The sequence below is a fragment of the Pithys albifrons genome, chromosome 9 (genome assembly GCF_047495875.1).
Source record: "Pithys albifrons albifrons isolate INPA30051 chromosome 9, PitAlb_v1, whole genome shotgun sequence".
NCBI lineage: Eukaryota > Metazoa > Chordata > Aves > Passeriformes > Thamnophilidae > Pithys > Pithys albifrons.
In genome coordinates, this window is record NC_092466.1 from 21,696,870 (window position 1) to 21,820,221 (window position 123,352).

At 40.1% G+C, this 123,352-nt stretch overlaps 3 protein-coding genes and 1 long non-coding RNA gene across 9 annotated transcripts; 2 read left to right on the top strand and 2 right to left on the bottom strand.

Moving 5' to 3' along the window:
- Positions 1–5,447: 5,447 nt before the first annotated feature.
- On the bottom strand, positions 5,448–41,497 carry LOC139675906 (uncharacterized). Its single transcript, XR_011698560.1, has 4 exons — positions 41,416–41,497; positions 40,459–40,632; positions 6,676–6,723; positions 5,448–5,697 (listed from the first exon to the last, which is right to left on the bottom strand). It is a non-coding gene; the product is annotated as an uncharacterized lncRNA (long non-coding RNA).
- Positions 41,498–57,053: 15,556 nt separating this feature from the next.
- On the top strand, positions 57,054–61,772 carry EIF3F (eukaryotic translation initiation factor 3 subunit F). Its single transcript, XM_071564056.1, has 8 exons — positions 57,054–57,353; positions 57,438–57,508; positions 57,601–57,680; positions 58,761–58,898; positions 59,952–60,043; positions 60,249–60,385; positions 60,524–60,637; positions 61,391–61,772. The coding sequence occupies exons 1-8, from the start codon at positions 57,071–57,073 to the stop codon at positions 61,466–61,468; spliced, it is 993 nt and encodes a 330-aa protein (XP_071420157.1). The 5' UTR covers positions 57,054–57,070; the 3' UTR covers positions 61,469–61,772.
- Positions 61,773–65,602: 3,830 nt separating this feature from the next.
- On the top strand, positions 65,603–78,793 carry ANXA7 (annexin A7). Its single transcript, XM_071564054.1, has 13 exons — positions 65,603–65,689; positions 67,561–67,618; positions 70,016–70,211; positions 70,516–70,614; positions 71,824–71,867; positions 72,255–72,357; positions 72,636–72,730; positions 73,436–73,549; positions 74,310–74,480; positions 75,974–76,144; positions 76,252–76,327; positions 77,833–77,945; positions 78,444–78,793. Exons 2-13 carry the CDS (start codon positions 67,562–67,564, stop codon positions 78,564–78,566), a joined length of 1,362 nt encoding a protein of 453 aa, XP_071420155.1. The 5' UTR covers positions 65,603–65,689; position 67,561; the 3' UTR covers positions 78,567–78,793.
- Positions 75,268–121,631, bottom strand: PPP3CB (protein phosphatase 3 catalytic subunit beta). Of its 6 annotated transcripts, XR_011698557.1 has the most exons (15): positions 121,416–121,630; positions 110,727–110,927; positions 108,700–108,824; positions 105,289–105,400; positions 104,223–104,368; positions 98,945–99,084; positions 98,769–98,846; positions 98,577–98,671; positions 96,983–97,108; positions 95,187–95,264; positions 90,470–90,554; positions 89,519–89,616; positions 80,145–80,203; positions 79,511–79,582; positions 75,268–75,626 (listed from the first exon to the last, which is right to left on the bottom strand). XR_011698557.1 is itself a non-coding variant. In XM_071564050.1 (14 exons), the coding sequence occupies exons 1-14, from the start codon at positions 121,483–121,485 to the stop codon at positions 82,230–82,232; spliced, it is 1,560 nt and encodes a 519-aa protein (XP_071420151.1). In that variant the 5' UTR covers positions 121,486–121,631; the 3' UTR covers positions 80,725–82,229. The 6 variants fall into 6 exon arrangements, 5 of the variants coding, with proteins under 5 accessions (XP_071420151.1, XP_071420150.1, XP_071420153.1 ...); XM_071564050.1 differs by lacking the exons at positions 75,268–75,626; positions 79,511–79,582; positions 80,145–80,203 and adding exons at positions 80,725–82,408; positions 84,098–84,127 and having other exon boundaries at positions 90,470–90,551; positions 121,416–121,631; XM_071564049.1 differs by lacking the exons at positions 75,268–75,626; positions 79,511–79,582; positions 80,145–80,203 and adding exons at positions 80,725–82,408; positions 84,098–84,127.
- Positions 121,632–123,352: the final 1,721 nt, after the last annotated feature.

A 123,352-nucleotide genomic window follows, 5' to 3' on the forward strand; every position in this document is an offset into this window, starting at 1 on the left:
GTTTGCTTTCTAAGATAAGGCCACTCACTTCAAAGTTTTTATTGTTTATGAAGAGGACAAATATCAATAAACTGTTACAAGATTTCTTGTAGAAATTGCTTTACCTCTCCACATCTCATTTCCTTCAGCTGAAGTGATAGCAGAGTTGCCTGCCTATGCTGACATCTGTAGATAAGAAACAGATTTAGTGCTACATTGTAATTCTGCAGCTAAAGAGACTTTACACCGGATATGGAACAAACTTGCCTAAAAATCAATCCATATCATCTCCTCTTACTGTGAATGGGTAAGAAACCCAAACACCCAGGTTTGTATCATATGCATTAGACAGGTGTCTAGATGTAAAGGAAGAGAGAGAATAAAACACTGACTGCCAAATGGGCATTCACACACCAAAATTCTGATATGAAGTGTCTGTTCTGAGAAGAACATCACAAACCAGTTTTTCTACCTCATTATTCTCATGTAATACTATTTGTTTTCCTAAACACATTCCAAGGAACAACATTCATGAAGCAGGAATCCAAAATTACTTAATCATGCTTCATTATACCTTAGTGAGACCATGAAAAGGCATAGATGAAGTTATCATTCCTTCCAGTATTTAAATAGCATTTCTCTCTGGGATGGCATGTAGCATCTGTTTTAGCAACACTCAGCAACCTCACATAAAAAGGAGAATGAGGCATGACTATATCTAGTTGGCAGAGTTATCACAGAGTGGCCGACCACCACTGTCCAAGCAGTTTGGCATGGATCGATTTTCATGCAAAAAGAACTCTGAAGTGCTGAAGAACCCAAGCATGTACAGCATCAGTGTGACACCTTCCTTGAAGGATACTTCTGGTAGCATGTTTGACTTTACTGCCATGCTTGGGTAAGCACTCTGTCGGCTGAATATGAAGCTATGGCATCATCACTTTCCAAACCCTCTCCTCTAACTGATCCAAATACTAAGTCAATCCAAATCCTGCTTACATTGTGGCATGCAAAAGGGTCACAGTATAGTCTGCACAGGAGAAGAGGCTGAAATCATAGTGATGTCAAAGATCAGGTTCATAAATTCCTATTCAGATCCACAGGCTCAGTGCCAATCACCCAAGGAAAAGGAAAAAGAGAAGGAAAACATCTGGGTATCCAGCATTGTTGAAAACCCAGGCTTTTGTTAGACTCCTACTTCAGAAATGTTAAGTAGCAAGTAAAAGCTCTAGCATATTCTTTTATACAATAAGAGCAAAGACTAAAACAACCTACCCATGACTGAGAAATTCAATGGCCTGCAGTAAAAACAAGTATCAAAGAACACTGAACTTTATCCATGCTGCCAGTGCATTTCCTGGTGCTGAATAAATCCAAATCAAAAATCTCACAAAAAAAGAAAACAAAAAGCTTCTCTGCTGAAAACTTCTTATCCACTCTTAAAGATGGAACGGTTTCCATAATCCTATAGGTAGCCTCTGCTCTCATATAAATTACACCAAGCAATGAAAGTGCTGAGCCTGTCTTAACACTCGCACCACAAACAGCACACACTGTACAACCTAATTCCGTAATGCTCATTCACATATATAGTGCCACAGAAGTTAATGGGATTATGGAAGGGATTGAAGACTTCAGGATCAGACAAACAGAACCTCTCTGGCTCATTGCAAAGGACTCAGCAAACAGAGAAAACACTATGATTGTTCATCCATCTTAGAAGATATATACTACAGGTTTTGCTCAAAACAAACAAAACTAGCAAAAGCACTGTTTTGGTCTTCCCATCTGCCCTGTGCTGTCATGGGACCAAAGAGGCATTCAGTGAAAGCAAGGTACAGAAACCTGAAAAATAACACTAGAGAAATACAGAGGGACAGAGAATTAACTAGTGCAGCTCTCTGCTGCAGGATACCATTGAGACAAAGCATTCAGTAGCAGTTTCATCAATTAATTAGCACATTCTATACAGTAGCACCTCAGTATAAATAAGTTCTGTGACCAGTATCTGCTGCCATGTCTTAATAGTGACCCGAGTGTGCACACATGTGCATGCACCCACGTACACAGAGCACATTCTTCAAAATATGACACATAATTTTCACAAAGGTTTAACATTTCTTTTTTTAACCCCCAGATTCAACCATTGCAAAAAACAGTAAACTTGTATTTCAGCATTTGCAGAGTACTTCAAAATCTGAGTTCTCCTTTTTCCCCTACTCCAAATATTTTCCCTCCTCTACAAACAGAAAACACAAGAACAGACCTGTTTATCACATGACTTTCCCTTGGAGAAATCCTTACATTTGTACTCTTTGAATCATTTACTTATATAAGAAAAAGGAAGCTGCAAATAATATTCACTTGGAGCACATAATTCTTACCTTCCTGACTTTTAGATTAGCCTCCTGGGCATGTGAAATTTATTAGCCACTGTTTCTTTCTTCTTCTAGACATCTTAGGTGTGAGCTTGTATGTGTGTGTTTATGTTTACAAAAAAAACAGATGTATTCCAAAAAAAGGCACACTTGATGTGTCTTGACTTTATAAGTATCACTACATATATACTTTTAAGGTATTATAAATCCATATTGGCTTTACAGACCAGGATTATTTTGAAATATAACTACTCCCATTTAAAGATAATAAGCCTACCTACTGAACAAGAAAAGGGGAGTGTAAAAGAAATGGATTCAATAGGGACACCAGTGTGATACATGCATGTTTTTTGTATCTGTGCAGCAGACCCAACGTGGTCCAGCCTCTAAAAGTCAAGAGATACATCTGCAAGTAACCTTGAGCAGGCTAAACTTACCTTTGCCTTGCCAGACTTTCTAGGTAAAGAAGAGTCTGGGACAGGTACAGTTTCTTTCTATGACAAGGTGGCAACAAATACAAGAGAGAACAATCTTCAAGTAGCAAAATCTATAAAAATGAAATACTAATATACCAAATATTTCCCCAAAACAGCAGCAGTAACAGCAATACCAAGCAGAATAAAGAAGCAGCAACTACAAGTAAGGAAACACTGATCTGAGGGAAGAAGAGTGAAGAACACCTTCTACTCAGAACAAATCCCACTATCAACCATCTAGGTTTCACTCTGATGCCCTTGATTTGGGGGGTCCCTTACTGAACCCATACATGGAGGTCCAACAACCACGGCACTGACACAAGCACAGGGCACTTACTGGTTAAAAATCAAACAAGGGTAACAGCAGGAGCCCAGGCAGTTTTGCTGAAATGAGATCTGCACAGCAGGGCAAGCATGGCTTTTCTTCATTACCCTAATAGCCTAATAAATAAATAAGGAATAGTTGTGTCCATAGTAATCATGCTGGTGATTTTTTTCCATTCCAATCCAAGATACCTCATGAGAGAGGTAGCCATACCCCAGCTGGAGAATCTGATCTGTAAATAAAAAAATGAGACCTAAATGAAGCCCTTTCTATGATAGGATTTAACTAAAACTAATGCATATTCTCAGACATTTAAAGCACCTACCATTCATCAGGCACTGATGCTACCTGAAGCTGCTGCCAATTATTTTTCACTTCTGAATTTCTTATGAGCTGATGGCAAAAGGTATTTACATCTCTGCAGAGAAGCACACTACATACAAATATTCAGAAACAATAAGAGTTAGACTAACCAGTAGTCTCCTTTACACTTAAAGACACAACAGTATCATACCCTGCCATTCCCAGCTTCTGTATTATTGAAACTACAGCAAGTGTTGGCTTCCTAAAGTACAATATTCTCAGCATGTCACAAGCAGGGCAGCATCCATGCGCTGCTGACTTGGTAATTGCATTATCTGCAACCACTGATGAATGAACAACTGTAATGCATACATCCTGGGTTGAGCTCTCTCGGGACAAGTAGACACAGACTCCCTTCACCAGATTCACTCAGTTTGCTGAGTCCGAAGGTACACGGAAAATGCCAGTGTGAATTCCCTCTCATTTTAAAAGCAATGTTGCAATCTGCTCCCCCTTCCCACTGACAGAAATATAGCACTTCTATTTACAAGCAGCAGAAGCTCATTCCCGAACCTACTTCTCTGCATCTGCAATCTATTCTACCTCCAAATGACAAGGCTTGAATAAAGGCTTGCAAAAATTGTGGTTTTAACACCGAGAGCACCTCCGGATATATTAGAGAAGAAGAGAGAGGCGCTAATATCCCACAGCATGATGGTCCTTTAAAGAACGACTAGTCCTTACGGGTATAAATAATCTCAGGAATAGAATGGACCCAAGGCGATTTCCACTGCAGAGGGGAGAAATGACCAGCTGCGAAAGCCGCGGCTGCTCCGCAAAGTTAAACGCGCAGACGAGCTTACCTTGGAGCAGCACCGGCACCTCCGTGCCCGGCCGGCCGGGACGCCGCAGCCGCGCTCCTCCGGTCGGGTCCGGTCCGGTCCGGTGCGGTGCCGAGCCCAGCTGCGCCGAGCCGAGCCCAGCCGAGCCCAGCCGAGCCCAGCAGCGCCGAGCCGAGCCGAGCCGAGCCGAGCCGACCCCAGCCGAGCCCAGCCGCGGTTCCCGGCAGCAGGAGGCGGCCGCGATGGGCGCCGCCCCCGGCCGGCCGCAGCGGCGCGGGAACACCCGCTCGGCGCCGGCACGGAGCGAGCCCCTGCCAGCACGGAGGGAAACGGGCCTGCGCTTCCAGCCGGGAAACCCAACGCAAGCCGACCCCGCTTGTGCGGGAGCACCCCGGGAACAGGCGGCGCGGCCGCCCCTGCCCGACCTGTTGCGTGTGGCGGGCCCTGCTGGCTCCCAGGGGAGTGAGATTTGCCAGCAGTACGGTGGGTGGGTATACGGCCGGGCAAGGGACTTCCATCCAATGCAGCCATCAGAGTATCGATTGTATGTAATGGAAGTCACTGAAGAATGGGGAGGAAGAGATGAAGGAAGAGGGAAGAGGACTGGTAAATCACTGAATGCTTCATCAGGGAAAAAAAATCAAATAGAGGAGAGGGGAAATCTGTCTCGTTCACCCTGCGTTGCACTGGTTTAATATTACCATTTTGTTTTCATTAATGCTTAGGGCAGAACTCCCAGATGAGCTTAGGTACTCCACAAAAGTGAGGGAGAGCCAGACTGGTTTCAAGAGGTTATGCACAAAACACGTGAAGGTACCAAGCCACAGATGGCCTGACTGTGCTGCCTTTGTGTAGAGAGGAAACACCATAGACATAGAGGGAATTTCATCCTTCTTAGGCTGTCATGACATCCTGTGGGTCCTTTTATCTTCAGAGGTTATCATTCTGTTTTCTGTCTTTTTCACCTTTGAAGTTCTTCTTGTCTTTAATATACTGATAGCCATGAGTCTAATTTGTCTTTATTTGAATACTATGCATATATCAAAAATATCACCAAATAATTCAAACCAAGTGCCAAAATAAATTAATTTCATCTCAGTCTGTAAATTAGTTTGAGAAAGGATCAAACATATTTTGTCTGCAATTGCCAGAAGACACAAAGGAAGTTTAACCCCAAACTTGTTTCCTCCACACTAACCTCTCAACAGCAGCTGGAAAAACCTCCTTCATTTCAGAGAGATGAATACACACAAAAGGCAGGCTTACTGCCTTCCAGATGGGGACCGGAAGTTTGTGGCGATGATCCTGAGCAGCCCTCCGCTTCTTGAAATCCCCAGGAGGGAGGAACGTGACCGTCATCTCAGAGCAGAATGGACAGCCGGGAATTCTCATATCTGAAATCAAAAGGCTTGAGCAGAATAGAGATGTCTGTTTCTCTCTCCAGTGGAGAGAAAGGTGATAAATTTTGTGGCATCTTGCCAAAGCCATTGAACCCACTTAGACACAAAACCTCATATTACCCAGTCTGAATAGCATCAAGGAGAAAGAAAATCCCTGAAGTTTTGCTTGGAATTCCCACACCTCAAAAAAAAAAGACTCCCTGCATGATAAGAATAGCCATCTGTGAGAACAACTGAAAGCAAGGCCTGGGGTTGACCTAATAGCTGAAATGCTCATTTTTGATTTAGAGACTTACTAAAATGAAAAATGTGTGCAAGTGTCTGTGTATATCCCCATGCAAAAAAAGGCAGAACCCAGGATTCATGTAGGTAGACCGGCAGTTAATCATTGTAACCTTGATCCCTCATAACTGTTGAGGGTCTATAAGAGTTGTTTGCCTGTCTCTGCTCCTGAAACAGTGCTTCTAAGAACCAGTTCAAGTACCTTTAAGTAGATTGAGGACTTGCTGGTTCATCTCTGAACGCAGAATGTCAATCTGCCAGTCTAGAATAGCTATTCTGTTCCAGGCTCTTGCGTAGGGAGGGCAGATGGGTGCTTAGCAGGACAGGTTCCTCCATCAGGCAGATCCACCAGCAGCACAAAACAAACCTGGTCTTGCCCTTCTACTGCATTAGCACCTCTGCAAGAACTTCTGGACCATATTTTTCACCTGCACTGTTAAAGTACCACTCCTGCTATCCTTGGAAATATTATACAGTTGCTTGTGGACACTGAGGAGCACTAAAAATGAGTAGTTGACAAGATCACAGGGAATGCACAAAAGTAGGTCTTTTCTGTTTGCAAAAGAGGAGTCAGGTCTGTTATGATATAACCTTAGCATTGGCATGGCCACCACACCAGTCCCACCCACAGCAGCAGGCAACTGCAAGTCAAACCATGGAGAAATGAGGATTGTATGAAAGCACACTTACATACAGGACCCAATTTTCAAACGGTGTTGAGCTTTTCTGGAAATCCACCTAAATAAGAGCAGATATCTTTATGAAAAAAGTGCTCACAACCCAAACCTGCACCTTTTAGCTGATACGGATAAAAATCCATCAAATCTTACTCAGACTATCTGTGAGAAACTTGCACTTTCTCTGTAACAGGAGAGGGCTTTGTATCTCACTGCTGGTCACCAGGTGACTTTACAGATGCCCATTGGGTGCTATGCATTTTTTAAATAGCAAACATTTGTCCCCTGATTGCCCCATCTTCCTGCTCGTCTCAGAAGCAGGAACTCTGCCTTCCTGCTTGTGCCCCAGCTGTATTAAAGAAGGCGTGTAGTGGACTGTTATGTTACCAGTAGCCAAGCTAATAACAGCATTCAGTCTAAGATGTCACAAGAACATGAGAGCTTGAAGTATGTAGTAGGGCCAATCGTTTCATTAGGAAGTGAACTCAGTCCTTCCTGCAAAGAGCTGTTACCAGAGGGAGCAAATCTTTCATCTCAAAGTTACTGCTTTTGAATCCAGTGCAGAGACATCTCAGGCTGAATGAATAAATATTCCCCACTGCTACTGCATCCTCAAGAAACTGCCCCAGAGAGCAAGGACTGAACTCTATTCTTTTCTTGAACAGTGTGTCTCAAGGACAACTACATGGAGGAAACTAACACTGCCAATACTTCAGGTAGAGGCCTGTAAAAATAACTAGTAGCCTTCACAGTAACATCAACCCCTCTCTTTAAAGGGTTTGTCCTGTGTGCAAATACAAAGACTGAACCACACTTACAACCCTGAGACATTACCCAGGTGTGCTGGAATGTTAATGCTAATCTAAATACCCTCACTGAAACAAGACAGATGTAATGGCTAAATAATTGGTATGAGAAAACAGACATAAACGGATTATGGTGGAACACAGACAAAAAGCACTCAAACGTATCTCGGAATCCTTCTTACTAGGAAGATTTTGGCTACATTATATATTTCTTCCCCGTTCCATCCCACTAAAACTTTGAACTGAGAATTTAGAAGAGAAGTGCCCCTTCACTAGACAGGTAGCATTTGAGTACAGGAGCATTGAGTCCCAGGAGCTGTGGTACCTCTCTTAAAATTTTTCTGTGCTTGCACAAACCATGTAACTTTTTAGATTTTTAATGACAAATGTTCATATATAATAAATACATAGGCACAAATACTCCTAAGTTACTGAAGTTTGTGAGACTTCTGTGATTGTCTTTTCTGATGATGAGAAATTCCCAAACTATGCCTCTAGATTATGTCAAAGGAGGTACACATTAGATCACTGCAGGAACATGCCCTCTGCTCTCCTATTTAGTGCTGGAATGGGGATCCCCTGCCTGAGGTAGCACAGGAACAGGATGGGACAGCTTGTTAGCAGCCTGCTGGCAGGGATGTGAGAAGAAGAAAAATTCCCGTTTGACTCAAATCCAGATAAACGTTCCACAGCAGTAAAGTAACAGTTTTCTTTATTCGTAAAATAAAGATGTCTTTAAAATGAAATCTGTGACATCACTGATCTGAAATACTGCCATTTCCACAGCCATAGCCTGAATAAAAGTGCACTTCAAGGGTGAATTACTCTACTCATAAGACAGCAGCTTAGACAAGAAAATCAAGCATATCTCAGGTCAGTCTCTCAGTGTCACCGACTCAGTGCAGGTACACTGACTCCAGGCCCTTCTTCTGGGCTCCCACCATCCTTCATCACACTATTTAAACCAGACACAAAGTCATGCTGGTTCTGTGAAGGCATCCAGACAGAGCAACTGCAACATTTTCCAAAGGCAAAATCATAGAGTGTAGTGAAAGGGAAATTGTATTGACTTTTTGCATGGCTAACAAGGGATTTGCAAGCACACAGGCTATGTTTGTTCAACCAGAGTTGAAAAGAAAACCAGAATCATATGAAACATCCCTTTAATCCATGAACCCAGCCAACAGGATGGCCCTGGCTATTGTTTCAGGACATACAGCTTGGGGTCTTTAATCCTTGAAATTATTGGCATGGTGCACTTATTCTGTGACAGCTCTTTCAGATCTTTTCCCATCTCTATTGTTTTGTTTTCTGCTTGAGTAAATAGTAGGGCAAAAGTGAGACACATTTTTTTCTGCTGTCATCTGTCAGGATGAATAGCCTGGATTTTCACCTCCCTGATTTTCCTGTCAACATTGTGTCTTGACTAATGCACATGGGCTACCATCAAGGAAGGAGTTCTGTCCCATTTAGTCTTGTATGAAAAGTGCAGAGTGGAAATGATGGCATGGAGTACAAAGCATGTCAAGGATGAAGGCAAAAAATACAGAAAAACACCTAAAAGCCAGAATCCACCTTATTCAAATCACAGACTACCATTCATATCCATGGTGAGCAAATGCAAAGTGAATGAACTGCCTGTGATTTACAAATGGAGAACCTGAGGCAAAGAATGGCAATCTGACCATGGTGACCCCACAAATCAGTGGTATATTAGAGAAGATATCTCAGGCTTTCTTAGTCCTAATTTCATCATCTATCCACTAGGCAGCTCTGCCTTGTTTTTGCATCAGAATCATTACAAATTATTAAAGCAGGGTTATGGTGATTTATACCAACTTGGCACAGACAAACAAAGGAAGCAGAGAAACTACAGTGTGGGAAGGTTCAGCCATGAGGTGATCTTTACCAGCAGGGATTTTGTGTCACAGTTTTCAGCCTTGGCTGTGGTAAATGCTGCAGACTCCCAGCTGGTATGAGAAGGGTCAAGACAGCATAGTCTTCTGGAAATCCTTTAAAAATAAGATTTAAACTGAGTGATCAGTTCTTCATTTGTCCTCAAATGACTCTGATTTACTTTTAAACTAGGCAGTCCCACTACCTTTATTTTTATAATTTAAATGGAATCACTGTAAGAAACTATGATTATTGGTGGTGTTGATAGTAAAAAGGGAAAAGAGCAGCATTACGTTTGTGCTTGCTCTAGAGCCTTACTGGAGAGACAGGACAAAGATAACCTTGGCATCTGTTGTTATGTTCCAGATCCCAGGAGGACTGGGGGCTCTGAATGCTGGTTTAACACTTCTGTTGCTGGGAACTGTGTAAAGGGAACAAGCAGACTTTGCAAACCAAGATAGAAATAAAGCAGATGCATCTCTTCTGAGCACAGATCAAGTTTGAATTTTCCTTCTCTGCCTTCCACCATCATGGCCTATTCTTTCTCTGTCTGGTAGGCAGGGTAGCAGGGAGGAGGATGTATAGATGTCATCATTCAGAGCCTGGGCTCTGTTTCCAGCTTTGCCACTACTGCAGGCAGCCCTGTACAAAACACTTTCCCCCTCTATCACACTGCCTGTGTTTCCAGCCCCTTCAAGTCAAGCAGTGGCTGCCACATGTGCCACTGTGCACAGATATGTTCTCTGTCCCTAGTGGAGAAAGTCAAAAAAGTCTTTATTTGTCTAGGCCTATTGCAGACCACATGTGCAAGAAACAAAACCAGAAACAAAGCAAAGATACCGGTATTAACGTCCTAGGACAGAGCACAAATCCTGCTCTGCTGTCCCTTTGACAGGATCTTTCATTCTAATAAAGGGGCAAAGAGGAAAACTGAGGTCAGTACTGCTTCAAAAGTTGTCACAACTAGTCAGCCAAAACCCTTGAATTCCTCACACTTGTGTTTTGCCACATAGTCTACACCTGTCTCAGTATGAGGCTTAAAACTGATGAATGAGAAGTAAGCCATACATACAGAATCCCTAAGGTTCTGAAATATTTAGATAATATCAAGTAATTGTGCTAGCATTTGAAAGATGTACCCTGAGCCACTGGGCTTTCACTGTCACTTGTCTACTGAATAAACTGCTTCACTCTGGGAGTGTCAGTGCTCTTATGTCGAAAACACAAAATAACAAGGAGTAACATCTTTATGTTATATACCTTAAAAGCATAAAGAAATACTGCTGTTTAATTTGGGATAACCCCTAATGACCAAGCTAGAAGCCAAGTTTCCTCTGTAGCTTTCAAAGCAGTTTCAGATAGAAAGCAAAGCTGATTGAGAAATGAAATTAAATTTCTGTCACACAGTATAACAGCAAGCTATGAATCGGGGAAAGAAGTTCTGCTATTATGATTTCCAGTCTGAGGTTCTATGCACCAAATGCTCCTATCACGGGGAGCAAGGTGTAATAATTTCTCTTAACACAAATTAAGAAATCTGTCCATTCATACTCATTAATTACCCTGAAAACTCCCCTCATTATCTCCAAGCCATTAAAATAATCACAGTTTTGTTTTGCAATTGCAGCATTTCTATTAGTTGTTAAACTAGTGCTTTCCTCCAGGATTGCACAGTATTTTAGGAAACCTATCTATACAAAAGCCTTTGTCGGAGAATGTTTATCAAAAGAAACCATATCTACGACAAATAAATCAGTAAACATTTAAAACAGGTAATATGGTGCAGCTGAAGGAGAGAGATAAGAGCTTCCACCTAAGGATTATGGATATGAAACCCCATAGTGACATAGATTGTGACTACTGCGGTATTTGGAACACTGTCTTTATGCTTAGACTGTTTTGAGACCATTTCTAACAAATAAGCACCTTCCTTATTTAGCTGGTACCTTGCTTGAGTGACCCTAATGGGGTGGACAAGGAAAAGAGACGGAGTATCATTTAGCACACACAGTCCAGAAGTGACAAGTGGAAAATAACATCGGTGACTACTGGGCAAAACCTGGGGTACTGTGCCAAGTCAGTGTGATTGCCATTATTACCCAGAAGCTTGGGGACAGATTTTGCTCTTCTGCATGTTAACTGAGCATTAAAACTATCAGTCATAAAGCTTGACTTACTAAATAAATTTGGTTATGGCACCAGGACCATTCCTGCTTTAACGGCTGCAGACACCATTTTAAGAACATTGCCATGTGCCATTTTACCACATTGCATACAAGAAGTGTACTCGGATTTTTTCTTCCAATAAGAACTTCACCGTGATTGACTTAAGGACACATTCACTAGCAATTCTGATAGTCAGACACAATCACAGTCCAATGTATGTACAAATATAAGCCCACCAGGTACATTCTTGTATGAAAACCCAGGTTGGTATTTATGTACATATGCATATTCTTGTTCCCATGCCAGACAGTGCATTATGTGAAAATCGCTATACTTTGTGAGGAATCATCTTCTGGTCATGCTCGAAGCTGCACAGATTAAAGACATTGCTCTGCCTTCCACTGAGCATTTAATTTGCCTAAATGTTAGCTGTTATGATAAACAAATTGTAATGAATGAGGTATTGGAAAACTTAATCAATTTCTTTGTTATTTCATTACAACTTGAGTCTGTAAAAGATGTTTGATGCCTATGAAAAATTAACTGCATACAGTGAAGAAAGACTAACTTCCTAATTCTTCAAAGTAATAGAGACACACATCCCTTCATGAATTGGGTACACATCAAGAGAGTCATCCTGTGCCTCTGTATCCCATGCAAATACATGTATCCCTCTGCATCCCATGTAAATACAGTGCCACAGAGACTACCATAGCAGAATCAGAGAGAGGTGATTTTCTTTTTGGTTTGCAGAAAGTGTCAGAAGTTAACTTAATTTGAATGAACTTTTCATAAAACAGAAATTACCTGACTGGAGGGTAATGGTTTAGAGAAAGATGTTTTAAAAGAACTTTTGTCAATGACAGAAATCGTGCTACATGGGGGTTTATGAGATTAACCTTCAAAAGTTCATAGAAGAAATTGCAAAGCAAAAGCATCACCTTGGCAAAAGAAATGTTGATCTGATGGCTACTGTGGGGAGCAACCTTCAGCCTCCAGGTACAACTCCTGCCACTGAAGCCAGCATTTTTGATGGAGCAGTGTTTAGAACATGTTGAAACCTGATGCCAGCAACCCACTTAATGATTATGCTCTGAAATGTTTTGCTATACCTTTGAGCCACAGAAGCAGGCCTGTAGGCTAAGCTGTTTCTCTTAACAGAAGTCTGATGAGAAGCCTCAGATGAGAAGCAGGAATGAAGATGGAGTCAAAGGTTTTCCAAACCTCTAGCACCAAGATAGCAACAGTTCTGGGCCAATGCATTACAGGAGTTACATGCTGAACAAGGCCCTGATGGGTTTATGCACGTGATACTGGCAGCTGAGTTTCCTTCACCCTCCAAACACGAATGGATTGAGAGAACACTGAGAAAGGCCCCTCCAAAAGTATTTGACAACACTGAATTGCATTCCCGAGGGCCCCAATGGGACATGCAAAGCATGTCCTGAAATTAGGAAAGACTTTGTTATTTCCTTATTCATTTTATGTTGCCCACTCCTGTAAATTTATTTTCCTATCATTTCTAAATGTTTATAAAGTTGTATATATTCCTAAAACATAACAATATGTAATAAGTACACATACACCAACCTGAATTACTACTATTAGGAAAGAGAAAGAAGAGTCAGCTTACCATCACAGAGCAAAAAGTGCATTGGTAACATGCTACACAACATGTTAGTTCCAGTGTTTTTACACAAACTTAATCCACTGCAATTAATTGCTTTAGCTTTTTGGAACACTTAAACAGGAATTGAAAAAAACACATCATATTGAAAAAAAAGGAAACCAAATGTGTTCATGGGATAAATAGCCAGTACTGGAACAACACCAGAACTCAGATCTGAGGCAAATGACCGCTGGCACCATGGAAAGGTCTAGCAGAAATTTCAGATTTTTATGTCTTTACTAGATGACATTCTAAAACTATCACAAACTTCAGGCTTCATCATAAAACCAAGAACTCTTCATAAGTTCTGAGGGGTTTTTCTTTATTGTGCTTAGGCAGAGTAATCATAGTAGGGGCCTATAAAGACCCAGTGTCACTTTGAATCTTGCTAAACTTTTAGTCTCAATGACATTCATCAGCAGTAAGCTCTACTCCCTAATTATTATTAATTAATACTGTGTGAAAAAATAATTCTTTTATAGCTGCTTCAGCATGCTTTGTGTTTTATTGTTCTTGCTCCATCTTTGCTGCAGCAGTCAGACACATTACAAACCTTGAGGAACCATGTAATTAAGCAACTTGGATACTGGAACCAACTGGACAGCTCAAAGAGTCTACACATTATTTATACACATCCTGGATTGTGCAAATAGACATATATCACCTATACAAAGCATATTTTATTTGAAGAACAATAGACAAAATCTCTGTCTTGTGAACTCCAGTTAAACTCATGACCTTAACCTCAAGCTGGATACATATTACAATTCCTAGGGATATATTATCTACAGAGATCTGACCTGATCTGCCTTTAAAATAATCACCATGTAATCAGTTTCTGTGCAAAACCAGAAGTCAATGTTTCCCCCTCTCCCTCTCTGGCTGTAAAAAGCAGTTCCATATTAAATTAATGGGCGCCTTTGACTTCTCAGACTTTGGAGGTTGTGTCTGTGTGTGGTCTGTTCACCCTGTGAAGTATGACCAGCAACTCTGTGTGTCTTCCACATTTGCTCAACAGCTACAAGTGGCCCAGAGAATCATCTGCAAAATGAGGCACACACGGCAATGATTAATGGGGGCTGAGAAGTAAATAAACTGCCCGACTTGTGGGGGGAGCTTTCAAAGGGAATGGAAGAGAACAAAGCATCCTTAAGTTTGATAATGCATTCACAACCAACTGTAAGAGTAAATTAAGAGATAGTGCCTACTTCTAGAAGCAAGAGAAAACAAATTAGACAATTACATTATGGCTGGGATTTATAAAGCAATAAAAATGAAGAATATAAAATTGGGAAAGGTCATAATAAAAACATCAGCTTCCTGGCAGTTCTCAAAGAGGTAGCAGGGCTACTAGGCTATTAGAGAAAGCTTCAAACAGCAGTTGAGTAAAATTAAGGGGAGAGCAAGAAAAATAGTATCTCTTATGTTAACTATAGAGTTCTGTGATGTTACTTTGCAGATTGCATCTTTCACCTACAAATACATACAAATTGTATGTGAAATATGTGTACAAGAGCACAGAGCTGTGCACAGAAATATCTGCCGTGACAGGAATGTCAGAGCTGACAAGATAAGTAGGATTCAAGCTTACTTTTGTGTTAATACTTGAGTACTGACCCTTTCACCAGTTAGGCTAGAGGGCTCTGAAGTTGCTCAAGATGCCAGCAGCCTCATGAGGAAAATATGGGACAAAAGAATACATTAGCCTAGGCCAAAAGGCTGGGGATCAGCAGTCATCAAGTTGTCTTGACTGTGGTCTTTTTATTCCTGCCATGCCCCTTTTCCACTTATTGGCAAGTGTTATGTTTATCTGTGCATATGAATGGTGAAAAAGATGAGATTTTACATCTGCTGAGTTTGCTTGCCGTGCTGCCAGCAGTGCAGTGCAGTGCAGACCTACAGCACTGCCACCCCACATAGCCCCATCAAGTCTAGAGAAAAAAAACACGGGAACTGTAAAGCAGCAATCAGTCCTAAGGCCTCTACTCTAGGGACCACTAAGTGCTGCTGACCAGGCACCAGGCTGTCTCAAAACAGAAAGAAATATTATTGAAATACCCCTCTTTTATATGGAGATTGGACTATGATCTATGTCAGATCAGACCAGGTACAAAACACTAGGTCATTTCCTGTTGATTCCACAATTTTCCCTGGGATGGGGGCACAAGGTACCATTCAGTCACTCATCTCATCCAATGCACTGATGGGTCTCAGAAGAGATGGATTTATAAACCTGCCTGAAGCAGGCTGCCTTCTTAAGGAACAAAACTACAACTAACCTGAAATGAGCAAGCTTTCACACAACCTGGGTTTCCACCTTTTGCTGCCCGAAAATCTCTGTACAGCAATTTGTATGAGTAATATATATTACAGGTAAACTTCTCAGTACATCAGAGCCTGCTCCACTTCACTGTCTCTGCTAGTGGCTGTGATTAGAAGGATGAGGCTTACCAGTCCCAGGATCTGAAGCATTTAGCTCCAGAGTCTGAGTGTATTTCATCTACCATTTGCAGCTTTCCTAATGATTAGCGAGAAAGAGACTTTGATTCATCTGACCATGTGCATCAGTGAATTCATATAGGGAAGAATATAAAAGTCAAAGAAAATTACCAAAGTAATAGCTGTTTTTATTTTTTCCATTGACATTTTCAATTAGCTGTATGTTTTTAGCTCTTTGGCTCCTTTCCTTCACCTGGATTGCATTTATTGGTTAAAACTGAGTATGATGCCACAGAAATAATGTCTTCATGCACAGGACAATATATCCTACATATTTGCACATAATCTCTCAGGTCACTGCTAGGCTGATAAAACAGTCAGACACTGCTCTCTGGTTCTGTGACAGGAGCAGAGCTGCTTTAATGAATTATGATGTTGCATTAATTCATTCCAGGTCCAGCTGTAAGCCAGCACAGCTACAGTTCCATTTTGATGTTCTGAGCTTTGCACATGCAATAAATCACTGTGGCAGCACAGGGATTTGTGTGAACAATTCCTCATACATTTATACAAATTCATACCCCTTTCAAAGGCTGTCTTGTTTTGCAGCTCACTTCAGACACCACCTGCAAAAGCTTGCTGAGTTTCAGGATCTGACATGTTCATTGGGTCAATTTATGCAATTCAGGACGACCAAAGAAGCACAGGACCTTTTTTAACATGAAGACTCATTGTTACTTCCTTGTTGACCCTTCACAGCCCCAAACGTGTTCAGTGCACTCATGTACTGAAATCAGAGTTACAGTAATCTATTCATTTTGACAGCTCCCCCATATTTTATGGCATTCACCATGTCCCAGTTACTCTGGTATGGCTGTTTCAAGCAAGCAGAAGAACAAAATACATATTTAGCAAAGCTGGTAGAAGAAAGAAATACGTCCTGGCCCAGAGTTAGGCTGAACAAAAGGGATAGGACAGGATTTTCAGAGAAGCTCAGGGCAATTAAAATTGTCTAAGTGACTTCATCTTTTTTAAAAAATACTAGCTGTAATTATTCAAAGAACACATCAGTTAATATATTTGGAAGTCATTACTCCTATTATAAAAATAGGAGCCTAAATCAGGCTCCCAAACCCATACTGAGGCATTACAGTAAGCGTCCTGGTTTGCAGAAGTGCTGAATACCAGCCACTCCCACTGACTCAATGAATGTGCTCGGCACCTTGCTACCAAATCAGGCTCAAATTAGAGAACTGACATGAAGCTATTAATCAGCCAAGTCTCAAACCAAGACCAGATCATCCGGGGAAGCAAGGGATAGAGAAAAATTAAGACTACAGGGAAGAGTGAAGAGATTGCTCTGCTAAGGCAGCTTTAGATTGTCACAGGAGATTTTTCTTCTGAATTTTAACATTATTAATGTATGTAACATACAACAGTTCCACAAACAGAAGCTCTTTGCTTGAGTTTGCTTCAACAACAGTAACACCAGTTTCATATAATGCACAATACATCCCCAGAGATTTGCACTAAATCAAGTTGACATGAAAATCAAGACAGAAACCATGCAGAAGAGCTTTGAAAAATAAATCAAAAAGGCTATGCTGATTCTGCAGCACAGCTCTGTGCATAGATAAGCCAGCTTTCTCCAAAGTCATTTCAGATTGCTGCTAGGGCATATGAAAATGTGGAGGCAGAATAAGTGCAATGTAGAGATTACATGTCATCTGTGACTACAAAAAAGAAATAATCTTCACTTCCACTTCGGGAATTCTGTTGTTACTATTTCAGCACTACTATTGCTTCAGGTCAGACAGGATTGGGCCCCTGTTGTCAAATATGGCATATTCTTCTAAAATGTTTGAACTACTACTAAAGTGTTTTTATGCTTACAATACACATGTTTTCAAAAAAAAAAAGTCTCATCTTATTTATATAACAAATTTTCTTTACACAGATTTATGTTCTTTCCACGTACGTATTTTCCTATCCTGCCTTAGTATGGTTTTATAAAAGGGTAAAGATTTGGTCTCTCCAGAGACACATGGCAGCCATAAAGCTTTCCCATTGTGTCCCTTGAGAGCTTCCTGGGGCAGAGGAGTCCCCCATGAGAGAGATCTGCCAGAAGATTCTGTCACACTGTGCCCCATGCTCACCCACCAGTGCTGAGGGTTTAGCCATATCAAAGAGGATATATCCCCAAAATGTCAAAGCTCTGGTGCACCCTGAGAACTGTGAAAGACACAAAAATTCAGAAATGCTTCAGGATTACACAGAGTTAGATGGCAGCTTGTCTAGCTCTGAAGTTTATGAGTTATTCACCAAAGTCCTTCCAGTCTTTGGCTGGATCAGTGACTCTGGCCTACATATTCTGGTAGATTTATCCTCTTCTCTAATTAATTCAATACAATCTTGTTTTGACAAATATACACTTCAAACATATTATTTCCTGACATATTTTTCACAAAACTCTAGATTTATTTTGCACCTTTTAGTCATTATTTTAGGCAGTTCCCACCCCAGAGTCTCTGCATTCCATGTTCCCAAGACAACAAATCGAGTGACTAAGGGAAAATGCATGAAAGAAGGTGGCATGAATAACAATGAAGATGGGTGTGCTCACATAAATCAGCAGTCACCATGGTCACAGATGGCCTCCAGCTTCAAGACTGCCAGGTGACAGTGATTTGTAGGCAGTGCAGCAAAGACAGACCTTGAAGGGATTCAGGGGGTAGTTGAAGTTTGGCAGAAGAGTTTACAAGAGAAGGTGCCTAAATGAAAAAATTCAGAAAAATAAGGAGATAAATGTTGTTGGAGTAAAGCAGAGACTGGAAATCAGGTATTGCATTAAATAGCGAATGGAGTCTTAGAAGTGAAAAAGAAAATGCTCTTTCAGGTTTGTTTTAAGTACCAAAGCAGGTATGTTTTTTAAATGAAACACAATTTTTGGTTTGGTTTTGAGTGTCCAGCTTATAGTAACTTAACAAGTTTATTGGGTTTTTTCCATTTCAAAAAAGAGTGAACACCCACTTTCTGAAAATATTAAGAATGACCTTAACAAGCTTGTTGGATTTTTTTCCACTTGAAGAAATAGTGAACACCCACATTCTAAAAATATTAAGAGCTTTCCCTGGAAGGTTGGTGAAAGGCTGAGTATATTAGTGTATTGTTAAGAAACAAAGTGCATGGGAAATTAATCTGATACAACAGATACAACTTAGTATCCCTGCTTAACCTGATACTTTCCTTCCACCTATAGCCTGTTTCAATAGTTCTTACCAAATCACAAGGACTAGTCATGTTACTAGTAAAATCTTTCAGAGCAAGTTTTAAAGGCAAAAGTAATATCTCTTTTTAAATTACCTGATACACTTAAGAAATAACAGACAAGCTTCTGGTAATGTCAGTTTCCTAAGCCTTTGACAGAAACAATCCATCATTCGCAGAGGATTTACCTTCTGTGACCCTCTGACACAAATATCTGAATATGACATTTAACTTACTAGTGACATAACTGAAGAGCATAACACAGCCTTGAGGAAGAGGTGGACATGTTCAGACAAGGAACAAACTGAGCAGCCTAAATTTGATGATCCCAATAAGCATCATTCTTGAACAAATTTGCAAGCCTGGATTCCAACCTATTTAGGTCCTGACACAGACCATGGATTTCAGTGGTATCTGGGAGTGCTCACAAAGAGAGAGCACTTGCAAGGACCACTCAATTATTTTTGGAGATCTTGAAAACCATTATTCAATTTCTCTGTATATCAGCAGAGAAAGGGGGGGGGGGGGGGGAACAAACCCAAAAGTATTGATTTCCTTAGATTTCTAGGAAAGCAATGAGAAATTTCACACCTTCTTTAGTGTCATGCATTGAGGGCAAGTATCCAAGTATAAAAGGATACAGTTTTAGGAGCCACTCACTGGCTCATTGACATATTTTAGTATTATGCTAATCTACAAAACAAGCTCTTCCTTTGTAACACAAAGGTTCTGCTTTTGGACAAGTATCTGACTTGGGAAAGTAGCTGCTTAGAGCCTGAGTGTTACTATTCAAAGGGAAACCTCAAACAAGCTCACTGTGCTTGAAATGCCTACACTCTACAACTGTTACCTAAAAAAAAAACCCAACAACAAACTCAATCAAAGAAGAGAAAGAGTGCCTTAACCATTAGAAACTTGGTTACAAGGACTCTTCCACTAGCAGGTATTACTTCATGACCCAGCCTAACTTCAGCACTTTTAAAGTGGAAGATGAGTTACAGGTCATTGCATTGGTCTGTTTCCAGGGGAAGGAAGCTGGAGCACCTCTCGAGGGTGCCAAACTACAGGCTGGTCTGCCAGGAAGGCAGGAGAATACAGGATGTCCCTATTCCACTTGGTGTATCCAAACTGATGCTGAGCACTTCATAAATGCTGTGCAAGGTTCATAGACAAGCTGGAATAAGGCCAAAATGTCTAATGCAATCCATGTATCCATGGAGTAAATCTAAATGTTAGCCACTATTTCCCCTCCCTCAGCTATTTTGAGTTTGTGTCAGACAGGGGTTTGGACAGGGCTAGTAATTTTTCCAGTTGTAGACTTTAAAATCCAGGAACCATTTGAGAGCAAGTTTCTCTTACTGATATCAAAAAGCAACTAAAGTCACAGATCATGAGGTCTACAAACTGCTGACCCAGATCTTGCCAAAAGCTTACAAATTTCAAATGCCATTTTCCTGATATATCCCTAACAGAGACGAGGAACCTAAAGCCATCTAAACCACATGAAGAGTCTTGACAAACCAGTTCTGTTACCTTATAAAAAGGTCAGGACATAATTGCAGAGTGTGTGTTTATCCAAAGCTGCTAAGCCATGGAAAGGTGGGGCTGTCACTAGCAGAACTACATTTACTGGAAGGTGCTATGCAGCATAATGACAGTATCATTTAATATATTATGTTATATTATTAATCTATGGATAGAGCTTCATCACCCACAATATTCTGCTCACAGATTCTTCTGTTTCAAGGCAGCTGCTAAAACATACTTCAGGAAATAATTTCTGTTAGTATTCTTACTGAAGGCAGCATCAAGAGCCTGGCTGGTGGTGTCAGAGTGCAGGGTCTCCCCGTTACAGCCTTCAGGTCACTTTACACAAAGTTGTAGCATAAGGAGAATATTAAAGTTTCCCCTGAAATGCTATTTGATCACAAAGCAGAGTGGATGTCTCTGAGAACCATCTTTTGATTTATGGCAAATGCTGAGAAAAATCTAGAAAGCTCCAGTGCTAACCTATTTCATCTACTCATGTGTAAAATTAATGTTAAAGTTTTATATCAAAGTCTTCCAGTAGCCTATTAGCACACCCCTCTAATTCCTAGATGCACACCTTGTTTTCACTCAGATAATTGTTACATAAACACTGTAAGTGTTAAAATATAATAGGAGTAGGAAAGAGAAATATCTAAAATAAAGTTCATTCCAGGGAAAGGGGCTGTTACGCACATGTTTTTATGTTCCAAACACCACCTGAAGACTGGACTGTACATGTGAAAGAATAATTGTTTTTAGCAATTATATCTTGCACGTGGCTTCTTACAACAAGCACAAACTTCCTTTAAAAGTAATTGGAAGGAAGAGCAGATGAAGCACCAATCTATTTGCTTTGCGCTGATTCACGCTTAGCACAGCATCTAACACAGAAACATTCTCCAGCTGGTGGTTACAAAAGGGAAAAATGCACTCTGCAAACTTGCATTTGTTACAAGTTTCTGTGAATTTCCCAACCTGAATGAGAGCAACAGGACTTGAACGAACTCTCATAGTCCGTGTCAGAGCCAGTGGTGGAAGGAAACTTGTCTCCCAAGTCAGTGCAGCACGGGTGGGATGTTGATGCTGCAGCATCAATGCTGGAGGAGAGGCTGCACAGTGAAGGGTAGAGTGCATTTAAGGGGATGGTACTGGTCTCACAAATTCAGGGTTTTCCTCTTAGTGAATGAAAGCTGCGCTATTTATAGATCCTTTAAAAATCTGTCCACACATCTGTCCACTTCAGCAGTAATAAAGTCATAGCATAGACAGCAAGAACTTTTCTACTACAGTTTATAAAATTTTGTCAATCTTAGCTTAAAAATCATCTGAGGATTTCAAAGCAGTAAATGACTGCAGCTTGAGACTGCTGCTAGCATTGATGAAGAGATGTCAGCCAAAGCTCTTTTATGGGAATTCCAGAGACCTAATCTCTTCCTATTGTAGCATGTCCCAGGAGGCTGCTGAGAATGGCTTTCCCCAGCAAAGATGACCCTGGGTCTGCTCGACAATGATAAAGAGTTCAAACCACAGGCAATCAGTTCTTTGTTGCCTTTAGTAAAACTGATATGAAAATAATGTCAGATACCCCAGTGATAACAGCTCCTGGAGTCCTAGCTGGGCTATTTCAAAAGAGAAACATGGCTTTCTCTTTTGCTAGCACAGACACAGCTCAAAAGGAAGGCTGCAGAAACAATACCTGCCGCTTTTCAAGTGCTGGGAGCTTGCCTGTACTGTTTGTGTGTGCTTCTATAGCAGTGTTAGCCAAGCGCTGCCTTGTTCTGCTTCAGCTGTCTGCCTTGGGTAATGGAGCAGTCAGTGGCTTTGTAGCAATCCCATCTGCTCCCTCCCAGTCATGAAGGATCTTGAGGATAAGCTAGCAGGAAAGGTGGTTCACTGCAGTCCTCCCCCCATCACGTAATGTATTGTATGTCCCTGTTGTCACTGACTTGCATTCTAGTTTTGGGCAATCCTTTGCCCCATGCTCATTTCTCTCCCGTAGTTAACGGGAAAATGGATGGGATGAAAATTACCGTTCTAAAGACCTTCAAGTTGGTCCTGGGCTGGCACAGCATCTCTCAAACGAAGGCACCAGAAACCTTGAGCAAGACCAGCACAGGTTGAAGTAACTGCTGTTGTCATCAGGACTGCATCCTCTGTGCACTTTCTGTAGCCACAAGTGCTGTCACAGCAAAGTCTGTTCGGAAACCTCTGATCTAGCATGGATTGATCTGCATTACAAACTGTTACATAACAAATGCTTACAGGAATTAAATACCAGAATATGTGTGAGCATCATACTGCAGTTTACTACCACAACAATTATGTGGCTTGAACTGAGGTTTTACTACTGCTTTCCAAGGAAACTATCAGGAAACATTAGAGACTTTTCTGTGCTTAAGTAAATGCTGTTCAAGAAACAAGAAAACAGCAGGAAAAGGAACTACTGCAGTATTGGCTGGGACATATTTTATTAAAAGGAATGGAAATTAGGCAATAATTTCTATCTATGCAGTGTGAATTCAAACCCTCGTTAAAATGTTAGTTGTTCAAAACACACTAAAATCACAACACTTAGCTCAACACATTTCAGTTACTCCAACCTGCCTTTTACAATCTGAACTTGTTAAAGCATTTTCCAATATCCATAAATATCCTATTTTTATTACAGTTGTTGCTAACCTTGTATCAAACCAATTGCTAAACATTTCTAAGCCCAAAGATCTGCACCCAAAGAGCAAGGATGGAAGGGTACTGCTAGAGGCTTCTCACTTCTACCAAGTCAATTTGACCTCTTGAAGAAACAGCAACTGCTTCTGTGTTTAGTTTCTGCCACTAATTCTTTGTGAAACAGACCCAGCCAATATTGTTTGTTTTTCATAAAGAAGAGATCACTGAGATTGATGGAAGGAGAGACAAAGGTGAAACACCTAAGCAGTGGACATGGGTAACTACTTGCATCACTGCTAGGAATAAGACAGTCACACAGGATGTAGAGAAAGCATAGGCAATAAATTAAGTTATTGAAAGAGACTATTTACACTTAGATGAACAGCTTCAGGAGGAGGCTACAGTTTTATTCGGTACTTAAGAGGATAAATCCTTACTGGGGGACAGTAGAGCATTACTGTGATAGATGGTACTACTTACAAGGCCCAGAAACCTCACAGTTATGGATTAACTAGAGAGAACTGCAAGCCACATACAGAGTGCCTAACAGGACACACAAGAATATGTACTAAAACCTGTTAGAAGGGAACATCAGAAAAAGCATCTTAACACCACTTCACAGAAATCATCTGTTGTCTTTGAAAGAATGAATTCTGTAGCTGTTAAAGCTGCCTCATGTGTTGCACTGCACTAAGCAGGCTTAAAACCTAGTGAATCCACTCAGCAGGGGATTTCTCCTGTGAGAGGGAATCCTTTTGTAGCATAAGACAATTGCAGCTGCTCCTTCCTCAGCTCCTGGAAATGCAGCTGAGAAAGTTTGCAAGGCCTGGAAAGCATCAATTCCCCTGTTCCCAGCTTCTGGAATAATAGGTCAGCAACCATTCATATGACTTTTAGAGCAAGGTATAAGCTGATAATTTTTGCTTGGGCAAGTATAGCACAGTGTTCCACAAAAACTGGGAAATTATTGTGTTTTCTGCATCCCTAACCTTGTCTCCCAACTCTGTTTCTATCTACATTCAGCAATTTCTCAATTACATTTGAGAAAACAAGTCTCATAGGATGCAAGTCTTTCAGGGAGTTGGCGTTTCCAATTATATCAGAACCTTGCTAACCTGCTCACTGTTGCAGGGGATGGCACAGAGCTCTGTGCTCAACTACCAATTCAGATGCATATGCCAAGACCCTCTACAGAAGGGAAGCAGAACATGATTTAAATTCATAATTTTTTTCTAAAATTGGAAGATCCATTTCAAACCCTGTCGATAAGCATTTGTAGATATGCCTGTACAAAGATGAGCCCTGTTACCTTAGGTTGGATGACATTCTAAACAAAAAGGCTTCCTATTAATTAGTCAAAATGATAGGCAGGGGATTTTGGTATTTTTTTAAAGATGCATTTACAGCAATAGGAAACACACTACAATATGCTGTACAACTTGTCTCATACCTCTCCCTCCAATATGAACATTCAACACTTGGCTTTGCTCAATTTCAGTTTTCTTAGTTTTCTTGACTTGGATACAACTGCCTTGGAAGTACTGGAGTAGTCAGATACCAATTCAAGAAAAGCACTTGAGAAGAAGGGTCTCAAGTTTCATTAAAGTCAACAGATCTAAGCACATGGGCTGTTGCAGCTTTGCTTATCAGCATTCATTCAAGGAACTATACAAGTGATGCATTTCAGCACACCACAGTTTCTGTGACAGTATTCTAGTCATGCTCCTGGAGCACACAACTGGAAGTCTAGCAAAATTATCCTTCTCAGACAGCTAAATTAGATCATTCAGAACTTCAAGACTCTGCAAATTAGGATTGCTGCTTTTCATCCCTCTAGTTTAGACAGGTCTCTTAAGTAGTACCTTTCCCTCTACTTTGTTCTGTTACATTACCTGCAATGCAGAAAAGGCCCTGTGCAGGATTCTTTCAGGAGCACAAGCAAAATACTAGAGAGGACAAGATACACAAGACAAAAAAATCCAAGAATTTGACTTCTTAAAAAGTGTTTTCAGCTAATGCTTGTATTGGCCATTCTTTGACTTAATCAGCCTTGGCTATGGCAGTCATGCTCCACCAGATTTAAGACAACACATAGGGAAAAGAGAACAAATTCACTTGTAAAGGAACTCCACTAGTGTATGAGATTATTCTAGGTGTGAATTAGCCTAAGTAGTTTATCCCCAAACAATTTCCATTTTCAAACTCCTGTGCCAACTATTACTTTGCCAGAAATGGAAAACTGACTGCCAAATCTTATCTTGTAGTTCAGCACAGTGGTGCATCTTGAAAACCCATCTCGGGAGAAGGGCTGGACTTGGAGGTGATAAACAGGATAGGAGCGTTCAATGTTATGTGGCCGCTCCTCAGTTCCTTCCAAAAATAAACTACTACACCCTTTAAAACAAAACCTTGACCATACAAGACATTAAAGCCCTTAGCTCAAGCACACTTTGTACACAGCAGGAGGAGATGTTATCTGTAGTAGCCCAGCCAACAGAAACAACTGCTAAAGCAAAATCCTTTTGTGACTAGTCCATTGTTTCCGAACATCCCCGCAAGAAGCAAAGGGTCTCCCTCACTGGAATGGAACAAACCTGTGTAACAGCAAGAGGCTTTGCAAATATCATTAGCTACTCTTCAAAACAGCAAGACAGTGAAAGAACACAATGCAAGGGCTTACGTATGCTTTACCGCTTCCCTCTCCCCACGAACAACCATTGTCCCGAACAATAAAAGGGCAGGAGGTTGCTGTACAGTGAATGAAACATGACATTGTAAGGTAGGACCCCTTAAAGCCAGGCTCAGAGTTAAGTGTAAACTGCTGTAAAAAGCACAGCAAGAACCTGCAGTCAGACTGAAGGTCTGGCTACACTACTGTGCCAGGGAGCAAGGACACGCAAGGACATTTATCACGCCTTGCACAGATAACCTGAGTTTGGAATAGCACTGCCCCTTTATGCCTCTGAGCAGAGACAGACTCTGGCCCATGAAGGTACATTAATACACTGTCAAAAGCCACCCATGCCAGCTGGAGATTACTGTTTCCCCCCCTGCAGTTCTAAAGACACAGGTGTCAGATTTGGTGACTGGTCTTTGGCATGTCATCCACAGAACAACCCTCATTAAAATCATGAAAAATTCACACAGGATAAACAAGAATTATGTTCTTATAGCTGATACAGCCACAGCAAGACACATAAAACAGGAGAAGTAGTGAGCATGTAAGAAGATACAAGATAGAGCAGTCCCACCCGATGATGTCCTGCCAATATTTTAAAATAACAGCTCCCAGAAGCATCTCCCTGTCATGTGATGGATCCCACACAGCAGGAGTGGCTGTGCTGCAGAGAGAAGTGCTGGGTGGGTCAAGGAATCGTTTTGCTCTTCTCTTGTTTTCCCCTTTTAAACAATGTTTTCATAAACACAACCAAGGAAGGAGGTGGTTCCACTTGGCAGGCAGGCTCCTTCTGAGAAAATTTGCTGGAAGTGTTTATTCTCTGCTCCTGAAGCTGTACTGAGCATACGCAATAGCTGTGCACAGATATCGGGAGGTACAACCCAAAGCAGTACCAAAGCCTTTATGCAGGGAATTGGACTGATCCTTCCCTTGATATTCCTCTCTCAGCCTTCCAAAAATACCTGCTCTTCCAGTATATGACAATGGATTTTAAAAGTAATGTAGTTTTACTCCCAAAATTGCTTGCATGAACCTCAAACAGGGTTGAATGAGTAATAACCAAAAAATGCAATTTGGCATAAGAAATCACTTTTCAACAAGGGCTGGTTCCTGAAATTCCAGTGACTGTCTTCCCAATACACAGTTGTCCCAGACCTTACATACTGACTCAGATATACTGAGAAGGAAAAGTATGCTTTGGAGTCTTTCCCTATAACCCCCTTCTTTTAGGCATTCGTTTGTTTTCTCACCACTTTTTGGGTCCTCAGAAACAGAAGAAATGTAAAAAGTACTGCAGTGCAACGAGGCTCACTCCTGTTCTCACTGGGAGATGCAGTGTAGGAGGAACCTGCTCTTAAATCACACATTTCAGTCCTCTTCCCCCACACACGTATAGATGATGCTTAATTATAACTGACACATATTTCTGCTGCAGGGTTTGCTTTATGTATTTCAGTCAACCAATGCTAAAAAAGACCAATCTTATTTTAGTCCCATGCCAGGCTCCCAAAAATCAGAGCCAGCCAGCTCATTTTATGCTCGGTAAGAGGGAGACAAATGTATCTACCTTTCATACTTCTGTCTTTTCTTGATCAGTAAGCAGGTGTTAAATTATCCTCTGGGGAAGAGTCCTACGAGGGCTGAGAGACTGAGGCATTACAAAGCTGCTTACATCAAGGCCACTCATGATTTATGCACTATATGATTAGCCAGCATCAGCCTCTAGGGTTAAGCTTGCAGATACTAGTTTGCAATAGACAGAAATAGTAAGTGACCTAATCAAGTATTTTGCTACTGAATACATAGCCTAATTAAGATATTACAATATTCAGGAAGTAACATAAGGTCCATGCCCCATAAAAGATTTCTTGTAATATCAGAAAATCACTTTAGTGTAGGTTTAGAGTGATTAACAAGAGGAAACTAGCATTAGAAAAATAAATAAATAAGAACCAGAAACATACAGGAATGTTGGCAAAGAAATATAGAGGCCTATAAGCAAATAAAAGCAGCAATGTGATCTGGTCTGAAAATAGTTTCCCAAGTAAATTTATCATCTTTGGTACATTAATAAATCCATATATACAGCACGTGGAGAATAGCACATAGTGCTACCGATGCTGAAAGCAAGGGTAAGGGAAACAGTCCATATTACTATCAGGTATTTTAAAAAATCATATTCTTCACTCTAGGGTGAAACAAAGGTCATCTTGTTTCAGAGAAGCCACGACAAAAATGGATTTGTGCTCTGTGCAGGACAAAATTCATGGTGGTTAAAGCATAACAGCAAAGCAAAGTCCTTACTTCCAGTAGCTTAAACGCAATCGCCTGTTTTAAAGGGCTGAACTTGTCAAGAAGGACCAAGTGAGGGGGAGAGTGAGAATCCATTGCCTGAGAAGGCTAGAGGTCAGCTCAACATGCTTATCGGAGGGTCCAGCTTGCTCCCACTGGAGCAGAAAAAGGAAACCTATCACTGTAACATATTGCATCCTCTCCATACCGCATGGCTAAATGCAACTACAGTGCAGCCTGAGGCTGGCACTGAGCTTGCCTTGCCTAGACAGCTTTCCCTCACCCATGCAAGGGCTCACATCAGGCCCTGTCATTCCTCACTTTAGGACTCTGATCCCTCTGATCTTTTTGGTTACAAACCACTACTGACAGCTGGCAACTAAGACTCCTAGGAAGTCACACATGTAAGTTCTGCATGTTAGCCACACAAACCACTAAGCAGTCTCCAAAAGGTGTGCTAAGTTCCTGTCCTTCAAGCTGCAGAACATCTGTACCTGCAGGAGGTCGCAGGCCAGGTAGCTAGGGACAAACACCACAGCTGAATGGGAACACTAACCTGCAGTTTCCCATGGCTAACATCAGCCTGGGCAAACAAAATTACCAGAGCTAAGTCACAGCATTGCTTTGGTATACCATGATCTAATATTTAATCTTTCAAGGATTTAGTGCCACTGTTTTCCAGGGCATCAGCGTGCCATGACTGCAACACAAGAGTACCACACACTTCTGTAAGAATGAGGAAGACAGTAACTAATTACTGGAAAACTTCAGTGAAAGCCAGCCTTGATCTAAGGATGTCAAAGTACATGAAGTCCACTGCATTCTAGGCACGTTTTGCAATTGTTTGTTAGCATTAGCAGTTTACCTATCATTTCTAGCTTAAATCTGCTGACTTCCATTTACCACAACTATCTCTCTGTGCTTTAGTCTGAGCTACCTAGATTGCTTTTCCTTTGTGAGATATTTCACTATGCTAACTTCAGCTAAAACCATGATCCCCAAGCATATTTCATTATTCATATTGCATCCTGTTTGTCCCTAATATAGAAAACTTCAGAACCTTACTGAGAAAGTCACATTCAGTTCATTATATTTTTTATAGCAGCTACCAGGAACCCCAACAGATAGCTGAAAAACAACTGTGGAGTTTTTGTTATCATGGGTAAATTCAGCTGCATGAACAAGATAGAAACCAAGTTCTGGCTTATTTCAGAGATGACTCCATAATTCTCCCTGCAGGATGTGGAACGGCTGCAAACAGGACAAATTCAGTGATAAGAGCATTAGATTAGAAAACATTACTGACTCCATAACCACATCACAGCATAGTTGAGGTTTTGGGGGAGTTGGTTTTTGTTGGGCTTTTTTTAATACATTGACCTTGGCGAGTCATCACTTGCCTTTCAAACTTTCTACTTAAGCTTTTGAATCATCAGTTGCGTCTTCAACAGACCAGTAAGAGGCTTTCAGTTGGTTTGCATTTTTCTTTAAATTGAAGTCATCACCATGGCCAACTTCAAAGATTTACCCAAAGTGTAGTTTAATACAATTACACATGAATTGCTAGGTCTTAATAACTCAGCAAAGGTAAAATGTTTAAGTTAATCTATTGCATTGTGTGATTTCTACATTACAGCAATGAAGCATTCACATCAATAGAACTGACTGAACATCTGTTGTAAATAAATGGTAACATTAAAAACTATGATCATTTTATTATTACAGATAATGAACAGTGATTATACCAGATAAATCATAGTGACTGTCAGTGCTGAGCCAGTCTGAGTGGCATATTGCAGATAATGAGGCCAAGCTCAATATTATCAGCACCTCAGCATAGACTCATTACAAGGAAGGATTAAACATGTTAATGTTGTCACATATTTTTAAAACATGCATTTTAACTGTTCCCTGAGTCTAGTAGGTCTTAAGCAAATAATCCTTATTATTATTATTACTTTGTGTTATTTTGTGCACTGATGTTACTTGGCAACATTCATCTCATCTTACACAGCTGGCCATACCTGTCCAAGATCACACAAAGAAGGATGACACTGCAAAACTTTAAGCAGAGCTGCATCAAGACACTTTGAAGATGCTGGAGCAATGCAGCAACATGACTGTAAAAGTGTCACATGGCTGCCGGTTTGTGCACTAGGTAGGACTGTAGGAAGCCTATGGACTTTTTGGTCTCCCACATCAATTCTTCTTGTAAAAACTTACACCTACTTGTACAAGAAAGACTTATTTTTCACAGAGTATCTCTTGTGAAATAATTTGCAATTGAGTACAACATGACTCTCTTTTTAGGCTGCAAATGGCATTCAGGGAATCTCAATGAAACAGGTAAGAAAGATTTTTCCTAGAACTTTTGCATCACTATTGGGCACAGATATTTTATGACCTGGTAAAGACAGATATCTGTGCTCCTTAACATTCAGCTTTCCAGAAAGTAAGGTCAATTCTTAAAGGTGAGAAGCAACTTCCTAAGTGGCAGGATTATTATTGTTATTATATTGTTATAATTTAACGTTACTGTTACAAGGTCCTTTATGTGAAAAGCACCAACAAGACCAAGAGTTTATAATAAATTGTAATAAGTGTAGAGAATGCATTGACAGCAGATCCACACCCCTTTATGTCTGCAACATGTCTCCACCTGATGTTGCACAGCTGTGTTTAGCAATAGCATTTGAAACATTTTCTTACTGAAGTCTCACAATTAGACTATATGTTCATCATTCCATAAATGATTCTGTTGAATTCAGAGGAACCATTCCTGAAAGAAAGTCAACTGTGTTGGGAACATTAATAGAGTAAAAATCTATTTGCAAAAGTTGTTTTGACACAGATTTTTAAGTGTGTTCTTCCACTAAGTCACGCCTCTAACAAGTTTTGCAAAACATTTACATAATTGCTCATTGAAACCGAAATCTTCAACAAATATTTACCTTTTTTTTGATAGAAAAATACTTGACCAGACTGAAATCAGAACTATGCTCCTTAGTCATTGTTTGAATTTGTAAAAGCATGAGTAAATTGACAGTTTTGTGCCAGTCATCACAAGGCTGTTTTACACCAATTACCCACCATTCACATTTATTCCCCTATTTTATATGGTATTGATTTGTGGCTCACTCATGACTCGAATCACAGTCACTACATGCACAAGTCATGCACAAGTACCGGTGCAAGCACTTCTTGCAAAGATTTTAGTCTTCCCTTTCTAGGAATGTTTCTGTAAGCAAAAGTTTGCATGGATAAATCCTAATAGGAAATTATAAGATTCAGGGGCTGTCAGGGTGGGTGTTTGTTGAGGGGGATTTGCAGGTGTTTGCCAGCCTTTTTTCTTGTAGAAGAAAAGGTTGCGGCATTTTCCTGTTTCTGCCAAGCATGTGCTTATATCCTACACCAATAAGTATTATCAGATGCCCAAGAGCAAGTTTGAATCAGCTGGGCTGTGTCAACCCTTACGCTGGTAATCAATGCAGCTCTTTTTTCTCAGTTGAGGATCTGGCCCTTTATGTGCTGTCAAAAGGGGAAGGCTGTAAAAAGTGACTTCCACAGAATCAGGTTTTGTGTGCACTTCTGCTGTTTTTATCTATAGTTTTCCATTAGTCTATTTCATAATTTTATGAAATGTCACTCCAGTTATATTTGTTTTTACAATTACATAATTCCCCACACCCTCCCCCAGCCCTGATTCCACTACTGCTAAGGATTCAACTATAAATAGACCTTATAAACTCTAGAAACAGTTCTCTAGCTTTCAGGTACTAAGGAAGTACATTCCCTTTGATTACATGGTAACTAGAAGGGCTATCAACTGAATAATAAAAAAAAAAGAAAAGAAAAGAAAGAGAGAAAATCGCAGACAAATAAACATTTTTGAATCTTCTCCTGTTGATACACCAGCACTATGTCACAACAACAGTAACTAGTCCAGACTTGCTGACTCCAGTGCCATAAGTGTTCACTGTTATTGCTATGCAGATTGTCAGGTCCATTAAAATAGTAAAATGCAATATGCTAAAATGATCTTTACCTCAAGTTTCATACACTAAAAAGTCAATGTCCCACTCCTGAAAACTCTCTATCTTCTGCAAGGCTCCACAAAGACTCAACAGCATCAACTATTTATATAGCAAGGCCCACTTTCTTTTCTTTTGGATTCATGTTCTAGATGTAACTATGGCCTCAAATGATATTGATATCTCTGTTCACTGTGTCTGTTAAATACAGCTTTAATGATTTTTAAAATTAGCCTTATTTTACACAGTTTTTTGTAAAGACTATGCTGTAAGTGCATTAATTTTAGGAGTCTTTACAATTTCAGCCTCTTTAAATGAATTAATAGTTTTCCCAATTTTCTGAACCAGCCAACATTATTAATCCATGAATTTCAGAGAAATAGGATACAAGACACACTGGATCAAGATTAGAATTTGACAAGATACTCAGAAGGGCTGCAGAACTAAATTTTAGATTGAAGAAACTGGCAACTACTTTATGCTAAATTCATCACTAGCATAAACAGATGCAACTTCCAAATTTATGCCAAGTTGCAGCCACTTATTCTGAGAACATGACCTTTTTCATTCCAGTTATTCCTACCTCCCCCCTGCCCCCAGTCCCTTCTTTATTTTGGCACATAGCCCAAAACTGTATGCACCAGTTATGTTTTTATAATACTGCCGTCTCAGTTTCCACTAAGGGGTAAGAAGAGCCAAAATGCACAAAATTGAGGGGCCCTTATAAATAGTTAAAATCTAAACAACACTTCTAAAAGAGGAACAGACTGAAAATGGCAGCAAGATGTTGGATCTTACAAGTTGTAAAAATGCTGAAAATGGAGGAATCAAGCACGGTTTGGTTGAGGAATCAGGATGCACAAGACAGTACTGTTTCAAAGATGATTCTGCATTGATTAATAACAATGAGCATATGTATTATATTCTGCTCGAGCACAAAGCACTGAGAACTTTTAAATAACATATTAAATAGCGGGCTAGAGATTAAAGAGGGATTCAGTTAGCTATTACTATAAGAAGACCTCAATAATCCATGGATGCTTCATCCAGATGTCAGGTATCGAAAGGCCTGAAGTGTAAGCAAACAAATAGGTCAACAATGTAGGTTTTTCTATCAATCTAACAGGGGCTTTAAAACTACCTGGAGTAGGCAGGCGTGGCTGTGTAGCCATCATTTAAAGATTTTGCTGTCTCTTGTCATGACAAGTCTCGGCTTTCTCCAGAACAAATGCCTTGAACAAAGTTACAGTTGAGGATGTTTGTCGCTTGACTTTTAGCGCTCTTAATGACTGGAACAAAACCCTTGTCTTTTGTTCCTTCACTTCCAGTTAAACAGGGATTTGACATTTTCTCTTGCCATAAATCGCTTCAAAGTTATTTTAGTTTTACATCCCAGCAGCTCAATGAAATCTCTATTTCAAGATTTTAGCACAAGAAATGCTGGACTAACAGCTCTGAAGACAAAAAAACAGGCAACAGAGAGCACACAACAGAGAGTAGCAGAGATGCCTTTCATCCACCCAACCGTGATCCACCTGGTGGATGTAAGCATGGATTTGATATGAATGCAAACATCAACTTCACCAGCATGTCTCTCTGCATACTGTAATGGTAGTCTCTCTCAAAAGCTACAGATGTCTGATTTGTAGATGAGCTGAGCTGAACAAACCCAGGGGTGAGAGCAATGAAAAGACACTACAATTTAAAATACTGTCCTAGTAATGAAAGGTCCATGTGCTGTTAAGTACCATTTGAATCAGCTAATTGTTATTAGTGTCATTCTAGATCGAGTTTCAGAGCTGGGTTGTGAAAGCTGATGAATTCAGCTATACACAGCTTTTAAAGGGAGAACAGTATGTATAGGAGTATAACTGCCAGATACATGCACATTCTTGAAACTGGCCTATGACTGTCAAAGGTATCTAGATGCAAATACTATATACAAAATTGAAGCCTGTTATTCTCTACATAGTACTTGCAACATCAGGACTGGGACTGACCCTTTGTTTGGAGTGATCCCTAGCAGCGAGAACAACCAGAGCAACCACTGAGTGAAAGATAAAGAACTCATTTCCAGTGTTAATGGAAGTTTGGAGGACAAGAAAAGAAACCATGTCACACTGCTGTTGCTACAGCTGATACTACATATAAAGGCATCAAAATGTCATGGTCTGTGTTCTTCAGCAAGTTTCAGTTCCAGAAGTTTCTATGGCAACTGAATTGTTAATCCACATGGTTTATATTCCAATTCATGCTACAGATCACATCTGACAAATGCCATAAGCTATCAGTTTGTGGTTAATTGATACAAAGTCCCATTTCCTGGGTTGCAGCGATTACATTTTTTTTGTGTTTTCACACAGTGCTTTCTTCAATCACAAAGATGAAACTCCGGATATTTTAAACAGAACTTTAGTAATGCATAAAGTACAACTTAAAAGATGCAAACAGGACCAATATTTGTAATGCTGAGTGCCTAGAGTGTCCCTTCTGTTACTTTCCCCATACGATTCTTCTTGGATAGACATGGGCGGGCAGGACTTGTCTGCAGCTCACAACAACCTGCTGACACTCCAGCTCACTGCCAGCAATGCCACAGTTGGAAGTAGCATAGGACAGAGAACAGGACAGCAAAGGATCCTCTTAAGGGATAGTTTATAGCAAAGGTACTCCCTTTAAGGAGTACGGTTATTTCTCCCCATTCAATTGTCTTTATCTGCCTCAACTATAAATTATTTTGAACTATTAAAACTCATTTGTTTTAGCATTCAGAAATACTGTAATCAATTTAATAAGGCTGCTTAAATTAAAAGGGAAGTGAATTTGACACTCAGACTTGAATAAAACAATATTTAACAGTTTTGAATATTTAGCAGTCTTAAAATTGGAACTTGTTCTATTTTTTCAATAATTAGTATTTGTATCATAATTATATGATACAAATTCACTCATTTCAGTAATCCTTAAAGGGCTTAGCTGCAAATAGAGAGTCCTCATCCAACATACAAGAATGTTTCCAGCCAGTTGAAAATATTCAAAATCCCTTGAGATAGAGTTAAAGAGATCCCCATGGATTTGGGGGGAAATGGAGGGATGAAGAAAACACACATATATCATTACCAGATATTCAAAGTCTGCAAAATGAAGTATAATTTGAGATCAGTTTATTGCCATCAGAGAGACTCCAACATTCAGAAAGCATTTGGGATACTACGTTTTGGAACTTACATAATTCCAAAACTTACACATGGCCTGTGTCTCTGAATGTTCTCAGTTCAACTTTGGAGAGAGCAATTTCATTTTCTAGTTCTATTACTTAACCCTGAACCTTTTCCTCAGGCCACTTATTCTTAGCATCATACCAGCGAGTCCCCCAGATGTAAAGTTTGCCTCTGTGACAGCCTCTGGACCCAGCCAAGGATTTCCACAAGACCTTTACCTAGAAACTCTGGCCCAGTTGTATGAGTTACTGCAAAACTGTGCATCCAACAAGCCCTGTGATCCCAGACATAATATCAGCTGAAAAATTCAAGATTTATTAGTGTCTACCTGCTGTTTACATATTCATTCAGGTGTTTGTACACAGTACGTAGTTTCTCTGGCTCACAAGTACAAAACACGATACTGCCCTGACCTGTAATTTCAATGGAAAAGTTTCTACCCCCACACAACTTCTACTATTTTATGTGTAATCTTTAGAATACCTGAACCTACCATAGTTCTGTTAAGATCAAATATAAGGCTTTTCAAGTGAAAACCCGCACCAAGAAGAGAGTGTGTTCAATAACTGTATTTCTTAGTGTTCTTCTGCAGAGTTCAAGCTACTCAACAGCTAAGTCATTAATTTAACATGGAATAAGAAATATTGTTTAAAACACAGGGCTTTCATGCAGGCAAGCTTAAAGCCACGGGGATTCATTGTGAAGTCTGTTCAAAACAGTAGCAAAGTTTCTGGGACAGTTCTGTTTTCATGGAATGGAAACTGCATTAACAAATCCAAGGTTCAGTATTTCTGTTCCTTCCTAGTCTGCCACAGCTCTTTTAGTTCAGTGCCTCTCCAATATCAACTACAATATCCTTCCAAAAACAACACTTCTGGGCTCATATTTTTCACGCAATCAGTCCTTTACATACTGAAACCTAAGAATTTAAGTCACGCTGCAGAAAAGGAAAAAATGTTCTGAAGAACTGGAGGGAAAATAAAAAAGATTCCACAGATAGCTTTTCAACAGACCTATAGCATCTGCAAAACAGTTTTGTTGTGCCAGCCCCTAATCTGTGCTTTTATATTGTGATACCATAAAAAAAAATAAACAAACCACAAAGAACACAGCACCCTTCCAAATTTCACACTATACTAAGCAAGCATAGATATCTGTAAGGCAATGTCATTCAGCACTCAATGCTTTGCCTTTATTTTTATGTTTCTCCTTCCTTTCCAGCTGCCCTCTTGAGATAAAGTTGATGATGGAGAGTTTAAAGGTAAAAGAAATAAAAAGAAAAAGCTAGAACAAAATACCACATAAGCTACTTCAGTAGTATGTTTTTGACTCACATTATGAGTTTGGGCAACTCCAGATTTTTCCTAAGGTCATCCAACTATCAAGTCCCCTAGGCAACTTCTCCTTCACAATGGCCTGCAGAAGGCAGGCTGCCAGACTGGTTTCCAGCTCCTTTTGGGCACCACATCCAGGTCACTGAAACAGTCTTCCAGGAAGAAAAATCTGGTGCTCACTTACTGAATGTGCTGCTCTGGGTTTGCTGTGATGCTTCCATTTCCACAAAGGCCCCTACAACATCACACGCACTACTTCCTCCAAAACAAAGATCAGCTCACAAGTAACTGGGGTCTCTTGTTCTCTACATTGATACTGACTTAAGAATGTTTGGAGGGGAGGCACTGCTCCAGCTACTGCCCTTTGACTTTAGTTAAAACTACTGCTCTTAACATTCACTTCAGATGGCTCTGCAGTCCCAGGAATGCCCGTCTGAGGAGCCTGGCCTGAGCCAGCATTCCTGGTATGCCAGCCAAACCCACAATACTTACAGATTATTCTCTCAACTGCCTGGAGGAACATTATCTTCTTCTGGCAGAATGCAAATGAATTAACGGTTTAGAAAATGCTATATGGAAAAGAAGGAATCAAACACTAGACAGTTAACAAAACAGGCTATTAGACTTCCAGGAAACTGCATAGAACACTCTAGTTTTGTGCCCTGTAAGGCACTGTGCTACAAGAACAAACCAGTTAGTGCCATAAAGAAGTAAATGGCAGAGATATGGGGCCACATGAGGAACCCAAGTCTTTGGGTTCTGCTGACTCAAGGCAGTTTTCTACACTGTCCATTGCAAATTGTGAATGTCAGAGTGACACTGACACAAAACACAAGCTCACAGAACAAGTTACTTGCTTAGGCTCTACTCCTAATGGTCTGTTTACTCATATCATTCACGACACCAGCAAAAAATCTGGTAACAGTTTACAAGCTTCTTTCTGCTACTACAAAAATACTTGCTGTAAATGGTAAAATGGTCCTGTAACTTCAACCTTGATAATTTGTATTTGCTCCTTAAGTGCCTTTTTGAGACAAAATTCTGTTGTTTTATTAACAGTCTGTTTGAGGGTAATTGCTACACCCATCACTTCCCTAACAATAAGCAATCTTCAGAGTTTATACAGCAAATATGGTTCATATGAGTCAAGCTAGACATTTTCCATTTACATTTGGTAGGAGTTCACAGCATGGATTAATTTTTTTGACAAGCAGGTGAGTATCCTCGCTGTTACTTATCACATACACCTCCATGGATCTAAAAGGTGGTGCATGCTTTTAAAAGGTGAAGAAACACTAAAACCCATCTTTTTTTCTGCTTGTGTGTTATCTCATGGAAGTAGTCTGTGCAAAGGTCTTCCATGTCATAGGAACCATCAAACTGCTGCCTGTCTGGGCACACAGTTTTCTGCAAATGCAGTGTGCTGTAAAAACTTGGAGACTCAAAAAGGTTGGAAAACACCTCTAAGGTCATCTAGTCCAACTGTTAACCCAGCACCAAAATGTCCAACACTAAACCATATCCCCAAGTACCACATCCATATACCTTTTGAACACTTTCCCAGGCAGCCTTTAGAGTCATAGCTAGTAGGCAAATAATTTTTAAAATAAAACATGAATGTCTGTGGAGGGAAAAAAATGAGATGGTAATTGGAGAGGAAAGAAAAAGACAACTGAATACCTTAGCAATAAGCTTCAAAACTCTAAAAAATGAAGATATATAAAAAAGCATTCTTTCCAGATCATTTTAATTCACTACAAGAGAATAATGCAACTCTTTATGTGGAAAGAATAAGGAGTTGCATCTCAAGACAACTTAAAGCTGGATGCTTTAAACCTGAACCCTTGAGAGGAATGGATTCCCAGCTTGGAGAGCTCTCAATTTGGAACTTACTGGTATGTGCCTCTTTTGACAAATATTCTCCCCTGCCAAAAGAGAAAGGTCAACCTCAAATACCACAAACGGCATGACAGTATTACACAGTGTGATCTTTCACTTGCCCATCTTCTCTATCTTCCAGGTGACCTGAATTTACTGATCAAATACTCAAATAGTTTTGACAAATTTAGGACTCATGACTTAAACTGAATTTTACTGGTACTCACCCTAAGAGAAGATTAAATGAGGAATGAAGGAAGGACTAGATTCTAAGTTTGCACTCTGATGTGCTCTACAGTGCACTTATGTGGTAGCTTTCCATTCTATGGCTGTTGCTTTGTTTTCCTGGATAATTTTATGCTCAACAGTACACACCTAACTGTGCAGTTCCTGTCACCAGGCCCAACCAGCTTTGCAGTGCCTACTGGAGATATTCCACATCTCACCAAAACTGACTGTGACCTCCTTCAAACAGGTATCATGACAGAGAACACTCACCAAATTCCCTCTCCAGGCACTTGCTTTATCTTGCAGACACTTGCCTATAATATATACTATGATATAATATATACTATATACTCGTCTCTGAGGACATAGAGGGGTCCAGTACAGAATCACTCACGCATATTCTCACTGTGTAACATTCTATTAACACATGTATTATTTTTCAAAAGTTATATTGAACTGATTCTTAGAAGAACTACCAATACATTCTGAAGCAGCAGACACAGGGAGCCCACATGCCAAATTTGCTCTTTTGATCATATGTTAAATTCAACAAAGAGGATCTAAAATTCCAAAGTGATTTCCAACTCTGAAAAGTAACTTGACCCAAAATACACAAATCCAAGATTCCCAAAGGCTATGCTGCATAAATGGTGTGTTTTTTCAGCTGGAGATGGTATTGAGGTACTTCAGTTTCATCAGTTATCTTTTAGATATATAATGCTAGATATATACAATGTCAAAACAGAACAGTATATTCCATGTAACAGTTATTTTTTTGGAAGACTGTTAAATCATGGCAGCAAAAATTTCCAGAATATTACATTTGAGCTAGACCAGACAGGCTCTTTTTTTAAAAAAAACAAACTGTTAATCCAACTATGTACTCAATGAAGAAGCACACAATAGAGAAAATATCCTTCTTCCCACTCTTCAAAACAAGATTGGCTGCAAAAAAAAAACCCCAAACAAAAAAACAACAACCCTGGAACACCATAATAGTACTTAGCTGATATCAAGATTAGCATGAATAGTGCTTTGTTTTACACCAACACTTCATTTAGAATATGGTCCCATGAATGCCAACTTTTCTTGGCTTGGATAGTAAGCCAGTGGCTGAAGACTTAAGATTATTTTGCTGGTGACAACATTGGTGTGCTTAACAGTCATAAGGGATCCTCTGAGCCTGACAAGTGGAAAAGTCACTATCCTAAAGAGTATATAATTTTTTATATGATGAGAAGAAGAAAGTATTTGTCACATTTTATAGGCTGGAAATAAAAGCACACAGTTACAACACAATCACAAGAAGTCTGTGGTTGGTTCTAAATATTTAAACTAATACAATTGTTCATATTATTTTGCTGGACTCTTTCTAGTCTAATAAGTACCTGGTAACAGAACAACCTCTCTACACAGGTAACAAGACAAACTCAGCAGTTTGGATACCATAGGTAAGCATCAGGTCCAGCTTCTGTGACCATGATTTGAAGGAATGAAAAGATGATTCAGCGTAAGTTTAAGCTTCCAAACACTTTTTCTCACCAACATAAGATTCAGACTGAGGGAAATAAACAGCTGGTTTACAAGTCTGCAGAATTTTATGGGGAGCAGCAAGAATCCTGATCTGGGATTCAGCAAATAGATACACTAAGATCAACTTTGTGTTTTTAAGTTATATCGAGGATTCTCACATACCTCCATCTCAGAGCTTTGTATGTTTCCTTGTTCACAGATTAATCTTCTTGCTGTTTAAAAATTCCCAACAGCAGTGGAAACTGGATCTTGCTGTTCATCCAGACTCCAACATTAGCAATCTTCCTTACAAGTTCTTTCATCTCTTTTCTTACTATCTTGCTTTCTCCTCAGCACCTGAAACAAAGAAGAAAGCTTTCTCACCAGATGTAGTCAGACTTTTCACAGCCAAATCCCCAGAATGCTTCATTTTGATGTCTTAACACTAGCACCACCACTGCTACCTCAGTTATCCACTGGACTGGACACACTCCAATTCCCAGCTTGCTCCTAGTCCACAACTCTACAGGAAACCATTTTATCCCTTCTCCATACTAAGAAGGGAAATGGCCTTCTGGGAATCAAAATTACAGTATAACTCTTCAAATCAATGGCATTGTATGTATGAAGTTGACAGACTCCAACATCCTACTTTTCTCCTGTCAGAGCTGTGTTCTCTGCTGTAAAAGCCCTCATATATTTTTTTCCTGTACCAAGGACCATCGCAATAAAACTGAGGCTGACTCTTAGTCTCAAACATCTGGTAATGTTTTGAAGATCTGTCTATTTCTAATGGTTCCTGCTACAGCTAAATATAAACCCAACAAAATGTGGATAAAGAGCATAGCCTTGCACATACAAAACACAACTTACAGGGTTCTTCATAAGCTGCACATTGAACCTCTCAGAGCCTCTGGCTCATCATTACACCTGCCAGCTCTGCCCTGCCACTCTCTGCAGCACGTGGCCCTTCTTGTGAAAACTCAACAGTGCCACACACTGTGATTTTCCACTGGGCTTCATGGAAGAGATTAGAAGCCACTCCCGTTGCCCTCCCTGACACACAGAGAAGGCAGCTGGAGTTCATCACAGTGGAGGCAAAAGGTTTGGTCTCTAGGGAGTTGGAAACAATAAGCTCACCTCTGGGAAATTCTGTGAATGCCTCCACACTTGCATAGCACATCAGAGTGAGTTCCTGGAATTGCTTTGCTGCCTCTGGGCACAAGAGAACCACCCAGAGATGTTTGGATTGAGGGCAAATCTACCAGTTCTTCAGACGTTCATGGAGCCAGTCCTCAAGTTTGAAAAGGCCACAGATGACATACAGGAGAATGTGTTATTTCCCATTAGTTTTGGTACTTCAGATAACACTTGTTTTTAGAAAGACACATCCATGGCACAGAGTTTTCTTCCCATCCCTTGCAAAAATCAGGAAGGAAATGCAAGTATGTATTACTGGAAACAAGAGCACTGGCCTGTAAACCCATACCAACCAAACATGGCAGTTCGTATTGACTTGCTTGCTCTGCATACAGTTGTCAGACATGAGGAACCCCAAGAAAGAAGGTCACTTCCCCAAATAAAGTTTGACTATAATACAAAGTCATCAACTTTCACTCATTTCGTCACATGGACGGACAGCAAGAGAGCTGATATATAACCCTCTATTATCCTGCTACAATAGGGACTTAAAATCCCACCACATGAGACATTTACTTACAATATAAAGGAAGGCAAACTCCTTTCTGTCCTCTCTACAGGACAGAAATACTACTGTAGTCCATCAGCAAGATTGAAAACAAGAAATGTCAGTAAAACAGACAATGCAACACAAACAATGTTAAAGTGCCAAAACCTGCAAGACAAGTTCCTCAAGTAAGAAACAGCTTTCTTTATTCCAGGTAATAGCAGCAGCTGACTTGTCCTGATGCTGTATTCACATAGCCAGATGGAGGTATGATAGCTTTTCATGGAAATACACCTGCAATTTTACATAGGGAACACTTGTACACTTTTGATTAAGTTAGTGCTCAAGGAACATGTTATGGAGTCTCTGTCATCAGTGCTTTAGAAGATTTAGATGAGTAAAACCAGGCCTTCAAAAATCCTTATACTGGAACAGGATACCTCAGGAGTAAGGTTTAGAAGACTTTCAATCACAACCAGTTTTCACAACAGGCAGGTCTTAGATCAACCAAAAGCACCTGAAACTTGGTTGGACTAAGAACACCTCGTAGGGCACTATGGATTTCACTATCCTAAAACATGCTGTCCTATTCCCAACACAGTATCTAACCTTATGCAGGCATCTCCCACTTAGAGACATAAATTGCATGAAGATAACCAGAAAAAATGCTTATAGGCACATTCATTATTAGCTTTTTTTTAACTGAGAAACAAACTGGTTTAATTTGTCTCATACTAGACATTGTAAGCACACCCTGCCTTGCTATGAACTGCAATAGCAGAGCAACCCTTGTATTTGTTTACACACCAGTGTCCTCACCCTCCTCACTCCCAACCCACACACCAAAACCAGAGAGTTCAACAGGATCGCAGGTGCCTGATACAAGTATGCTACCCAGGTCAGGGGCCTTGTGTATTTAATTCTTCTCTGTGCTAAACTTCAATCCAGTCTCAGGACTGAGAAACCCAAGTACCTGTTCAGGTAAAAACATATCCTGTTCCTGTTCTTTGTACACACAATACTTCTGTTTTGCCAGTTGCTAGAAGACTACACAGCAAGTTGGACCTCCCTGGTAGATCTGGTCAAAAACTAAAAAGAAATCAAATTCATTCAAGGCCAATCTACTCTGATTTCTAGTCTAGTCTGACTAGTCTAGCAATCCAGTGCATTAAGCAGGACTACAGGCAGTAAGGGCTGATAGGTTTCTTTTCCAAGGCAACTTAGAACCCAAGGAACTTGAGGCAAATCACAGACTTTCTGGGCTTTCTGCTACTACTCCTCAAAAAGCAGAAAGTCTGGGCTAGAAACCTCAAAGCTTCTCAATTCTAATCAGCTATTCTGCCTTGCTCAATACTTCATTGTGTAATAAACAAACACAGGATTTCATGTAGCAATTGCCATGTCCAAGGGGATATATAAGAATTCCTGATTTGCAGATTAGTGCAAACGCTGGTTTTATTCTGAATTGGGACAAACTGAAGCTGAGATTTCCTATGAGCCAGAAATACTTCATGTTAATAATGCTCAAGAATAAACACTGCTTGTAATTTGGTTTTGTAAAGTATCAGTTTGGGGCTTTGCAAATGGCTTCTTAAAAACCCTACAAGCACATCTAAGAAGTTAACCACAGCAACTTAGGGTTTGTTCAGCTGAAGTGTTTCAAAATGCCAGAGATGAACTGGAGAAAAAAATTGTGATAAATGATGCAGGCATTAATTAAAAGATGGTGTCCTGGGCTTACAGACCAGCAATTCTGATAACAGAATTAACAATACAATTTGAGGCCAAACCAGACTGCAAAAATATTCCTTCATTACCTGCCTCTTGAGCCAAATAACTTTTTCATGGCATTTTCTAGTCAATAATCAGGATGTCTTTCTTGTTGTGACTTTGTCTATGCTTATAGACAACTGGTATCAGATTAGGCTTAGTCCCTCCTTATAGTTACACTAAAGCAAACACATCTATCTTCTGCTAGATGGAACCTGAATAGCTTATGTGTCCTAGACCCCTCACTGTTATATGCAGAGTCTTATCCAAACTTGTAGTTCTTTAAAATCAGGTATTGGAGGTTTATTCTCACTTTCACAGAGCCTGAACAACTCTTGATACATAGCCTGTCATCTACTGCATCCCACATCAGGTTGCTATGCTTTCATTAACACGAACCTGAAGCAAATATTCCAGTTCTTCAGAGCAACCCACTGAGGCTTCTTTAAATATAGGATGAGGAAAGTCTCTTCTACCAGAGCTCACAAGGCCTGGAGCAGTGACCAAATCAAAGCCCAAAAGTCTCTCAAAAGCAGCCATATAACCAAGCAGTTGGCAGTGATCTTGTTCAAGATGTGGCCAAACTGAATCCTAGGAATCCTAGAAAATACCAGGAAAGATATTTTTGTGGCATTGGTCTTTCCCAGCATGCATTCTTGGTAACACAGTGGTGGCACTTATTTAGTAAAAGGTCAGACTTCCAGGGACAGTCAGATGTTCTCAGTCAAGCCGAGGTTTTCAATGGCTTCCTGTGCATGATAACTTCCCAAGAGCTTTGCCTGGTCCCACCTTGCTCATATTACATTAAAGTAATATCAGGATAATAATTTATCAAGATTGTGACAAGGCCAAGTAAGTGCTTTTGGAATCTCAAATAAAATATATTGAAAAAATGTGAACCAACACCTTCCAAAGGATATCTCCTGTTCATTTTGAGTACTTCATGGCCACTAATGTTAACTTAGTTTGCTATATATCACATATATATACATCACAGCATGCTTCTGAGAAAGCATATGCTGAATATTTTTAAGTGCAAACTACTCTTTTGCAAGCAATCTTTCTCCACCAATATTCTCCACTGATGTCTTGGATTTCAGATGTTATGAGTTACAGTTGCAGAATGAGATTACTTGTTCCTTGGATTCAGCCATGCAAAGGAGTTTATGCAAAGGAGCATCAATGATTTTGTGTTATTTCCATGGGCACAGGCTTCACAGGAGCAGTTAAGGCAGAGCTCCTGCTGAATTTTACCAAGGCAAGAAATCCAGAGTCAAAGCCAGTCTAAGTAAATAAGACCAGATACACAAACAAACGCTTCTTTGAACTTAGAGATGTATGCACAGTGTTGGTATCCTTGCCACTTGCACTTCTCTCTGTCTCAAGTTCTAGAAAACTTTAATTTCACAAGGCACCCTGGTATCAAATACACTAGATGGAAGGCCTACTCCAGGCTTGCATCAAAGTCAATGAGCTAAGAATCTGTGCCAACCTCTACTGTGGCATAACCAGCATTTATTTAACTTTTCCCTTGGGAACTGATGCCTGGTATTTCTTAACTTGAACAAAATCACCTAGACTGACTATTACCAGAAGAGCAGCAAATAGCTGCTTATAGCCTGGTGGTTACAGTCTGACTTAAGAACCCAGTTCTGGTTGTGGATCAGGCATCTCTGTACCCCAAGAGAGCTGTTTAGCCTCTTTGTCCTCGCCTCCTCTCACTGTCAGCATCTGGAGAATGACTTGAGCTGCAGTTTCACAGAAACTGTCATAAAACAGCATCATCAGACTGTACTTTTACAACAGCCTGAACCAGTCCAAACTGCTGGCCACCACAATTCTGCTCTGTCTTTGCCTCAGAGTCCTTACCCCTTCTTTGCACTGCCAGAAATTACACCAAGAAAGTTATTAACTTTCTTACCAGATCTGAGAGCAAAGACAGCACTATGAGGACAGATAAAGGCCAGGACCAGCAAAAGCGAAGGAAAGGAGGAAGGTGTGGCTGATTAGAAAAACATCAGTGATTACAGGAATATGTTTTTTGCAATTCTTGAATCTCACTAGCATCTGAAACCTTTTTCAAGCACAATAATTAAATGCAGTATAGAAAGTGTGAATGGAAGGCCACAGCAGAGCCTCTTGATCCAAAGAGTTTTCACTATTCAAGCTAAACAGAGTCTATCAGGAAAGAAAAAAATTAGATTCCTCTGCTGTTGTGAACAGAAGCAGCTCTGCTGTTGACCACAGCAGTTCTCACAGCAGGAAATGGACTAAGCCCCAGAAGCTGAAGTGAGGCAGCAGGCAGATGAGATAGCTCCTCTAGCTGGCAGAGCACTACAACAGAAGGAATGCAGCTTGCCCACACAGCAAGTGAGAAGCAGAACTAGGTAGCTGCCCTTCCCTTTTCCTACATACCCTTTTAATGATTTTAGCCATTCAGTCTAGTGCTTTCTAGGCTAAGCATCTGTTAGAGTTGATTTTGGCTCTGCTTCAGGTCGCAGTCCTGTTCTTGGGAAAGTATTTTGCCAAATGAAATAGCAACTTTTTGGCTCCAGTGCTTGTGAGCAGATATTTAAAATATTGGTTTTGTCAAGGACAGCTTCTTTTGATGGACTGCAAAAGTGCCGAATTCAACTTGATACATTATTACAATCCCTGGAAGCTCTGGTTTGTATTTGATTAAAGGGCAATGGAAACCAAAGATTTCATTAGAATGGAGAAGTCTTTAAGCCACTACAAAAGTTATACCCAGAAGCCAGAAGAACTTCTCCTGTGGTGACACAAACTGGACATACCACTTAAAACAATTAAGCACCATGTTCTATTTGCATAGCACATGTCCTATAATTTGACTTCAGCTGACAAAACAAACACATTTAGTAACAATTAGAATACATTAAAATCAGTACTGTTATGAATCAATGGTCAGAATTCTGTGTTAGGAAAGGCTTGCTATTACACAGGAAATACATTTCTAGTTCCTGTGCTGAACAAAGATGATAAAGGCTGAGTGTTACCTTAAGTAAACCATGTTAGATACTGGACTGTGCTACAAGTCACTATCTATGCAGGCAGCTGCATCTGCTTGAGTACCTCGGTTGCAACAGAATATTGAAATACGATTTTCAGCTGAAGGGATACTCTTCCAATGCTATTGACACACAACACAAGAGCAGAGGGCTGCCATGAGAAAGCAGACTGGAAAAAAAGCATACAAAAGTTTTCAAGGAAATTAACAAAAAGAGAACCAAGAAGTGTTCCAGCCTAAAAAAAGGTTTCTGGAGAATTCTGGTTAGCATACAGTCTCATCACCATTGGAGAGTTCTGTTATAGATTCACAGTCACCCAAGGATAACAAGTACATCGAGGTGAAGCTTTGCTAACTTGCTGTAGCCAACCATCAGCAGTTCTAGAGTTCTTAACAAACAACTTATATATTTCTGTGAGCCTTTGTATACCTGTAAAAAAAGTACAAGGCTCCCACAGAAATGAAAAATATGTTCCCTGCATTACCTTTTTCCCCACAGCCCTCAGATTTGCTGTAGATGGTGGCATGACTGATCATCTGACTTACCATCTGTCCAACATCTGCTTTTTAGGGTAACCACCCTGCAAATATAATTAGCTGGCTCTAGGCTACCATTATTCAAAATGAATACCCTGTTCTATATTGAAGCTATCACTAATTTAATTCCCTTAAAAAGATTCAGCATACTGACTCAGAGCCTGAGATTTCTGCTGAGGGTGTTGTTTGTTCCCATGTGCTTGTCTCTCTGTGAAGTTCCATGCCTGCATTACAAGCGTTGCCATACAGCAACAGCCATGCTACTGCTACCTGAGCTGGTTAGCTTGGGATGGGAAATAATGTACCTGACTGAGAACAGAAATTCAGTACCCCACTGTGAAGGGTGTATTAATCCAGAGAGGCTGCTGTGCTAACAGCCTTAGAGCTTCTCATACCTATCCTGAGTATGCCTGCATTGCAATGTATTTGCCAACATGTTTATTCTAACATAGGTAACACAAACTTATGTACACTTGTTTTCATGACTGTTTTCTTCTTGACAGTGATGCTGTATTGCCCTCAGCTTTCAACACTCAAATATCCTAATGATCCCAACTGTGAGAGCAGGCCACAGTATCTTATCAAGAGAAAGAGAAATAAACAGGAAGAGAGGAAAACAAGGAAGAGGGGGAAAAAATGAAAACCCCAAAGCCATCCCAGCAATCATTGCAACACTTGCAACAAAATTATGTGCTTGGCATCATACTTCTGGTGGCAATACAGTAGCATGGGACCTTATACAAGAGAAAGAATTCAGGGATCAGAACAACAATGGACAGAGCTGCAGGTGTTTCAGTCATTTTAATGCCCAGAGATTGCTACAAATTACATTTAGGATTCCTCTCCTGTCCCCTAAAAGCATAAATAAGCTCAGCCAAACCACTGACTACTCCTGACTTCTATCTGAACTGCAAACCCTTCAGAGATATGTATCCTTTTGTGCCTGTATAGCTCCATCCAAATAGAAATAATATTTCAGGCTGTCACAAATCCAGATCCCAGACTCACTCAAGAAAGCCACTGAAGCTTTAAAGTGCCATGACCCAAATTCTGCTTGCAAAGTGAGTTTCTTGCAAACTCCCTTGAGACTCATAAATATAGTTCTGTTTCCAATAACATGATTCTATTTAATGCCTTCTGCATTTAAAACCATAATCCTTTAATGACTTTGGGAATATTTGAAGATATTACAAAAAAAAATGTTAAAAAAACCCAAACAAACCAGAAAGCATCCATGAAGTTGATTGTTTATATGAATAAGCCACAAGACAATAAAAGGCCAGACTGACCATGGTAATAACTCCCAATGCTGATTCGAAGAAATTAAAAGCAGGCCAGGAAGCCTAATTCTAAATGTGTTTTCAATTGATCTTTGTTCCTGACCGTGTTTAATGGTTAGCTGTTCGAGAAACCCTTTGGGGTCCTGCTACTTGATTTCAAACTGGGAAACACAAGCAGTACCACAGAGAGCAAGATGCTTTTCTTTTCAAGAGAGTGATTTTAAACACTGCTGAAAGGTTGCAGACTGCCAGTCTCAGAAAAGTTTTACAGAAGAAATATGGAGAAGCATTTTTGTACTCCTATTTATCTACTGTATTCATACATGTCCCAGGACAGAATATCTGAACTTCTAACTAACTAAGACAAATTGGCAATCAGCACATAGAAGGTGAATTCATATGCCAGCACTCACGGTGTTTCAAATCTAGAGACTGGTTAGGAGAGCATTTAGCAAAAAGCAGCCCTGGCAAGTATAGTCCAAGCTTTCATGATGAGCAGGTTTGACACAAAATGAAATCAATCTTTGCTGTTACACCTGAGATCTCAGCAGCATCAACTCACCTCAGCTGATAAATTACTTCCATTTATTATTGGGAAACAATACGGAGACAGTTACTGTTCTCCTCCTGCTTAGGCTAGTTGAAGACTTCCTCTCTTTCCAAAGGAAGAGTGTCTGGGTCAGGAAATGCACTCTCAGCTTCCTCTCAAAGCTGTTTCCTCAAAGGGTAAGGTCTTTCCTGCCTTTTCTCAGTAAATTGTCCGTGCATGTCCTACATAGAAATCTATCCACTATAGTATCATTAATCATATTTTGCAGAAGTGGAAACCTGAGATCTAAATGTAAAATGACTTCCCCAAAGTCAACGTCACAGACAGGAGAATAATACTATCTAGTTGTTATCAGACACTTCCCATTCCAAGAGCCGAAACACTGCCCAAAGCATGTCTCTGTCACTTTCCCAGTTACATGGGTGCTCTAAGACCCCAGACCCCAAGCTACAAGCTCACCAAAGGGTTTTTACAGATGCTCTGGGGTTCTCCAGGAGACTCACAAGGGCCGGGGTGTGGAACAGGGAGTCATCTAATCTCTGTGACATTCGACCTGTCCCTTCCCCCCTTGCATACACACACTTGAGTTGGTCTGAGGCAGTAATTAATACAGTAATGCAGTGTCTCACAGATGCCTTGCCTTAACATTGCACAAGTTGACAGTAACAGAAATGCAATGGGCCCTCAGGTCTCCCAGGCTCCTACGTAGAAACTGTCCCCTAGATTTTACTACAGTTGTTCTTTTTCCGCTCCCATTTCTATGTAAATCATTATCGTCTTACCTTCTCCCTCACTGCCCGCATGTTTATCCAGTACATCATGACATAGCTGTCTCATCCTGGAAAAAATGCACAGACCTGCTAAGGGACAGACAACACTGTCAGACTGTGATGATGTAAAAATCATATAAATATAATTGTTGGAGTTCACAAAATAACATTTTTGACATTCTACCTCTCAGCAGGCCTCCCTACACCATAAAATAAAATACATATTTTCCAGTCTAACCACTTCACTTCTGCATGCAGATTTTGTCTCAAGACACCAAACCAAATGTTTGTGCTGAGTGAACACAGTGAACATTGCCAGTCCCAAAGGTCTTGTTCAGTGCTTTTGGGGACATGTGCAATTTTGGACTGGACTGAAATGTATGGAAAATGGTGAGTTTCACCCATGCTGCAAAGGACACCAAAGAAAGGCCATGCTTACTGCTAAGTCACATAAAGTTGTAAAGTGATTTTATAAGAACAAGGGACTGTGAGACTGTTTTCCCAATAGCACACTGACACCTTAGCTGTTATAGGTGTTAGAAATTTTCAATACTTGAAGCTTGCCTGCACAAAAACTTTCACACTTGTCTGCTACCAGTGACATCACACTTAACTTTATTTGGATGTCAGTAGGTATTCAAGGACACAGCTCTGCTCTGTTACAAATGCTTTTAAGTTAAGCGCAGTAGCAACAAGTTACCAGACAAAGGGACACTGTGTTAAAGGCTGCCTGCCAAAGATTGCTTATTCAAGTTGATTACATGGAAAGGACAGTAGTGCTGCCACACTTCTGCCTCATACTCCCCAGGGAATTAAAAAGGCCAAGAGTTATATCTACGTTTTCTTCAGTTCTCACTGCATGGAGTAGGCAGGAAGAACATAATAAAATATAAAGACAAGGTTTGATCTTGCAGAGCAGTGCACCTAAATGCTTAGCTAGGTCAATGCACAAGCACATTCTATCTTAGTTTTAAGTACAAGTAGTATATAAAGTGCCTCTCATTTGAAAGCTGGAACTGATCATGATTTGAGTCAAAAGCAGAAAATGATCAATGCTCGAGAAGCAGGAATGTCTTGAGAGGTTGGAGAGTTTGCGCTTTCATCAAAGACCCAAACCGACTTTCATTTCCATATTTTTCAGTAACATCTGGGATTGTGCAGCAAATGTTAGGATTGCACAGACAAAACATCCTTAAGTAAATCTCTCTGTGGCATTCTTATGTGAAATGCTACAGAGGAATTAAGGTAGAATTAAGGTAAAATTAACGAATTCCACCACATTGATTCAACCTTAATGTTATTAACTGCAAAAATAAACTGGTAAGTGAAATACATGTAATAAACTCTGGTGGGAAAAGCACGTTGCACGAGCTCCCAGTTACGCCCCCTACTTCCAAGCAGCCCGAGCGAAGTCCCCGTGCGAGTAGCCCCGAGTGGCCGCAGAGGCTGCGGTGTGCAGTCGGGCTGCCCGGCTCGGCTCGGCACGGCTCGGCACAGCCCCGCGGGGCACGCGCGCCCTCTGCCGGGCCGAGGCCAGGAACAGCCCTCGGCCAGCCCGGGAGGGACCGCAGGGCACCACCTTCACAGCCTTTCCCCGGGCTGGCAGCAGAGCCCCCACCTCTGTTCGGATCCATGGGGACTGCTGGAGAGGAGGGCGGAGCGCCTTCACGCCCATGGACAAGTCTGTATCCTGGGAGCCACCGCCAGTGTCTCTTACCCTTCACTGGCCTTAATCTCAGCTATCAGGAAGTTTCATGTTTCCCAAACAATCTTATTTGTAGTTATCCAGGTTTGTTTGTTTCATCCATGTTCTATATATTTATTATTATTACTTCACCCTTGTATTTGCTGTCTTGCATTTTTCTCACATTTTCAATAGCAAAGCCTAGTCAATAGTACACTCCAGGAAGGATTCTATTTCTCATGTCTTTCTATCCATGTATCCAAAGCATTCATGACCTGCACAGTGTAAGCAATTTCTCATTATATGCATAAAACAACAAAAATACCCCGTACACAATTAGTCCAAAAAGCAGGAGTCTGCTGTAGTAATGACTGGCAACATCTCTGTGCAAACATTTCCAACATGCACACTGGGGCATTGCACATTTCCAATATGCAAGCTGGGGCATCACAATTAAATATTTCTGATTTTCCCCCACAGGCTGTTGTACAGCAATTGCATTGTGCAGTAGTTCCTGCACAGCGATTATGCCACACAAGCTTTCCCACTGCCATCTGAGCAGCCTTAGACCCTGCTACAGGTGTTTGAATACCCTGTGACCAGTGCAAAGAACTAGGTAGCATTGGATGCAGGACTACCTTTTTACACATCTCAATTTAATAATCAAAGAATTATATGATCTTGACCCAATCCTGAAAACAGCTGAAAGAAACCTTTTGAAAAGTAGTCTAGTCAAACATGTATCCTCACAGTATGAGTTCTACCAGGGCTTTTATGAATTCAGTCACTGTTTTCTATACACAAACGTGATGTAGATCTTCATAATAAAATACACAGATGCTTTTACATAGAATAATAGTGCTGGCATTTTCAGTCAGGTAATTTACCTTGGAAAACAGGGTGAATACATGACATTTTAGGGGAGAGGTATGGTGTGAGACAATAGAAGACACTTTCAGCATATCATAGAATCATAGACTCATTTAGATTGAAAAAGAAACCTAAGATCATAGAGTCCAACTGTGAAACTGTCACTGCCAAGTCTACCACTAAAGCATGTCCCTAAGTTCCACATCTATAGATCCTACTTCCTTGAGCAGCTTTTTCCAATGCTTGACAACCCTTTCAGTGAAGAAATATTTCCTGATATCCAATCTAAGCCTTTCCTGGTGCAGCTTGAGGTAGTTCTCTCTTTTGGAATAAAAGCAATTAGTTATGGATCCCAACACTTTGTATATGCACCGATATACAAAATTACAATTAAAAAAAATATGGCACTGCCAAACCCACCTTCTCTTCAGGAAAAGCCTGCTCCAAATTATTACACATATTACCACTGAAGCCTGAGGGGTTATGGTACTGCAACAACAACAATATGCCTTTTAAATCAAAATGCCTTTTACTGTGGTTTGTGTATGTAGTTCCCCTCTCTTTTTTGACACATCTCTCACTGGACATTGGAAGGAATGGAACTCTACATACAAGAATCATGAACAATTCAACAAATAGTTTTGGGGAGATATTTTGACAATATTAAATTTTTAACACTTCTCAGAGCCAAATTGTTGGTACCATTTGGGGTTTGCCAGAGATTTGGGATGCTACGTTTTATTTCCACAGCCATCCTTTGTTCACTATGTGTCTCTATTTTCCCTTCCTCAGTAAGTAAAACTCTAACCACTAAACTATCTGTTGCCCTAAGTATGCCAGCCTATGGGCATTGCTCTCTGTTACTTTCTACAGCAAATTCTACTGTAAAGTTACTTCTACTTTAGCTTCGATCCCTATATTTCCATATAGTGACTAAAAAGCACCTGGCAGTTCCCAATGTGCTATTTTTGATTACCTGATAACTTCCATTGCCACTCTAACTTTAGCAAAGGTATATTCTTTTATCACTGTGGTGTGCAATTAACACAACACCTCATTATTTTTAGGCAGTATTTGGATTTTCACTCTAAGCACTACCACTGTAGTCCTATGTGTCAGTGTTAATACTCTGATAATTAGGGTGGCCCCATAAATATTACACAAAAGCAGGGAAGGCCTTGAATCCCTCTTGCTGAAATGACGAAGCTGAGAGAGCTGATAAATTGTCCTGGGATCTGGTGGCTGTCAACAACTGTCTTTCATCCACTGGCAACCCCAAATGCACAAGAGGTAGATGAGTAACCAAGACGTTCACCTAAGACTAAATAAGAGAACTATCGCATTTTATAATAGGACAAAACCCCCCAAAACCCAAACCAACCCCTCACAACCCAAAACTTGAAATCATTGCCCATGACTACATCATATAAAAGTACTAGATAGAAGGCAGACCATACAGATCTTTGTTGTGGTTTAAACCCATCCAGCAGCCAAACCCTACACAGCTGCTTGTTCACAGCTTCACCAGCGGCACTGGGGAGGAAGAATTGGAAGGAGAAAAGCTGGAAAACTCATGAGTTAAGATAAAGACAGTTTAAGGAAGGCAAAAGTCGTGCACACAAGCAAAGCAAAACAATGAATTAAGTCACTGATTCCCATGGGTAGGCAGGTGTTCAGCCATCCCCAGGAGAACAGGGACCCCACCATATGTAATGGTTACTTGGGAAGACAAACACTATCACTCCAAACGTTCCCACTTCTTCCTTCTAACCCCTACTTTATATACGAAGCACACCATATGGTTTGGAATATCCCTTTGGTCAGTTTGGGTCACATGTCCTGGCTGTGTCTCCTTCCAACTTTGTGAATAGAATGCACAATAGCAAATTTTTCTTTTTATATTGGAATAAAAATGTCAGATTCAATCCCATGAAACTAACCAGACAAAACTACATCCTAAAATGATGACTAGAATAAACCATATTTTATTTTACCAGTAATGCAATGTAAGAAATATTTTTGCCTAGAGCAAGGAATGATGTTACTTCCAGTAATACAGGCAAGATAAGAAGATAGCTCCTGATAAACAAATTTTACGTTGCCTGTGAAAATGCAGCTGACATGAGAGCAAATGCAATAATAATGACTCTGTCACACACAAGGACTATAAAGAGAAATCATTTACGAGCAGAGCTAGGAGATTAATTATATTCATCCCCAGATCAGATGCAGTGAAACTAAGCAAGGAAAAACATAAAATCAGAGGGCCCTGAGTTACCATGGTGGTCTGTGTACACATGTGGACATGTCTTGTTTTTCCTCTATGCAGACAGATGTCTGTAATGGGGTAGCATCAGAACATCTTAATCATCTGACTAGGTGGACCAAGTTTTCATCAATAGGCACCATTGATGAGTATATCGACCCTCTAAAAGTAAAATGATACTTTGTGAAACAGTATTAATTATGAAGGTCTTGATTTTTCAGCAGTCATTCAGCAAGGAAAAAAGAGTTTGGTAGCCTGGCTACATCTGCTCCAAGTACTATCACATGATTGATTTTCTTATCCTTAGATTTATACAATCTTTATATTAAGTGGGCTTTGTGCGAGCCAGCCACTGATCTATGACTTTTGAGAATAGACCATCCATCTTTATTCACTACATACACTCTCGGCACTGTGTCCAGCACCTTTACAGCCACACATTAAAAGAAGGGTATCACAGTTACCAATTTTGAAGTACAACTGCAGCTCCATATTAAGTTGCCCAGTTTTTAAGGTGGCAACATAAAAGTATGATGGGCAGCTCCTACAGAGCCTTATTTGCTTCACATGACTCTGCAGCTGGCTATGTCAAATTAAGCACCAAGGACAGTTTGATGCAAACAAGAATGAGATCAAACAGCTGCTCGCTAACAAGAACACCTCACACATTAGACTTCTCAAAGACACATCAAAACTTGATGCAATTTGACCTAGACACACCTACAAGAAATGAAGGCTGCAGAGAAGAGAAAGCCTAAGAATAAATAATATAGGAGAACTAGTTTTTACTGGTACACAGACCTGAAAGTGCTTTTCTGAAGAGATAAAATCTGTTCATATTCCCATGCATTAGCTCTCCTTTGTAGCTTTGACAGGTGTTCCCTATTTACATAAAAGAAGCAACCTGCTAGTATGTGGGCAGAACTTGTGATCTTTTTACTGAAGTGCTTTTATACTGAGGAGCCCGTCTTCAGTGATAGGATTCAAACTGCTCATTAACTGATGATGGTCATGCCTTAACTAATGAACCAGAGAAAACTCTAAAGGCTACCCATCATGATAAAATCTTTTTTTACTTTAAAATTACTTTAACTGGTAAGCCAAATATGGGAAAGAGTGTCAGGAGCCCAAAGTGGATCTACAAAAGAGTAAAGATGATTGTACCCAAGATAGCACCAGAGCCACCACTGCACTTTTCTCTCTGCCACACCTGGGAAACAACTACCTGGGAATGTCCTCAATTATTCGTATAGCCACCTGATAGACAAAGTGGTGCCAGAGAACTGATGCAGTTTATTTTGGCTGGCAGTTTCACTGGACTAAGCATCTTATCAGGAGGCAAGACTTCTGTATAGTTTTTATTTATGTGTATATACTTGTGGGAAGAGAACAGCTTGAAACGAAAAAGGCCCTAAACATTTAATGACATCTGAAGCTCTCCCTTGAAGTTTGGCAAACATTAAACACTGTGATAAAAGGTTTGGAACGAAGACGTAAATCTGTTACTGTGTTACTACAGCTGTTAAGGTAACAGCTGCGCGCACATGGCTAAGAAGGGGGAAAGGAAACTCTGGAGCTCTTCCCAGTCATTGAGAGCTTCATTTCACCACCACACCTGCCCCACCCACCCGGCTTTGTTGCTCGAGAGCGGACATGGGGCACTACAAGTAATAGGCAAATTATGTCCAGTAGGTCAGTTTGTCGGGTAATCACTAAACCTTGGGCAGAGGTTACCACCACCATTTGCTCTCTGCACGATACCTGACAGTCACTCACTCTCTGCGTCAGTGGCAACACAGCCCTGGCGAACAGGACTGGCAGCACTCGCTGCCTCCCCGGCCCAGCCCCCAGGGGCTGCATGCCCCGCGCTCTGCACCCGCACTGGGGGCCGCCTGCACCGCCACCGCTGTGGGGCAGAGCCGCTGCCGGTGCCCGCACAGGCCGACACAGCGGCAACGACACGACACGACACGACACGACACGACACGACACGACACGACAGTGCGGCCCCGCCGGGGCGCGCTCCAGCCGCGCGAGCGGCCCCGCCGCAGCCAATGAACAGCCCTGCCCGCCTGACAGAGGGCGGGGGCGGTGCTGACCAATAGCAGGTCACACAGGGAGGGGCGGGCACTGCCAGCGCCCAATGGGCAAAGGCTCCGGCCCGGGGGGCGGGAACAGGCGGCGCGCGCTCACGTCCTCAGAGCGCCCCCCTCGCCGCTCCCCGGATTGGCTGGCAGCGGGGGGCGGGCCCTAGCGCGCTCTTCTGCCCAATAGAGAGGCGACATTGCGTGACAGGCATTTGGCTCAGCCAATTGTTGTCGGCGCGGAGGCCGCAGCCTCTCTCCCTGGCAAGATGGCGGCGACAGTGCCCGGTGCGGTTCCTCCGGTGGCGGCCGCTCCGCAGAGCCCGACAGCGGCTCCCGCAGCCCCGGTCGGGACCGCCCCCCCCGTGGCCGCGCCGGCCCCCCCCGCCGGCCCGGCCCCACCGCCGCCCGCCCCGCCGCTGTCGGCCGCGCTCTCGGGCCCCTTCCCCGGCGGCCGCGTGGTGCGCCTGCACCCGGTCGTGCTCGCTTCCATCGTGGACAGCTTCGAGCGGCGCAACGAGGGCGCGGCGCGGGTCATCGGGACGCTGCTGGGTAAGAGCCGCCCCGCTCCCCTCGCCCGCCGCAGGCTGCGGGACGCCCCCGGCGCGCCCTGATCCGCTGCTCTCCCTCCCGCAGGCACCGTGGACAAGCACTCGGTGGAGGTCACCAACTGCTTCTCCGTCCCGCACAACGAGTCCGAGGATGAGGTACGGGGGCTGTGCCGCGGGGCGGGCACGGGCGCTCAGCCCGGGCTGGGCACACTTGGAACCGGCTGACTCGGCCCTGTCCCGTTTCCCAGGTGGCAGTAGACATGGAGTTTGCCAAAAACATGTATGAGCTGCACAAGAAGGTGTCTCCTAGCGAGATCATCTTGGGCTGGTAAGTTCGTCCTCAAGAACATCAAGCAGTTGTGTTGGTCCCTTAAACTACTCGAAATACATCACTGGCCTTGTCGTAACTGGAGAAGCAGAAGCATTAATGCTGGTGACAGTAACATCTTGCAACTCTTACTCTACAGTCAGTGGTAAAGCTTCTACAATTCTTAAAAGGAAGATAGAATACTGGAGGCCTGCAGTGTTTGGTTTTGTTTATATCTTGCAAGGTATCACAGGGTGATGAGATACAAAATACTTTCATGGCTTTGTTAGAACTTACCACCTGTAATACATCCTTCACCACGGAAGTTCACTGTTTAGAAAGAAGGGAGAACAGAAAAGAATTGTTTCAAGTACCAAAGGCATCAGGAGGAATCACTGATACCAGCTTGAGTATGTAGTTCTGTGCTGAGAAAACGTTGAAGTACTTGTGTGTGGCATGTGAGGCAAGATCAGTACAGTGTTATGGGAACAGAGTGTGTCTGAGTGTGAACCACAATGTGTTAATTAGTCTTCTTATCCCTCTCTGATCCTACAGAACAGCTTCATTCTGTTCCTATGGAGCCAACTTCCTCAACAACCTTCTAATGGCACAGCACAGTGCAGTTCTGATGACAGGACTTTCCCTGGGAATGTGAGACACTGATGGCAGAGCAGTTGAGGGAACCAGATTAACAAGTTATGATTACTGAGTTATACCTCCTGCAGAGAGGTTTGATTTGTGGAAGACAAAGTTGGTCTGAATTTGTATAGAAGTAAAGAGTTGGTCCAGAGCACAGTGACAGAGAACTGAATATTGTGTGTCTGCTGCCAATTGTACTGACATTTTTATGGCTGGTACTGCAACACTGGCCTTGTGCATATTTTGGGTATGGGTGTGCTCAGCCTGTGAGTCCTGTAATTCCAGGACAGGGGGCCATAAAACTATAGAATCCTTACTTAAACACTTGTCCTGAGGATGCTGCTGCAGCTCAGTGTTTGGAAGTCAGTGTTTTATGATACAAACCTGTTAAATACCAGCAGTACAGAACAGTGGGCACTTGACCATTGGAAGAAAGGCTCCTCAGCCTGTGTTCTTTTGAAGGTACGCAACGGGTCACGACATCACGGAACACTCGGTCCTGATCCACGAGTATTACAGCCGGGAAGCGCACAATCCAATCCACCTCACTGTGGACACGAGTCTCCAGAATTCACGCATGAGCATTAAAGCCTATGTCAGGTACTCTGGGAGGGGAGCTGTCTGAATTACTGAGAGACACCCCATCAGGGTAACAAAAAATGTAGTGGACTGCACTGTCCCATTTTGGGCAATATTCTGCAGTAGTTAAAACACAGGGGTGAGCCAGGGATCATGGCTTGCTTCTCATGGGAATGTTCTGACCACTGGATGTAGGTTGAAAGACCTATCCTTTCAAAAGCTGGTACCTCACTGGGGTGGGGAATTGTGACTTAATTTGCAGTGCTCTGAACATCCTTGGGACATTTCACAAGATTCACACAGCTAGCAGTGATATCAGTAACTTCACCACACTGAACACTAACCTGTAGCCATTTGGTTTATTTATACATGTTAGAGGACTAGTGTGGTTAAAACATAATTGAAACAGCATCTTCTTGATGAGCCTTTCTTCCCCTTAACCCCTTCATTTTTGGCAATCAGCAATGAAAATTAAATATAGAGAAATTAAACTCCTCCACCTCACTGAATTCTTCCTAGTGTTAGCTGAAGAGCTCTCCTCTGTAAGGAAAAAATCCCAAGCCTTTCTTTGTAGAGAAAGTACTGCTTCCTGACTATGCATCTTCAGAAAGGCAGCTATTCCATGACATCTTAAAGCATAAATGGACTTCAAATTCTTTTAATAATAAGATCAATAAAGGTGTTGAGAGTGCTTTGTACTTGAATTTTGCCATATTTGTTTGTTCCTGCAGTGATTTCTCAAAGCATGGAGTATTTCAGGATAGAAGAATACCTGCTCTATAAGCAAGGAACTGTAGCTAAGGTGATAGTACTCAGCTCTTCAGGCATTCATGCTGTTAAACGTCAGACCAGCTAGGAATATTCCTGGATGAAAATGAGCAATTAATAGCATGCCCAAACTGATTTCCTGTCCTCAGTTATCCTTGGTCTTGAAATTGCTGATTTTGGTGAGAATGAGTAACCTGCTCATGTTCACGCCTCAGTGCTAACAGAGATCATTGATCTGGAAATCTATTTCTTCCTCCCTTACATATATCCATGCTGAAAATGTTTTGTTGTTCTTTTTTTTTCTAGTGCCCCAATGGGAGTCCCTGGTAAAACTATGGGCGTGATGTTCACACCCCTAACAGTGAAATATGTTTATTATGATACAGAGCGGATAGGAGGTGAATGCTTTCTTCCTATTTCGGTTATAACCATTGTTGAGACACTGTTCAAATGCTTCTTTTACCCTGGTAGAATTGCCATTCTGGGAATTTTACTGGGAATTAGACTGTCTTGCTGAAGCTGTCCTAAAAAATACGGAACAAGTTAAGAATTTAAAGTGGTTTCTGTGGCAGTTCTTTTCACTGATCCTGCTTTGGCTTTCAGTGGATCTTATCATGAAGACCTGTTTCAGCCCTAACCGAGTGATTGGCTTGTCCAGCGACCTGCAGCAGGTGGGGTCGGCATCGGCCCGGATCCAGGACACCCTGACCATGGTGCTGCAGTATGCTGAGGATGTGTTGGTAAGGCCAGCTTTTTATGAGCCAAAAAATTAGTTGGATGTAAACTTGGGCATCTTGGTTTTCTTTTTATATTTTCTTTTTCTTGGCCATAAACTTACTGAGTTTTACTCAGGCTGAATTGTGTGTTTCTATGCTTAGTCTGGCAAAGTGGCTGCTGACAACACTGTCGGGCGTTTCCTGATGGATCTTATTAACCAGGTGCCAAAGATTTCACCAGAGGACTTTGAGACAATGTTGAACAGCAATATCAATGTAAGTTCATGATGTAATTTTTTCTGTGTATTGCCAGCAATTTTGAAATTTGTCCTACAGACACAAATTTGTCTGTGATCAAAACTTACCTTTTCATACAAACGTGTTAGTAGCAAACATAGCTCTCTATTATCAGCATTCATGTTTTAAGGGCAGGTGGAGAATAAAGGAGCTCACCATAACAATCTTGCAAGCAACTGCAAATAAAAGAATAAATTTTAAAGTATTTAGAAATTATACGAGTAATCTGAAAACTAGTCCCAATTCTCCTTTCATGTTGATTGGACAAAATTAATTACCAAACTTGAAAAGTTTGTATTTCAAGGATAACTGGTGACTTGACAGCTTCCTTTGCCTGAGCTGAAGTTTGGTCTCCCTGCATAACACTTAGGACATGAACAGGGTTTGATCATGCTCCCTTATTTCTTCAGAAAGCAAAAACTAAGTTTCTGAATGTGTTGTTCATCCACAGTCTGCAAGACCAGAACTAATTTTTAATTTTGCCTATACCCTTTGACTTGCCTGGTTAACATAGATGAACTTGGAGTTAAAATTTCACAAGCAGTGTTTCATATTCCAGGAATACCCAAAGCTTCCTGCAAGGAAAGCATTCCTCAGTGTAGCACTTTCAGGACTAACAATATTTCTAGTAGCTGACTGTAAAATGCTTTACAGGTGTTAAAAATTCAGCTCCCTGATAGGCCATGATCCTTGTTCATATCTCTGATCACTGTTTTTTCCCCTCCCTTTCAGGACCTACTGATGGTAACCTACTTGGCAAACCTCACACAGTCACAGATTGCTCTCAACGAGAAACTTCTGAGTTTATGAAGAAACTATTGCAATCCTACACTTAGAGGAGCCCGAAGAATGGGTTTTACACTTTTCTATGGTGTTACAGAACTCCTTGGACCGTAATTTAATTACCTACATCACTTGGTTTACATCTTTATTTCCATTGCCCTGAGAAATCCCTAACATGTTTAGGAAATGAATGAGAATGGCTTCAGTTCAGCTGAGCCTGGTGTTCTAAAATGGAGTATGAAAATCTTTTGTCCCCTGGGTTTATCTACTTGTATAACAAAATACAGCTTTATTCTAAGAATGTATTTGGAATAAAAGCTTCATTGCAGTGGCAAGAATGGCTTCTGTCTGGAAAAAACTGTTCTCATTTATTGTGTAATGAGTCTACTTTTGAAAGAAAGGGAGGGGGTAACAGGGCATCAGGAAAGAAAAAGTGAATGCGAATGAACTCCAGTTCTGCTGACTTCTTTGCAGGGGATTTTTCCAGCTGTTAAAGCACACTGAAAGTGTAGGGGTTTGTGTTGCATGTAATATGCTTTACCATGAAGGACTGCAGAGTAGCCACTGGTTTCATAGTGGTGCTGTGTATACCCCTTCAGCAGGGTACTGACAGAGTGTGAGACAGCAAATGCAGCTTATGGGTACCATTTCTATCCATCTGATTATTTCTGATCTTTTGGGAAACAAAGTCAAGGTCAAAAGCATTAGCCCCTCGTAAAGGGAGGGGGGGGGTGTTCAGAAAATGAGAGCCAGCAATTGAGTTTATAGTAAAAGGGCTTGAAAAACATTTGTGGCTAAACAAGTGTGGCTACTGGAGTTTCCATCTTTGCCAAAGAAGAAAAGGACAGAAAAATGACAATTCACGAAATTTGAGGTTAAAAGTTGGGTGTCATCAAATCAGAATTTTCCGTTTCCTAACCCTATACTGCTGCTAAAATTATGTGAACAGAAACCCCATTTTCTCCCCAAGACATATTTCATAGTAAATTGAGTTCTAGCAGAGCCAATACCACTATTAGCTGTAACTTTGCAGTCTCAGCTAACACCATTACCTTTACAAGGCTGTTCAGCTGTACTGAGGAGGTTTGCCTAACAGAGCATCCCTGTTCTCCAACACAGCTATTCCCACCTAACTACTAATGACTGTATCTGTTTCGTTAAATGAACTTGAAATGTTGGAGAAGGATGGAAAGAGTGTTCCCCAAAATCACTTTTGTGCTAATTTGCCAGATAAATTCAAGAGTAAGACTCAGGTTACAAATCTGTAGATGCTATACTGGTTATTCCAATCTAGAGAGTTCCCCCAGTGACTCAGTGCTAAATTCTAAGTTCTAATTGCAAGGACCATGTACATGAAAACTGAAGGTATAGCAAAGAGCCTCATCTAATTTGAAAATGTTATTTGTGAGCATTAAAAACTATTAGAACTCAACTCTTGGGTTTTTTTTAGTCTGAAAAAAATGTTTTGCTTTCCCTTCTGGAAACTTAATATTCTTCAGCCATTTAATGTTCTGCAAAGTTTTTTAACATAAGTTTTGACACAGGTGAAGGAAAGCACAAGCAGCAAAGCTGGGTAAGTCTCTCAATTACTGTCAAAAGGTTGCAGGGGGGAAAGCATAATATTCTTTCCCTGGTCTTCTCTGCAGGAAACTTTGCCGTTCCCTGTTACGAAAGTGAGAAAATGTAAGAAGAAAGATTTTAACACTCTGCAAGTTGAATAGCTCTGCAGAATACTTATGTCTGCTGCAAAGAGGAAGTAGTGTTTTGGTGTGTGATTGTGTGACCTTGTGACATATACCATGTACACCTTAAATGCATGGCATTAATCCTAAGGATTAAAAGGTTGATGGTGAAAAATGTTGGATACGTTACTCTTAGAGAAGCTAAAGCAGAACAATCTGCTGTTCTCTTTCTGTGCTTTGAGGAAGGAGGAAGCTTCAATTTCCACACAAAGGAACTAGAGACTTGTTGGTTGTAAGGACTGTGAAATCCTGACGTTTGGATCACAGTGGGTGGAGCACTAACATGACTCACTGGGCAGTGACTCTCCCTTGAGCAACTAACCAAACTCGCAGCTCCTCCTGAGGTGAGCTGAACTTGCTCCCGGCACACATGGAGGGTTAACTCAACAGCCAACTGGGACTATGTGCATTTTAATGACTGCAGTCACAAGGCGGTCTAACAGGAAAAGTATTTTTAGTACACACTGCAGGATCCTGTTGGTTTGTTACACTTTGACCTATGATTCAAAGCTGACCAGACTGACCAGATCTTTCTTACAACAAACTGAGGGGAAGTTTTTGGTTTTAATTTAACTATATTGGCTGGAATAGAACATTAAAATAATTTTTATTATTTAAGTGGGGAATAATGTTCCAGTCAGGATACATAGGAGAAGCTGCAATACTTTAGTGACCTGTGTTACCAACAATAAATTCCTCTGGAAAAAAATAGAAATTGTTCCAGCAATATTGATAGAACTCAGCACTACTATGTAGTTGAGCCAAGTCACTTCAGACCAGACCTCTGTCCAGTACCATGTCTTCAGAGCAGAGGCAAGAATATTACAAAAGAGGAGAACAAGAGTTTATCTCCCAACTTCACTAAAACTGAATTTTCTAATAGTGAGAAGTTGCCTTGATTCTGTCTGGGGTTTTAGAAGGTTTCCCAAATTGCAGGCTCTAGCTATAGTTACAAGCCAAGGGATTTCCTTAAATATAGGGAGTGAAATTAGATGACCACTATGGTTCCATTTAATGCTTTAAAAAAGTAATTCCAAATATTTTTGCTGACACTAGTATTCAATTACACATTCTCCAGAAATATGCCAGTTTGTTAAAATATTTTCTCTTCTTCCTTTCACACTTGTTTTTATAACAAATTGTTCTTTTCTTGGATAGCTGAAATCCAAACAGTCCACTAAATGGAAGAGACAACAAATTGTGTATTTTGTGAGTTTACTTTGTATCTATGGAAACAGGGATTCAGATATATGCCTGTCCTGAAAGAGACATGTTTAACAGAGGTAAAATACAGTAGATGTACACTCAGAGTGTCAGCTGAAGAATGCTGTGAGGATTAAATTCTTAAAGCCACCTGAGGTGTTCTGGGCAAACAAGAGAGAACAAGCCCAGTTTTGCTGGATAGGCAATTTATCAGATTCTTTATGTGGCTTTAGGTGCTCTCCATTTGAAGCAAGCAAGCATAGTAAATTATTACCCACCTATTTTCTGCTGCCTGCACTTCACGCTGTTTTACAGACAAATAGAACAGTGGCTGTTGTTTCATCTAGAGCTGAAGTGCTGCACCAGGTTACAGGAAAAAACCCTTGTTTGCATTTTCATGGTCTCTGAATTGCTAATGTGTTAGCATAAAAAAAGATATTTTGAATAACCTCAAGTAACTGATGCACAATATCATAGGTGGACCCTTCGTAAATGGTATCTTGCTGGTCAGAATGTCTTATGAATAAATCCTTGAGTAAAGGAAGAACTATGATATGTAATGTCTATTCAGAGTATAATGTGAATAAACATACAATAGACACAAACAAAACACTAAGTATAGTTCTCCTAATTACATGCAAATAACTGTAATTAAGATTTCCTTCTATAAAAATGAATGCAGTAGTCAAGACTACCTTACCTTTGGACCTCTTGGGACCTAGATCCTGATCCTGAGGAACTACATCAAAGGCAGCAACTCCTCCAGCTGCATCCACTTACGTCTTTTATATTCTTTGCGTGTCACACGCAGTTCTGGTGGCCTAAGTGACCTGACTGACGCCCTGCCGGCTACTGAATGATGGTCTTGATCTAAAGACTACTGGCTTGGCTTAGAGCTACACGCGTTAGTGCTGATCTCCATTGCAGTGGTGCTATGCGGAGTCTGTAGCGCGGACTTCTCCCTCCCTTTCCTAGCAGGTGGCACAGGAGTCCCGTGGGGTGGCATCGCCGGGCGCTTCCCCGTATGAGCGATTCCCTAACACGGCTCCACCGGCGAGTCGCTCTGCGCTTGTGGCACTGCGCCTGTGGCCTTACCTCTGTGCGTCCTGAGGGAGCAGCGGGCACACCGCTGCTTTGCTTTCCTCGGGCGGCACGGGGCGAGCCCGCACGGACAGCAAAGGGTCCCGGGCGGGCCGGGCCGGGGCGGGCTCGGTGCCGGGGGCGGGGCGGGCACCGCGGGCGCACGGGCTCCATTTTGCGGTGTGGCTGCGGAGAGAGGCCGGAGGCTCGCAGGTTCCCTCAGGTGAGGGGGTGGCGGTAGCAGCGGCGGGGGAGGGAGGACGAGACCGGCCTCCACTCGTGCGCCCCTCGCCCCAGCCCGGCGTGCCCACCCCGCGGGGGGGCTCGGCTCCGGCCCCGGCCCCGGCCCCGGCCCCGGCTCTGGCTCTGGCTCTGCCCACCCCGCCCGGGGGGCTTGACCCCGGCCCCGCTGCGCCCACTCGAGCTGGATGGAGCCGGGACGGCGCTCCCGCAGCCGCGGCCGCCCCCGGTCCAGGGCTCGGCAGATGTCCGGCCGAGGGAGGCGCCGCCCGCCTCAGGAAGCCGCAACCGAGGGACCCGGTTCGGTCCCCGCGGGAGCAGTAGTAGCGGGATGCCGGGATTCCTGAATCCCTGGCCCGCCCGCAGCTGTCTCCCGTCGCGGGGCGCTGGCGGAGCCCGGGGCGGCGCGCGCTGTTGCTCAGCCGCGGACGGGGCGGGGCGGGGAGGCCCGCCCGTGTTTACCTGCTGAGCTGCTGCCCAACGCACCGAGACTTGCGCGTCCGCTGGTGTTTCACTTTCCCCCCTCAAAGAGACATCCCCTCCTGGCATTTGGAGCTCGGCCCGCGGACACCCGGACCCGTGCGAGGCAGCGGCGGAGAACAGCAACCTGACGGGAACATCTGTTGTTGCTTTGGTTATAAAAGTAGCCTTTTCAGAGCCTCTTTTCTTCTTGAGGATGCTTGTGCCAAATTTGAGACCATTTAAGCAGCTGTCAGTAATACTGTACAGGTACTGGTGTAAGGTGTTCCTTAGGAAAATAAATCGCCTTTAGCAGTGGTTATGTTAAAGCCTAGATTTGCCAATACACCTTATGCTGTTTTTCACATTTATTTGAAAGTGATGATCAAAGTCTATCAGTGTGAGATAGAGTAGCAGTACTTCTCTGCAAGTTGGTTTTGGCACTTTTTTGAACCATTCTATGCAGAGTTTTAAGCTTTTCCACATTAAGTCTCACATATTCTGTTCTACTGCCTTAATGGTCCAGAACAATAAGAATTCTGCTTTCAAGTCCATTTTGTTTGGCTAACGAATACCTAGAAATGTGAATGATCATTTGCTGTATTGCATTCAGTTTTATATGTCCCATGTTCTATCATTTCTGCATCTCTAAGGTCCACACTTAGAAACGTGCCATGAGTAACTCCCAGGCACTGATCAGGGAATCTGCCTGGTTAGCATTAACATAATTTTTTCCCCTGCCATTAAATATTTCATAACCTGGCTAATAGTCTCAAATCTCCCTCCTGCCCACCTCGTTGGCAATATGGGGGATGATCTCTGTCCCTACTGTGCACATCCCTCTATTAAGAATGGGACTAAAATTAACAGTCTGTCAGGAAACAGTCTGGTGTACAAATGAAGTGATGCTGAGCTATTACACCTGTTCCTGTCAAATGACCATTTTCCATGGGATGGACAGGGTCCTGCTCTCCTCTCAGGAACTACCCTTGTGAGCAGAGGAGTGCAGGGTGATGGGAAGCAGGTGCTTGGTGCAGTGCAGGAGTGGGGTCTGCACTGTTTCTGTCCTGGCAAAGGGCATTTCAAACTGTATCCTGTATTTCAGAGTTTTTTCTGGACGTTCAAGCCTCTTAGCATGCTTCAGTGTCTATCTGACTCTTAAGTAGGAGTGGTAGTTAATTACAAAGTTGAAGATGCTTCCCTTCTGAATTGATTGCTATGTTCCGATGTATGAAAGAAAAGTTTTGTGGGTTAATAGCTGACAAGTACTCCCAAGCAATTCTAAACCTACTAAACATATTGAGTGATTTAACAGGTAATTAGCAAGGAACTACCTACTACAAACTCGCATATAATGGCTTCACAGTGAAAATACCTTTTTTCTTTTTCCCACAGAATGTCATACCCAGGTTATCCCCCCTCTAATGGCTACCCTGCTTTTCCTGGTTATCCTGTAAGTATGGCTCTTGAATGTGTTTCATTCCTAATGTAATATTCTGTGGATACCCCTTCTTACTGTGCTTTGTGTAAGTATAACTAGTAGCTGTCAGTTCATAGACAGTGTTCTCTAGAGATTATGGTCTTTGTTTTCATCTATATATCCCTGAGGATGGACTTTATAGATGTCTCATAAGAATTCCAAGAAGGAAGCTGGGTTCTTTTAATGATGCGTGGCGAGTTTGTTCTTTTTCATATAGCTAACTATCTCAGCAATTCTTTTTCTTGACGTTTCTTGTATAAATATGAGGACCTTTACATACAGGGTCAGAGGTAATCTCTGAACTAGTCTCTACCAAATGCTCGCGTATCTGTATTCGAGGATTTACAGAGATGCTGAACAAACTTCAGTGGTCATAGCCCTCAGGAAGAGCTTGGAACACTTTACTCAAGTAGCCCAGCTTTCATATGATACCAAGTAAATACTTTTCTGAGGCTAGAGGGACACTCTGTCTTGACTTGGACCCCCATCCTCCAGTCACAGGACTGTTCTACCTTCAGCTTACAACTGAATGGACTAAAAATTTAAATGAAACTTAATGGAAGGCTGAAATGTATCAGATGTGGCTGATACTGCAGTGGTTTTGATATGGCTGCATCATTTTTTCACAGCTGGATTAATCTGTGTGCTTTTATGGCATTGATCATGGCGCTCATGGCACTGATCATACTGTAATTGTGGGAATTTTACCTGTGTTTTATGTAGCACAGAACTAGACTGAAACATGGAGCTCAGCCTGGATGCCATTAAGATATAAATACATGCAATGCGTTCTCTGATGGCTTTGCTTTACAATTTACCCTTACTCCCTCTCAACCTAAAGACAAACATGTTAGAAAAGAGGCTTTATTAACTCCAGGATTTCTTTTCTCCCCTCAAGGTTCTCCTGGACCCTCATGATTGTAGCTGTAGTTTATTTTTAACTACATCTGAAAATATTTTTTCCTTAGCTAGCATCTAAAACATAGCCAATTTCAATGGATTAATTTAAAAGATGTTTTAGATTTGGTGTGAACAATTCTAGATTTCCTAGTCTCATTAATGATGCCCAAAGTGATAATCAAAAAATCTACATGGAATTTTATTCCGCAGTACTGATAATTATCTGAGCAGGGCTTTTGAGAATCCTAATTTTGGATTTGTGTATCTAAATTCCATTAAAATATTTTTGTTTTGTCTGGAAGAGAAATGTTGGACTGTACCTCTGGGGAAAAGGATATTATATAGCCTGGACATAGTAATTTAGGGGTAGAAATCTTGGGACAACCAAACCCAAGGAGAATATTTGAGCTAGACTTTACTGCTCTGCATTTTTATTTCTGTTTGCTGGGGTCAGGAATGAATGTGTACTGTATGTAATGTGTGACCTGTACTTCTAAAGGTAGTCAGTAAAGATGGTTCCCAGCAAGCGAGTAATGAGTCCATACATTATGCTTCATTACGAAGCTAATTTTAAATACATGATTTCTAAGATCCATTATATGACTTCTACCTTACAGGGTCATTCAAGTAAATATTTCTAATGTACGTTAATGCTAATAGCAGCCTTTGTGGTATGGCTGCTAAATCTCACATGTGGAAAAACAAAGGTGTTTGACTTGTTCTTTTTATTTAAAGCATGTAATAGGTGTTCAGTCTTGAGTCAGAGGTTCAGATTTAGTCATTGAATGTCCAAGCCTTATCACCTGAATTTCAAAGGCAATGGAAAAAACCCCAACACCTCTTGTAAATTCTCACCCTGTTACACTTGAAAATACTGTTTGTGCAATAGAGACAAAAGTTTCCAAGGTTCTTAAAAGTCCTGTTAACAGCAGGTGAGCTCCTAATGGTTCAGAGAGCAAGCAGAGCTGAGCTCACCTGTTCCTTATGTGGGATAGAAGGAGCAGCTTTTTATTTACTGATAGCTGACAAGTCAAATGTGACTCAGCACTGTGTGTCCGCATGGGGGAAGGCTTTTCACTGTGGGAGTAGTCAAATACTGAAAGAGGGGCGGGCCCAGAGAGTCTGTGAATTTGGTGTTTCTTGGAGATACTGAAAACTTGACAATCAGGCCTTGCATGACCTCATCCAGTTCCAAAGCTGGCCCTGCTTTAAAGGTGGATAGAATGACAGGCCATCCAGAGGTGGCTTCCCCCTTGCAGCACTCTCTGTGACAACACAGGAAATGCATCAGAAAACCCAACAAGGAGGACCCCATCCAGGCTTCAGGAATCCTGCTTCTGCTGCTTCAAGTGCTGAATCTAATTAAATAATTTGTGTTTTTATTACCCACATGGACAATTTGGTAACCTGGGAGTTTTTACTCTAAGGTCCTGTTAATAGGCATACAGATATCCCATTTTTGTGTTTCAGCCAACAGGACAGGAGTCTGTCTATCCGCCTGCTGGCCAGTTCTCCTATCCCGCTGTTCCTGGGGGATACCCTCCGGCAGGAGCAGGGCCCTACCCTGCAGCACCACCGAACACTGGGTTTCCAGGGGCAGGATATCCTGCCCCGGGGGGCTACCCTGCAGCTCCTCAGGCTGGAGGAATGCCACCTTACCCTGGAGGTAGGATCCTTTGTTACAGTACCACTTGGGAGCGATTTCCTGGGGAACCACTTGCTGTGCTTGTTAGAAATAGTAAAGAAGAGCAGCTTTGTTCAGGCAGCAGCAGGCAGGCAGCCAGATTGCCATCCAGCAGTAAATACCTGCATGCTGATGGCAGGGCTTTGATGGTTCTGGGTCACTGCATAGACACGGAGAAATTAGCCTTTTGTGTAGCTCTGCTCAGTGATGTGGCTCAGGTTGTGTCAGAAGTCAAGTACAAAACACTAAGTGTGCTAAAGTCTGCTTTTCCCCCTGGCTCCCACAGGTGCTGGGTTTGGGGTGCCTCCCACCGGCCCTGGCTTTGGTGGCTATCCACAGCCTCCTGCCCAAAGCTATGCTGGAGGTGGACCAGCACAAATTCCAGGTATGTCACATGTAAGAAACTTAAAGCATCCAAGGTTAAACAAAGAGATGCAAGGATATATAGTAACAAACTGGGCCCTTACCTTTGTTACTTTAGTTGCTGAGGTCTGTGTGCTGTACACCCCCTGCCCCCTTTCTTGACAAAACCACGGAAGGGCTGATGAGAACCAGATCTACAGGTGCTGCATCCAAAAGGGATGGCTGTCCCTGACTAATGGTTATGATGTAGTGGTTTAGGTGCTTGTCCTTCTTCAAACTGCAAATATATGATGAGAACTGTGAAATCCAGAGTTCACATTCAATGAGTATCTGGCTGTTCTGTTAATCCAAATCACGGTTTTCAGATCTGTGTGTCCAGTGATCCCTGGCGCACTGGGGAGACAAGAAGGGAGAATGCACACAACTGCTTAGGAGCAGTGCAGTGTTTGTAATGCTTTGAGTGGTCAGTTACCATAAGGATGATTTTTCTCCAGGAGCATGTCAGTTGTGTTTTTAAGAAATTCAGAGCAGCAAAATCTTTTTGTTTAATGATTGCTTTGTTAACTCTAGTACCAAGCTGCTATTAAAATGGAAAGAAATGTACACACATATTAGGAATAAAAATAAAATTCCAGTACAAAAAAAATGTTGCAGCTTTTGTATTCACAGAATCAGAATCACAGACTATTCTGAGTTGGAAGGGACCCACAAGGATCATCGAGTCCAACTCTTAAGTCAGTGGCCCACATAGGGGATTGAACCCATGACCCTGGCATTATTACACCCAAGTTTTAACCTTTTGATCACAAAATGAGATTCCTTCAATTCTTTTTGCAGCAATTCTTCAATTCTTACTGTTTACATGCTAGACATTTTAAAGTGTATAATACGGCTTTTAAAGGAAGCATGGGACACACATTCTTCATTTGTGTGGGCTATCCTGGCTTCTGTCAAAAATAGCAAAAATGAGAGATGATCCTTCCAGTTCCACAGCACCGGTAAATTTAGTGTTTTTAGTGATCTTGCTAATATGTATCAAAATGCATCTGTGATTGCTTCTTCCCGTTATTCCCAAGGGCCAGAAGTTCAGTTACTGATCATGGTAGTTTATCATTACTTAGGAAACAGGTTTTGTGTAGTGGGAAGTCTGGCTTTTATATTCAGATTAGACAGCATTTCCATAGTAAGAGAAGACCTAATTAATGTCTTCTACCTTGTTCTTTATTTTCAGTAACATTTCCTGGTGGACAAGCACCATCCCCAATGCCTGTTCCGGTATGTGCTTATTCTCTTGTATAATCAATCTTATGCCGCTTCTGTCATTTTAATGTTCCTACAGCTGGTTTCCAACAGTTTACAGTGTGTTCTGCATCAGGAGTTCCCTTCTACCCCCAGAGTACAAAATGAACAAGATCCTAACCCTGTATCTGTGTATACTTGCTCATCAAGGAGATCTTCATCCATATAATTAGGTACAAGCAACACTCTGGCACTCATGGGCCAAAGCTGTCCAACACCCCAAATGTCATCCTGATTCTGTGTTAGAGGAAGAAAGGGAGAACTAATGGACAGCTCCTTCTGAAATACCGATTCCAAAGTTGTGGTTTTAATTTGAATTTATATTGTGCAGGATACCTAGTTACATGTGACTCTTATTTTCAGCCTGCAGGAATGGTTCAGTATACCCAGGGCACAATTCAAGCTGCTCCGAACTTTGATGCTGGAAGGGACGCGGAAATTCTACGCAAAGCTATGAAGGGTTTTGGTAAGTAAGCCATAAAAGCTTTCATTTCTATAGAGTTACCTTTTTAATGCCATTTTGTTATTTTCTTCAATTTTTATTTAACTGTATGATTTTCACCCCAACCTTTTGAAAAGTCACACTCTCAGAATGGCTTGGGCTGTTTAGCAGATGAAGTTGCATAGGTAGCTTAAACGGTAGTCTCTTATTATGTAACTATGCCCAAATGCAGCAGTATAAAATGCATAGTCTCAGAGGGACTATTTTGCATTCTTACATGACACTGCCCCTCTGTTTCCAAGGAACTGACGAGCAGGCCATCATAGACGTTGTTGCCAACCGCTCCAACGATCAAAGACAAAAAATCAAGGCAGCTTTCAAGACTATGTATGGCAAGGTATGTTCACTACTTCTTTGAATTGGTAAAAAACACCAAACTTTCATCTGCTGCTTTAACTGCCTGGTTGCATTTCAGTCCCGATGAGTGATTTGGGCATTTTTAAAATGCACTTTTTTGGTTATATTCCTTGTGTATTGGGGCACATCTGGTATTTGACATGTGTTGTCCTGACACCTGGCAGAAGCACAGGTGGGGAAGGGTTAAAGGCTGTCTCTGTCCCTGACCACACAAGAAGCTGCTTTGCTTCTCTAATGCTTGACAGAAAATAAGCTTAAACTGCCTCTGTATTAGCATCTGCAACTACTGAATTTTTTATGCATGCAAACTAGCACTGAAATATGTCCTTTCCTAAGAAACAAACTGAGAAACTGATTGAGGATTGGACAGCCAGTGAAAGTCCAGGTTAATTTAATTTCTTCCCTCTGTCATTTTTGCAACTTAAAGTGAAATTTTGCAGTTATGGTATTTTTCAGAATCTGTCTAGGTCTTAATTAGTGAGGAGATAATAATGGAGAAGAGCTGAGCTCTCAGAGTTTTGGACAGAGGGAGGTTCTTCATAAGAAATAAAACAAAGCTTTACAGGAAAAACAGCACAAAGGTAGAAATCAGTCAGGAAAGTAAGTTCTAGTTTGATTTTTTTCCAGTATATAAGCTATCTGCCTAACACTCTCCAAAGCTCTTTTTGTCTTTATAATTTAACAGGATTTAATTAAAGATCTGAAGTCTGAGTTAAGTGGCAATGTGGAAGAACTGATTTTAGCACTGTTCATGCCTAGTACCTACTATGACGCCTGGAGTGTACGTCATGCAATGAAGGTATGGCATTCCTGTGAAGGAAATAGTTTTAAACTATTTTAAAATACTGATCTAAGAATAGCTGGTCCCTGTTTTTCAGCAGCTAGTAGGTGGCTGATAGTGGAAATGAGTAACTCAACCCATGTATGAATGGAGACCTAAAGAATGTGGAGCTTAAATGTAGCTCTGCCTTTAATGGAGGGAATAGCCCCAGACCATTTAAAAAAATTCGTAATGTGACATTACCTAGAAGCTTCACATAGGTCCACTCTCCTATCTAGTCCTTGCCTGAATTGAGATGACCAACTCACTGTGCACAGAAATCTCAGTTAATTTTTATTCTGGGGAGAGAGAAGCATCTATGAAAAGTTCCGTGTTGAGGAAGCGGCTGCATTTGGAATGGGGAACACACTGGTATGCTGACCAAAACAGAATTCACATATGCATCTTTGGCTTTAGTGATTATCATAAGGCTCTACCTTCCTTCAATAAGTTTCCAGATTAAGGTTGCCAAAGAACTTCCTAACCAATTTTCTAATTAACTCTGGTTGATGTCACTGATGTGGATGTATAGTTTTGGGGTGTGTTTTTCAACTGGTGCAGAATGGCATGTTTGAGGAATCTTCATTCCATTTTAAGTGCTTGCACACTGCAAGGATACTGTTCTTGCAACGTAGACTGTATTAAGGTCTGAATTAACAGATGACTGCTTTATTTCACAGTTGAAAAAAACTGCCTAGGTGGTGCTCTGTAGTTATGCCTTTGTTTTCTCTGCCTACAGGGAGCAGGCACTCAGGAGAGTGTGTTGATTGAGATCCTTTGCACAAGGACAAACCAGGAAATTCGAGAAATAGTGAACTGCTATAAATCCGAATTTGGAAGAGACATTGAACAAGATATCAGAGCAGACACTTCAGGACACTTTGAGCGATTGCTTATATCTATGTGCCAAGTGAGCTTTAATTTTTTAATTCTTTTTTTAGTAAGATAACAGTGTACAGTCTGTGATGTGTGTAGTCATAATGCCTCCATAAATAGCTTGTGTATGCTTAGCAAGAGCCAGGTTTTGAAGAAATTAGCCCATGGTCCTTAATTTATTCCCTAAGATATGACACTTCAGTCCCTCCTCAAGAGCTACTTCCTATCTAGGGATCTATTATGAATTGTGTGACCTAATTTGGCACCCTAGAATAATTTCAGAGAACTTATGTGTAAATACTGTGCAGATGCAACTGAGTGGTTTTCTAAAGCAGTGATACACACTGCTGTTAAAGCAAGATGCTTTTTATTTTTCACATACATTAACAAAATAATTTGCGTGAATCTGACTGGATAACCTCTATGGTAGATAGAATGCTTGTAAGAATCCCTCTGAACAAGGTAAGAGGTGCCACAGGGCAAAACTTACCTCCCAAGTTACACCATAGCCTGCCTTACCTTCACACCACCAGATTTAGGGAGGTAGCACTATTGAACGCAGGTGAACACTGGAGATTGCTTTTACCTTATCATTCAGTAGGGCTCCTTTTGTGTTGAAGAACAGGAACTTGTGGTTATCCATATTTAGGAAGAAATATGTAACTAATGCAACTTCCCACAGTTCTTTGATCAATTTGCCTATTTCTGTTAGAATTGCTATGACACTTCTCTATCTCATTGGCCTCTACCTTTGTGAGAGTTCAGCTATGCACTAAGTATTTGGATTTAAAAGTCAAAATCCACAAGAAACCTAGAGAAGCTCATGCTGCTAAGTTTTATTTTGATAAATCCAGCAGTTTACAGTAACCAACAACCATATAATTTAAATAGTATATTAACCACTATAGATACAACAGTATTTGAGAGCATGTACTCAGCCTACTCAGCCAGAATATTCAGCAGGATCCATCCATGCGCGGGGCAGCAAAAAACCAAAACCACCAAAGCATGTAAAATGTCATGTAAGCCCTACTGACACAACTATAGTAAGTGCTTTCTGGAGACATTCTTACTTGAAATAAGCAACTTCTAAATAAAGTAGACCTGAGATATTTCAGGTGTGCATATTCAGTAAGATAATTCATTAGTTCATTTGGGAAGAGTCTTTGCAACTTGAAGCCTAGAAATAAACAAATCAAGAGAAAGCTTCCATTATTAAGTAAAATTGAGAATTAAGTACAGTATTTAATTAGAACTATGAGATGGTTTGTAGGGGTGACTATCTGAGTCATTGTTCCTACAGTTTCAAACATGCCCTACAGATAAGGTTCTGGGCCACTTTTGTATTTGTTTCCTATAAGGAATATTAAACCAAAGAGAAGCTTTAAAGCAACATAATGCATTTCAAACTGCTCTTTCTCATTCTGCTTCAAGCTTGGAAGATACATGCTTTAAGATACATGCAAGCTGTTAAAGCACAGCCTCCTCTGTGACATTTAATTTGAAATCTGTTGTCTTTGCTTTAAGGGCAATCGGGATGAGAATCAAAATGTGGATTATCAGAAAGCTCAGGAAGATGCTCAGCGTCTGTACCAAGCAGGTGAAGGAAGACTTGGGACCGATGAATCTTGCTTTAATATGGTTCTGGCAACCAGAAGTTTTCCCCAGCTGAAAGCAACAGTTGAGGCATACTCCAGGGTAGGAGTTCTTCACTGATTTCAAATGAGGTGGTCATTGTATTTTAAATTAAGGTTTGAGTTGTTACTGCATTTCATCATTCACGTATTAATCTCATTTATTTGTAGATTGCTAATCGTGATTTATTAAGCAGCATTGACCGAGAGTTTTCTGGGAACGTGGAACGTGGTTTGAAGACTATTGGTAAGTGATATGTTCTTCCCTGCCCTTACCCTTTAGAAATTAAACCTTCTAAGTGTAAGGATTTCTTCTGAAGAAGAATCCAAATCAACCCTGGCCATGTGGCAAATGATCACACAATCTGAGGCTCTGCTAGCACAAAAGTAATTTCAGTTTTTCAAAGTATTCATTTTACACTTAATTGAACAAAATAAGCATCCACCCTGAACATGTCAGTTTGAAAGGAGAAAAGGCCACATAGAAAGTACTTGTCACTTCTCTGGGAAGGCAGGCAACTGCACAGAACCAAGGGTCACTGGTTAGTGCTTGTAGCTGTGCATTGCAGAGTTCTGCAGAATGAGGCGATTCCCCGTGTGTCAGTGCTGTGACTCTCGTGTCAGCAGAGACAGCTGAGCCACCCACGCAGATGACATCAGAACCAACATGAACCTACTTAAGGCACAGTTCTGTTTCCACCCCTCTTGCCCACCACCATCCACCCCCAAAAACCTCAGCTATTGCTACAGGAAACCTCAGCAAAATAGAAGAGCTGTTTTGAATTCACTTTTTCATGCTGACTTGATATAGTAAAGCAGTTCAACACAATTCAGCACAATTAACTGATAGTGAGAATCAATATTATTTAGTGGTAAATTTAAAGACACCAGTCCTAATGGTGCTTGACAGCATTTCTGTAGCCCTAACAGATAAGCAAAAGCTTCCCAGAGAATATTCTGCTCAAGAGTTTAATGGGAAAATTCAGGCATGAGAGTAACAGCTTGTCTCTGAGTGTGAATAATCTCTGAGTGTGAAACAAGATCCATTTTGTAACTATTAGAGTGAGAATCTTCTCCAGCTGTGCTTTTCTTAGTGAGATTCTAGCAATGGAACATGAGTTAAATACCTTGTGTCCCAGTACCAGCTAACCAAGGAGAACTGTGTTTGAATTGTATATGTATATGGCCAAACTTCGCGAACGAAGATTTGGGAAGGGCTGTCCCCACGTGGGTGTGCCCTTCCAGCCTGTGCAGTGGATTTTAGGTGAGGCTCAGCATGCGTTTAAGTCCTGAGGTTCATCTGCCACGGCCGAGGGAGCTTGGACGGTGCCAGTGAAGTCCTCAGGACTAGAACCTACAGCACCCCATTTCCCAGGTGGTCTCCCATCCAAGTACTAATCCGGGGCTGACCCTGCTTAGCTTCCGAGATCTGACGGGATTGGATGTCAGGGAGGCATTTAACTGCCCAGTTTTTGAATTACCTATTTGAGAATTAACATTTCAGGCAGCTTTGAAAAGCACTCCATAAAAGTTAACTGCTAGTGACCATAAGTTTTTATGTGAAGGAATAACTTATTTGGTAATTTGAAAATAACCTTAGCCCTATAAACAGGTCCTGAAATCCACAGTAACTGGACTTTTACCCAGACCTAGTCCTGGCTGGCTGCAGCAAAAAGGCCGAGTGGATCCTGCCAGGTATCGCTACACAGTATACAATATGGGAACTAATCCTAAAACTATACTTTGTTGCAGTGCAATGTGCTTTAAATCGCCCAGCCTTTTTTGCAGAACGACTTTATCATTCTATGAAAGGAGCTGGCACAGATGATTCCACCCTCATCAGAATTGTAGTCACTCGCAGCGAGGTAAGAAGCTTTCTCCTGTGTACAAGTCACTTGCAGCAGAAAACCACCTACCCAAACCAGTTGGTCACTTAGTCCTCCTTTCAAAGCTGTCAAAGCATGTACTGCAATGAAGCTTTTATGGGGCTCACCATTAGATGAATGTGTTAATCAGTTAATTTATTTAACTCTGGCTAGATAGTAGGAACTGTTTGTTTTCCTTCTTAACTGTGGTTGCCCCTCCACATAGCAAGTGAGCACCTCCAGGTCAGAGGTTCAGCTGGTCAGAGTTAGGGCAGTGCAGTCTTTAACAAATCATGGAACAACTGCTGGACTCTGCTTGGGGGCTGCTCCCCTGTACTTGGAGGGACCAGCTGGCTTGTACACTGCACAGGATTAATCAGTTGCACATCTCACCCTTGGCATGTGTTCTCCGTTCCACAAGGGAGATGCAGGATGACTGTCTGGCATTTCAGTTGTACACTGTGGTTGAGTTTTCTGCTTTTTTCTGTCTTTACATAGATTGACCTCGTGCAAATTAAGCAGATGTTCACACAGATGTATCAGAAGACTTTGGCTACAATGATAGCAAGTGATACAAGTGGTGATTACCGGCGGTTGCTGCTGGCAATTGTTGGGCAGTAGAAGATTGTTTGGGTTTTTTGGGTTGGGTTTTTTTTTTTGAAACAAACTGGAGGACATGAAACATGCTTTATGTAGACACTAACTATTCTTGTAAATGAATAATTTTAAACTTTGCATAATCAAATATGCCTTCTGGATGATTCAGTAAGCTTGTTGCACTTACAATGCCTTAATTTACAGCACATAATATTCTTTATTGTATAATAAAAGATATATCTTGTCTATTAGCCCCTAAAAGCCTTAGTCTTTTTGACCAGAGAAAACCACCTCCCATCTACTGGACTCCTACATGATTAAACTGTCTCAGCCAAATGAATCTGCAGCACTCAACAAGTTCCCTGAAAGACCTAAACTTTCATGATGCACTTACTGTGGATGATAAAAAAAGCCTGAGGCTGTGATGTGAAGCATTTTACACCCCCTTCCCTTTTAATGTCTTTCCATCATAATGTTGAAAATCATGCAAATGCTGTTTGTCACAATACACTGACTTTAGGGACCTGGCAGAATCTGACTGTACCCCGCTATTAAATTTCTTACATTAGGGGTTAGTTACTATTATGCTTAAGGCAGCAATGGGAGGGAGAAATCATCTCAAATCTGATTTTTAAGTCTCTCCTTGTAAAGGAGGGGGTTATACAGCAAGTGACTGAGCAGTGAAAAAGCCTGTAGCTAAATGCTAACACATGTAAATCCAAAGTGAAGGCAGTTGTGACCTAGAGCACTGGGCAGGGCAGGGAGGCACCAACCACTGCAGCTCAAACCAGGAACCAGCCATGCCTCTCACAGCTTTTGCTTCCTGTGTCCCTTGGCTGTCAAAGTTATTTCTGAGACTTCTCTGCTCCCTACCCAAGAACAGACTAAGGACACAGAGATGATGACTTTTTTTTTTGTCCCCTCCTTAAAATGCTGAAAGCATAAAACAAGCAATGCAGACTACTTACAGTTTTCTGGGAGGAAGGATATAATTTCTTCTCCCAAACAATACAAGAATTAGAGACAGCTCCAGACTCCACCTTTCAGAAACACAGTAGCAAAAAATGAGTGCCTGCTTTCCAAACAACACTCACAGACACAGCCCTGTTACCTGACTACTTGCCTAAAGGGTGACAGGAGACACACAGCCAACAACTACCGAATAAATTTGCCTTTACTGCAGATCTGCCTTTGTATCTGGCAAAAACTACTACAGACAATGGATACTGCAAGGGAATCCTCATGGAAGGGAACATCATTGCAGCTGGGCACGAACTGCCACACAAGCATCAGAACCAGTTCCCTCCAATTACAATGAGCTCTTTCCAGACAAAGATTGTATCTCTATTTTCTTCACATACACAACTCCAGCCAGAATACTCATCACAACCAAGATCTGAGTATCAAATGACAAATCATGTCTTGTGAGATTGAGACATTTTCCACTAGTGCTTAGAAGGAGAAAGGTACCATCATCATATTCATCATGTAAAATTTCAGTTGAACTTAGCAGGTTTTTGTTCTGCCCTAATACAACATCATATGCAGATTGTACAGCTTTACAAACATGGGAGGGCTTCATAAAAATAGCCAAGAACTTACCATTTTTAACTTGATCTTCTGCTCTTGAACTCTGAGAAGAGTTTCCAATTAGAATGCATCTGCAATAAAGTAAAATCAAACATTAAAACTCCCTTAACAAGTGTGCCACTTATTTTTACCTTTTATCTTAATTCTCATCCTGTTCAGCAGCTTGTTCTTTTTCCAAAGAGAATATATGAAAAATACTAATTCATGTATCTGTAGACTGTCAAACAGTTCTCCCCTCTGCCCAAAAAGCTGCCCCAACTTCAGTAGACTTAAATGTTTAGTTCAAACCAACACACAAAATGCAGCTACGCTTAAGAGCCTTTCCAGAATCAACTAACCCTGCTCTGACAGGCCTGTACAAACCAACAGTCAATGTCTAGTTTAGCAGACACAAAATATCTATGAGAGAGAACTCAAAAGCAAAAAAAAGAAGGAATAAAGTTAAAATTAAATAATGTTTAGATTCAACTAGTCTGCAAGCTAAATCTGACTTTTTATGCTATTTTTTCAAATAAATATTTAAGACTATATCTAAAGAATTTTTAAGGTCAGATTGGACCTATATGTGCCAAATAAAACCACTACACAATGATAGGAGCCGCAGCCCATGCACAAAATTTATTGTGTGCTACTGTTTATAAAATACTTGAATAGTTCAGAACATGCATAAAATTTCCAACTTAGGGGTATGTACAGATTGAACTTTATGGTAAACCAAGCAAAAAAAAAAGGGAGATGAAGTCTAGTGACATAAATTTCAAGTCGTGTTCCAGGGGATGAGAACATGTAGAAAATGTCAAAATATATAACAAAGTACACTGGCAATCAGTACAGTTCATTATTTGTGAACAAATTAGCACAGGGCTTCAATTTTTATTTTAACCAAGCAGTCCTGTAGATACCAAAATACATGCAGTCTCAAGTTTACACTTTCACTAATGCCTTAGCAGTTGAACAGAAGCAATTGCTTACGCGCTGCTTTGCTTTAACAAAAAGTATGTCCGATACAGGTTCAGTTTCCTTTACAGATTTAAAAATAATAAAAAGCTTGCAGCTACTCAGCCCAGTGATTATTAGCTATTTATGCAACCGTAATACTCACAATAAACTAAAAGTACCCATAACATCTAGGTAACCTATAGATGTACATCATAGGTCTATATATTAAATATTTGCAAAATGAAAACATGCATACACAAAATACAATGCCAAGCTTTACAGACTTGATATGAATCAAAATTTACTTAAGCAATGTACAAAGTTCAATTAAAAGTACCTTAAAATTAACAATTCCATTTTTTTTTTACTTTTAAAATTAGTTTATATAATTTTTTTTAAATTCAAGGTGGGAAAGAGTCTTGAAAAAGCTGGGCAAAAAAGTTTCTAAATTAAATATTTTTTTTCAATCTGTGTTCAAGTAATAAACATTCCTACATAGAAATCTTCTGATAAGCTGTAACTAAAAAATACAGTGAATACAATATAGAATTAGCAACATCTAAGGAGTAAACCTGAGGTCAGCATTTTACAGAATGACCAACTGACATTTTTTTTGGCATTTTTTTTCTATTTAAAATACAGTTTTTGCAGCCTCAGATATTTTAAGACCATTCTAATCTATCATTTTAAAGACATTTAATGAAACTGATGTCCATTAATAAATAGTTAGCTCTTAGGGTTGTATTTGAAAGTCTGATTTAAAAAAACAAACAAACAAACAAACTACCTCTACTGAAAGAAAAATCCCATTTGTAAACTTAAAAGTGTTGACAACAAAAGCATAAGATGCTAGTCTAGGTGTGCTTTAGTGAGAACAGCCCGATTCTTGCCCCACTTTCTCCTGCAGCTGCGGCAGCCGGGGATGGGTATCGCTGTGCACGGGCGAGGCAGCTCCATGGCTGGGGCACCGCCCAAGAGGGGCTGTTGTCTCAAAAGCAGGATGGTCTCTCTTCAGTGGGATCAAATCAGATGGTTTTCCACCTCGTATTAAGTAGTCACTTCAAGTGATCCCCCTATTTCATTTGTTGTCACATCAAAAAACAGTAATCTAGGAATTCTCAGGCAAGACATGAGTGAGTAAACCAGAAGCTGACGTGGTCACTGTGCATTGTTGTTGCCAGTTCCATTGTTTCCATTGGCATTGGTTGTGTTTATAGTATTAATACCATCTTGCTGAAGAGCATCTTTTCTTGGTGGCATTCTCTCATTGATCCTATCCAAACCTTTTGCTTCTTCAAAACTGCAGATTTTATGTTGCGGAGAGAATCCTCGTATTGCTTAACAAAATGCAAATTTGATATGTCAGTAATGGAAAAATAAGTTGAAAGCATATACTTTTTCTAACAAATGATGTTTAAAAACGGGTAAGAAATAAGCCAGAGAAACTTATGGCTCTGCAGCAACTGTATTACTAAAAGCTTCTCTAACCTGCTTTCCTGAAATGTTCACTGCGATCATGATTTCAGTTGGCTACAAAAAGAACAAAGTATGGCAAATATTCTGCAGTAGGAATCAAGGGGATTACGCCCACTTGATTGCCTGTGGGTGTCCCTGCTGGGAGCAGCGATCAGTGCCCACTGCGTTTGCTGCCCAGCACCTCGGGCTTTCCCTGACATCCCCCTGCCCTTGGGGCAATGGCAGTAAGGCCTAAGCAGCACAGCAAGTGCAGTGGAGGCAAAGCAGCAAAGGGTTACAAAAGTAGGAGCAGATTTTCATCCTGCACACGCACCCATGGCCTGATCCTGCAGTTTTCATGCAGGCAAAACTGCAGGATGTGGGTCACACTCTGTGCTAATCATGTGGATGATGGAAATGGACACAACCACAATCACCAAGTTAGCACTGTGGTTCAACAATGGTATCATTTAAATACAAACGTATTTAAAATAAGTATAGAAAAAAGGTATTATTTTGCTACTGATTATTTTAATGAATGAGGTCTGTAGTTGAATTTACATCTGAAAATGGCTGACCACATAAAAAGACAGAAGTCTTTGGGATGAAATAATTCTTTGGAGATTTAAATACAGCTTTCCACTCACAACAACAGGACCTCTTGCAGGCGTGTGTGAGAACAGAATATGGCACTTGTTTATATTTTTGGAGATTTGACTTCCTTAATTAAAAAAACAAAGAATACAGTCATTAAATGGTGCTCCACAACTAAATCTGAAAAACCCCAAAGGCAGCTCTCTCTGCTATGCTGCTTGTCATTCACTTCATTGAATACTGAGCAAGAGGAAACTAACGTTTCTCTGAAAAGACACAATCTGAAGTTGAATACTCTGAACACCAAATAATTTGATGGCATTTTGCTCAATACCACTAACAGAGGACATATATAATATATATAACTTATTTAGCACAGAAGCACTGATAATTAATAGAATTTAATGTCTCATCCTGGTAGTCTGCAATATATACTAGAAATAAATTTGATCAACAAATTATATTCAAAATTTAGAGAAAAAAAACCCATTTATACGTTTTGCACTCAGAGGTGTCACTGAAAGTTTAAAAAAATACGTTCAAAGCCATTAAATAGATTTTATGAGAAAAGGCATGCATAAACAACCCTCCTTGCGCATGTACATCCCCTCCCCACAATCAACCAAACCCTTGCAATTGAATGCAGAAAAAAACCACTAAACACTACCATTTTTAAGGACTTCAAGACAATACCACGTATCACAACATGCTATTATACAAAAACCTACTGCATATTTTGTAAAAAAAAAACCCAACCAAAACAACAAAAAGAGATCAAAAACCCCCAAGAATTTCCCTAAAATATTAATCATCATCCTAAAGCTGGAAATGAATGTTACATGTAAAAGGGATGAATCAATGCAGTTGATTCATCTCTGCTTGTGCAAGTTGAAAATAAAACACACCCACACAGAGTACTTTTGAATTCCCTCCCAGACACCATAGATCTCTGCCAAGGGCAAAGACTCTGATCATACCTTTTTCAGCCTCAATTGCCTCTACAGTGGCTGTACAGAAGTGAGCAGATGCATGCAAAATGAATGAGAAAGATGAAGAGTGTAATATCGCACAGCAGAAAAGGCAATGATCAATTTAATCAAGTATGCTACGCCAGATTAGATCACAATTAGTTAAAATGACAATTAAGGGCTTGGGGGGTTGTTTTTAAGTGAAACTTCTCCTAAATTTTAACTAGTACAGTTTATCAACTAAAAGTCTGTCACAGTAACACTAATTAACTGTCATTATTAACTGCACATTTCTATAAGTTTAGCTTGTGGGTTTTGTTTTTTTTCAAGACAGCAACAGAAAATTTCAGCTGATGTTAAAGTTGTGATATGGTTTAAAAAAATATTTGAAGTCTGTTTGAGCCTATTTCTGAAGATTAAAGTGCATTAGTGAACTTCATTAAATTACCAGGGATGACACTTTAAAAATAACATTAGCAGCATTCTAATAGTAAGTTATTTTTCTCTTTATCTTTAGATCCCTAAAGTTTAACTAGTACTTCAATTTCTCACCATATTTTAAGTGAAAATGGGCATTTCTGAGAACTGAACTGTGAAATTTAAGCCATAAAAGACAAACCTAGCAAGTCATATTTACAAAATCTTGTAAATTGTTTAGTTGAATCAACAGCAAAATCTACAGCAGGAAGAGGTCTGGATTTGACATAGTCTTGGTAGGTGAATTAATGTGAATATTAAAAAAATTCAGTTTATCAGGTGCTTTTCAAGTATTTACCCCGACATCTGCTGTAATTTCTTGTGTGTGAGATCTTTCCCTATAGTTTTAGCTCTAAAAGTCAAAGCTTAAAGGTAAGGTTACTATTATTGCGACCTGAACTGTAGGTAAGTTCCAATAATGGTAACAACTTTTTACCTCCCCTATACTATTTGCCATGCCTCTAATACCACAATTTCAAAAATACTAACAAAAAATAGCAAACACAGTGGTAAACCTACTTGTGTAGTGCTTGATACACACAGTTAACAACAAAAGTCGTAACAGAGTATTCAAGCAAATGCTGGGGAAAAAAGCTGTATAAGCAAATATGGCATTAGATCAGAATAGAATTCTTTAAAAGGAATTAAGTTTATTACTTCTCACGTCCTGTCCAACAAAAGCCAGACACAACATTCCAATCACCTACACTACTCCTACACGATGCTGTTATGTACGAATTGCCCACGCTCTGCTTTAAGCTCAGTGTTGCGTAAGATTGTAATTTCTGCTGAAATAGTCCGAGGAAAAAAATGGATACCTGCATTAAGTGCTACTAAAATAATATGGAATATTTAAGGGTAATGCAGCATTTTGACTTTGACATACTGCACTCTCCATGGGAAAAAAAACCCCAAAACTCCTGTACTTAAATCTACAGAAGAAGGGCAAATCCAGAGGTAAATAAAAAAGCCACTTGACTAGATGGTTGGTTATGTTTACATTAAGGGGAAGAAAGTTTCTCAGTTTGTCAAAATAAATTTAAGAATTATTTTAGAAACTCACCAAATACATACTTTCATACTACAATCAATTTGCCATACAAATACAAAACTATGCAAAATAACCACCTCTTTCCACCATTTCCTGTTACCTGTGAAGTCTTTGTTTTCAATCTTTTCCTGAAAAGATCACGAATACTGATTTATCTCTGCAAATTATATAGCTTGATCATAAATACAAATTTCAAAATTTACTCCTAGTTCACTCTATTTGTAGTACTACTATTCCAAAAAGACCTTGGAATATACATCACAATTGAGAAAAAGAATTTTCAACTTGACATAAAAGAACAAACTGACTGGAAAATACAGGCACTCGATTAAAGACTCAATTTGGAAAATAATTTTGTTGAATTCACTTTTGCAGGTACATCTAAATTAAAACGATATCCTTTGTAAACCTTGATAAACCTCAAATAAACACTGAATCATATTCTTAGGTAATTCTTAAGTCTTTGCTCTGATAATTCTCAATTGAGAGCAAATTGTAAGCCACAGGTTTCAATGGCATTTCCACCCCTAATTTGAGCTCTCTCCCTACTTTACTTAAGGGATGAATCCAATAGAAAATCCTTCCAAATTTTCAACATTAAACTAAAACTATGTTGCTGCTCCCTCACTAACAGCAGGAGCAAAAATGACAGATAAGTATTTGGGTAGTTCAACTGATTTCCTTGAAAGTACTTACAATTTTTAATTTAGGCTTGTGTTTAGTATGTTGCAGAATAAAGTTTTAGCGTTTTGTCATTTCTTAGAAGATGGTGACTCAATCTGGAAAATTATTTTATTGAATTCAGTTCACAGAATAAGCCACTAGTAAATGTTACTTTAAATAACTCCTTAAATGTGGTCTTGAATATTTCAGCTGCTATAATGCAAGCAACATAAATAATAATAAAAAAATCTATGTTGAAAAAATTATAGAAACATATAAAGGCCATGACTTCCTAAAGTCTTATTTTATCCTAAAACTTTTCTAAAAGTAACCTGTGACTCATTTTTCAAAAATATATCCATATATTTATGAAAAACAAAAAAATCCATACATTCTTATACAGGATGTAGGCTTGCATTTTCCCCCAGAGTTGTCTTTTTTAACTGCCTTTCTGTGTCTGAGCCCTTCCCTGCAGCTCCCAGCTGGGTTCCCCCCAGGCTGCCGTGTTTGCAGTGGGGTCTGTGCAGGCTCTGCCCGTGCAGGGGCCGCTCTGGGGGCGCTCCCTGAGCCAACAGGCCCAGCCCCGGCATGGCCGGTGGCTCCACACAGAGCTGGGCTGAACATCCCCAGCAGCGGCATCTGCTGAGAGCCAGGGCAGAACACGCTACTGACAGTACAATATAACAGGCACATATGCAAAAATTGCACATGCATTGCCTTGGTGACTTCTGTACACTCACGTGTGGATCTATTTGCCCTGATAAAAAATTTTCAGCCTAGCTCTCCAGAGAAATTTCTCCTCCACTCCAATTTCTTCTAACTTTCAAAGCTTCTTATGGATTTAATAGTAACCAGCATAACTGGACCTTTTCTCAATATGCCATTGAAAAATTAGCATTTGTAAGACTGAAACCAGGAAAACCCATGGCATGCTGGTCAGTTCTGTGTATTTTTAAGGAAATGAGAACAAACAAAAAAAATTATTTCAATTAATATTATGTTCTATTATTTTTACAAATCTAGACTAGTTTAAATTATTGATAGTATATTGATCAACAGAGTTCAAGATACCTCAAAGAGTAATTAAAGATTTGCAGTAAGAAATCCTACTGTAGTATCAGTGGCCATATTTTTGCCAATGTAAGTTCTCTGGTGTTATGATAGTTTAGAAAAGTATCAATTAGTGAAGTTTTATTTTGGTTTTGGTTTAGGTCTAGCTTTGCAACTGAGCATTATAATTTGAAAACTCCTTTTTTAAGACTGAAACAGTAACATACTTATCAGTCAAAAGAAGTTACTTCAGTTTAAGAAGAACTAACAGTTGGCATGATTTATATTGAACAATCAGCATGATTAAAAAAATGAGGTATATTAATGTAGTGCGTCAAGGAATATTGCCATCAAAAGTTCTAGTCATGAAAAACCACACCCACAAAAATTCAGAATGCATTTTGCATACTTTCCAAATTTCTCAGATTTTCAGTAATGGCAGAAAGTCCTACATTTTATGTGAAAAAAATTTTCTAGTCAGTTTGATCCTCTCTGATATTTGTAATGCAGAATGGATAAAAATCTGTTAAATGAGTGAGAGGAATGCAGACTCATTTTTTAAGCATAATAAAGTATCTTATTAAACAGTGAAAATTAAAGCTAGAACATATGCTTTTGGAATAGTTGAATGGATTAAGAAACATACACCATTTGTTGTTATAGACATTCACAAAACAATTACATACATACACTGGACATATAAACTTCCTTGTAGACATTATATGTCCACTGAAAAATGATTTAGAATGTGACATTTGTGTTTCGAAGCTATTAAAAACAGCTTTGATAGTTTAATAGAAAATGTAGTGAAAAGTTAAAAAAAACTACATAGAAAATTTAAAAAATTCAAGTAAACAGTTTAAATCACATGAGAAAAGCAGCTACTCTTGGAAAATAGATTGTGTAAAAAGTGGTATTCATATATCACAATCTATCAATAGTTATAAAATTCAGCAGTCCCATACAACAGTTTTATACTTTCTAGTATAGCCTGAAGATGGCCAATAAAAAAATCTTTGAATAATTTATGTTCAGAGTGCTGCTGACATGAAGTCCAGTTTCAGACTGGTATAGTTCAGTTATCCACCACCGTGAACAGAAACCTGGACTTCATTCTTTTGATACACTTGGTACAATTTCAGAGCATTCTCCCTATGCCTAGTAAAATGATCCAATGATTCAACAAACTAAAAAAAGAATAAAAACCTTTTACAAAATATTCAATGAGCCAGATTACAGGTGTATTTTGTATAGAGTTCTTTTTATTTTCATGCAAAAAAAATATATGCACACTTAATAACACCTTTTTATTTTGATTTATTTACAAGTTTTAAATTCAATCCCTTTATTCTCAACTGTTTTTATAACAATGGCTGAATATTTTTCAAGTACATTATTGTTTCAAATGCACAGACAATGTGCAGCAGCAAATGCAGCAAGCCTCAAAAACAAGGTGCTACAACATTGCTTCTACATCAAGAGACAGACAAGTGTCTGGGATAGTGGTTTAATTTTAACACTTATACAGACATACATCTATACCTAGAGAGAGACAGACAGATCTAAGAAAGCAGCTACATCTGCAGAGGAAGGAAACAGCATGTTACAAGGACAATTCAGGGAGGTCAATTATACATAGAACATTTGACAAACAACATAGAGAACAAACTTTGGCATTAATTACCAGGGTACAAAACACAGCACATTCCAATCTGTCAGTGGAGTGTAATATGGAACTATGCAGCCTGTAGCTGTTTGTTAATATTAATATCAACAAGTATTTGACATTGTCAATGAAAATACTACCACAACTTTAATAAATCCATTTTAATGGAGAGCAAACAAGTAATGATGCAAAATTACGCTGCCATTTTTGTATCTGTAATGATCAAATGCCTCAATACCAGATCTATAAGGTCATCCTACCTGAAAAGTTGGAAAATAAGGAAGCTCAGAGTCTGAAAAATGTAGCCTGACACTGCTGAACTAATTTGCTTTTAGTTTTATACCCTGGTCAAGTATCCATTTCACATTGCCTGATTAACACATAACACTATGCTCGTATCAGCCACTAAGACAAGAACTGAAAAGCATCAGAAATTCCCTGCATGCATTATGTGTGGTGTTAGCAAAAGAGTGAGATGTGCCCCAGTCCATCTGAGGCACAGCAAGTTGCATAACATCATTACCACTTTGCAGGGTCTGTCGTCCTCCAGCCAACACTCCACTAGGTAACATTCCAGTGGGAGTCAAACCCTTGAGTGTCAGCACACTTTCACTCTCCTCCCTGGTGGGAGAAAAAACAACAACAAATCCATCAATATCTGTGCAAGAATGGGGAGAGAGAGAGCCTGTTTGCTGTGCTTTAGCCATGTCAAAACTGAATATAAATTCAAACAACTAAAAAGGGGAAAATAATTCTATTCCGTTCCAGTCTTTCCTCTGCCTAGGAGTTATAAATGCTGACTATTTTTGAACCAAATTCTCAGCAATTATTCACATTATTTCATTAGCTTTGAAATTAGCACCAAAAGCCTTGAGGTAGTGAATGTATCTCAGTACCATAAAACAATCCTCAATTTTTTTTAAAGTGTTTATACTTCAGGAAATAACTACTTAAAAAAAGCATACCTATTTGAGCAATTACAGTCTGTGGAAAAATTATACATTTTGGGCAAATATGATAATGAAATCTCTAGATTTTAAAGAAGTACAAGAATACAGTATTTTTTAACTAGCTGAAAACAAACAAAAACCTGAAAGAAAAACCCTCTAGTCCTCAATTTTCTGGTATGCCAGAAATCTTCAGAGCCAATCCTGACCTCCTCCATTACACCTTTGATTTCAATCTCTCTATTTCGGTATTGTCTTTCCAAAACTCACAGCATCTGGACAATGTGTAAACAATGTGTAAACTAAAGATCATATTCTCCAATTCTTTGAAACATGTCTCAAAAATAACTCAAAACCATTCTTTAACCAAAAATACCAACATTGATGGGGTGCACCAATATGCCAAACAAGATCCTGATGCACAGTGAGCTCCTTGAAAAATGTTTGGCATCCTTTATCCTGAAAAAAAAGATGTTTCCCTAACATAGGTAACAGGGTTTAGGAATGCAGAAGTCATGCACAAGTACCTGAGAACAGAGAAGACTCTCGCCATCTTGCCAATTGCACGAATTTTGTTCCTGATAATTTCTTTCCGTGCGGCAGCTGTACCTACTTTCAATGGAATGAGAAAGAGTGTCAAGCTCTTGGGTATTACAGGATCAGCATTTTAAAGTGCATCAAACTCAGTAAAACTGTTTTAAGATCAGTACTCTTCACAGGAGGTCAGTACCCAAACACTTCAGGGCAAAAGTTATTAGATTATGGCTTCAGAATACCATCAAACCCACCATCACCTCTGTGTCCACGGGACACACAGAGCAAAGTTCAGGATGTTCACAGTGATATCCTAAAGCTAGTAAGCATTGAAGTTACCATCACTACACTGTAGTAACTATTGTAACTCATTTGCCTAAATTTTACACTTTAAATTCTTAGTACTGACATCTGTATATATCAAGATGTAAGCATGCAGCCCAATAGAGAAGCCAAAGAGACACTAAAGCCACAAGAAATAAAGACTTTCTAATTGTTACAGAGCTGTCCCAGGAGAAAACAGTCGTTTCCTTGTTTTTATGTCAACTGCCCAAAACACAACTCTCTCCCCCAGAAAAAAAAGGAAAATAAAATGGAAAAGAATTGCAGTGGTACCTCCCTTAGCATCTAAGTCTATGCTCCACATCAACTTAGGTTTGCAACATTTGCAGAAATCAGAAATACCAAAGATCTGGAGTAAATACTGCATATTCCACAGGGCAGAGCGACATCATTTGTGACAGACAAAACTGAAGACAAAACTCTGAAAGGAGGCTTGCAATTAGGAAGGAGTCACCTTTGCTTGCCTTGACATGAAAACAGAAGCTCCCTTCTGCAACACAAAGTGTTGCTGTTTTGTTTCAATGTATAAAAGTCACAGAATCACAGAACACTGAGTTGGAAGTAACCCACAAGGGTCATCCAGAGTCCAACTCTTATGTGAATGGCCTATACAGGGATCAAACCCACAACCCTGGCATTATCAGCACCAGGCTCTGACAAAATGAGCTGATCTCAGGGTCATCCTTCCCATCGGATCTTCCTTTCCCTTTGCCAACTCCTCAATTCCACTAAAACACTAAAGGCAGATGAGGAGGCATCCAAAGCAAAATCCTTCCTTCTCCTTAGCCCTTGGGGAAGGAGAGTATTAATCACACCAAGATAAGGGTAACTCAGTCCTGCTGTGAATTCAGCCACAGTGGACCAAAAGAGAACAAACTCAGGCAGTCTGTTAGTATTCCAGATCTTCCATGTATCAGTGTTGTTCAGTCCTGGGAGAAAGGAACTCAACAAAAAGTGGCAAACTAATTTGCAAGAATGTAGGAAAGAGGATCACAACAGTGGGCAGGATAGAGCTGCACATCCACAAATTCACCTCCTTGCATTCCAAAAAGGGAGCTGTGGAAGAAGATTTTTTCCATCCCTGCTCACTAGCATGGAGCACACTCCAGTGCAACAGTCACACTTCTCACAGCACTGCTGCAACAACACAAGGCTGCCTGTCCACAAGGGTGGGCAGACTTCCCAGCCCAAACAACAAACCAAATAAATTACAAAAGATAAAGCATATAAGGTCAAGCAACAACAAAACCACACGATGCAAAACGTGTAGTAGTGACAAAGAAAAAACGGAGCAAGAGACAACCTTTGTATGACCACAATGGAGGAATCGCAGGGTATGACAAACATCCGCCACTCCATTTAAACAAAATGAAAAAGCCAGGAACTACTGAGTAAAGTTTTTTTATAGACAAAGTTACAACTTTAACGAACTGCAAACATCAAACAAAAAAAATGACAAAATAGGTGGCTCAGGAAAAAACTTTGAGTAGGATAAGCTGAAATTTACAACTCTTACTGAAAACAATTTCCTTGAAATTTTAATTTTTAAACTTCTAGAAGGTTTTACTTTCTCTCTTTGAACACTACTGAGTAGTAGCTTGAGAATCTGGAATGAGAAGGGGACTCTCAGTTTTTGAATGGGTTGGGGCTAAATGAGGACCCATCAATCTTTCCCTGCAAGTTCCTCAGTTTTGCTCCTACCTCCACCTCTTTACAGCCCCCACTGATGCGGAGCCGTAACATGCAGGCTGGAAAGATTTCAGGCAGTGCTAGTGCCTGCATTTGACTGGAAGGTCCCTGTGCATTAAAAGGGGAAAGGTGGCTCTTGGGTAGTTTAGCTGTTTGTTTGGTCTTGGTTTTGTGTTGGTTTTTTAAAACGATCTCTCATTGCCCCAGCTCTCCAGGAGCACCATGGCCAAGGCTCAAGGCCAGGCTCAGCATTGCACTACTGTGGCCACAATCCTGGTTACCTCACAGAGGACAGTAAGACCACACTTCTGTGCAGATTGTCTTGATCACAGCCGAGGATAGAGGAGATATGACAAAGAACTCCCCCATTCCTCAGTGCCTGCACAAGAAACAAATTCTGAAACACGGATACTATTATGCCCCAAGGAACTCACATAACCTTTGGAAACCTGTCTATACTCTAATGCGTTCCCAAGTATTACAAATATTCTCTGGAATGGACAAATTTATATAGAGAACAAATCCATCATTAGGGAAGGAATGGTCAAAAGAATTTCGCTGCAGAAAACTACCTACCCGGGGATTTCTGAAAAACAGGTGATAGATCATGAATTTAAGTTAATCTGCTTCTTTTTACATTTTGTATTTTCAAAACAGCACACAATCAAAAAGTACCTTTTTGATATCTCAGTTAAGGAAACTGAAAGTACTACACAAAATAGTTTTTTGGAATATTGTATAAACACATTCCATGCACAACCTTAAAAAAACAGCTCATAAGGAAAGTATTAAAGAGCAAGACAGACAACTGAAAGCTCCCTACACATGCAGGACCAAAGATAAAAGTTTAGAAACAGGTAAAAGAATGAAGTTCTACAAAAAAAAGGAATGGAAGAAAGGAGGAAAAAATTCATGCACAGAAAGACAGATGTCTTGGAATATGACTTCTGATAACAAAATACACAAGTCTTTAAAAAGGGTAAAAAGTCTCCCATTACAAGTGTAATAAGCACAAAATACTACATATCTCTCTCAGCAGAAAGGTATTTTCTCATTAATACTTATACTGTCAGGTTCTGTGAAGTCATATTTCAAAACATTCCTACTCTGTCTGGTCTGTACCTTTTTTATTGCCATATATGAGTCGCTCTTCAGATGGAGAGTCCAGAAAAAAAGGAATTGAATGATGGAGAAAAAGGTGAGTGAGACAAAAAAAAAATTAAGATATTTAACTTAGCAGTGGTAATAAAAAAGGAATGGAGAAAAAATGTGGAAAAAAAAAATGGAAAACCACAACACTTAAAACCGCATCAAACAAGAAGTGGAATTGTTGTATATATTTAAGAGTTGATGGTAACAAATGGAAACTTGAAAGTCAACAGTTAAAAAAAAAAATCCATTCACATAGAAAGATAAAGCGTAGACAGTACCTAGGTGGCATAAGAGATGCATCAAGCAAAGAAATTGTTAAAGGAGACAGAAGAATAAAATAATTCAAATTAGGAACTGCAACTGTTGTACTACAGACAGGGCAAATGCAATCAATTGATGACCAACTATTGTTGCAAACGCAAATGCTGTCTCAGCATATCACCTAACCTTGCTCTACAAATGCTTAGTGTAATTTTTGCATATGTTCAGTTTAGCACAATTACTTGAATAAAAACCAGAAATTGACTGGTTGCACGATCACATTTGAGACTTTTTCTAAGTTTTCACCTTTCTGGCAACAATCTAAATGGCAGCAAAGCTCCAAGTGGCTCGATCCAAAGCCTTCCAATGTACAACACAGAGCTGCTCAGCACCACTCCACTCTGCTACCAAATCTGAACACAGGCATTATCAAACATTACAAATGGGGTCGTGTCTCTCATATCTTTTTAAATGATCCTTTAATGTTCCTCAAAGGTTGCTGAAACTTCCCTTCACTCTCCCGCATCAATAAAACGTTCACAAAATCAGTTCTGTTACTGAAGCAAGTCAGGGACACTTTTAGGTGTGACATTAAGCACTACTGAGCCCACAACACAAAGCGTGTTACACACTTGGTCTTCCTGTTAACTTTGCTTCTTAATCATCCTTCTACAAACATCTCCTTAATCTACTGTATCACAGTTTAAGAGACAGAAAGATACTATAATTCATTACATGAATACACATTATATAATGTACATACAAAATTTGTCCTTTAACTTCTACGCTTCAAAGTCATCTACAAGTTGTCCTTTAATTTGTCTGCTTTAAACTCAAGTAGTAAGACGAATTTGCATTTCATATTTTGTGTATAGAACTTTGCCATAAAAAAACATCATATCCTTCACTTACATCAACTTTTTATGGAAGAGCAATCATTAAGAAATTTAGTGTCTCATAATATTTATTTTAAATATTAGCAAAGTATGTTTCAAATTTTAAGTGCCAAGAAAGCCTGGGAATTTTCCACAAAAAGTTTGTTATAAATAGATATCAGATACGAACTTTTGCAAAGGGTACCATTACTGCTTCTTGATCACAAACACAATTTCCTCCTCTGGTCCCCCAAAAGCATCATTATCTAAAGAAAAAATTGAAGGCAATTTTCTTCAAGCTCCAGGCACTATTACATCAGTTCAAGTTAACTACTGTTCACAAGTTATTACCATTAAGAAGATTTATGTATCTTAAAGTAATAACCCCTACCGTCAAATTGATCTTCTCCCTCTGTCATCAGTTCATCATCAGAGCAAATGCTCAAAACATTCACCAACATTTCTGTTACTGTATAGGAAAAAATAAACCTTAATTAATTTGGTGTAGAATTTAAAATATTTCCATGTATATAAGATATAGCAAGCAACCATTGCTCAGTAATCCAATTTCAAAAATAAGTGTTTTTCTTGACATGCACTGTCACAGAATTTAAAAAGCTCAGAAAAAAAAGCAGCTAAAAATTACACAATCTTACAATCAAAGAACACAGCAGAGCTTCCTCTCCTATCTTACAAGTTCTTTCAGATAAGAGTACTCTTGAATATAAGTAGTTTTACAATAGGATGAATATTTGAAATAGTTTTTATGCAAACTTTAGTCAAATATGAAAAATTTTGACTTCTCCAAATCAGGCTTAAATTGAGAAAACTCTTCCATTCCCGGCACCTGCAGGCATGTAGCAGAACCACTCAACCAGAAAAATATTAGAATATAAATGTGGTGCAAACTACATGTCTTTTCAAACTCCCCTTAAAAATATCAACATTGTGGACACAAGCTTTTTGAGACAAGTTTGTGTATTTTCTTTCTCCAGGAATCAACTTATTCTGCCACTCAATCCTTGCCATGTATATCAGACTCATCCTTAAAACATTCAAACTTTTCCTTCACATGGAGTATTCAGAAACCCATCTGGAAGTACAGCCAGGTGGTTAAAACCCCTGTAAATTGCTGCCTACGTTTATTCATTACTAATTCATGTTATCTGCTATGGTGATATTCTTCATTCTTGGAAAAGAGTTACTCTCTGCTGTAAAGAAATTAACAAACAAACCCAACCAAATTACTGTGTTTGATCTGTTCAGTGCAGACCAGACAACACTGACACTGAATCCTTCATCAAAAGAGGATGCCTGTGTCTGTCCAAAGGCAAGGCACACTCCAGCCATAACTCCAGCAGTCTGAAGCAGACAGCAGGTCAGGGAGACACTCAGATACTGTTAAATAAGTTGCTGGGTGTCATTGCCAGCATCACAGCAAAAGCAAAATACACAGTTATCATCCCTTCCTGTTGAAAGTATTATCTCCTGCATTATCAGGCAAGAGAGATAAAAACAAGAATCTCCATTCAAATGTCAGGTCCTTTCATTTTAGTACAAAAAAAATTGTTGAGTGAGTAAACCAAAATAAAAAGTGTCCAGATTATTTGCAATAAACTGTTTACTAAAGAGAACATACATCTAGAATTCCAGGTTTATATGACTGCAAATATATAACTGCAAGAATACTTTTCAAAGAAATTTAGAAAGCTCTCCAGATCTCTTTTTATCAAAAGAACAGCTCCTTCATGGAAGGGTTTTAAAGAGATTCAAATTGCCTCTAACCTCATTGCTTTTCAAGTGAGAACTACTTGGGGCCCCAGTGTCCTAGATTCAGAGTTATCAACTCGAGGGAGGAAGGGGGAAAAAAAAGCAGGCTCTGTGCTAAATTATCTTTTTTACAAGAGAAACTATAACTGAAAAACTTATCCTTAATGAAGGTCAATCTGTTAAATCTATATAGGAAAGTTAAAATTTTACATACAGATGTACACTCTCAATAGAAATTCTAATTTCTGTTAACACCTCTAGTATACTAGAGGCAGTTCTACCTTGACTGAAACAGGTGAAGAAAACAACACAACAATAATGCAATTAATCTCTCATTGGTAAATGTATTTTAAAAATATACAAATCTTCCCAACATCAATCTGGAGAAATAGGAGAGATATTAGTTGACGTGCTTACCTTTTTCTCCAACAAATGGCAAAGACCATGTGAAAACATCCATAAAATTTGGTAGCCAGTAAGGATGAGGAGAACAGTTGAACTGACGAATATTCATCACATTGTTTTCATATTTTAATACAGCAGCTAAAATAAAATTCAGATATTTTGAAAAGAATGTTTAAAACTTGTGAGTACCAAAAATGTAAAGTCACAGGCTTGTTTTAGCTCTATTTATACTACAGGCTAAACAATCACAGAGATACTCTCTTCTCTTTCTTTCAAGCATTTACAGGACAGATTTCTAATGCAGAACTTTGGATTTTTACTGTACATGTTGCAGTTCAAGGCACTCTTACATGATAATATAGTTCTGTACTGTATAGGTTTATAATTCACAGAGTTTTAAAAGTCCTGAAAAGGAACTTTAACATAACTCTAGAACAGTGGTACATCCAATATATGCAGATTCAGGTTTTATTCTTCATACGTGTCCTCCCACATTATAAGCCTGGAGTAAAACCAGAAGATGAGGGAGAAGGGGAAGCACAAGTCAGACAGAAAACCAGAAGCATTCTAAAGCTAAATAAGCATTGACTCCATTTTTCCATACTTACACTGGCATTACACTGGGAATGATGTGAAAAAGGATTCTATGAACACAGTATCCATAGAGATAGCGAGACAACGTAAATAGCCAGTTGAAGCTATTTTTACTTCCCCTTTACTTTGCAGTCAGTGCAAGTAACAACAGCTCCTCTTTTCCCGTACAGTTATTCACCCTACAGAAGTGGAATGGGCTGAGGGATGGTTCTTTGAAGGTGGGTAGAAGAAAATGCAATGTATTTAATAAAAAAAAGGTCTTGGTTTCAAAGGAACCCTATTTGGAGATTTGGAGATCATTCATTCACACATACTTGAAATGCCTTACTTTTATACTATACTTGAATTTCAGCAGGCTTTATTTTTAATTTCTGTCATTGAATTTTGCTCTCTTCTATGAATAATATGAACAATAAGCTCTTCTCTGTAATCTTGATGTTCTCCACACTATTAAACATGCTTCCCCTGTGCAACTTAATCTTAGTAGAGGACAGACAGAAATGAAATCCTTATTTTATACCTCCTTAATAGTATTTCCAATGGTGACCAGTATTTTGATGCCTACTTGCTCTTCCTTGATTTCCCATACAGGCCACTATGGGAATGACCATAATTAAGACTCTCAGGTGCCATGATACACAACACAAACCACCTTGCACAGGCTTCTAATCAATCCTTCCTCCCTTCTTTGCTTAGTTCACCAACTAAAGACAACCTGAGAAGTGAAAAATCACAGCACTGGAAAACTTTGCCTGCCTGGAAAACACCAGGTGATACACTCACAGGTGCTAAATAGCAACAACTTTCACAAAGTAAATGTTTGCCCCCACTTGTGCTTCAAGGGGCTCTTACAGGAGAGTGTCATTTATGGCACATGCTTTTCTTCATAATATAACTTTCGTTAATACATTTTTCTTTGTCCTTTAATTTCTTATCTGGTAAAAAGTTGTTGATACTAGATTATCTAGTTACAGAATTTTATTATTATATACAATTATTAACAAATTCTTACCTTTATTATTGTAGACATCCAGGTAATTAGGTGCTGAAAAAATTGTTATTAATGATGGGAACCCTGTAGTTTGACTTTTCCTGTACATTCTATAACTGCAAAACCAAACAGATGATTTTACATCTTAGAGCAAAAAAGCAATAAATTTTTATTTTACAGTGAATAATTCCTTGAAAGATACAAAGTACTTACCCTGCATCTTGTGCTTCATGTGCTCTAATGATTGACAACAAATTATTATTTTGCAAAAATTCACAAACTGCTGGATAGCTGTGAAATAAGAACAATTATGAGTAAAAGAAATTCTCTTAAAATATGCAGCAAGAGCCAGTATTAAAACACCCAGCTAGATTACAGCACACACTCACCTATAAAAGTATGAGCATCCTCTGACTGTATTGTGACTGAAATGCTCTTGTGAATTTTCATTTCCAAAGTCTTCTGAAGGATCTGACCACAATAAGTCACACATTGGTCCAAATGCTGGAGGCTCTTTGAATCTATCTAACTGTTTAAGAAAAGGGAACAACACAAAGACTCTTTGAATATTAAATCAGTATGTTTTAGACATTTTTTAAACTACATATCCATCAATACCAAGCTTTTTTAGAATAAATCCCAACCATATCAAAGAGAAGTAGTTTCTGTATATTTTTTCCTCTCCTCCTCATGAAATAAGGCAGAGGCATGCCAAAAGAACCAAACCTGTTAAGAGCAATAAGATTTATTAGTTGTAAAAAGAAGGGAGATAAATTCCAGACTGATGGATATGTGTAATACAGATCAAGTTACAGACAAGGAACAAAATGGTCCTTTTTCATGCACATGCCACAACTACCGAACTGGAGACACTACTAGGAATTAGCAAAGAGAAACAGTAGAGAAAACAGGAATTATAAAAGAAAAGCATGAATAATTAGCACCGACTAGAAGAGACTAAATATATACTATAAAAAAACCCAAAAAACAAAGGACTAAAAGAAGAAACAAAGCACCCTGAGACCCGTGTCTCCAAATGGACCATTTAACAATGCAATGAAGATGTGACTAGCTCAGCTGTCTTAGATTTCTTTCATACAAACTTTACTTTTCAGCTCTAGCCCTGAAGTAACGGGCCATAAGCATTTTGGGAGATGTCTGTGTTTTCTCTTGCTGCTTCTTATACTGATTTCCACTTGGAACACCTGTTTTAGCAGCCTGCAACTTTCCTAGTAACCACAGTCAAAAGGGGCAGAAGTAAGGAGGACAGCACATTTGTTAAGCTAAAAGGAAAATACCCTGCTTAAGTAAGTAACAGGCAATCATTCTCTGATGTCCCAGAAATGAAATTAGACATCCCAGATTCAATGTAAAGTTTTATTTGATCTTTAGGTAGCTGGAGTTTGTTCACAAGATGATTTTATCCAAGAAATGTAGGAACAGTTCTTTGATGGACAGTGCATTTATCTCACTTCACTTCCCATACCAAAGAAGATGACTTTGATGGTACTAGAGAACACTTAACTCTTTGTGACAGGTTCGAAGGGAGGTTTGGTGAGCACCTGGTGAATTTGAGTCTAACGGTCCATAGGAATCCATTCAAATATGGAACCAGCAGTAGTGCCAAGCTCTCTCATGCCCTGGAAAATCAGAGCTCCCGAGGCTGCCACCTGTAACATAAGTGGAGAGGTCCAGATCTTTATAAATTCCTGCCAGATAATGGTAAGGCAGGTATTAACTGAAGTTGTTGTTGGGATTTATTCCATATTAAAAATCCCGTGGTTTAACATTTCCCACACTGGATGATAACCCGGTATGGAGTATTTCTTCCAGATTGAAGAAGTCAGTCCATCAACTTCTGCAAGTACCTGAATTTCTGTAGATTAAACCATCAAGTTTCTAAACCTCCAGCAATAAATTTGGGTCCAGAAGCTAACAGGAGCATTCACACAAGGAAGTTTCAATTGTTTGCCGACTGATGTTTCCTGCAATACAGAAAGCTGAAAGTCTAGAAAACATTTTTAAGAATTTTTCTTTAGTTAGTCTTCAAGGATTTTCCTTACTACTTTGGCCAGATGTATAGAGACATTATAAATAAAAAGCCTTGGCTGCCATTAACATGCCTCTCTCCCAAACTACTTTCTAATAGCATTGAAATAATGCAGCCATTTCTTGAAGTAAGGTCAGTGTGTAAAAAACAAATACACAGACACCAAATCAGTGTCTCCTTCACTAGACATTCTACCAACCGGTGTGGTGTTCAAGACATCTCAAAATTTAAGAAAATGTCACTGTAGGCTACTTAACCCAGACTGCATAGATCAAATCAGAATAATCAAATTGAGGATTTTTCTGTATCAGCACAGTAAGAAAGTTAACAAAGGCATGAGTCAATTCAAAATGCTTGTTACTAATTTCAATTTCTGAATGTTCTTCAACTTTGGCAAAATGATCTCAATAGAAATTATCTTAATGTATTTCTATATATGATTAAGGTAACAAAGACAATTTTATTCAAGAATAAGACGCAATACACACAGAAACAGGCAGTATATTATTTAATATACTGTAAGATATTGAAATCTAAATTAATTTGCAAGTATTGTGCAGTCAGGGCTACTAAACTGAGATACCTTACACCTCCACATGGATGTTCAGACTGAGGAGTACTAAAACCTTAGAGGTAGATTAAGGTACAGCAAATTAAAATTATTTTACCTATGAGGCAAAAGACCTTCACAGAAGTTTCATACACAGACACCAGTTTTAATTAATCTGTCCTAATTTTCCTGAGAACTATCACGTGGGCAAAGCCTAAAGAACTATGTGAAGGCAAGTGAAGTGTGGCAGTCATCTTATGTATTACTAAACAAAGGGAGATTTCAGCAGACCACAGAAAGGAAGCAAGGTATTATAAAGAGATTCCCAGCAGCACCACCATGTATTTCAAGGCAATCTGCTGATCAACTCTTAGTATCACCAAGAGCTAAACAAAAGAATGACCAACTGTTGTAAATGAGAAAGAAAATTCTTTGCCTCTCTTCTTTAGAGTCACCATAATCTTATCTGGACACTTCCCTCCTTGAAATGCTAAGCTTGAAAATCACAATCCTGGAATTTTGTTTCTTGGCAGTGTAAATGAAATCAACTAACAGCATCTGTGAGGTCATGGACATGTGTCTGAAAGAGACACTCTTTACCAAGACAATCAGAACATTTGTGTAAGTGGCGTTCAGAGAATAAAAATCAGACTATTGCAAGTTTCACAAACTTCCACTTTCCCAGAAACAAGAAGCACCTGCAGCAACCTTTCTGGTTAGGATTCACTCTCTTAGCTAGTATGAAGGTTGTCCGCTTCTGGAAGCAGTTTATGACAGCTAAAATAATAATAATTTAGTTTGTGTAGTTTTATTACCCTCTTGAAAGTCAGTAGTGACAAAAGACTTCATCCAGAAGAAACTGCACTTGCACAGAATTTTCCTTTTTTTTTCTTAGGTGATTCCTACAATGTTTATAGAGCTGTGATTTCCCTTCTTAAGCCAGATGATTATGCCTACACATGCTTGCAGCGAAGGTGCCTCCTTAATAAGAACTTCTGTTGATAAACCAGAAGGCTTGTAATATTATACAATTGTCTTGACTGTTTCAGAAGTAATTTTACACACCACACTTGTACCGTAAGTCCTATATATAAAAGGAGCATTTCACATCACCTACATGATTTAAATACATTTACAATATCAGTGCTTGCCAAGCTCTAATGCAGGTATTGAAGCTGCTACCAACCCATGAAACCCATGAACTTTTCCAAGTTACTCGATGATTCTTTAAAAAAGGCCCAAGGAACAGTTCAAATGGCATTGCCTTATATTTATAAACATAGGGGGGTTTTATCAGAACAAAACAAAATGCAGATTTTCATATATATCTATATAAAAAAATACAAACTTGTCTTTCACCCTCATGAAACCATGAATGTTAGAGAAGCACATACGAAAGTACAGGCCAAGACAACTTGACACTGAAAGGTGACTGCAAGACTGAGACTAACAGAAAAAAGGACCACAATCCTGTTACGGCTTTCCAAAGTATTTTTCCAGTTACGTTTCCTTTACATTACTCTCCAAAAAGCCTTGACCATGCTTCTTTTAATCTGTAATGTGAGAGCTGTTTCAGCACTGTCAGAATGGTCCCGTTCAGTGGCTTTGCTCTCCCAGTTCCCTTGCACACGGATTTCTGTGCCCTGACAGTGCCATGTGCCACTTACACCACTGCTCTTGTAAATGTGCTTCCTCTCTGTTTCTACCATTTCCTTCTCCTCTCACATCACTCTGCTTGGCAGTCTAATTTCTGTAAGTGAAATAAACTGACATTCCAGCCTTTGAAATGGTCCAATCAGTAAAAAAAATCCCAAGGGAACAAAATATGGTAAATTCAGAAATGAGATTCAGCTGGACAGCCTATAACTTCGAGGAGAGGGAGAGGTAAAAAAGAAAAATGGAGCACAAGTAAAGGAGAAAATGCTAAGAAAATGAGAAATACAATACATGAAGATAAAAGGACAAAATGGACCATCAATATTTATGTATTACCAAACCAAATTAGGAACATACTTTTACCTTCTCTCTGGCATTTACATCTTTCTTATAATATGCCCCCACATAATGTGGTAAACAACTTTTTTCTTCCATCTTTACCTATAATTCCAAAGCTTTCTTGGAACCACCTATTTATGTTTTCAAGCTGAAATCAACAACATTTTAGCTGTTACAAATCATAACAGGAATGAGTTTGAATTTCAAATGAAGCAGTCAGGATGTGAGCTAAGTTAATTAAAATAAGTCAAAAAGGAGTATGCAAAAAGGAAAGCAACTGAGTTTGAGAATTCCCATCTGGTACAATCTCCACCTGATAGCAGCAGTCCATGGAAGATGAAACCACGTTATTTGAAACAGACACCTCGTGCCATCACAATCTTCTTCCCTTTGAATTGCACATCACTATTTAGCACTTCCATTGCATAATTTTAAAAACTTGCTTTCGTTCATCTTCTGGATACACTCAGAACATTTACCACAGTGAGAAGTACTCTACAACTGTTACTCAGATGCCTACGAAACTTGCCCTTTTAAACATCAACCTGAATTTCTATTAACTACTGGAATGTCTCACTCTGTCAAAACTAAAATCCACATGATTAAGACAGTTGAAAATTTTTTTCAAAGAAATTTGGGAATAGCTGAAATACCATGTTTGATAAAGTGAAAAATTTTAAGGCTACAATTAACTTCTACAAGTTTTCTCCTTAAAGCCAAGAGAGCACTAGCTCTTACCTAGAAAAAATACAAAGAATTATTTCCATTGGATATGAAGCTCTTTACACACAATACCTGTCTCAGGAAACTACATGGAGTTCTTGGGGGATTTTTTTTTGTGTTTTTTTGTAACAGTCTCAGCTGTTCCAGTGAGGTCTACTAATGGAACTACACTAGTAATCCATGAGTTATTAATTGTGGTACTGCCTCACCTGCATTTCAGTTCCTGATTTACACTTTCACAGGAGACAAGAACAGAAAACAATATACTGACAACTTTAAAAAGATGACTTTGTACAGAATCATATAAAATCTCTATTTCCAATTATTTTCAAATACACAAAATACTCACTCTCCTAATGTCATCTAGTGTATTAATTTCTGGTGAAAGTCCACCATGAACACAAAGAAACTGTTGATTTAAGAGAGCAGCAAGAGGGAGACAATCAAAAGCTTCCATACAAGCATCATAGACTCTTTCGGAGTACTTTATCTTACCTGCAGGAAACAAAATAGAAATCATTAGAAAATCCATAACAGACAGATGAAGGAATCTAGTGGATCATATTTGTAAGAGCAAATATTAAAGTGAATGCTTAAAAACACCCACAGCAATGAGTATTTTGGGGTTTAAATGAACATTTCCAAGCACAACAACAGCAAGCACATCTTTAAGACACATTATTTTCGAGAACTATAAACTTTTTCATTTCTTCTTCTGTTAGCTCAAGAGTGGAGAAACTTTTTTTCTTAAAAAAATCAACCCCCCCCCAAAATAACAAACAAACCTACAAAACAAAACCAACCACCATATCAAATTATTTTTACTAGTTTTATACAATTAAACATCATGCCTTCAGTGTAAAATACAACTGAGAAGTTTGTAAATTCTCATTTAGAGTGAGGAGCTAAGCACTGATTATAGATTACATCATTTTTACCTATCCCAAAGAGGGGTTTATCAGGTCAAACAATTCATTTATCAGTGGCTGAGTATTTACACAAGCCTTCAAGTGGAGGGGCAGCTTCCATCATCAAGAGTTATCTTATTAGTATAGCTGAAAACCAGTTCCCCCAATGGGAAGGTCACTCAGCAGTGGGGATTCTCTGGCAGCTTCACAGCACTGCTCAGCAGGTTCCTCTGCACTCCTGATTGCAGCCAAGACAGCAGAATAACCTTCTTCTCTCCAGGATTTTAAAATCAAGATTGATACACCAAAATTTAGTCCATAATGTACACCTAAAGGCAGCTGCCTTCCTGCACTCCAGCACCACAACTGCAAGCAGTTCTACAGAAGTCAATGGGGCCTCCAAATGTTTGCAAGACCTTAATAAAACTGAGACAAACATCTGTCACCCACAATGACAGATCAGCAGGTTGGAAGTAAGCTGATTTTACACTCTTAGACAGTACTTACATTCTTGCTTAAAGGTGAAATACTCTGTTAGGTGTCTGCATTCATGGTTGCCTCTCAAAAGAAATAATGTGCTTGGGTAGAGAATTTTCAGGACCCATAAGTACAGCACACACTGTTGAAAAAAAAAGATTTCCAGTAAAATACACTAGTTTACAAGAAATTTAAAACTGATTACTGAGAAACATTGGGTAAGGATGTTATTAACAGCTTCAAAAGCAGGTACAGCTTAATGTACCATTTTAAAATACAGCACTACATCTCCTGAGTCCAGTTCTGGACATGACTTATGCAAACCGATAATTACTTTTCTTAATAATAGCCACATAGAATGTTGAAAAAAATATATTTACTGGACACTCAATAGTAAAATAAACTCAGCAGAATTAAACTACAGAACACTTTCATCTAGACATGGATGTGTTTATGCCTAAAATCTAATTTTATAACATGATAATAAACACTGGCACAAGAAAGCAGATATTTATTAATAGAGACTAAAGAAAAAAAACTTGACAAAATCATTTACATTAAGCTTAGCTATATCATTTGGAGACCCTTTTTAAGATAAGAATGGACAGAGTAGACCTTCCTTTCCCCATACACTGGGAAAGCTGGGTTGCTTATTCAGTGTACAAGCAGAAAATTCAAAGAATTCTAAGTCTCTGTATATCATTATTACTGCAACATCAGCAGGGCACAGAGCTGAAGACAGAGCTACAGAACATGCACAATTATTTCAGTTTAGAGTCTGTTACCACCCAGCAGTCCTGAATACCCAAAATGTATTTCATAAACTACAAATCTAATTCTTGTCTTTTTAACTGAGCACAGAAATCTCAAACACCCATCCAAGTCACCTGCAGGCCATTATTAGTGTTGTTCTTCAAAGTTATTTTGCATAGAATAGCAGAGTATATGAAGGAATAAAGAAAATAAATCAATGCTTTGAAAAAAACACCATAACCATTAAGAAATACATCAAAGACTTTTGTTGTGAAGTTTGGCAAAACTAATTACTGAATTTTAATCTTAGTAAAAAAATGCAAATAGCAATTCTCCTAATGATAACAATTGCTTTCCAATGTTTCTGTAACACTAAATATCCTTGCAAACTCCCCAGACTCCTTAAAAGTGTTTCCCAGCAGAAAAGCACAATCAGTTTCTTACAAAACAACTGCCTATCAGCAAATGAATACACAAATCACTTTGGCAAACTCTACATTGTGAACTATTTCAGTTAAGTCAAGTTCCATGAAAAATTTATGGCAGCTCCCAACCTTGAAAACATTTAATAGAAACACAGCAAAATAAATAGTGCCTCTCTTTTAGTGAACAGACATTAAATTTGATTAAATTGCTGAGATTTACATGTCCTCAAGCATCTTACCTTCTAAGTACAAAACCAAATTGTTTCATTACCTTTCCTGTACTGGCATATTTATTTTTTGTTGTCAAATACAGACAGACTAATGTTAGTATTCCTGTTACTTCCAGCACAGAAAAGAAGAATTTCCACACATTTATATGAAGGAGTCCATCTTGATCCCTGCATTTCATTATATACAATCACAGTAGCATGCAATTATCTTTCCTATTAGAAGTGATAATAGTTTTTAATTGGAAATGGATTACTACCAAAATACCAATGCAATTAAATATACTTCAGGACAGACAGATTAAGAATTTATTAATGAAAAATCAAATTTCACTTTTCGGGCATCTTTTAAAAATTTTACCTGTGAGAAAAGTCAAATATTTTACCAAAAGTATATTACCTTTCCAATCTCTAAAAAAGATTTTACAGTAACCATATATGAAAACTCATGAAGGTCAATTTAAAATTACTAAATGTTAATTAAGGCAAAATACTTAAGTAGAAAAAATTTTTACAGTTAAAATGGGGAAGAAATGGCTGATTTTCAGGTACTATCTTTTTACTTCTCAGCAAGACCACAAAGCATCATCCCACCCTGATGCATCTGCAGCAATTCCATTTCATTCAGACAGTCTGCCTGTACTTCACAGAGTCACACAAGCACTGAGGTTGAAAAAGATCTTTCAAGATCGAGTCCAACAGCCACTCAGCATAGAAGAGAGCAGATTAGCTCAGTGAAGGACAAGCTTTTTAAGAACCCTGGAGTGGTTTTTCAAGAATATACTTAGCATATCTTTGCATATTCTGCAAGTGTATTTAACATTGTGTGACTCTTGGGGATGGTCCTGTGTAGGGCCAAGAGTTGGGCTCAAAGATCCCTGTGGGTCCCTTCCAACTCAGCATATTCTGTGATTATATTAAAAACTACATTAAAATCATATGAGAGGAAAAAAATCTAAGGCTGTTGTTATTAATATATTCAAGAACAATTACTGTTCAGAAGTTGTTTAGGTGCAATGGTTGAAAGGCTTTGATACCATGTTTTGATACATTAACACATAGAGTTGCTGTGTAAATGTCCTTCTCCAGGACAATTCCATTATTTGTAATCATTAAGAATGGGCCAAGAAGATCTAATTAATAAACAGAGAATGTCTACTGACATCCTTCTTTAAAGGTGACTTTGAGGCAACCACTCTTGCTGCACCTCCTGTGTCTCTTGTTTGTGCACGCCCCTCACAGCACAGCCCCACACACGGTATTGCAACAGCGAGACTCTAACACAGCAATGACAGACCATCCACCATGACTTGCAAGACTCTATTTCCAAAGGTGTGTCACTCCATTACATTTGGTATCTAGGAAGAGATCCCAGGCTGAGGCACTTCCCAGGCTGGCTCCAGGAGAATAGTTAACTTAAAAATCATGGCTCTGAAAACAATCAATGTGAGTGAATATCTCTGAAATGCCGGACATTTAATAAACATGCTGAAAATAAAAAAAATTATTTAATTCCAAATAATTGAAAAATTAATGGCAGAAACATGGGTCATGCTTAGAGAACATCTGTACTTGCTCCAAGAATTTCAGTAAAGTCTCAATAATTATAAAAGAAATTTGATTATATAAATATAATTAATTTATTTTATAAAAATAAACAGCTAATAATATTAGATAAACAAACACTATATTGCAAATAATGCAGTAAAAGACCTTGCAGTCATGACTCACCTGTTCTCCAAAAACATACAAACACACCTTCCTGCATATTACTCCAGAAGCAGCATTATATATATGTTAAGAATTCAACTTTATAAAAACTAACTAAAGAAAGAGGAGGAAAAATGAGTAAGTCTGGCATTTTTAACAGTACAGTCCAAATACCATCCTGGAAACAGGCCTTTGTGACAGGAGAAAGCACAACAAGGAAGAACACAGTCACATGTTAAAGCAGACCTAAAATTGCATTTGAAAACCTCAGTGAAAAGTGTGCTTATAGAAAATTTAGGACAAAACAGATTAATATATTCAGTTACCTCTATACTAAAATAACCTCTGTCTACATAGTCACCGAGGAAGAGGTATCTTGTGTTAGCAGGTGATCCTCCCACTTCAAACAGCTTCATTAGATCAAAGAACTGGCCATGAATATCACCACACACTGCAAGCAAAAATTTTGTTCAAATTAATTGTAAAAAATCTAACAGAAAAGGTACTAAGTTATAGTTAAGTAAACAGCCGCAAAGTACTTCTAATTAAGAGGAAAGGCAGGTATAAGGCAGGAATAACAGAAATTTTTGAAGGTTTCCCCCTCTGTTTTTCATTCTTCACCACCTGTGGCAATGTGAGTCCATGTGAGTTTGAAAAAAGTGGAGAGGATGCTTTTGTTCCTGAGCCAGACTAAAATACCTTTCAATATCATCATTTCTTCTCTTAGCTCAGTTTCTTTTCTCCTTCAAATAACCATGTTCACTATTGCAACAGTGGATTTTTCTTTCGTTTTTAGAATATGAGACAGGACAAGACCAATGCTCAACAACCTAAGGCAGAAGTGCCAAAGCAGATGGGAAGTCTTTGAAGCGCATACAGCAAAGCCAGGTCACCTCACAATTTAAAAAAAAAGTAATTAAAAAATGCATGGAAGAGACAAGTGCTCCTGTCTCCTCTTTCCCACAGGAATTCCCAGTTCAGTGGAAGTCAGGAGCTGCCTTCTCGCTTCTGCATGAGGCATTACTGACAACAATTACCAGGAACTCGAGAGAGTATGCCTTTCACTGATGCAAAATGTCACTGATGGACTGACAAACAGCATCTTCTGACTTCTTAGAGTTTATCAGTAAATTTGTTTTAGGGAAAAAAGTTGTTCTAATTTTGGAAAGAAATACTGGACATGGCACACCATACTTCAAAGGTTATTATTCCCTTAAAGCAGACCATTGTCAACACAACCTACAAAATACTAGACTAAAAAGAATGCACCCACTCATATGTCTCTTTTTAAAAATGTCTACTCAAACACTGAAAGAACTTTCCTTCTTTTTCAGTTGTCAATATACCAACTACCTGAATAAACAGAAACATAAAAATTCTAATCAAACTATAGTTTTGAACTTTACCTGGAACTGCAAAAGACTGAGCTCAAATAAACAACTTAGTGGTTTCCACTATTTCAATCATTCATTGTTTAAAAAAACCTCAGTAAGAATAAGGATGTACTGTTTCAATGTTTTCATTTACCTGATACTAACAAATGACAAGCTGATGCCCTAAAAGAAGCTTTCTACACTAATTTTGTATGTGTCCATTTAGAAGAAACCACATTCAGAGTAAAGAAAACGTAATTTGAACACAAAAATTAAACCTACTTTCATTATCATAAATAACAGATATGCAACATAAACTACTTTCTCTGAGTCTAGATTATTTATAAATAAAAATACTAAAGAACACCAATTCCACCTTTCACCAGGTCAAACAGAAATAGGACTAGTCAAACTATGAAAATACTCAAAAAACCCCTGTAAGAGTCAGTTTTGTATCCCAGTGGGTCTGGTCCTAAAGATGTTAGAACAATCCTTAACATTTTCCAGTATTACTACTCTCACAAGAACATGGCTTTCCATGCAATCACCAGTCTCACTCACAGATCAACTATAAAGGTGCATTTTTCACTACGAATCTCAGTTTACAGTATTTGCTTCAAGCCACAGCAATTTGCTTCTTTCACATATTTAGATTTCAGGATTATCCTGAGTTCAGGTAGATGCCTTTATTCCAACTTACAATATTGCAAGAATTAGAAATCCGTAATTCAAAAGCATTTAACAGCTTCATTTTTTCCCAGTTTTAGTACCAATCAGACACTACCTTTCTCAATAGATTCAGTGCCTTCATTTAGCACAACAATGTGCAGACTGTTCAGCAACAGTTGTGCAGTTGTGAAGGAGAATTCAGTAAGACTAACACAGAAATTTTATTTTAGCAATTTTAAGACAAATTCTACTACTAAAATATTTGGCTTTTTTAAAAATTAATTATTTGTGAAATTATCTAGAAATATTACCTGTAATTGGAGCTTCAACTTCTATCATAGTCTTTTCCCTCCGTAATATTGCAGCACCCTCATTGATGATTCTAAGTGCAATTTCTTCATCCACTCGACCCTCTTTTATCAAGTGGTTCTTCAAAATGTCAACCCTTGGCCTTCCATCTGTGTCAAACACTTCTTCAGACGTTAAGCGATGCGTTGGCGGAAAAGGGACAGCTACAGTTTAAAAAGAAGAAACAGCAGTCACGACAATGCTATTTTAAAAACACAGTCCATCTAGGCCTGGATCTATCTTGAAAGAGCTGCCATCCAAAGTAATGAACTTTTCTTTTAATCAACCAATTTTATGACATCCCTAAAATCTGGATAGAATAGTGCTAGCTGTGTACATATTTTCAAAAATAAACATCTATAATTTGCAAGGTTGTAGGAACTACAAGAGTGAGAAGGCAACAGTAATATGAACAAAACTTGAATGAGTCAGAAATGGCTTTGCAAAGGGAAATAATCTCCACTATACTGCCATTCTCTGAAGGACTCATCAAATATTGGTGATGCAGGATATTAATTTAATATCCACTCAGACTTGTAAAAGCATTTAAAAATTATCCCATCACCAATGCTTCAGGGAAAAAACCCACCACAATACCCCAACCAACCAAAACCACCCACCAAAACAAATCCAAAACTAGCAAGAAAAGGATGCAAGACTGAAAGATGAGAATTCAAAGGAGGCAACACGTAGTGGTTGGGGACCAAAGGAGGCTCAGCAACTGCCCACACAGAACATTTGGTGGCCGTGAATTCAAACATTGGTGGTTCAGTTACTGCACAAATGAAAAAGAGGATACTTCAAAACTGCCACCACTCATTGTGTCAGAATATCATCACAGTCATGCAGGACATTACAGGAAATAAAATTCATCTGACCCCATCCCCTCCTCGAGCCAACCACTGTTGAAAGAATGGACTAAACCAGGTGCAAAACCATTCTGTTTCTCTCCATTTAAATATTATACGTTAAAACAGAAAAATTGGAGAAGGACATCTGTCCAAACATACAACTACGTGAAAGGATGTTATAGCCAGGTGGGGATTGGTCTCTTCTCTCAGGCAGACAACAGTAGGACAAGAGGGCAGGGGCTTAAGCTCTGCCAGGGAAGGTTTAGGCTGGATATCAGGAAGTTCTTTACCGAGAGAGTGGTCAGGTATTGGAATGGCCTGCCCAGGGAGGTGGTGGATTCTCTGACCCTGGAGGTTTTTAAGGTGAGACTGGATGTGGCACTGAGTGCCATGATCTGGTGATCACAGTGAGGCTGGATCAAGGGTTGGACTTGATGATCTTGGAGGTCTCTTCCAACCCAACTGATTCTATGATAAGAACTAGTAGTATGAATACACTTGTAGATGGATTATTCATACTTATTTTCTTACTTTCCAAAGTAAAACTTTACATTCCAAAAATCAATGCTTAAATACTAAAACATTCGCTGACTTCATTTAAATTGATTTCTAGATTACCAGTAACACATTGCTGGCCTTCTCTTTTATGGAATAATAAAAATGTATCAATAAAACAACTGATGCATAAATCACACACATATGTTTACTGAAATTAAATTAGACTAGAAAATAAACTTGAAAACTGCCTCCTATTCTCCTTATAGAAGTTTTTAAACAGGAAGAAGCCGAAAAATGCACCTTTACTTTCCATAGCGTAGAACAAATTTGGCACTTTATTTTTGGACATAAAGTATTTTATTAACAAAAGAGAAATGCCATGTGCTTCCTTCAATCTCCTCTAGTACTGATTCAAGTTTCACTCAAAAATGTTAAAATTCTGTGCAGTCCAAATGCCAATAAACTTTTTCAAGAAATCAAAAGACAATCACTTCTGTTCTATGCATAATTGTTTAAAAACCTAAATCTGGCTCTGAAAAAGAAATTAATTGTTCTGACAAAATACATTTAACTAATTTTCAGAAGGACTTAATTATGACCATGCAAGCACTAACTCTAGTATTCATTCACTGTTTGTCTGAACTTGACTTTCCAACTGTCATATTCTCTCAATGCTATTCTTACATTATTTCAAAGTTTATATTAATCTGTGCATAAATTAGTTTGGGCCCTTTCTTCTCCCACTTCTTTTAATACATTATTTTGGCCCACAACTGCCTTCAGCAATGCCAAGTTGAGCTCATCCTTTTATGAGAGACCAGACAATCCACAAAGTAGATTTCTCTCACTTTAATTGCTGCAGAAGCTTAAGAAATCCCACACACCTTCCCAGAACCAAAGGCTCCACCTCCAGGTTCTGTAAGAACTGGGCTTCGTTAGTGCCAGTGTCGTTCCTAGGTAAGACCTGCTGAAGTGAAAGGTGATGTTTTCTTTCTGGAGGCTGTTTTGGATAGAAGCAAGGTGTGACAGAGAATGGCCAGCTGAGGTGGCCACCTGTTCCTCGTTCTCTTCAGTGCCAGTCATTACTGACTTGTGGCTGCCACTGGCAGCAGAATTCAGAAAGGTGGTGTTGACCTCTGCCTTGTGACAGTTCAGACTTTGCAGGAGTTCTAAGTCCACAGTAAATGAATTTTTTTTCTCTTAATGAAGTTTTTGTCTACTTCATGTATTTCAGCTCAGATTAGCACAAAAATGAACTCTATCTATTTTAACAAACTACAGCTTTGAGTTGGTCTGTCAAGCTACATTTTCTGGGAGGACACAAACACAGCTGTTTTAATCCACTGTCAAGATCTGTCCAAATTGTTTGAATTAACATACTTATGAAATGTAAAACTGTTCCCAGAGGTTGGTTGTCCGTAACGCCCAAACCCCGTAACTGTGGCATGAGAAGTAACTAAGTACCTCTAAAGTTATTTTTGCCTCAAGAAAAAATGAAGTCTTAAAACTAGTTCCTCAGACAAAGTCCTTTTCACAAGGACATATTATGCCATTGCTCAAGAAAGATTTTTAAAGAACAATCTTCAGAGGAGGCAGAATTAAACAAGGTTAAAGATTTTATCTGTATCACCAAGTGAATAAAAAGTAACACTACAAAAACTGTTTCTTTCCATTTTATACTTTAATTTTTGTCCCAGCAATTGTTAACAGTATATTAGAATGCATACCTTTGAAAAATAATATAAATATCATCTTTTAATAGGTTAAGGATGATATTTTTGAAGCATGTAGACAATTGCTGCAAACTAATGGGTGTAATTAAACCTTTGATGAAGTAGTCATAGAATGTTATAGCCTAAGGAAAAAGAATTGCAGCATGATGTGTTCCAAGACAGAAATATAATCCATGTTTCAAAGTTTTTGTGCATAACCTACGCTCTTGGGACTGTAACAGAATGGTAATTAAGAGGAATTACCCTAAGGAAATAACATGGTGTTGGACATTGAGGGATTCCCTTCCACCATTCCCAGCAAAGCCAAACAATGGGAAAGTATTTAGAGATCAATCTCTAAAGTAACACTCACTGCAGTACAGAAGAACAGCCACATCCTGTTAGTAAAAGTATAGATGTCAGTAACAAGCATAAGACATCGTGATTTACGGCCATGTACAAAAATTTCTAAAACAATTGCTTACTAGTGAAAATTAACCAATTTCACTTTAAAAATACATATATATGGATGATACAATTTTAACTATATTGATCCAAACATTTAAACATATAAAGTAATTCTGGGGGGGAAAACAGTGGGTAGCTTTTGGAATTGGTTAATACAATATTTTGATGCTTTATCACTACTTGTACATGCATTAACAAGGAGTAAAAAAAAAATCACCTTTCCTTTAGATTGAAGTATTACTAAAAGATATCAAAAGCAAACCCCCTAAACATGTTCTAACACTGACCTTGAAGCCTCTGGGCACATTTATACCTCACAATACAGCACGCTGTGGAGATGCAAAGGCCAGCACCAGTTTGAATGGATAAACTCCCAATACACAGTAAAGAGGTTCAATGTAGAAAAAGTACCTTAGTGTGGCACTTTACCCAGTATAACAATCCCTGCTGAGAGGTGCAATAGGGCAACTAACACAAACAGGCTGCTTGCAGGCCCAAAGCAGATCTCACCTTGCCCAGTAACTGAGCACAACAGCAGCTGCTCATACAGTCTCACACGTAGATACTGTAAATTTAAACTGCGCTGATACACACACAGATTGTAACAACCTCGCTTAAACCCGGCTTGTGTCAGAGACACTGTTGGAACAGGCTCATGAAACAGATGAGATCAAAGCCTCCAGACTAACCTAAGAAAAAGCACCAGGGATCAGCTGTACAAGATAGGTAGTTCCACAAGCAAAGCTGTTTCTGTTCTTAAGACCATAAAACCTAAACAATTCTTTTTCTCTGACAGTGAAAGAAAATGAGCCATTTCCCCTCTATAATCAGGAGCCCATGACACATTTCAAGTGAACTTAATTTTTGGGTGTTAAAGCAAGCTCAATGTCCCAGATTGCATTTTCTGTTTTAAGAAAGTTTTTCATTTCATAGACAAAGTTTCAGCTCACACTACTAAGGTTACTGAACACAGACATTCTCTTTGTAAGGAATTTGTTGCTTTGGTGATAGGTATACATGAAACATTATATATAAAGTTTGTCTCGACCAAGTGATACCACGTATCAATACATCCATGGTGTTCTCCCTGAGAAGAAAGGCCAGCATCCCTCACTTTGTCAGTGGGTTTATTATGACAATGGCAGTGTTGCCCGTGGCTTTCCCGTCAGTCAGGCATGTTTTGTGGGCTTTTGGTTTTAAAAATGTCTATGTCTATGTATTGTCACCCAGGAGAATCACAAAGCCGAACACCTACCAGAGCTTTCAGCCTGTCCCTGGTGTTTTCACACCTCTGCCAACACCTAAAGGAAGGAAAGGTGTAGCCCCCCTGTGAGGACAGAATATCCAATTATCCTTCTGCATTTGGCAGAACAGATTTGAAAACAATAGCATGAAGACATCACAGATGGTCTGTGGACCAGCAACCTTGAAAACATTAGATAAGCACAAATACACAGCAGTGTCTGCTGGAATCAGAAAGCTACAATGAATCAATAGCTGACAAAACCCCACAACTTACCCCATTCATCCCAAACAAGAGAGCACAGATACAGCAAAGTCAGTTGCTTTACAAAAACTATCCCAAGCTTTCTATGAATGCAAGGTCCTTGCTATATTAGCAAGCATTCTAGAAGCAAGATAAAAGACCCTGTAAACCTTGAATCCCTACAATAGCACTGCAGGCACTATTTATTTCATCCTCATTTATCATGTACTTGCAGTCTTATAAATTTCATAGAATTTTAAATCTCAAATGAAGCTATGGATATACCCAGTATGTCAAGGTGCATTCATTCATTCATTCATCTTTTGTACTGTCTGTGTAGTTTTTAAATTAACTTGGTTGATGTTTTTGGAAGTTACTCTCAGAAAAAACATAATTATATGTTTGAAAAGTTTTTAAAAATACTCCTTCCATTAAAACGCTCACAATGTCTTATGGCAAAAGATTACTTGGTGCTTAAATGTGCTTCTGACAATGATGGAGTCACTGGTCTTTCCCTCCCCATACTCTGTTTTCCAAACAGGGTGGTTTAAGGATTTTCTCTAAAGTTTCATCCAGTCCATCATGTTTATGATCACTGATGGAACTGTTTTCCATCATTTTGTCCACATCCTGGATAGATGCTCTCATAGTTTTTGCTTCCACTGCACCACCTTACTGGCATGAATTCCACAGTTTTAATTACACTTACATGAAAAAGTATTTCACCTTTTATGTTTTGTTTGGTACTGCATTTCACAAGATCATGCATGATGGTGCAATCCCATTTTTCTAAACTGATCACCTGCTAATCCCTGAATTCCTATCGGATTGATAGCCACTGCACTAATATTTTCAGAGTATTACCCATGCAGATCCTAGTACTTCTTTCCCAAGTTCACTGCTTTCTATTATGCAAGAATTGTTCTGTCCTTTGTAGAGTCTGCTCTGTCTTTATCTGAAGAGCATCTTCTACCCCAGGCACTCAGACCAACAAGAGCTTCCTGACACATCCCTGGTAGTTTGCTATCTGAACACGTGTCACCAGGTGCCATTCACTCTGTTTTCTAAAGAACTTGTCAACACATTTAAAGAGCACAGATAACAGATGTTAACAACGTCCCTCTACCATAGAAGTTCAATATCTATTAATATCCTTTCTTTCCTAACTAATTTTGATCCTAAAGAGGGTACTTCCTCTTGTGTTTACTTTACAGGCTTCAATAAAGGAACCTGATGAATAGTTTTGCCTGGATCAACAAGCTCAGTAGCTTCAAAATGTTCTAACAATTTCTCTTGATTTCCATCTGTGAGAACTGGACCAACTCCTCTTCAATACTATCTTTCCCCGGGGATACAGTTAGTCCACTCTTCCTTACAAGTGCTATGAATCTGTTTAATTTAAACTTATTGATCTACAGTTCTCCAGTTCAATCTAGAAATTAAAAAAAAACGTGCTGCTGTGGCTCCATCTCTGTGACTCAGAAGATGAGTTATGCCACAGGCTATGGAAAATAAATCCACAATTTTGCAGCCAAAACCCCCAAAGAATTCCTTCAGAGCCATCAGACTAATATCTTCTGATGCTGAGACTTTTTTTAACATTTCTTTTGTTGATCTGTTTTGAAACCATTTTAATTTCAATAGGAGAATTCTTTAGTCCCATTCAGCAACAAGAAGAGGCTCATGTGTGAAAGAGGCCTTAGTTCCTTACATAATAAACACACATCTAAGTAGTTGCCTGATTTTCGTGCTCTGGCCTTACCTTCCCAACCCTCAACTGCCAATTTGTCCTACTGAAATGGAGGCAGGCTTCCATTTTTGAGTGAGTTCTTTTGGGTTGCGTTGCTGTTACTTCAAGTTTTATCCACTCTAATCACCCCCTAAAACAAAAAAAGATCAGTCGAACACTTATTTGTCAGAATTCAGTTCCATTCCATTGCCTTTCCCCCAAAACAAAACTCTGATTTTTAAAAAAAATATGACCTTTTAATACTCTCTTTACGCTGCTGGTTTTCTGGAGATCTTAGAATAATTTCTGGCCAGTAGCAGAAGTGCCTTTTAATATTTTTAAAACAGGCCTCATGCTGCATATCAACTTTTAACCTTCTACCTTTTTTTTTTTTTTAACCAGACTCTGAATTGTAAAGTTATATACTGCAATTTCTTTTTCTCCTTACATGGACATGATTGTTCAAAAGTAGCTATTAGTGCGTTAATTTAGGACCCTGCACAAGGGTTACATCTCTTTGGGTTTCTCTAGAGTTGTCTCAATGAGCTTCCAATTAATATCCAAAATGACAGTTTGCCAATCAGACTGTACCATGACTTTTATCCAAAACAAAGAAATACTGAAGCCTTTCCTTTCCAGAAGAACAGACAAAATCTCCATATTTAGCATGAGGTCAGCATGAGGAGGTCCCATGGATTGTTTCCAAAGCTCAGCAACACCCACACAGTGGGGGAACCCAGCCCTGGGGAGGGCAGAGCGCTGCCAGGTGCAGCTCTGGGGTGCAGTTACCCCCAGGTGGGGCGGGGACGCCCTGCGGGGCCTCACTCGCAGAGAGCCAAGGAAGGCTCGTCCCTGCCGCGGCCAGGACCGCTCTGTCACACTGCCTGAGCCTACAAGCACTTTACCTCCCTGTTAGTGAAAAGCACTTCACTATAGGGTAGTGAATCAGTTGTTTCAGTAGAAAAGCCACATTGACAAATTGAAAGTTTGAAAGCCACATGCACTGTGAAAGGTCAAGTGTGCCGACTGAAGTCACTCAATTGTCATCCAACAAGAAAGGCAAACCCAAACCTAAAGGAACCAGATATAGCACTTAGATATCAACAGCAGTTTAAAGAGAAAAGGTTTTGACAGAACATAATAGAGGAAACTGCTATCTTCCACAAGGCAGTAAAACACTAAGTATCCTTCAAAGACAAAGCAAGTGCCTTAGAAAACAGTGAATCAGGAGGACAGGTACATTTTCTCATCTCTATAAAGAGGGGAGGGGAAAAGCAGTAACAAAAGCCTCCTCACAACACATCTTTTGGGAACCAAATGCCAAAAGATGACTTTAGACATTTCAATTCCATAGCTAACCTTTAATTTATACAAAACACTGTAAGTATAAATTACTTAGGCAATTTAACCAAACCAAGAAAAAAGAAAATTTGAGCTTTTTAAACACTTGAAGAGCCACCAGCGATCTTTGATGATATAATTCAGCCTTGGAAAGGTAGGCCAGACCAACACAGCTAGACTGTACAGACTGCATAGCTAAAGCCATTATTATGTTTATTACATATATGTCTAATATGAATATATTACACCTGATAATGTTGCAGATATTTCTCTACATATAAGTACTTCCCACCAATTGTTAAATATATAGGTCAAAATATGAATGGGGACACATCCAAATCATTATCCTACCTTATTAAAAAAGATTAGTTACTGATGATACAGTAATTTAACCGTTTCCTTTTGGGTGAGCATCTCTTGTCCATTTCTGCTAACAAATTATTAGTGGTAAAGAATTTAATTTCTCATGGCTTCTGAAATTTAATGGATTCTGCTCTTTCTCTGCTTTTCCAGTAATAAAGAGGAAGAAAATAAAGCTTAAATAAAAGCAAAAGGAACAATGGAAATAACAGCAAGCTTTAAGTCCTGAATTCACATTTCCTCCCAAAATGACCCAGTATATGGAGAGCGTGAAAGCTGAAATATGGACCGATACACAGACACACCAGATAATATTACTGTAATTTTCTTTGTGGCTTTTCTCATGAACCTGAGATATTATAAATGCCCTACTCATTGTATGATAGGCAAGAGTATGGGGAACATTTCTCAGTATGCGAGAGGCAACACATCCCTTTGTGAACAGGGATGTGACACAGTTGCCACATTTTAGCACAGTTTCAACAAATGTATTTACATCGCGCAGATACTCCCACTCAGGCCTGGCATAACCGGCAATCCTGCACCTCTGGGGTCACTGTCTAAAAAAAATAATTCCACCTGCACTGCACCTCATGGAGGAGGGGAGGACCAACCACTCTGTCCTTCGTATCAATTACACAGACAGCTTGGCACAGCTACCCAGGCTTCCTCCAGAAGGTAGTGATTCAGCATGATGGATACAGATAGGACAGGTCAATAGAAGGTATAGAAAATGCTATAATAACTCGTTGTAATTATGTTAGATGAAGCCATCAAAACTTGATTACCTTTACAATAGTTCTGCATCCTACACACTGAGGTTCAAGGAAATACTGCAACCTCAGGCAGCACTTCTGTTAGAATGAAGCAAGCCTTAACTACAATTTTCAACAACCAGATGCATAGGTCACATTTATCAAGCTGAATTATTAAGTGATTAGAAATCAGCAGACTTTCCACAGCATTCTAAAGTATCTGATCCCTTACCGTTAATTCTACATTGTTTGGAGAACTTAATTTCTTGACACAAATTGCAGAAAAGGTATAAAAACTGTGATTCTAAACACCACACATTAAAGTAGCACTAACAAGTACAAACTTCCAGTAGACTGGTTTTAACATTTTCTACTTTTACCCTTGCAATTTGTTCAAAAAATCAACAAGTTAAGCAATCCAAAATGAGTAACAATTTATTGCGAGCAAAGCTTTCCAACTTACTGAAAACATGCTGATTTCCAAAACATACTATGGGATTCCAAGGCTTTAATTATGACCAGCTGAAGAAAAATACACCCTTTTCTTTTCTCAAGGACCCCCATTATATAAAAAGTTAAATGAGCAGATCTCCATCACTTCGAACTCTGTCGGACCCTGCTTTCCTAGGAACATCAATCAAAAAAGCAGATTGCTTGTGCACATCCCTGAATTCCACCAGCCCAGGCCTGCCATCACAACTGTCCACACTGCCACTGTCAGACACTGTCCAATGTGAAAACCAGTGCGATCAAAATAAAATTATCTGTAATTTGAGCAAACACAACCCAGGAATTCTCTGAAGCTCTACCTATGCCATGCTCTTAACTGAAGATTAAGGTCTAACAAATATATTCTAGAATGCTTTGGTTGCAAAGGATTATTCTCCTCACCAATACCAAAATGACACACTTGATGGGGTTCAGAGGAAAGAGTGTAATATTTCAAGGCATTCTGGTCGCCACTTTAAAACGTTTTACTTTTTCTTCTTTAAAGGCCCCCCGCGATATTACCGAGGAAAACCGCAAAGAGATAGATCAAGGTGAATTTTCCCCATCAGAACTGGAACCTGAGAACAGCAGCCAACAGGAGGGGCGGCAGCACCTTCCCACTCGCTCTTCCCGGCGCTGTCACAGCTCCTGCGCTCCCGGCTCGGCCCGGCGGAGCGGCCCCGGTGTCCCGGGCCGCCCCCGCACCGGCCCCGGCGGCGCATCCGTGCGGGCCGCGCCAGGCGCGCAGGCCTCGGCCCCGCAGCCGCTCCGGGCCCGCCCGCCCCGCAGCGCCCACCCAGCGCTCCCCCGCCCGTGCGGGCACCCCCCGGCCCCGTCCCGCTGCCGAGCCCACCGCGGCCAGGGCACCCCGGCCTGCACACCGAGGGCAGCGCTCCCCGCGGCGGCCCCGGGCACCCGCGCGGGGGTCGCGGCCCCGTCCCCGCGGGGCAGGGGGACGCTCACCCTTGATGGCGCGCTCGCTGGTGGCGTGGGGCGTGAGCAGCAGCACCTTGCTGCCCTCCTTGGCGGACATCGCTGGGCGCTGCCGGGCTGCCGCTCCGCCGGGGCTGCCGGGCGGGCGGGCGGGCGGGGCGGGGGCGGCTACAGGCGCCGGGCGGCGGCGGCCCCGCGGAACATGGCGGCGGCGCGCGCGGCTCCTGGCGCAGCGCGGGCACGGCCCGCCCCGGGCCCGGCATGCACCGCGCGCCGCCCGCCGGGCCCCGCGGGAGCGCGCGGAACTCCGGCCGGGGCGGGGAGCGGCGGGGGAGCGGCACGGCCCGGCCCGGCCCGGCCCGACACGGTTGGTGCAGGCGGGAGAACCGCACGGAGCGCCCCCGCCCCGGCACGGGAGGGCGGCGGGCCGGGGTGAGGGGGCGGTGCGGCGGCTGGCCCGGCCCCCAGCGACCCCGCGTGGGCCACCTTGGAGAGCTCCCCGGGGCCGGCCCGGGGCCGACGGGGCACGGCCGGCACAGCCATGTTGTACCGGGGCGAGGCCCTCGGTGTGCCCCGGGAGCCGCCGCAGAGCGGGGGCCGCCCGCGGGCCCGCACCGCGCCTGAAGGGGCTCCGCAACCTCAGCTGTCGGTGCGGGGCCAGCCCGGGGCAGGGCGGGGAGCAGGAAATAGAAATGCTCCCCAAAGAAGCACCTGGGCACAGTCTTGGGGTAACTCAGCCAGAGCTCTCCGCTCCACGGCTGGGGCTGCCAGGAGCGTCCAGCAGGGCGCGGGCATCCCTGGGCCGGCAGCGAGCACGGCTCGCACCGCACCGGGCCGGGCAGAGGGCTCAGCACCGCCCGGAGTGCACGGACTGTGCAGGGCAACAGCGCAGGGGTAACACAGCATTGGGTCTGGGCAGAAAGGCTGGTACAACTGTACCAGATCTCCACTAATCTGGTTATTATGACTATTCTGTTTTAAATTAACTTTGCTGATGAAAAAAAAGGTAAGTAGTTCCTGCTCTCCTTTGTAGCAGCTGTTAACCTCAGCCTGGCTCCTCTGATTTAGTGTATTCCCCAGCTGTACCACTGCAGGATGGGCTGTAGAGCTGACACCGTGGCTGAGATCAAAGAGATTAGGTGGGTTAAAAAACCAACCAACCAAAAATCACCCAACAAGCAAAAAACCCACAAAGAAACAAAAAACCACCCCAAAACACACAAAGCAATAGTCAGGAAAAAAAAATAATAAAAAACCAAAACTCCCCCAAAACCCCAAATCAGAAATCTTCAAATTTTGCATCACTCAAATGTCTGCCAATATACCCAAGCAGATCTAGCAAACATCTAAGTATGTACATATGACCATATTTCATCAAATGCAGTGTATCTAAAGAGTTGCTGCCTTGCATCTCGGCTATCAATGCAGCTCTGACACATTGTTTGTACTGAGCTGTGCAATCTATTCCATACAATAAAACAGGAATTTAAGAAAGAAAAGCCATTCAGAGGTAATAGTTTCCAGCAAGGTCTCGGTTCTTGTCCCATTCAGGTCAAAGAAGAAAGGATGACACTGAAATTGATGGGTTACACAAGAGCTTGGGTTGACCTTGCTTTTTTTATTCTATAGCCAAGACAGTACAAGCAGGAAACTTTGAATGAAACAGCACTGTAAAGACATTCAAGGAAGCAATTGGAAATTTTAAGGGAATAAGAATTACAAGTCCTTGGGGTATTTATTAATGACATTTGTGAGATTCCAAAGTTTTGAAAGCACAGAATTCTAGTCATTCCATATCCACAAATTTAGTGTGCATGCATGCAAAGAGAGCACTGGGATACATTAAAGCATCATGGAAGAAATCCTGGATGGCTGTTTGGATCAATCACTAAGCTTGCCAGCAGCAGGAAATACTACTTTATACCACCTTCTGCAAATATGTCATTGTACAACCAAAGTAAAGGGCC

Excerpts from the sequence above, each read along its gene's own strand:
- PPP3CB (XM_071564049.1), bottom strand. The coding sequence starts at position 121,485 with ATGTCCGCCAAGGAGGGCAGCAAGGTGCTGCTGCTCACGCCCCACGCC. Across the intron at positions 104,369-105,288 it reads TTTCACCTTTAAGCAAGAAT|GTAAGATAAAGTACTCCGAA; the intron begins GTAAGTACTGTC and ends TGTTTCCTGCAG. Across the intron at positions 89,617-90,469 it reads AGAGTCTTCTCTGTTCTCAG|GGAGGAGAGTGAAAGTGTGC; the intron begins GTACTTGTGCAT and ends TTCTCCCACCAG.
- EIF3F (XM_071564056.1), top strand. The coding sequence starts at position 57,071 with ATGGCGGCGACAGTGCCCGGTGCGGTTCCTCCGGTGGCGGCCGCTCCG. Across the intron at positions 57,509-57,600 it reads ACAACGAGTCCGAGGATGAG|GTGGCAGTAGACATGGAGTT; the intron begins GTACGGGGGCTG and ends CCCGTTTCCCAG. Across the intron at positions 60,386-60,523 it reads AGTATGCTGAGGATGTGTTG|TCTGGCAAAGTGGCTGCTGA; the intron begins GTAAGGCCAGCT and ends TTCTATGCTTAG.
- ANXA7 (XM_071564054.1), top strand. The coding sequence starts at position 67,562 with ATGTCATACCCAGGTTATCCCCCCTCTAATGGCTACCCTGCTTTTCCT. Across the intron at positions 70,615-71,823 it reads TGGACCAGCACAAATTCCAG|TAACATTTCCTGGTGGACAA; the intron begins GTATGTCACATG and ends CTTTATTTTCAG. Across the intron at positions 77,946-78,443 it reads TTGTAGTCACTCGCAGCGAG|ATTGACCTCGTGCAAATTAA; the intron begins GTAAGAAGCTTT and ends GTCTTTACATAG.